We start from the raw sequence: 144,179 nt of genomic DNA, 5'->3' as shown, positions 1-144,179 counted from the left end.
TTAGCAGCAAACCTGTTCCACCTTCTCCTGTAATTATGGGGGACTCAGTTCAGATCAGCTGCGGCCAGACAGCATATGATGTAGTTGCCAAAATCTGTGCAATGTTGTTTTTAACCTTTGCATGTGCTGGCACAGTTTTAACATCTCTGTTTGTAGGCAGCAGGCTCCCACAGTAGTGGCATGTGTCAAAATATCAAAATTATTTTTAATAAACACACAACGAGGATGAAAACACAAATATGGACGTATTTGGTTTCCGGATCAATTGAACGTCTGTTCCAGATTTGGTAGCATTTCCCCTTCTCTACCCACTCCTTTTTTTTTTAAAACAGGAGTCTTTTGAAAAGAACAATTGAGGGTTGCTGAACTGAACCAATTTCTCCCTGTTTCCGTTGTCAGTAAAACAACAGTTATTAGAAAAACCCACATTTCAGAATGGAGGGGACCCCAGCAATCATGTGGGCTAACCCTCTCATTTTTAGAAATGAGGAAAGCTAAGGCTCAGAATGGAGAAGAGACTTACCCAAGGTCACACAGCTAGTTATGTGCAGAGCTGGGTCTAGAACCCAGGTCTTTTGCTTGCAGTCCAAGGTTCCTTCCTCTACAGCATTCATTTTCCCCCTTTTCTTGATGGCTTCTAAATGTGGCAGGAGACAGAACAGGAAAGCCTCACCCGGATCCCTCGTTTCATAGAACGCCTTGCTAGCAACATCAAAACCAATCAAACTCTCTGAAAAGCTGCCTCAACAGCTGACATTGCAGTAAGAACAATAGTGAGGCAATAACTATTATTGCTACATGAAAAAAATATATTTAATAATAAGCTCATTGATTTTTAACAGCATCTCTGTGTTGCCTAATTGATGGGAAGTTGTATGTTTGTGTAGCCGATGGGGGTTATGAATTAAATATGGCCGTCTTTCCTTGAGGGATGTATGTCAATGCAAGAAAGACGGAAGATCTACATTTCCCCCAAGCAAAACAGTGCCCTCGTAACAGGAGCAGGGAAGACTGAAGTGCGAACAAAAATAAAAACCATCCATCACTGTTTATTAAGTGCTGCTACTTGAAGGTAAAAGGGATATTGAACTGTTTTTAAATTGGAAGGAATGTAGCTGGACAAAATATTGATGGTAATATTAGCTGGGTGACAAATTTTATTCTTTTGTCCACATTCATCAAAGGAGCAATTTGGAGTAAATTATTTTCTCTATGCCCATAAACCGATTTTCCTTCCCTTTTTATTTTTTAAGCACACATGTTTATTAAGGAATGTGGTGTAGGAGGGATGATACCTTCTTGTTCAAGCTCTTCAGACCTTGTGTATGAGTCAAAGGGTCCACAGTTGCTTCAGACCAGGCCAGGCATGGGTCTCCAAGGTGCTTATATAAAATTTAATATGGGCTTAAAAATTGAGGCAGACTGAGTCTGTTCCCACAATTTAAAAGAAAAGGGGTGGGTCAGATTTGATTTCATTTTTAGCTGTGGTTTTCAAGTGGAAGTTCTGAAGCATTTATTTATTTTTCCAAATTTATAGTGTACCCCTTCAGTCCAATGTTCACTGGCTGCTGTCCAATGAAAACATCCAAGTTTCTATGGCAAAACGGGCTGAGGCAGGGAAATGAAAATTGAAAATGTCGGCTGACAATGGGGAGAATTTCAATAAAAATTTAGTTTGAAGTTTCCTTCGCTTCAACGCTATTCAACTTCAAGTCGTTTTTGTTTGCATGAGGTCACGGAAGTGCTGAGGTGTTTCACAACAACCTTACCAGGCAGGCTAGCATACTCAGAAATGGATGGACCCAATCAAAGCCCTAGTGTTTTCAGAAACGCCTACTGTGTGTCCAGAGCTGGTCCAGGGTGTTGGCGTCTCTGTCTTCTCCAATTAGATTCTGGGAATCCAGGTCCTTCCAACTTCAAATGTGCCTTTAGCCAAAATGACATTCTCATTTCTTCTGACGAATCTCATCGTCTCCACCAAAGTGCAGTTCATTGAACAACAGAAAGTGATTTGTTTGTAAGTAAATTTATAAACTTAAAAACCCCTTGGACTGGGCTGCTGTAAAGCCAAGTGGATTTTCTTGGATGTCGCTTGACTTACAGAGCTGTCCCGCTTCTCAGCTCAATGAGGGATGTTTTAAGGAAGCTGGCCAGAGTTAATCAATCAGTCAGTCAATCAACAAGATTTCAATGAGTCCCTTCCAGGCAGGGAGTCGTGGTAACATTGATGTAGCACTTCATGGTTCCCAGCACACTTCTGCATAGATTGTCTTACTTGCTTCTTATAGGTGGACATTAGTGAGGCTCAGAGCAGTTCAGTGACTTCCCTAAAGTCACACAGCTGTGAAGTAATGGGCTCTAAACCAGCTCTCCCAGAACTTTTCTTCTATACTACTCGGGACAACTCAAGTCAGCAGTACGGTCGAGAAGTATACATGATCTTGGATGAGCCTTGGGGATGTGAGCTGAGTAAAACCAAAAGCCTGTGTGTGCCTGTCTCAGCATGTGTCCCATTCAAGCATTTCAGAAGTAATTGAAAATAATTCTGGTTTTCTTCTAGGCATCTTTCAAGGAGCAGTAAAGTAAGTGAGGGGAATGCAATTCATAAGATTTTTGCATTGTTATTTCGTTCTCCATTCCTTCTCCCTTCCTCGGCTGCCACGAAATCTCTATCCCCTCTCCTCATTCTCATCCTTAAGGTCTCACCCTCTCACTTTTTCCCCTTCTGTCTCCCTGTCTGTCTCTTGCAAACCTTAGCCCTTTCTAACACGATTCCACATCACTCGTCTTCCCACTGGTTATCTGCATCTGGTTAAAGGCCTGCAACTTAGTGATAGGGTAGGGGGGCGGGGGTGGAGAAAGGAGTTGTAAAGGCTCCCCCAGCACCAGTACGACCTTCCTCATGCACGTGTGCATGTATGCCAAGGAGGGGGCAACCCTGTGGACCGAAGGATCAAGGTTTATAAAGGAGATGACCTTTGTGTGTGCCCCGAAAGATGGGTAGAACTTAGGTTTCAAAAGCAGAAAATAAAAAGGTACCCGACAGAAGGGAATGAAGGAACAAAGGGAACAAATTTTAAAACAGAAACGTTCTCTGCCTTCAAAACACAATGATCACACAATAAACAGCCTTATTGAGTGTCTGCTCTCAATAAACATCGAATTCAGTGCTTTAAATCACCCGATAAAAATGCTTCAGAGGAAAAAAGAAATTGCAGTGATCACTTCTCCCCCTCATGGGAGTTGGATGAGTGCCGTGGTTAAACACGTCAACTCTGGAGCCAGAATTCCTGGGCTCGTATCCCTTCTACATCGTCCAATAGCTGTGTGACCTCGTGCAAGTGCCTTACCTCCTTACATCCCAGTTTCCCCATCTGTGTAAAAGGAGGATGTGAGTGATACTCATCTCACAAGCATTCAGTGCATTCATACGTTACAATGAAAGCAACGCATGAATATAATACAGTTAATGCATTGTGAGCACGCAAATGAATTCATACAAGCGGATCGTTGGTCAGCGCTCAGTAAGCATTAGGTAGTTGTATTATTTGCAGTAGGACTCTGCACAGTTCTTTTTGAACTGATAACAATAATAACAACAACTACCACTTATGGAGTGTTGATATGGAGGCATCTCAATAAGAACCCTGTAGGGTAGGGGCCTCCCACGTAGAAGGTTCATCTTGGAAGGTAGGGAATATTTCCTGCTCAGTTTGTAGCTTTGCCAAGTCTGATCCACTTCTTGGTGGAAAAGGGATATCCTCTGGTTCATTTCCACCCTCCGTCTCCATGGTGGAATAGATTTCCATCTCCATGGACTGGGACAAATGAAAGGTTTCTGTGGGCTTCTTACTCTCTTTTGCAGTCAACACATGTTAAGACTTGAGCTCATAAAGACCAGGTTTCTAAGAGGTTCTTCTCTTCCCGAAGCACATGGAAATTCGGCATGTGCATCGTAAATGCCAAACAGCCCCAAGAAAGCAGGGTAAATGTTTTAGGAATCCATGCTAGCTGTGCCTTCCCCCCGCCCCACCCCCACCCCCCGACTGAATTCACCCTAAAGAAAAGCATTTAATCTACCGGATCCTCAGCCGTTTCTTTTCCCTACTAATTAGGGGAAACCCATTTTGACCGGTTCTGAAAGCTTGGCCACAGTTGTGTGGAGGAAAAGGGACAAGCCTTGTTTCCGTATACAATGGGCCTGATTCCTTGTATTTCTGTTTTCACTGAATGGAGTAAATACATTTCCTGAGGCCATACAGGCCAGGTTTTATTCCTGACAAGATTTTCTTATTAGTTATGTAACCCTTCTGGAGACGTAGGGAATTTCTCAGAGAAGAAAAAAAAACCAACCCACAATACTTGACACACTTTAATTATAGCTGGACCATAATAATAACAAGATCATGTGAACTCTGTTTCAGAGTTAAGTTCCAACTGAGATGTAAAAATAAGTGTTGTAAGGCCATGGCAGCACAAATCATGGTGATGTTCCCTCTTCTCCCCCATCCCATCTTCTAACACTCAGAAGGAAGGTTAAATGTACACCAAGAACAGGACAGCTCACCCAGGAGTTATCCACCCAGGCGAAGAAGTGGCCGCTATTTGGTACTGTCAGGCTCTTGTGTCTTTAAGCGTCTACGATGGAAGTTCTCTCTGGAGAGGAACCAATAGGAGATTATATAGATATGTGTGTGTGTGTGTGTGTGTGTGTGTGTACATATATATAATCCTTTAAATAAATAATATATATAATTCAACAAATTATATATATATATATAATGCCTTAAAATAAATAAAGTGTATATATTAATTTATTTATTTTAAGGAATTGGCTCATGCAGTTGGGTTGGCAAGTCCAAAACCCATAGGGTAGCCTGGCAGCCTAGCGACGCAGGCAGGAATTGATGCTGGAATCTTGGGGCAGAATTTCTGGGAAACGTCCATCTTAGCTCTTTCGAGGCCTCCAACCAATTGGATGAGACCCACCCCCATTATGAGGATCGTCTTCTTTACTGAAAGTCGACTGATTATAGATGTGAAGCACGTTCACAAAATACCCTCACAGTAACACCTGGATTAGTGTTTGATTGAATAACTGGGTACTCTAGCCCAGCCAAGTTGACATTCAAAACTCACCATCAAAGTCCTGAAACCCTCTTCTGTTTCCTGAATCCTGGGACTTCAAAACCCTCTTGCTGGTCCCAAGAGATCAAAGGGACGTTCTTCCTGATCCCAAGAGATTACCTGAACCATTGGAGATCCTCTTCTCATACCTTTCAGGTAGTTTAGCGAATTTAGATTGCTTCCAAGGTGATGCATAGAACTTTCTAGGGTACCTCTCCAGTCTTGCTGCGAAATAATAAACTATTGCCTGGGTTGAAGGTGATAAAATCTCATAGGAAATAGCCTGGAAATGTGGACAGGACTCGGGCCTCTGGGAGTTGGCCTTCACTTCTTTACTAAGTAAAACATGTGGGAGGGATCAGTGAGCCTCATGGAAGCCGGGACCCACGCAGATTTTCTGACGAAATGAAAACCCTCAGTAGCGTGCACTCTGAATCAGAGAAGGTGATGCCGGAGAAAAAGTCCAAGTCGAGGGATAAAGACTGAGAGGCTCAGCTCACAGAGGCAGGAGTCCTCTCCACCTCTCCAGACTATTTCCTAAGAGACTTGATCACCATCCAATCCAAGCAGTCGTGTATTATTTCTTAGCGAGACTTGGGAAGAACATTAGAAAGACAGGAAAGGTGGGGGTGGGAGGAGAAAGTTCATGGGCCAGACAGGATGTTTCCTAAGTACCTTCCTTTTGCAACGGCATCTCCAGTGGGTGAGCCAGGCTGCCTTTGATTCAGTCCCAGAGAATTCACAGAAACCCTTCATTTCTCAACCAGGCCACCACAGGGAGAGGACGACAGGGTCCTCTTCACACATTGTGGTGTGGTCTGTCGGTACCTGGGGACAGGGAGCCCTCACCTGGTGGTCCTGCCTCACAGCAGAGGGCCTGACACCTCTTCCCTCCTCTGAGCTGACTGCACGTCTGAGTCCAGACTCCTGAGAACTCCTGTTGGGTTAGGGAGGGTTGAGGAACAGTTTGCAGCCAGGTAAACTGGGTAAGTAAGAGAACCATTATGATCAACAATGCACACACTCACACTCAAACACACACACACACACACCAACAGAGAGTAGAGCCTGGAAGAAACTGGCTGATACTTGCAGAAATCAGTTGCACTTCAGAAACATTTCTAATCAGTGTCTGTGAATTTCAAACCCAAATATAGAGATAATCATGCTTGACTTTTCAATGCATTCCCCACATAGGTTATAAGGGCTTTAAAAAAAAATCTTCTTTTGTATCATGGAAATGAAAAGCTGAGTTCTCTCTCCCTTTCCCCAGACGGCCTATGAAGGGATTTGGGGCCCCAAGGCCCATCGTGACTCAGAGGCAGCTGCTCAGACCCAAGGCTCCCGCAGACCTCCAAAGGAGACTTGAGCAGAGGTTTGGCGGCCCCGAAGGTCCCAAGTGCTCTGCCAGCACTGCACATGTCCACATGACACCCTGTACCAGGGCCCAGAGTCCTTGGTGGAGCCCAGGCCCTGACAGTCCCCCAGCTTCCACCCTCACCAGTCACTCTGCTGACCTTCCTTGGCTCTTTTTATACACCCCTGCTCTCCTGCAAAGCCCATTCTTTTCCAGTTAAGCCTGAGAGAGATTCTGACATTCACAGGTGGTTTAGGGATAAAATTTGTCATAACTTTTCACAATCGAGAGCATTACAAGGAGAAGAGATATGTCCGAATTTCCAAAAAACGGAAATATGCTCAGGGGCTGAGGTGAAAATGCTACCAACTCTCCCCGTGATGGGGCCCCGTTTGGTCCTGTAATCACAACAGGAAAATGCCGGCATTACAGGGCTGCTGGAGAGCTATGAAAACAGGACTGGTTTTTGAAACCACTGTTAAGATTGTCCCCCCAAGGGCAAAGCAGGTGTTTCCAGAGCACCTCAGAAACAGGTCTGGGAAAAGCCTCAGCCCCGCATTGAAGGGCAAGTTCCTTATTTTCCATGCACCTGGTATCTTACCGAGCTCCAGTGGGCACCGTTGTAGTGGATACAGGTGCTTTAAATGTCACCTTGCTTTTCTGACATCCAGCCTGTATGTTAAAGGAGTCGGATAGCTGGATTCATAATGTCTTGTGCCAAACTCTATATTGCAAGAGTCAGAATTCATGCTTAGACGTCTGACTATCGAACCACGCAACTTCAGGATTAGTCATGCTAATGAAAACCATTTGGCCCTGTTTTTTCTGTGAACAAAGCTGTCTGCGTTGGTTCATTTAATCGAGCATCTATCTAGCAATTATTGATATTAAATTGATTTCGTGTTTCGAAAGATGTTTCAGACACCAAACACAGAACTCCCAGTTTATTTTACAGCTGAACACAGAACATGAATTCCTTCCCGAAGTCATCGGCTCTGGGTTTAACCCCTAAAGTGTAAGCGTTGATCCCTTCTTCACTTGGCGACTTAATTACTAGACGTCGTGCCCTCCTTCCGTGTAATTTATTCTCAGGAAATAAACGGAACACTTTGGGGGGAGGGCACCTGCGTGGGATCGTTTTTTTTACTGAGGAGAAGGACAGTTTGCTAAATGTGTTGTGGTTCTTCACCAGAAGACCGATGCTATGGTAGAAACGATATCGCTGTTTTACAGGAAAGTTCTAAAAGGTGTTTTAAGTTGTTTCCCAAAGCACCTCAGTAATTCTCTCAGCATCTCTCAGAGGTATTGCCCAATTTAACAGGGAAGACGTGAGGGAACGTGTACAAGGGGCGAGATAGGCAAGTGAAACACAGAGAGGTGAAAATATTGTCGGCAGTACAGACAGTGATTGAACATGTTCTCCTCCCTCTTCTGTTTTATCCTGTAGGTCAGACTGCATCCTATGTTACGTGATCGGTATTAACATAAACATGGGGGATTAATTTCATAGATCACATGGAACGGAGATGACATTTATCTTCACTTTTCAGTGAGTCATCTCATTCGGAGAAGGGTGAAGCCCAGGTTAAAAGAGTTAAGAACAAAATTGGTCCACGAACTACTTTATCTCTTGTTTTATTTTTTTTTGTTGTTTTTCTAAATTGTAATATAAAAGTCAATCTGCCTAGTTTTGTTCACCAAAAAAGGCATTATTATAATCTTGGCCAGCCCCAAGATAGAATATATTCCTAACAAAATCATAGAAGATTAGGACAAACTGTGAAGGACCATGAGTTAGACTTCACTGGGCCTTTCATTCTGACTTATATGGAACTTGAACTAAAAATGCCCCCCTCACCTCCAATTCAAGACCTTAGATAACAAAGCAGAGAGATGGGAACACATTTTGATCAGCTCAAAACCTGTATTATTAAAAAAATATTTGAAGCAGGCGTGTCACACCAGGAGTGGTGAAATCTCCTTTTCTTTTCGTTTTTCTTTTTCTTAAAAAATAAAGAACTTTAGACGCGGACTAGATGCCTAGCTGTTTGTTCAGTGTGGCTTTGCTGTAATCACCTTGGCAAGCTGAGGGCTGGTGAAAGAAATGGGCCTGATTTCTCTGGTTCTGCTGTATTTCAAGGCAGGATTCTAATGGGAGGGGTGGAGGACTTTTAACTTCAATTCAGGTCAAATGAACAGCCAATACATTCCGACTCATGCATGGGACAAGATGACTTCCCTGGGATTGTGCTGGGCCAGAGGCTTTCCTGGGCCGTTTCTGGGGGTGGCCATCCTGACCATGGGTTCGGCAGGCAGAAGCTGGCATTGGGTTGCTGGTGTCCGAGTCAGCCACTACTGGGCTGCAGGAGCTGCCTTTCTCCCAGCCTGGCCGCGCGACCTTCTGTGCATCTTCCCCAGGGAGCTGTGGCCATCGCTTTCCCATGCTCCTGGACCCAGTCCTGTGCTCGCTGAGAAAGCCGAACAGGCTCTGTGGCCTCTGAGTGAAGGTCTGAGATGTTTTACTTCCAGGTCAGCTGTTTGACTCCCCGGTCAGCTGTTTGACTCCCCAGAGGAAGTCTTTTATTTTTTTTTTTTCCGTTAATGGCTGTGTTCCGTTGTCCACTGAGTGGGGAGAGACCATGAACCCAACTCCAACGTCTAGGGCAGGGAAGGCTCATTTGGGTAAAACCCAGTCTCAGGTTTTTGCAGATTATCTGATACTGAGCATGTTGTTTTTCCAGGTCTTCCTTTCCCCTCACGATCTTAAAATTTTAGTCATTTATTTAATTCTCTGCCTCATCCTGAAAAGAACTTGCGGTGGTTCTTTTGGCTTATGAGAACTTCTTTCAAAGGCATTTTGGAGGGAGAGAAAGCCAATAGCACTGAGAGTTGCAACTGAGTTTTAGGGACTAGATGCAACGTTTATCTTTTTCTGTGCTACCCTGTCTCGTGTGCGCATGTGTGTGCGTGTTAACGCAATAACGCTATCTGTTCTGGCAGAGGAAATGAGCAGTTGAACTATTTTAAAGTTTAGGATCTTTGTAGATATCAAATACCCTCACAGTCGGTTTCTCAGGAACAGTTTTCTTTATTAGAGTCATCCTGATTATATGGTCTCAAGTGAATACACTATGTACTGCAGCAGGCTTTAAGAACAGATCTCATTTAATGAAGGGTAGGAATAAGTATCAAAGATCAACTTCAATCTTTAGAAATGGTCTGGACTTGTACAACACCAAGTAACATAAAACCAGGTTTAAAAAAAAGATAAAGTCTCATCAGTTGTGACTTCTTTGGACAGCTGGAGTTTGGCGAGGCTCAGTCGAGGACTTTTGAACCCTGAAAATGAACTCAGGGTCTTGTTTTAAGCAAACTGGGGCTGACTTAGGGGCATCACATGAATCTGCCCCATTCACATCTAGCCTCCTTTTGAACCTGGGGTGAGAAATCCCAATAGCTCAAATGGGGCTTTATGCCTAGCCTCCATTTTTGAAATAAAGTGGTTCAGTTTCATGTCCTGTTTTGGTAATCCAGCGTACTGATCCTATGGTATGGAAGAGAAAGGTTAGAAATGTGGGATGGCCCAGGAAAAGTGCCCAGGGACTGCTTCTGTTCCCCGTGGAGAGGCTGGGGTCTAGATGGTTTCTGGCTCTATCATGAGACTTTTCGCCAGAGCCTTAGTTTTTTGAAAGAGAAAATGAAAGGAGAGATTCTGGTTCTCTACTCATGGGCAGAATGAAAACCGACTAGTTAGTGGTCTTTCTGAGATGACCAGAGTTAATACAAAATGCAGTTGTATTCCAGACAATGAAGAAAAGGGGAACAAGTAAAAATCTCTTAAAGGCAGCTAAAAGAAAGGTTTCATTTTTTGGTACTAAGATTTGGAAACCTCCAAAAAGTTAGTCACATCCCACAGAGTGAATAGAGGACTTAGAATCAACAAAGTTTGAATGAAAAAAAAATGGAAATTTTTTTTCTGATTCCTGGAACCTCACGTAGATTATATAGGGCTTGGGTTGAGATTAGACGAATGTAATCATAGTCTGCTCAACTAACAACACTCTGGAATATTATTAGCTTTATCTGAATGTCTTTTGTATCAAATTCTTGACCTGATTTTTGTCCCAGTTTCTCTTTTCTGTCAACTAGGTTTAGTTCTTCCTTTAAGGAAAAAAAAGTTAAAAAAATTCTAATGAAAGCCGGCTGACTCCACTATGAGTAATATAAGGAAATCTGTTTTGGTAAGGGAGCGACAGAATATTGAAATACCTGGTTTTATATTTTTATGTGGGTTTGGCAAATGCAGTCTGAAAGTGGCTAATATGATATCCAACCTGGTGTTAATAGCCAATGATAATTCCATATGTACCACCTGCTACCTGTCAGGTTACACGTTCTTTCTTTTTCCCTTTTTTTGGCATGAAGGTTACATTAGCTGTGAATGTGGGTCTTCATGGCTGGAGTGGAGGCGAGCCGTCATACTCTTCAGATGAAATGGAGCTTTGATGTAATTCTCATCTTGGTTTCTTTTCTGCAGTCACCCTTTCTTCCCAACTCAGCTCTCCCCTGACCCTGCTGTAAACTTTGATGAAGCCCTTAAAAACCATAACACACCATCCTGAATTTGGAAACTGGGAAGAGAGAGAAGAGAAAGGGAAAGAGAGAGAATGAATCACAAGCACAAACTAGAATGATGTTCGTGGAGGAAAATCCTCCTGCCAAAAAAATTAATTTAGAGAAATTTCCTGGAATATATCTGTGAGGGGAAAAACCCACCAGCTGGAGATGTGGGTCTGTGAGCTAATTGTTTTACACCTTTGTGTTTAAATGCCCCTAAGTAATTTCTCTTTCCCCCTAAGAACTTGTCAGGAATTTCTCAAAAGCTAACTATACGTGGATCACAATTGTTTCCCCTTTGCTCGCTCCCACTGGTACATAGTTATAAATTGACTGGGCAAAGCTGAAGAAAATACCCCCCAAACGCCAAAACCAAACCACCTGCCTGTCAATACAGGGATTTTGACCGGGGGACCTGTCTGCCTCTTTCCACCTCTAAGATGCTCCCCAGAGAGTCGGTAGGATGCTTGGTCCAACACATGACGGTAGGAAGTGGGGAGACCCTTCCTTTCACTCTGAGTTTAACCATTAAACACTTTTTGGCTTTAGAAAAAGAGACCCGCACATGTTCCCGACTACCGAGCAACCAGATTTCCTCTTATAACCACTCACAATGGGGTATGGGGAGTCTGAAAGACAAGCACAATACATTAAAATGATTTTTCTTGAAAGGTGAAGAGATTATTAAAGATTTCCACTGCCATTCGTATATTTTTTGGAAAGGAAATAATTTTAGCCTCTTATTAATATTATTATTCCAGCTGTTGTTATGTTCCTTCTGAGTAACTCAGAAAGGCACAGAAAGCTCCCTTTCTTTTAGGCTTTTAAAAATCTTCCTGAACCATTTAATGTCTTCAGATGGGGACCAACGGCAAAGGCTATGGTTTGGATCAGAAGAACGGTCCAAATGTCTTATGTGTCCAAACTATCCAAGTAATAACATTGCTTCGCTCAGAAAAATTGCAGCAGCTTTTTCCAGGTGCTTTCAAAGTATTCTTCTCGCTCTGGTTAGTCATTGCACTAGCCCCAGGAGGTAGCTGTTCTGGGTCCTCCTTCCGGATAGGGAGGAGGGGAGTCTAATAAATGCATCTCAGGGCAGAAGCAGAAACAGCCCCTCCATTTAGCCCCCGGCATCTGCTCCTGGATGTGGCCACGGGCCTCTGAGGGATCAGTGCACTTTTAAACTTTCTTCTCAAGTCTCAAGCTAGCTTATGTCTTAGCTTTGTCAAAAAAAAAAAAAAAAAAGCAAAGAAATGTTGGCTGGCTAGTAAGGAAGAAGATACACTTGGTTTGGTAATGAACCTGGGAAAATTGTTTCCCATTCTTTTTTTTTAAACATCTTTATTGGAGTATAATTGCTTTACACTGGTGTGTTAGTTTCGGATTTATAACAAAGTGAATCAGCTATACATATACATATATCCCCATATCTCCTCCCTCTTGCGTCTCCCTCCCACCCTCTCTATCCCACCCCTCTAGGTGGTCACAAAGCACCGAGCTGATCTCCCTGTGCTATGCAGCTGCTTCCCACTAGCTATCTATTTTACATTTGGTAGTGTATATATGTCCATGCCACTCTCTCACTTTATCCCAGCTTACCCTTCCCCCTCCCCATGTCCTCAAGTCCATTCTCTATGTCTGCGTCTTTATTCCTGTCCTGCCCCTAGGTTCTTCAGAACCTTTTTTTTTTTTTTTAGATTCCATATATATGTGTTAGCATACAGTATTTATTTTTCTCTTTCTGACTTACTTCACTCTGTATGACAGACTCTAGGTCCGTCCACCTCACTACAAATAACTCAATTTCGTTTCTTTTTATGGCTGAGTAATATTCCATTGTATATATGTGCCACATCTTCTTTATCCATTCATCTGTTGATGGACACTTACGTTGCTTCTGTGTCCTGGCTATTGTAAACAGAGCTGCAATGAACATTGTGGTACATGACTCTTTTTGAATTATGTTTTTCTCAGGGTACGTGCCCAGTAGTGGGATTGCTGGGTCATATGGTAGTTCTGTTTTTAGGTTTTTAAGGAACCTCCGTACTGTTCTCCATAGTGGCTGTATCAATTTACATTCCCACCAACAGTGGAAGAGGGTTCCCTTTTCTCCACACCCTCTCCAGGACTTATTGTTTGTAGATTTTTTGATGATGGCCATTCTGACTGGTGTGAGGTGATACCTCATTGTAGTTTTGATTTGCATTTCTCTAATGATTAGTGATGTTGAGCATCCTTTCATGTGTTTGTTGGCAATCTGTATATCTTCTTTGGAGAAATGTGTATTTAGATCTTCTGACCATTTTTGGATTGGGTTGTTTGTTTTTTTGATATTGAGCTGTATGAGCTGCTTGTAAATTTTGGAGATTAATCCTTTGTCAGTTGCTTCATTTGCAAATATTTTCTCCCATTCTAAGGGTTGTCTTTTCATCTTGTTTATGGTTTCCTTTGCTGTGCAAAAGCTTTTACGTTTCATTAGGTCCCATTTGTTTCTTTTTGTTTTTATTTCCATTTCTCTAGGAGGTGGGTCAAAAAGGATCTTGCTGTGATTTATGTCATAGAGTATTCTGTCTATGTTTTCCTCGAAGAGTTTTATAGTGTCTGGCCTTATATTTAGGTCTTTAATCCATTTTGAGTTTATTTTTGTGTATGGTGTTAGGCAGTATTCTAATTTCATTCTTTTACATGTAGCTGCCCAGTTTTCCCAGCACCACTTACTGAAGAGGCTGTCTTTTCTCCATAGTATATTCTTGCCTCCTTTATCAAAAATAAGGTGACCATATGTGTGTGGGTTTATCTCTGGGCTTTCCATCCTGTTTCATTGATCTATATTTCTGTTTTTTGTGCCAGTACCATACTGTCTTGATTACTGTAGCTTTGTTGTATAGTCTGAAGTCTGGGAGCCTGATTCCTCCGGCTCCATTTTTCTTTCTCAAGATTGCTTTGGCTATTCCGGGTCTTTTGTGTTTCCATACAAATTGTGAAATTTTTTGTTCTAGTTCTGTGAAAAATGCCCTTGGTAGTTTGATAGGGATTGCACTGATTCTGTAGATTGCTTTGGGTAGTAAAGTCACTTTCACAGTATTGATTCTTCCAATCCAAGAACATGGTATATCTCTCCATCTGTTTGTATCATCTTTAATTTCTGTCATCAGTGTCTTATAGTTTTCTGCATACAGGTCTTTTGTCTCCTTAGGTCGGTTTATTCCTAGATATTTTATTCTTTTTTTTGCAATGGTAAATGGGAGTGTTTCCTTAACTTCTCTTTCACATTTTTCATCATTAGTGTATATTGTTTCCCATTCTTCAGAAGACGTTTCTATTGTGTATAGAGTCACTATAAAAAATGAAATTGCAATGATAGAAAGCCAAGCTCATTTCAGGTGGCTCCATCCTTTTGGCCTAACAATCTTTTGGCCGCTGATATTAGTGAATTCGCTGAGTGGAAGGGCCGAGGACCTCTCTGTTTTCTCTAAAATTCGATTTCTCTTTGAAGGTTTAATAACTTCCCTGCCAGAACACACATTTCCCACTTTGTCTTTCTAGAATCTCAATTTATGTGGCTATCTATTAAGCATACCTTGGCCTTCTAGATTCCCACCTTGCTTCGAATTTTCTAACTGGTCATCTACCCATACCTTGAGCTCTCCTGATCCTGGTTTATTTTAGGGGTCAAAATTAAGCTTCATGCTTGGTTGTAAAACTGTATGGTCTCACGTTTTCAAGTGCACAGATGCCTACATTTCTTTGAGACTCTACTCTTCAGCATTAAAGAGGGACCCTTCATTGTAATCATTACCAAATGGATACAGTACTAATGGAACTTAATTGTTTCCACTAGATGGATCTCGGGTGTGTTTGGCAGCCAAAATGAAAATGATTCCAAATACCATCAAAGGGGCTTATAAGCACCCAGCATGCACAGAGTGTTTTGATATACAGTGGAGTGTTAATATCATTATCTCTCCTAATACAACATACGGTTACTTTAATCCTCTCCCGCCTCTGTGATCTTGGAAGAGCCGATGGATAGAAGGCAAAGAATAAAACACCATATACAAGGAGACAAAGGGAGAATTAGTCCCCATCCTCTGAATGTGATTTTTTTTGATTGTTTGAATGTTGGCTTCAAATATGTACCTTTATCAGTACTGACTTCTGCATCTTCCACGCTAGTTTGAGTTTGTATGCGACATCAAACATACCTTTTCACACATGTTCTTTCCAGATTTTTTTTAACACTTACTTAGCAGTTTATAGAAGGAAGTGAATGATCTCCTCAAGCTGCTTACAAATTAAAAAAAAATCTGTGCTTATTAATTATGCAGGATTAGTCTAATTATAATTCAGCAAATTAATTAGCGACAGAAGGTGTTCTGAAACATTGGAGTACATTTGCATGTTAAATGGAGAGGCTAGTCTGTAATATATGTAAATTTATGCATGGCTTCATAGTTTAATTTAAAAATTTGCAGCTGCATATGGTATGGGAGCAGGTGAAAAGTCAGTTTTAGTTTAATGATGCTAACAAACATTAGATGGTGTCCTGTCTTAGCAAGAGAATGCACTCATATCTGCTAATCTATAATTCTGTCATCAGAATATAATATTACATAGATGCTCACACTCAAGGTCATTAGTGAATGGACCCATAGGTGCAATAGGTATAAAGCTGGATACTGCAGAGCGAAGGCGAGAATAGGAGGAACCCCAACTCTGAGCTTGGTCTGCTACATTATCCAATATCGCATATGGAGTCAGTTGGCCTTGGTTTCGGGAAAGTAACGCTCCAGCCTGTGTAAAGAGGGGCATCTTTTTGTCTGACTGGTATCTATTCTGTCAGGTGTAAAATAGTTGTCCAACCCTGATTCCCTTTCCAAATATTCACATTTGCACTTCATTTCAATTTCCTAGAGCCGTGGGAAAGTTATTACCGAGTTATGAATTAATGGTAGGGTAGAGAGTTTTACACATTGGCCTCAACCATCTGGCAAAACAGTAAAACCAGCAGACCAGGCAGCAGCAAAGGGCTCTTGGTGTAATTGGTGTTCACTGCTCAGCCTAGCATAGATGAGCTTCACGGGGAGGGCAGAAAGGCGGGAGGGGGAGGGGAAGGCTGCAGAAGGGGAGAAGGGGCACTAAGGAAATAGGATAGTAAGGACCCGTTAAGCTGATGGCTGGCTAATAACTTCATTTCTCTCCTTCACCCGAGTAGTCATGGAATCAGAAAGGGAAATAGATTCGTAAACTAATTCTGAAGTCTAACTGCAAGACGTTTTCTGAAGTCAGTCTGCAGCATGTTCAGTTTTGCTCAGTCTTTTTTCTTTCTTGGTGAGAAGGGAGAGGAAGGGATAGGGCAAAGAAGAGGATTCGTGTTAAAAACAACAACAAAAAGAGGAAAAGATGGAACCATGCACGTTGCAAAGAGCCCTCCAAAGACATTTTATGAGAACAGTTGGAATTACAAACATGCTCTTAGTGTTGTGTTTCATTCCAATTCAAGCCCAAAGAGTTCAATTATTATTTTCCTTAGTGGTGTCAGATTTTCATCTGAGTGCAAAAACAAGGACTTTTCCTTAGAGAATTTTTTCCCTACAAGCTTCCTGGTGCCAAGTGATGGAATTCAGGAGAGTGAAGACATGTCTGAATACAGAAGAAAAAAAAAATCCCAACATATAACACCAGGTCCTCAGAAACTGTAGTGTGTCGCTAGTCAGAAATAAGTGGAGAATCAAAGTAGCCCCTGTTTTTGCACCTCGGTGGCTGTTTACGGTCAATGCCTTGCCACTTGAGCTTGGGAGACCCTCACTTCGGAAGAAATCATGAAATTTGGAAATGAAATCTGGGGCTTTGGAATCAGAATTACACAGGGGGGAAGTCGCTCCCTTCTGGTACCTAAATGAGCACAGCAGATCCCACTCAGGAGTTGGTGTTTGGTAACGAAGGGTCTATTGCCAAACTGAAATGCCACTTCCAGGAGCTTGTAATTGGAGTGAATGCTGAACAGAAAATGATTCGGTGGGGCCCACTGCCAGTTAGCGGGTGTACGAGGCTCTGAATTCTTTTGCCTGACCATAGTTTACTGGCAACCGTGATGAGGATTTTTGACCTACCATCTTTTTGTTGTTGTTGTGCTTCTCCTACAATCTGTTGTAATGGATTAATTACATGGTTTTTTTCTTTCCTTTTTTTTTTTTTTTTTAAAGTACCTCTCCCTAAAAATTAAGGGAAGTTCGTCAAGTGGAGTATATACCAGTACTGGAGAGATAAACAGTGCAGAGAGAACCAGGTTTGAATTTGTGGCAAGTCCCCTCTGGTATAGTTTTGTTTGGAAAATGGGCCATTTTAAAGTGTGGTGGGGGGAGAAGGGTCAATTCGGGGGAGGGGGGCGTAGCGAGTGGTGACATTACCAGGCATTTACCCAAAGACTTTGCATGGATAACTAATCCTCACTACCGGCCTACGAGGTCATGTTACAGAGGATGACACTGAAGGTCCCTGTTGAAATATTAAGCAACAACAACAACAATAATAATAACTACAAAAGCCTTGACATCATCTGGAAATGGCTTGATAGGGACACCACCCAGTGAGGTGTCACATGGACTGAAATTATCTGCCTTCAAAGGAATTCGCTTGCTGGTCTATTTAAAAATCTCCAGTGTAGCAGACTCCCCTCTGTCCCCTGGGTAATGCTTTCAAATTTTAGCTTTGGTGACTTATTCTCAAAAAAATTTTCCAAGACTTAATTCAACTTCTTATTGTTACACTTTTGACTTCCAGCTTTTTTTCCCTCCATAGTCTTGATGGACGAATGACCTTGCATCTTCCTCATCCACTCAAGCAACGTCTTACACTCTTCTTGTAGAGACTACAGCCATGTGGGCCATGCCCTCTTGAGACCATGTGGGTTCTTGAGGTGTCTTGTTTTCCAAGTATCTGATAGACTTGCTTATCTTCCTCTGCAGAATCCAATACAGCCACAGAACTTCTAGAGAACACAGTCCCTGATAGGAATGATAGACATTGTTGTTGGTTTGCTTGTTTTGTCTTATAACATGAGGAGTGACCCCATTCTTATTTACAGAGAGTAAGATGTAGACAGCGACATGATCCCCTGTGTACATCCATGAGGCACTCACTGGTCTCCTGAAAAAAAGAGCTGCTTGGCAACATGTTCCATCTTTTCCTTCAGAAGAAACTTGGCCAAGCTCCCACCTTAACAATGTTTTCCTGAGTCAGACAAACCTGAGGTCCACTCTGGGCTCTTCCACTTACTAGCTGTTTGACTTTGGGCAAGTAATCTAACCTTTATGAGTCTTGATCATCTCCTCTGTAAAATGGAGATGTTATTTCTCCTACTCTCAGAGTTGGGGCGATTAAATGAAACCATACATGGCTAATAATATGAAGTCAATGAATAGGGGCTATTTATTTATTATTATCATAGTCATTATCATAATTAGACTTTGAGCCAAGGGAGTTAGAGGGATTGAATGTAATCAGAAGTAAGAAAATATATTCCTTAAAAATTTTCTGTAAACTTAAATCTTTCAGATCTGAAATGGGCTTTCATTGGAATCATGCAGGTGAATAAGCTTCTGTGGTAATACAACCCTTTAGGAATGTCTGTGAGAGGAAAGATGCTGTACTTACTCTGTTTGTGTACTTATATTTACATTTGAAGGAGTCATTTAAATAAGTGGATTGCATGGAAAATCAGCTTATAAAAATGAGTATTTGATTTAAGCTTAAATAAACCAGTCAGTCAAAACGTTTAAATTATCTCCTCTTTCCATGGATCTTCTTGGGTCTTTGTACCAACTGCCATCGTACCAAGCAGATTGCAGGTAGCAAGCATTCTCAGATGTCCCATTGTCATGTTTTTTTTGGGGGGGTGTAGCAAGAGCCAACTCGAAGTTTGACCTCCCACAGTCTCTTCTTTTTTGTGGACTTGAGTGAGGGTCTTCACAAGGCCTTAAGAGCTTCAGGGCCCTTTCTAATCTTCGGCTGCCACCTCAGCAATCCACAGATTGATCAAGGGCACGTCATCTTCTGCCCAAGGCCGGGGCCCACTGCTGTCCTTCTTCTTATTTGGGCTATCTGAATTTGGATTCTGTTGGTGGCTTTGGGGGGAGGAAAACGTGTTCCCTCTATTGTCAGAAGGTTCAAAGAGGATGTTACAATTAAGACCTAGATTAAAGCTAGAACATTATCTTTGTGTTTTACACTGGTCTCAAGTGGAAACCGATCACTTAGGGGTTTTCCTACCATCTCAAGCAGAATGAGCTGCCATGAAGGCTATTCTTAAGAGTAAGAAAATGGCCCCATGGATGTGACCATCCAACACGGCTTCTCCCTCTGCCCGTAAAGACTGTAAGCTTGAAAGAATCCTGGGAGAAGAGAGGTAACTGCCCATTTCTTTCAAATATGATTTTATGATTCAGCCCATCCCAACATTTGGTAGTTCTCACAAATGATATGAGAGAGTGTTCTAAGAGAAAGGATTATTTTATTTTCAGAAGTATGCACGAACAGTGGAAGGCAATTAGATTTTAATTTATTGGACTCTGGAAAAGGAGGTTTAGCAGTTAATCCAGATGAAATGTGTCTTCCTCAAAAATCAATAGACATAGACCTTTAAGCACCTACATGGTTTATCAACTCTATATATGGCTCAGCCTTTAGTGATCCAACCTGCATATATGGCCGTTGTGGCAGAAAGAGAACCAGATACAGCATCCCCGTTCTTGGCCCTTGGAGAGTGTGGGGATGTTCCCATCTCCATGGTGTATAAGATGTGGCCATGTCATCACAGAAGCTGTTTCCAGGGTAGATGGAAGTAGAATTTTTTTTAAGGGAATAAGGAATGAAATTTCAAAGTGAAAGGTACTTTACATGTTATTTTGCATAGAGTAAGGCTCTGCATAATGGTAGTTGTTACTAGTGCCAAGTTCACATTCTTTTGATATACACTCCTATCTAATTTTTTTCTTGAAAGAAGACTCTGTGCCTTCCACAGTGCTTTCTGAAAGATTTTTTGTATTATAATTTTTTAGAAGGCGCTAGATCTTGGGCTTCTAATTGGAGGTCAGTTGAATGGCTTCTTCCACAATTCTGGAGAAATAGTATGCTGCGTTTTGTACTAGATCATTGGCTATAATCTCGAAGTCTGGCATGAATATAAAGTAGTTACCCTTCCTGTGATTTAGAGATTCCCCACTGACCCCACCACTGGACCTGAACTCTGCACCCTACTTGTACATCTAGTTTGAGTCTCAGTTTTTATTTGGGGTGGGCTCAGGACATGTCTAGAGCCACCTAGGAGCTTTCGTGTTCTTGAACAATGCCGAGTGTTCTAATATTCCAGAGATTAGGAGGAGAAGAGATTTCTTGGGTACTAGGTAATCCTCTGGGATCTTATTCAGACCCGTATTCAGGGGTCTCCAGGCTCATCTCAGAAACTGAAGAAGCATTTTTCAAATAGTTTGGTTGTGTGCTCCATGAGGGCAAGATTTTGTCCATCTTGTTTGTCATTCTGCTGATCCTTTACTGCACATACTCTACACTTAATAATCGGCCAAATGAGCACATGAATGAATTCATCAGGGGGTTTCAGTGGTAAGGATTTACTTCCACGCCAACTATCTTTGACCTCATGTTTTCCTTTTGGGATACTACAGTCCTCTCTCTCCCTCGCCAAGAAACCAGAATCCTTCATGGGTTTTTGGGGGTTGTTTTTGATTTTTTTCAGACTATGTTTTCTGAAGTTTCTTTTTAAGCAGTTATATTGAGATATAGTGTACGTACTATAAAGTTCACCCATTCACAGCGTATCATTCAATGGCTTTTACTATACCAGAGAGTTGTGCAACCATCACGACAGTGTAATTGGTGCAGGAAACACAGAACGCCCGGTGGAACTTGCTGCCAGAAAGACCCAGGTTCAAATCCTCGTTTCTGCCGCTGACAAGTGGTGTGATCTTGGGCCAAATTTCTTAAATTCTTGGCGCCTTTGTTTTTCCTAGCTGTGAGAGGGTTCGTCACTCGTACAGTTGTGAGAAATAAATGAGGCGTTGGATATCAAGCACATAGCTCAGAGTGTGGCATGGAGCTGACCTTTGGCAAACCTTCTTTCCCGCACTCGGTGACCCCTGTACCCTTCAGCTTCTGGACCACACAGGATGGTAAGCAGGGACAGAGATGGCTCTGAGCTGTGATATTCCTGAGCTACCTTCTCCTGCTGCTGAAGCACAGAGAAAGGATCCTAAGAGAGTGGTGCCTCTCGCTCAACAACCGGCCCATCAACCTCTGGGTCCCACCAGCTCTGGCCAAGGCATCAGCCAAGATGCCCCACTTTCCACCCATCAGCTGTCCTCGCTTATTCTTCGATCGGGGGGTTTGTTCTCTCTTTCAGAAGCCCCCCGCACACCCCCCCACTTGGACTTCAATAAGTCACAGACTTTTGTTTCCAGTGGTTTCTTCCAATGTCACCATTTCTGGAGGGTTGTCAACTCTACACATTTTTCTTTGCAATCATAGAATAATAAGGTTGGAAGAAACCCTAGAGATAATCCAGTTAAGCCTTCCTTTTAACAGTCAAAGAAACTGAGGCCTAGAGGAGCAAAGTAACTTGGTTACATAGTTAGTTGGCAGCAGGTCAAGACTAGTACACTGTCAGCATTTAATAGATATCAGTGCAGTGAAGGACTGCCTTTGGGTCTGTTCTGTTGCCTCACTTGACCCAGGAACCAGAGTGAAAGCTGAGGGCTTGAATTCAGATTTGGACCCCACTCTCTATTCCTCTTTCTCTAATAAAACAAGGATATACCTGTCGCCGTTAGCATTCACTCTTAAGGAATGAGATCAGAAGCCTTGTAGAGTGTACCATGCTAAGTGGTTAGAATATTTCTGGAATCAACACTGTTTGGAGAAAGTGAGAATTACAACTTCCATCCTGGTGAGTCTCTGCACATTTGGGCTGAACCTTGTAATTCATTTTGGTTTCCCGTTGCTGAGTGGAGAGAGCTGACATTTTCCAGGCTTCAGAGGGATCTAGACCCAGGAGATTTATTCCCTGCAAGTTACCGTATGGCTAATGGATGGGATGGTTAGTAGAGGGTTCTGTACCAAGCCCCTGAGCATAGAGGGTGGAGGGGCTGAAGGGGAGGAAAGTGGGAGACATCAGTAAAAGGAAGAGAAAAAAAATGGAGATGTCAGTAGGCCCCAGAATTCCTTTAAATTGATTTCTAGGTCCACATCTAAAATACGCAGGTCATAATTTCTGGTGCTAGCCATTTAGAAGTAGCTACGCCTTCTTTTAGAAAGTACTATACAATGTAAGAGAATTTTCTTTCTCTCTCCCCCTCCTCCCTCCCTCCTCCACCCCTCGCTTCCCCTTTGTGAACAGGATGTTATATCCTTAGTGTGCAGGGGGCTGGGTAGGTTCCAAACTCAGACCCCAGGCCCGCAAAAGAGTCAACACTGGGTGTTTTCTAGCCAAAGAACTGTTAAGGGTCGTAATTTAAAATGAATAAAGCCTTTCAGCGGGCCCCTTCTTCCCCTAAATCAATTTGATTTTATGTAAACATTTATCTCCTTTGCACTTTCATACCATTCATATAATAATGCCTTCATGAACATTAATGTTTTCAACAGGTACATTTTCGAGAAGGTGAGGGGGGTGGGTAGGTGAGGGGAAGTATAACACACAGAACGCTTTCTAAGGAGTCCAGTTGTGCGAAAACTTGCCCCAAACCAAGGAATTTGTGAGAAAAAGAAAATTTGGTTTTAGTAGGGGACAAGATGTAAATCACTCATGGGGGAGGGGCGGGTGTTGGAGGGCAAAGGTGGTGTGAGGGCAGGGGTTATTGTTTGGAAAGAGACTCAAGTGAGGAAAAGGCCCGTTTTAAGTCTTTTGTGAGAGCATCTCCAGGCATTTTAAGTTGCTGTAGGTGACCCCGCTTAGGAAGGCACAAGTGAAAGAATGCTTTGCCTTAAGAAAGAAAATGTTTGAATTTTGACCAATCTGTTCTTAAATACGAGCAGCTCTCCTTTCTAACGCGCTCCGGCTGCTCTGGACTGACGCCCCCCTGCACTTTCAAAAGCAGGGGCAGGCTGTGAATGGGAATACCGCATAAAGCAGCAAGGAGTGCTTCTGCCTTGTTATTCTCTGCCTGGTACCTCGGATAAAGGCCCTGGACACCTTCATGGCCCAGGAGGCAATGCTTAGCCCCCACCCCCACCCCCCAGTAAGGATGCAAAGAGAGAAGTGAAAAGCAGATGCTATAAAATTATGAAAAGAAGCATTTAGCTATTCTTTCCAAATTCACACCCAACCTTATTTATAGATAGGGGTCAGGAACACTTGGCCAAATATTTTTAGCAAATCTAGAGAAAATGCTCTGAAAGGGCAATTCCTCTTCTCTCCTCTTTCATCATTTACTGTTTATCTCCCCATCAGGTTTTCTTTTTTTAAGTGCTAAATACAATTAATTGGCGTGCTCTCTAATTCTTTCGTGTGATTGTTAAAGAAATAAAAATAAACAGAAGGCCACCACGACGGCATCTCACCAACCGTTGCTTTAAAATAGAATTTTTGGAAGCATTGTTGATTTCTACTTATTTTTGTTGGTAAATCCTGGGGAAAAAATGTATATCTTTTCCTTTAAAGTTCTAATTCAAGGCGTGGATGGTAGAGTTCTGAAGGGACTTTGGGACTGCGGTAAAATTTCGTTGTCATAGTAACAGAAAGGGAAATAGGCCTTGCTCACCTGGGACTTTAACGCTGCAAAAGCTGGTTTTTTTTTTTTTTTTTAAGGAAAAGGACTCTGCAAGTGAAATAAATGAAAAACTTATTGTATTTCGAAACAACATTCCAAACATTAAATAGGTAAATGGCTGAAAAGACCACTTCTGCCATTTTTCTTGGTTTCTGTACTCATCTGATCAAAGAAGCCCAATTTTAAAAGTGCACAAAAAAGGTTATCTAGGAGAATATTGGCTTAAAAATATGTCTTACAAGTGATAACCTCAGACCATTATTCTGTGCCTTTGTATATTTCTGGATAATCTATAGAGGGTCTGAAAGGACATTCACACTTGTTATTAATCATAAAACCCCCAGCATATACCTGCACAGACTGACTGTCTTTGGACAGTAACATTATTTTCTGATTTTATATCCACCAGTTGAAAATATCAGGCCCCCTTTGTGTGTGAGGGTTTACTTGTGAGGCATGTGTGCATGAAGATGTGTGTGGCCAGCGGAAAGCCACATACGTGACGAACCCTGGGATTCTGGGCTCAGTCATGCCACTTTTAACCCTCTGGAGCAAGCTAATTTTGTACAGCAGGAGTCACTGCCGCTTGTGAAGCCTTTTTTTCTTCTTTTCTCTCTCTCTGTCTCTGTCTCTCTTTTTTTTGGAGAGAGCATGCCCTAGCCACTCGGGGGCGGGTGTACAAACCAGAGCCCAGCTTGTGAGCCACTTCGCAGCCCTCAACAGTGATGGAGCCAACTTGGGACCAAAAACATCCAAATTTGCGAACTGCAGTGGGTCAGCTACGTTCCTTCACAGGCAGGGCTGGCTGAAATTCCCCAGACCTGAAATCCAATCACTTTCCAATCAAATCTAATATAATGCATATATATTCTCTCCTAAAACATGTTTACTTAAAAAGGTAACACCTTGCTTTCTCTTCACAGATTCTTTTTAAAATTTTTCCTCAAGTGCAATCAGAATTGTTTGAAAACAGCAGGAAACCCAAGGGACATGAGAAGGTTTCAGGTAAGGGGCCTGCCGTTCTTTCCTGGTAAATAAGTCATCCTGTTTTCTTTCTCCTTAGCACTCTTTTTTTCTTTTCCTTTCTTTTTTTTTTTTTTCCCCCTTAGAAAACATTATTCACGGATGCCGCTAACAACAAAAAAGATAACTGTAAATGACCGCCCTCTTCAGATAGTACCCAGGGTTTCTTCATTTTGTAGTGTTTAAGGCCTTCTGCCTGCATTGCCAGGGCCCCAGGGGAGGGGCACCAACCCAGGCTGAAGATTTGATTTTAAGCCCTCAGGCTGCCCTTCGCACACACAGCTGCCCACAAGCAGGAACAGCGTTCTTGATACTCAGCCACCTTGGGATTTTTCAAAGCAGCTTCTCTGTGCTTTCTGCAAGCAACAGCCTCTTCCTTTCCTTTGCCACCGATTAACTATTCAGTGGTCTCTCTCCGAGTGTCTGGGAGAGCAGCAGACCAAGCAGCCGTGGTCACTTTAAGATCTCAGCATGACAACAAGACCCACGGGACAGTAACCCAGCTGCCTGGGTTAAATCTGCCACCGGTTTCATCACCCCTGCCACTGATGTACTGGGGATACAAGCTAATAAAAACCCAGAGCGAGGCAAAGTGTGTCAGGTTGGAGATGCGAGGAAAGCAGCCCCTCTTGGCCCCCTTCCTTCATCTTTGAAGGACCCACATTTAATCCACCAAATGGCTTTCCTGCCACTCACGCCCCACTGAAATACCTCCCGCTCCTTTCCCCATAGAAAAATGGAAAACATGTTAAACAATATTATTCAGGCTTGAGACTTAAAAAAAAAAAATCCTGGCAGCAACGTGAGAGATGAGAGATGGAGATTATTAGCCTCACGTTTCAGGTGGGGAAAGTGAGGTTCTGGGAGTTGAAGTAACTCGCCTCTAATCACGGGAAGGAGGTGGTGCAACCCCGAGCCAGGAGGATGTGTCGGATCCAACTCTTTCCACCGGACGCTGGGTTTGCACCGTGTGCAGCTGCTAGGTTTACGCCTTGCTGTTGCCTTCTTCTAAATTCTGAATAATTTCTGAACAGGGGGCCGCACATATTCATCTTACACTGGGTCCCACAAATGACGTAGCTGCTCCTGCCTTTTGCTCAAAGAGCTTCTGTGGTTTAGCAGCAGAGTCATGAAAGAGTTAATAGGAGAGATGGGTACATGCAAGGCCAGTGAGCACGACCTTGAAAAACAAAAATTCCTGTCATGTTTTTTCACCGCATCATGGGTATCAAACTATCTTGCTGTGACCGGGACATTTTTTTTTGTTTGCTGTGTAGCGCTAATATGAGCCTCGCCTGAACAAGTTAAACCACAGCTCTCCATCCTGCAGACTCTTCCCCTGCTGCATGATAAGAAGACAAATAGAAATGAAATGATTTTCTTGGGGGGGCGGTCAAGCAGGAACGTTGTGCATAGTGGAAGCTTATGGTACTCAGTGTTCCAAACAGAAACATAAATAATTTCAGTCCAAAAACGGAGTGAAATTCAAAAGAATTCCAAAGTGCCCAGATGACCAAAGCTTAGCTTTCACGTCTGGAAGAAACAAGAGGCAGGGAAAGAAGCTAGCAGCTTAGACTCCTATCCCCCCTTATTCTCTATCATCCCTTCCAAAGAGTTTTAAATTTGAGAAGACACTTCTAGGAGGCTTTAAACAGAATGCCTTGTCATTTTATTTATTTTATTTTATTTATCCCAAATTTTAGAAATGTATTCACTAAGCAGATGCACGTAATATTTCCTCTACTTCTCCGGTTATTTACTAAGTGAAATTTTTAATGTGCCTGAATTTTTTAACAGGGTTAGAATAAATATTGTTCATTTCAAAATACAAGGAATTCTCATCCTATGTGAATGTACTTGACTTTTGCAAAGACGAGGGAAAAGATTTTTTTTTTTTAAGTTTGTGGATTCTAGGACTGTCTTATTTCTGGGGTAGGGCTAAAGTCAACTGGAAAAAATTTTTTTGCATTTTTTTATTGAGATAAAATTCATATATTCATCATTTAGACCATTTTAAAGTGTGTGATCCAGTGACTTTTAGTATATTCACAGTGTTGTGCAACAATTACCACCATATCATTCCAGAACATTTCCGTCATCCCAGAGAGAAACCCCATACTTCCCAATTCCCTTTTCTGTCCACCCACTGACAACCACTAATCTACTTTCCGTCTCTACAGATATGTCTATTCTGGACATTTCCTGTAAATGGAATGATACAACATGTGGCCTTTTGTGTCTGGTTTCTTTCACTTAGCATAATGTTTTCAAGGTCCATCCATATTGTAGCATGTGTCAGTATTTCTTTTTTTTTATGGCTGAATAATATTCCATTGTAAGAATATACCACATTTTGTTTATCTGTACATCAGTTGATGGACATTTGGGTTGTTTCTACTTTCTGGCTTTTATAAATCATGCTGTTATGAACATTTATGTACAAGTTATTTTGTGAACATGTTTTTGATATCTTGAGTATATACCTAAGAGTAGAATTTCTGGGTCGTATGGTAACTCCAGATTTAACTTTTTGAGGAACTGCCAAGCTATTTTCCACAGTGGCTGCACCATTTTACATTCCCATCACTAATGTGTGACGGTCCCAATTTCTCCATATCTTTTCCACTACTTGTTATTTCCTGTTTAAAAAGAAAAAATCCTAGCCATCCCGTAAGTGTGAAGTGTTATCTCATTATGGCTTTGATTTGTCTTTCCCTAATGACTAATGATTTGAGCATCTTTTCATGTACTTTTTGGCCATTTGTGGATCTTCTCTGGAGAAATCTCTATTCAAATCTTTTGCCTATTCTCAAATTGGTTTACTTTTTTATTGTTGAGTTGTAAGAGGTCTTTATATATTCGAAATACTAGGCTCTTATCAGATAAGTGATTTGCAAATATTTTTCTCATTCTATCACTGGCTTTTCACTTTCTTCACAGTATCCTTTGATTCACAAAAGAATTGACAATTTTTATACCGTACTCAGATTCTATGACAAGTATAGCCTTCCATGAAAGATCTTTTACGTGGAGAAAGGCTTGACTATGTGCTGTAATGGTCAAGTGAAAAGTTTGGATCAAGTTCAAAGTATGAAACAAAACCAGAGATGGTAGATAATCATGAGAGTGATCTAAAGGAATGGTATAGGGAGGGTGGGAGGGAGGGAGACGCAAGAGGGAAGAGATATGGGAACATATGTATATGTATAACTGATTCACTTTGTTATAAAGCAGAAACTAACACACCATTGTAAAGCAATTATACCGCAATAAAGATGTTAAAAAAATAAAATAAATAAAGGAATGGTAGCTTAGGAATTCCTAGAATATACGTATATATCATTCAGAATGACAAATGAGATAATTTTAAACCATATGGACAAATAACTTCGATTCTCTACTTTTGTTATATGATCAAACGTAGATTTAATCTGAAGTTTTTTGATTTGTTTTGTTTTGTTTTTGTGTGGAGATTTGATCTGAGCAGGATAAAAATACAAAATATTTCTAACCAAATCATGAATCCAGCCAAACTCTCTCTCCTCTCTCACCCCTTCTCTTTCCACTATCCCCCAAACATCGGTGGAACCTAAATTCTTTTTCCAGAAATGATCAAATGAGAATAAAACCATTATATCAAACTTATTTTCCAATCTGAACCAAACCTCTCTTTCATTCAGTTCAAGTCCTAAGTAACATGGGCATATAAAATATTTATCGAAATGCAAGGGTTTTAACCCTTTTTGCGGGGGGGCTCAGACCCCTTTGAGAATTTGGTATGAGCTGTAGTTTTGTCCCAGTAAAAGGCTACATTTCAACAAAGTTTTGCTTAAAATTTCAGGGGTTCCAAGACCTCTTAAGACGTCTCTGAGAATTCCACGGACCCTTGATCTAAAGAGATGAAATTCATCTAACACCCAATGGGCTCCCTCCATGTAACTTAACCCTTACGATGGGGACCTGTCCACTTAGGACTCATCCTGGTGGTCTTCCCGTTCTCTTGGCTGTAAAGACCACCTGCTCCGGGATCCACATCCTCAGACCTCCCCCTTCTCTGGAGCTGCAGACACCCAGCTCTGCCTCCCTCCTGGGCATCTTCCCCTGGATGACTAGTGAGCACACGCTCACAGCAGAACTCACTGCTTCCTCCCTGATCTGTACCTTCCTGCTAAGTATCTGTAAAATCCACCTCTCTCTCCTGAAAAACTGCGATAGGCCCTTGCCTCTCCTCCTTCCTTGTCTAACGCATCCTCAGCACGGCTGCCAAAGTGATCTTTTAGAACATGTCCCTCCTCTGCCTCAAGTAGGTTATAAATATCTCCTGTCCATGGACAAAAGCTCAGATTTTAGAAGGCATGGCTGAGAAGTAGCTTCGTACCAGGCAGGGCTTCTGCCATGCGCCCCTCCTGATGCTTCCATACATTCCCCCACCCACCAGGCACACCTCACTGATTTCTATTCCACAGAATATCGCCTGGAACCTTCTCACATGTTCGCCCCTCTGCCTGGGAACCCTTCACTCCTCACCAGCCTGTGATTTCTGCTCATGCTTCAAGCCTACACCTGAGTGTCACCTCTTTAGTGAGGCATTTTCTGGCAGACCTGTTGGCCAACATACTTCTCTACAGGCTTCTACTCTGCCATTGCTCACATTGTCTTCCAATTTTCTTATTATTTGTCTAATAGCCTGTGTGCTACTTGAGGATAATCTGTATGTTTTATTTATTTTTGTATTTCTCCCCAATGCCAGTCACTCTGTGGAGCTCAAAAAATTCATTATTAAATGAAGTTTTTAAATGAATTTATTTATTTATTTATGGCTGCGTGGGTCTTCGTTGCTGCATGCGGGCTTTCTCTAGTTGCAGAGAGCAGGGTGCGCGGGCTTTGTTGCGGTGCGCGGGCTTCCCATTGCGGTGGCTTCTCTTGTTGCCGAGCACGGGCTCTAGGTGCGCGGGCTTCAGTAGTTGCGGCGCATGGGCTCAGTAGTTGTGGCTCGCGGGCTCTAGAGCGCATGCTCAGTAGTTGTGGCTCGCGGGCTTAGTTGCTCCGCGGCATGTGGGATCTTCCCAGACCAGGGCTCCAACCCGTGTCCCCTGCATTGGCAGGTGGATTCTTAACCACTGTGCCACCAGGGAAGCCCTATTAAATGAATTTTTAAGAGAAAGAAAGGAAAAAGATAGGAAGGAAGGAAGAAAGGGAGGGAGGGAGGGAGAAAGGGAGGAAGGAAAATAAGAAGAGGGCCCCCAAAGTATCTGAATCCATGGACCATTAAGGAAGAAAATCACTTCTGCCCTCCTTGAAATGGAACAATTAGTTGAAACACGCAGATTAACAGCGCGGTGAAGGCAAGGAAAAGAAATTTATGTATAGTTTAAGCTGACAGGCCTGTTAAGACATAACGTACCCCGTTCTTCATTTCTCTGCATCGTGAGTGGAGAGCAGACAGTTGGAAAATCCAGGAGAAAATCAAGCCACTTTCTTGGAAGAGTCAGGCATGTTGTCATTACCCACATTCAAATCCTGAAACACAGCAGAAGTTGACAACAATCAGGGCTTTTGTTGCCAGTTCACTCTCATAGACAGGCTGGCTGGGTCTGCTCCAAGTCAGAGTGAAAACACAGATGCCCTCATTCATTGATTCATTCACCCACCAATACTATCGAGGAAATTCTGTGAGCCAAGCACTATCCTAGGTGCTGCAGATATATCAGCAAGCAAAACAGAGAACATTCCTCACCCTTGTGGGACTTACATCCTAGCGGGGAGACAAGGAAAGTGAGATAAATGAGTGATTTACGTAGCTTAGCTCTGCTTCTCTGAGGTCTTCAAGTGAACTGACTGGAAGCACAGGGGCCCTAGTGCCAGTTGTCCTTGTATTGCCTGCTGGGACTCAGCGGTGTGGCCAAGTCCAGATGGTATGGGAGCCCAGTGCTACCTGCCATCGTAATAATAGCAAGTGTGGATGCTCTTCCCAATAGCTTTCAGAGTTTTCCACAGCATCAGCTATAATAGGACACGTGTCAGCAGATCACGTACTTGAGACTGGGAAGCTTAGAGGCCTTACCAATTCCCCCACCCCGCCCTGCCTCAAAAGGACTCTGTTTTAAACAGACCTGACCACTGTAGAAGACTGCAGTATTTCCCATCCCATGGGCGGCACCGACTGCTACATTACTCTTTCTGGAGTTGGTAGCAGGTGCCTTGAATCTCCAACCCTAGAATCATTTTAAATGAATTCCTTCATTCTAACGTGTAGCTTTCTTGTTATTGGGATAAAGATTCTTCCTAGCATTTGCTGAACTTTTCTGAGTGACTCTCGGGTGTCTCAAGTTCACCCCTAATGATTCCCTTTTTAGATGAGGTCCACCAAAGCCATCATTTTGTTATATAGCTATGTCAGGGAGAGAATAGAGATACAGCAACAGTTCTTGCCATCCTTTGCTTCAAAAGATAAGAATTCAAGAGGTGTGGAGGGGTGCATACATTCTTTCAGGTGAAAGAAAAGTCATTTCCAGGGTCAGGTTGGGAGAGACATCAGTGCTGAATTGATTCCTGTTTGATTATAGGGATCTGTGTACAACCCCAGGAGGGGCCTGCTAGAAGGGCTTTCTGAGGGGGTCCCGGAGGAGGTGAGGGAGGGGTTGGTGCTTTGCAAGGACACGCCTAGCAGGTCTCGCAGACCTCTGAGGAAGAAAGCAGACATGCACGGTGGTGGGAAGACACCAAGATCTCCTCCATCAGAATGGAGAAACGAAGTGAGGCGTGTGAGGACGGACTGACGTCATCAGGGTAGTTAGGTAATGTGGGAGGCCTACAGCCTGTTACTGCAACGTGCTGGATGCAACCACTGCACAAAAACAACGGAGAAGTTCACGTGGCCGGCAGGGCCCCTAGTCCACACAGCTGGGTGGCGGCCATTCGTCTATTTGACTAAATGATGTGAGAGCAAAGGGCAGGGCTACTCATGCCTTGGAACACGGCCAGGCTCCATCCAACAAACCCGTATGACTTCTTAAACCCCAGCTCTTATATGAAACGTTTTAATGGCATCACCATCTATTTTCCTTAAATAAAAAAAAAAAATGGTGACTATTTCTCTCACACCCGTGAAGAGGGAAACGAGAGTTTAAATTAACTCCAAATGGTAAAGATTTAATACAGTTCCAGCTGCCTGCAGGTTTCTTCAGTTCAAGTCTCTCAGTTCAAGAGCCACCCCAGGTGCTCTGTGATCTCACCCACCGTGTGAAGGTTGCCGGGCTACTGAGCCCCACTTTTAAAGCACAGAATGAAAAGCACGTGACTCATGGCTTCTCTGATCCACAGGTGGGTCCATTATCTGGTGAGAGCACAAACCAGCGAGTCCAAGTTAAGAAATAGTAATTACCTACTTGGAGTCAGAAGAAAACCTCTGAAGGTCTGAGGGTCTTTTGCCCAGTCTAATGCTTTAAGCTTGGGAAAAGCTTTCTGTGGGTAACTTCAAGCTCTTGCCTGTTGGACAGTATACCCTTCTGCCCACTCCCATCACCCCCTTCTTTTGGCATCTCACATGGGGACAAGAATCGGGGTTTAAGAATTTTGACCAACTCACACCGGAACTGTGTTTGGAATTATTTGTGGGAGAAAAGGAGAAACACAAAAGCAGGTAGTTGCCTATATAACCCTTGGGAAAGGATAGGTCAGATTTCAGTTAGGTGGAAGCACACCCTAAATGCTCCAACATTTTAAGAGACTCCAATTTGGGCACTAAAACCTACCCTTGAACATTTTCCAGGACCATCAGATGCAGAACTTCCTGGAAGGCAAAGCTTTCTTAGTTTCACAATAACAGTGCGTAGATTCTTAAGCTGCTTATGGAGCCTACGCGCTCCTGGGTTTTGATGCATGACAGGGGATTCACGAGGTCCCTAGGGACAGAGTTTGGTGGAAGAGAATGGCCCAGCCAGATCAAGAACGGCATCGAATGTGTTAAGGCTCCGCTGTGAGCCTCAAAATGTTTGCTAGTGAAATACTGCCCTGGGCCATAACCATCGCTCTTGGCATACGTTTCAGATGGGACAAGCATTGCCCTCAGTGGAATAAAACGATGTAGGGTAGATGTAGCAAGCATCACTGGCCTTTGAGATGAAGAATAATTTCCTTGTAAAGCAGGTTAATGACCTTTGGGCTTCCTGATGACCTAAAAGGCAGGATAAAAAAATTGCCGCTTGATTTCTGTACATAGTCAACTAGTTTTTGAAAAACAAGCCCTAAAAGGTGTCCAGCCTAAGCCAAACTTGCCAAAATATGCCAGCAGACATGCCCTTTGGCATACAGCTCCACTTACGCCAGTTAGAATTTTTTTTTTTATTGCCAGAATAATCATTTTGGTACCCTTGAGTTATGTAAGAAAAGTTTTTCAACTCTTCAAGGCCCTATCTCAAATCTCATTTCCTTGATGAAACTGTTCATTACTGCCTTCAGTTCGGGTTAATTTTCTTACCTTTGGACTCCTAGAGGAGACAGTGGCCACATAATTCAGCCCTCAATCGTGTATTACCACATAGTAATATCTCCTGATTATGTGTAGTGTTTGTTCTGCTTTATCAGTTGCATGGTAAACACCTTGAGGTAGTGACGGTGTTTTCTGTAGGCTTCCATTGCCTGTGGCATGGTGCCTGGAAGATCACAAAATAACTCTGACTCCCTGAAACACAGCGCTGTCTGGTGACTTACGAATGTATCTTCTCGGGACTTATGTCATTAATGCCACAGCCCCCTCCCTTGCTGTGAGCAACTCCAGAACGCCCCACATCTGTCTCAGCAGCAATCAACTTTGCGTTCTCTCGTTTGCTACTTGATACTCAAGTGAACAGAAAATGTAACCTTGGGGAATATGAAACACCAGCGATTGCTAAGAATGCTGGGAATTCCTTAAAAAAAAAAAAAAAAAGGATGACAAAATCCATACTTACGGGGTAGGTAGGTGTTTAAAGGTAATTTTGGAGACTCTGAAGTCTAGTAACAAAGAAAAATCCGGGCTTTCAATCTGGCTTGAACATGTAATGTGTGCCAAGAATGAAGAGGTAGGGAGAAACAATTTGCAGTAGCCAATTTGCTTGTTCTTTGCCTGGGTTGAATTACGGAGGCTTAGGCTAATTGTTTCATCAGATTCCCCTTGTCGAATGTGAGAACTCGCCAGTGTTGAAAAACATCAATGGAGTATTTCTTCTCACGATATGGACTCCAAACCTGATTGCCCACCACAACCAGAAGTCTGTCTTGATTTTCTCTGTCCCTTTAGTGGTCTCTGTGTTTCTTTCCTCCTTCCACAGGTGGAAAATAAAATCCCACATAATAGTTACGCTTTGGGAAAGCTGAAATAACATATATAGCAACTGAACAGTTATAAGGGAAAAGCACATCATGAATTTAATTCCATTTCCAGATGTAAAATGTCATAAAGAATTGTTTTCCATACTTGGCAAAATAACAGGGATTTTCGAGGCCATTTTATTTAGCGTGGTGTATGCATGTTTGTAAGTAGGTATCGGAGTCTTCCACGTCGAGCGGGCTGTAAATGCTACCTATTGTAAATTTACTGAGATTAAACTACCAAACGCCCCATCTTCAGTTAGAAGGTACGTGATCCTCATTGAAATAGAGGGGAAATGTGTCTGACGGATGGTAGAACTGGGTGTGTTTTCAAAGCAACAACGCTGATCCGTACAGGGAGGTTTCCAACCAACGTGATTATTCTCTAGCAAGTACAGACACTGGGATTCTCGCCTGTTTCAAAGAGCAGATGATTTAGTCATTCCACACCCTTTGCATTCTGACTTCTCTTTTCCTTTTACCCTCCTGTATGAGGCTTAGGGTCTTTGTAGGAACACCTGGGTATGAGCTGAGAAAGCCTGGCTGGCAGTAGTATCCAAGCTGGTCATTCCTCTGATTCAACTAAGTCATACAGCTAGAGCTTTGAGAAGGATGGATTTTTTTTTTTTTTTAAGTGTGATGTTGCAAAGAGCCATAGACATTTTGGAGAGAGGCGTAAAAATAACCCAATGGTGGGAATAAATCAGGGTGGTAGAAGTCCTCCTGCCACAGGCTGTCATTCTGATGCCAAAGAAACAGCTCCTCTATTGGAAAATTAGTTGTACAGGCAGATTAACGGATGTGTCCACCGAAAGGGCAACTCCCACTGTGGCCTTTTATAGGCAGGAAAGAGCTCTTTACAACTCAGCTCCTGCTTTGTATAAATTATTAGAGTGGGGGACATGGGAGTGCTTTTGGGTAATGAGAAGGAAAATATAATTTGAGGAAGCCAATCCGTTTTCTTGAGTACCTTGAGCAGACTGCACACACAGTTGTAGCTTTTGTTCTTAAAACTTTCTTGTAGTTTTCAAGGGGACATACAAACTTTTTACTCACGTTTCTACTTCTGTATAATCAGCTAAAACTGCCGTTTAATTGGATTGATTCAAAAGGGAAGCTACGCTGTCACGCACCAATCGGTCTGCGTTTATGGATCTGGCCTCACCAAAAATTAGAGATCACGCTAAACAAAATGAGGAATGGCAAAACGTGAAAAACTACTTTCGCTTACAAAAATGCAAGCAATTTCAGCAGATCCTTACGTCTCCTTTCTTGACACCTTGAATGAAAGCTACCTTGTCATAAGTGATATTTGCATGAATATGATTGGTTGTTGCGTTTGCGTTGAGTTGAAGCGTACCAGTTGAGGAGAGCTCTAGTCTACGATGGCTTAGTTTTCAGATCCGCAGACCCTCCTACTGGAGCTTTGAGCTGAAATACAGATACACCAACTTTGAGAAACAAATGAAAGCTGTCACCAGTGTCAACAGCAAAAGCTGGGGGTCCATCCCACACAAATTATGGACATCTGTATTCCTAACTGGCATCCTTTCGGGCAGTGCCAAGAGAATCTGACAGCTGTATAAAAGACTAGGTATCAGGTTTAGGTGATAGGAGACACTGGTGAGACAGAGAAGTCCTTTTGGGTGGGATACTCTGCATATGTTTATTATAATACTCGAAATTTTTAGTTTCAGGTACCTCAAACTAAAGTACAAATGGTATTTTGTCAATACTAAATTCGCTACTTCTAAAACAGATCAGTTTCTGATCTTAGGAGAACAAGCGGTATTGATGAGTCTGTGATCAGAAGATCGTTGGCAAAGATGCCTACAAATAGTTAACAAGGTAATGGTAAGAAATGTTGACCTTGATTTGTTTAGCTAAGATGTAAAGATTTTTGAAGGTCAAAGGTGTCCTTGTGTAGTGTTTTGGAGTCTAACTGTGTCTGACCCTCTAACATTAAGCTGCTGTGGCCTGCAGTTTTGAAGAGTGAAGCAAACCAGGGGGAAAGAGAGAAGGGGGAGAGAACAGGAAATGGAGTGAGGTGTTTCAGGAAGTTGTCAGGGGCTGACTGATTGATTCCAGATGGAAAAGGTCAGCCTTCGTGACCCAGGAAATACTCACTGGGGGAAAGAAGTTGGCTTGTGGAAGGGGAAGGCCTGGGAGGGAGACGATGCTGGAATGCACAGTCTACTTCCTTCAGTCTTCAAACATTCAGAAACTTTAACTTCTCTGAATAGAATAATATCAGTGTTGTCATCGTTCATCAGAAAACAGTGAAGGAACTTAAATTCGAAGCTTTGAATGTACCAAATGTATCTTCACCTCCATAATGTAGTTCACTCTTCCAGAAGGAGAGTGAGTGTATGGAAAAGTCAATATTTGTGTGTGTCTCCGTGTATAAGAAAAACAACCATTCCTAAAAAAAAAAGAACAACCACCAAACATGTCTGGTTTCACGTGGTGGAGTTTCAAATCCTTTACATTTTATAAATTCAGTTAAATTGGCAGGCTCTCTTAGATCCCTCAAAGTCTAAGATATTTGGAATATTAAAAACGGGAACTTGCCTCGTATCTATATATATACAGGCACACGCACATACATTTGGACATAATTTAAAATCTTGTAATAAATTTTGCAGACACTGAAATAATTCAGGTTAATTCCCTTGCTGTCATGAGAGGCCAGCGCTAGCCAGCAAGAGATTAAAATTTATTTCCATTGTTAATAGAAAATAATGAAGTGCATCTGAACCATCGGGGTATGTCATTCGGGAAATGTTCTCTTTGGAACCAAGTCTCACTCCACCCAAATGGAGAATGATGAAATCAGCTGGCTCAAGAAAGCCCCATATTTTGTGGCAGGAATGCACGAGGAGCGTTCAAGTACAGTATAACAAGAAGCTTGTGGAATGAATTAACGTGGTCTCGGGGAGAACGCTCTTCACATCCACATAATCTTCACACAGGTTGAGGTTCCCCTCCTTGCGCCTAGCACAGCTCGTTAGCAGTTAAAGCCTGAAGCACCCTCTCGTTTTCGGTTTTTTCCAGGGATGACAGCTATGTCTTTTTTTTTTTTTTTTTTTTTAACTTGTGTGTTGAAGGACGGGAACAGTGTTCCTGATCAAGGGAACAGCAAGTATTAAGCTGAGGAGTGGGTGTGGTATTTTATGCATATAAACTAAGGCATACTCTTTCTTTGGTCTTACCTGAATAATGTGATGAAATCAGCATCCTTCCAGTTACAAAGCCAAAGACTAAGAGCGATTTTGGAGCCCACCTTCTTTGCCACCCCTGCATCTTAACAGCTATGTCTTTGAAAATCCATTCACGCACACAATTTATAAAGGTGATCCGATTCCTCTTTTTCTTACCCCGCTTTGTCCTATTATTTTCTGCGGGTAAGCAGAAGCAGAGGTGATTGCTTTCAGCCTTCGTGTCCATCTTAACCCCAGGACTAGGAGACTCAGCCCCTCTCTCCCTTTGACTGTGATTCCATCCTGTGCTCTGCTGAGGGGCCCTGATAAGAGCTTGTGCCTCGTGCCCTTTTAGGGAGTGATGGATGTCTCTGTCTTACGGTTGCCACCGCAGGATAGGAACTTTCTGGAAGGCCTTTCCCCAGACTCTTACCATGTTAACATGGACACAATTGAAAACAGACCTGGAGCTAGACAGGCTGCATCCCTGACTTGTGAGCAATTACACTGATACAATTTTCTGAATGACAACGGAGTTTCCTTTAAGTTCATTCTGGCGTCACAGCGAGGCAGGGGCACCGAATCGGTAGTGCCTTCCCAAGTGAGGAGCTGAAGTGTGGGAGAGACACTAGCCAACCAGGAACACATTGTTCTGTGGGCTTAGGATCTCCAGGGCCTGACATAATAATACCCAATACATACCAGGAGCTCAGTGAATGCTTTTGAGTTGATAACTACAGCCATTTATGTCCATGTAAAAATTCCTGTATGCCACTGTTATGCCATGGTACCAGGCTAGGTGAAATACTTTGTGGACTCATGATTTTAGGGGTTCTCCCAAACCCTTATTATATTACAATATATATAAAAATTCTTTTTAGAGATACCATCTGAAATCCTATTTGAGGTTAAAAAGATTCAGGAGAGTGTTGCCTTGGCAAGGGGTAGAGGGTAGGGTGGACCGAAAAGGGGCACCAGATAACTTTCTGGGGAGATAGAAATGTTCTGTATTGTGATATGGTGTGGACTACCTAGTTGTATCCGTTTGTCAAAATTGTGCGGCTAAGATTTGTACATTTCAATGCGTGTAAATTTCACTCTAACAAAAGGGGGTTCATTATATTTATTTTGTTTACTTGAAATAATTCATAGTAAAAAAAACTTTAAATGCTGTCTAGTGAATCTTCTTTCATGTTAAGAGGTAAGGCAGGGTCAAGGTTTGTCCCCACTTTGTTTAATAAGTAAGGAAGGGATGGCAGAAAAATTCCAAGTAGAGTATCAGTGAATTTAATTTGGGAGTGGACAGGAAGAGCCATTTTTAGACACAGCTCTTCATTATGTATCTATTCAATGCCTTTCCTCGGGTCTATACATATACATGAATATGTATGTAACAAGTTCCTTTCTCAAAAAAAAAAAAATGCTGTGTGTAACTAACAAGTAGACTGGTATCTAGGATGACTCACTTTCCTGGGTCAATAAGTAGGTGGTGGCTATGCCCAAGTCAATGCGTTTCTGCTGTGCTTTCCCACGGTTCCACCTGATGGCCACCTGTTTGAACTTCTCCTGCACCCTGATCTGCAGCACACACATAGAAGCCAATCTGACCTCATTCTGTGTGCTACTTGTTTTGCTTGTTTGCCATGTTTCTCCAACCTGAAAGTAAGCTCTTTGAGGGTAGGGACTGTGCCTTGTAACTTTTGTGGTTACCGAGCCCCTGAGTCCCCCTTGCTGAAGCCTCCCCTCCAGAGCTTAGACTATGGGAGGGGCTCAATGAGTAATATCCTCTGTCCTATCGACTGGCCAAACAAGGCAGGGGCGAGGCAACTAGGATGGGAACTCATCCATAAATGCTTTACATTTATTTTCTCATTTTATCCTTATTTTATCTCATTCAGTCCTCAAGATAGGCATTGTTGTGTATGTTTTACAGATAAGAAAAGTGGACATCCGAAAAGGTTAAGTATAATTCGTCAAAGGTTCTAAGTTAGGAAGTAGCAGGCATGGAATTTGAGTTCCGTTTTGTTGGACTTTACATCATGCCCTTCCACTTCTCCACACCCATCACTTCCCTTTCGTCTGGTTAGATGCTAAACGTCCTACATTTTCAACACTGAATTCCGAAACCTTACCTTCTCACCCAAGGTCTGAGCATCTCCGCCGCTGCTCTCCAGCATGGGGGACACCAGGTACATCAGGACATCAGGCAGCATGTCCATACCCCAGCGTTACTTTGGCACACGTCAGATGTTCAAGAACCCATTCCCGAGAAATGAGAAATGACCTCCCAGCTGGTGTTTCTGTCTTAGCTTCCTGACCACACACAATCTGCTCCTTGACTGCAGTCCGAAGGGTCACCTGGGAATGATCGTCCAAGTCCTTTGATAGAGATGAGGTTCCTAGAACCAGCCAGTCAGATTGCCATCTTCCACACTTCATCACCTGGGCATAGTTGGAGCACAAATACGTGACAGCACATGGGCGAAAGGGGGCCTCTTTTTCCATGACGCTCTGCTATTGTTACAGGAAAAGGCTAACCCGTTGAGATGCCAGGGGCATGGCTCACCCCAAAGTTCTGGTCCGTCTCTTGTTAGCCATACGGAAGTCTGGCAAAAGAGTTTTGCAACTTTTACGACTTTCTGAGAGATTAACTCAACCCCCCCCCCCCCCGCCCCCGCTTTACCCTTGAAATCTGCAGGTCGTGTTGTCAACAACGGTGAACGTGGATGGACACGTGCTGGCTGTTTCCGACAACATGTTTGTTCATAACAACTCAAAGCACGGGCGGAGAGCGAGAAGGCTGGACCCATCGGAAGGTAGGGCTCTCTGCTGTCCAGGCTGAGCCTAGCAGACAAATGATGTTCTCCACAAATTTCCTTGTTTGAGTTTCAAATTGATGTCTCTGAGTAGGAGTGGAGAAAGTACACAAGACCATGTGGATTTAAAAATGAAGCTGTAAACAGTGACTTCTGCCTGCTTTCATGTAAGCCCCACACATCTCCCAGCCAATGTTCAGGCCCCCGTGCCTCACCGGCTCTTTCATTCAGTTCAGTGGGGTTTTCTTTTTTCTTTTTTTTTCTTTTTTTGCTAGAGGGGCATTTCAGGCAAATGTAGGCCTATGACATCTTAGTTAAACAGGAACATTACCGTGCCAGACGTGTATGAATAAGTGTCAGATGTGCCCTTAAACAGATTGTGGGCAAAACAAAAACAATGTGCAGAATGAAACTGACACTAATTGATTTTTGTTTGCTTGGACAAGAAGAAATCATGGTCTGCTCTGGGTAGTTTTCCAAGTGCGTTCAAGTAATTAGAAATACTGGTAACTGTTAAACTTCAAGTTGTCCAAGAAAATAAAGTATATCGAGGAAGATAACTGACAAACCTAAGTAAATCCCATCTACATTCTTTTTTCCCCACTCCTCAACTCATTAGTGTACAACTCAACTCTTGTAATATAGAATGAATGGCTAAATGGGGCTCCTATTTTAGTGTGATGTCTTGCTGTATACTGCCCACCAGACCCCACCCCATCTTGGCCCTTAAAATGTGTCTTGTATCGTTTCAAACAGGAATTAATGAACTGAAAGAAAATGATTGAATCACTAAAGAATTTGGAGTGGTGTTAATTCTCCCACAGTGGGCACTGAAAGGGGAGAAGAAAATCCCAGGGTTCAGAACTAGGAACCCATCCAGTTTCTTTTGACTGATTGGATGTGATTGACTAGCTGTTCAAAGGGGGTTCATGTTTTTGGAGTCCTGCCAAAGTTCTCCTCCACCTTTGACCCTGTCAACTTTGGAAATGGAGTGATGGATTGACTTTAGTTATGGCCTGAAAACCATATTGGGTTCCTGTTGGGATGTAAAGTCCAGAGGCCTTGAACATATGGAAGAAGGAGGGAAAATCCTTCCTACAAAGTTAGGAAAGTGATTAGAAATTGTCTCTTGATAGAGATGAAAAAAACCTTCAACTCTGAGAGATTTTGCTTTCTCCTTCTCTCTCTAGCACATTAACAGACCTTGTAGATCTTAACATCTCGGGACAGAGGAGGTGAGGAGAGAAAAGGGATTTACCCATTTGTAGTGTGATCAACTTATAAAAAGACGGTGAAAACAACAGAGTTTTAAAAGCACCTTTTGCACAATTAGCCATTTTCATATGTAGTGGTCAACTCATTAGGCTTTAATGACCTGGTGAAAACCAACAACCAGTTGGGGAATGATGGCAAGTCAGCAAAGCTCAACTTGAACTTCTGAGATGACCAAGAGCACCCAGCCCCCAAACTCCAAACTTCAACCACCAAAGGGCAAACCTGATTCCTTCTTTCCTATCTTCTTAGCTACTCCATGCATCAAAGCCATTAGCCCGAGTGAAGGCTGGACCACCGGAGGAGCCATGGTCATCATCATTGGGGACAACTTCTTTGATGGCCTCCAAGTGGTGTTTGGGACTATGCTTGTATGGAGTGAGGTAGGCAAAGGCAACTCGCTTCCCTGATTTTCTTTGCCCCAAAGATTGTTTTGATCTGGGGAAACTAGTAATTCTGCAATGCCAGCAACATGAACACACACTATTGAGTACCTATGATAAGTGGGGCACCAGGATTAAAAGACATGGAAGCCACAATTTACTGCAGGCATGGATCCCTTAAAAAGATAAATATTCACTGCAGTACTGTTTATAATTGAGAAAAATTAGAAACTGGCTAGATACCAGCTAATAGGAGAATGGTTCAATGATGAAGTGTCATCATTTATTTAAAACTTTTATTTGAAATATTTTTAATGATACAGGAAAAGGGAACACATGCTATAATGCTCAGCGAAAGAAAACCAGGACAACAGTATCTATGGATGTAAGATCTAATTATATAACACACAACCATAGAAAAGTACTGGAAACATGCCGAAGATTAATAACGGTTGTCTCTGGGTTATGCAATGTTAACATTTTTCTCTTTATTTTTCTGTAATTTCCAATTTTTCTACTGCGATAATGAGAAAAACAGCAAAACAGGTTACCAAAAGATATGTAACAGTGCTAAGTTTGTAATGGAAATTGCCAAATCAATTTGTGAGGTCATGGCAGTGTAGGAATGAGGGAAGGGAATGATGACAGGGATGGGGGTTGGGGGGGGGCACAGGAGGTGAGAGGCACTTGAGCTGGGCTGATAGGAAGGGAAGCGTACACAGGTTGGGTTGAAAGGAAATTCCAGGGTGAGAGAGAGAAACACATGAGACACAGGGACAGGGCATTCAAAGCATCTGGGGTGTCATGAGTGCACCAGTTTGCCCTGGATGGGGATGGGGGTAGCAGCAGGAGATGCTCCTGTGCTCAGTATCCTTATGATAACTTGTATAATAGGTATTTTATTTCTCTGCCTGTTCATTCCTCAGCTAATAACTCCTCATGCCATCAGAGTGCAGACTCCTCCTCGGCACATTCCTGGAGTCGTAGAAGTGACATTATCTTATAAATCCAAACAGTTCTGCAAAGGAGCTCCAGGAAGGTTCATTTACACAGGTGGGTGAGAAAATGATGCCAAGGGAGACTGGCTCCTGGTTCACCTTTGCTCTAGTTCCTGCTTTTTACACTTTATAATCATTCTAACTCTTCTAGGTCTTTCTACTGGTGTGGGAAGTGTGGACTGGGTGACAGGCATTGAACGGGGACATGTGAACCTGATTCTAAATTTGTATTTTATGTAAGCAATTTCTGCAGTCTGGGAGACGGTCATGGCATCTCATTTCAGGAGTCCATCCTTATGAATTTAATTCAGCTGGAACCATGCTAGAATAGATTTTTATCCAGGCAAATCAGATTAAAAAATTCAACAAAGTTGCTGGCTATAACTAAATTTTCTTGAAAAGGATTCAAGAAAGTTGCCTAATGATGCTGCAGAGTGATTCAAATTATTTAAAAATTTTTTGAAAGTAGAAATTATCTAATTGGTTCAATATTTGTTGAATGCCTACATTGTATCTACTACTTTTTTCCAGGTTAAAGGGACAACGACATAGAAAACATGGTCGCTATTTGGAAATTTAGGAACTATTGGAAGAGGCAATGGTATATTGCACGGAACAGCAGGAGAATTAGAGTGTTTAAAAATGTTTAGTATTTCCAGTGAATGGAATACGAGTTTCAGGAAGAGTGACTTTCATGTGGACTAGAGTAGTGGGATGAGGTTTCAAGGAGATGAAATTGAAGACCATTTTTAAGGATGGGGAGGATTTGGATAGGTAAAGAGAAAAAGGAAGAGAGTTTCAACTATGGGACTCTTACGTGCAAAGGTGCAAAGGGTGACATGTGCCTGTATCTGGAGGAGAGAAGGCTGGTTCAACAGCTGTGGGGATCCATTTAGGTAGAACTTATACCAGAACTTAGCTGAGATGAGCTAGGCATGGCAGGGAAGGAAACCATAAAACAGCTCAAAAGTTCTGTATGGTGCCTAAAACAGGGTCACGTGATATCAAACAAGGTCACGTGATGAAAAGCCTGGGGAATAGACGTAAAAAAAAAGCCTGCGGAAGTGATGTAAAGCAGGGTCACATGAAGTAAAGCCTGGGGAACTGATGTAAAGTTCACGTTCATAGAGACAGAGAGTCGAATGGTGGTAACCAGAGCTGGGGGAATGGGGGCAATCGTTTAACGGGTACAGAGTTTTAGTTTTGCGAGATGCAGAAGTTCTGGAGGTTGGCTGCACAACAAAGTGAATGTACTTCACACTACTGAACTGCACATTTACAAGTGGGTTAAAAGGGTAAATTTTGTTATGTGTATTTTACCACAGTTTTAAAAAATGAAAAAAAAGGCCTTGTGTGGGAGCTAGGACTTAATTTGGCAAGATCTAAGATGACATTGAAGGTTCCTATGTGAGGGAGAGTAACTCAAAGCTGTTATCTTAGGAAAAACGAATGCTGTTGATTTATAAAGACTGAGTTAGTCAGGGGAACAGCTGAGGGCAGGGAGATCAACTAGAATATTGTTGTTTTGAAGAGAAGATAAGGGGAAAGAAAGAAATATAGAAATCAAGAAACTATATCAGACATATTATGAATTTCTAATAATATTATTTTATAGTGTATTCTTTCTCATTTGGACTTAACCTCCTGTTCTTGTTTAAGCGTAAATGTCGGGTTAGGTATCGGTTAGGAGTAGGTGGAAGAGGGTGATTTTTAGGTATATATTTAACATTTTGCCTTTGAGGTTTTCTCTCTGTGATAGGCACATCTTGGTTGGGTTACCTTTTTTTGTGGATCTATGGAAGACTCTATTGCAGTTGCAATAAAATATTTACTATTCTAGCTCCAAAGGGATATTGTTTTTGAGTCATTTAAATGAGCATTTATTACATGCCTACCATGGGCTGGCACAGCTCTGGGCTCTGGGATATAGAAGCGGGCAAGATAAAGCCCCCCATCTTAATAAAGCTTGCATTCTAGAGGGGGAGACAGACAACAAGAACATACATGATGTAATTTCAGATAGTGACAGGGACAGGATAGAGAATGAGGGAGGGTCTCTCTGAGGAAGGGGCATTGAGCAGAGACATGTATCGCAGGTGTGGAAATCTGTCTGCCTCCGTCCTTATCTTTTTGACCTCCTGTCCTCTCCATTCACATTTCCTCTGTCCCTGGACCTCCTTGGGGCTGGGTTTTCTGTTTGGTTCACCAGTGTTAGCTAGAATAGCACCTGGCAGTCAATGAATTGGGGGTAAATGTCTCAGGTAGAGAACAGATGACAGCCTGAGAGGTGGGGATAAGGCTGATTTTTAAGAAAAGGAGCCCACATAACAGTAAAAATAATAGATGTTTTGTTACATGTAAATCCAGAAATTTTAGAGATAATGAGACATCGAAGAGCATCTGACTCCCTCTGTTGCAGGTGAGAAAACTGAGACCCAGGGAGAAATGACTTGCCCATTGAATTCAATGTGGAGTCAGAACAAGGACTCAGGGCTCTGGCCATCCTGTCTGGTGACTTCTGTTTAGCAATGCAGTGTCGGCAAATAGTTCTGTTTTCCTGATGTGCTGAGACATCGTTGACTTATTCCTGAAGCAAATATCAGTTGAACGTGCCCATTCTGCTCAGCCCTGTGCTCTGTGCTGGGGACGCTGCAGACCAGTCAGGCCAGGGGGCACCTTCCTTCCTCAACGTTATGATATAGTGAAATAAACGTGAACTGCTCATGCTTTGGGGTCAGACTGGCTGGACGCACAGCTTGGCTGGCCTCTACATAGCTTTAAATCTTGCAGGAGTGACTTAACCTCTTAGTTTCCCCATCTAGAAAATGGGCTACCTACCTTCCAGACCTGTGATGATGACTAACTAATACAGTGCATGGCAACAGTGGTGTGCCGGTAAAGGTTTAACAGCCAGCTCTCCAGGGAAAAGGGGCAGGGGAGCATTGGTTTGTAGCATTTGCTGATTTCCATGGTGCAGTTACTCTCACCATGGCTGATTTCAAGCTACCAGTATGACATCAGCTAGCTCACAGCATTCCTGAAAATTTAACAGCCTGCTCTCATGAGCTGGTACACACCAGGTCTAGAGCACCTCTGCACGTAAAGCATTTGAAATAGAGAGCAACTGTATCTTATTATTCAAAAGGTGTATATTATTAATATTATTATTGCTATTACTGTTATCATCACGGAGGCTGACTTGAACAAGGAATTACAAATGTGACGAGTTGTGTAGGATGCTGGGGATATATGTCAGAGGAATCTTAAAATGATAGGGAAGGTTAAGGACAGTTCAAACACATGAAATAGTATGTGTGTGCAAAGGCCCTGTGGTAGGAAAGAACATGGGATATGTTTGATGGCAACCATGAACAGGGAAGAAAGAATGTTAAAGAGGGGTTGGGTTCAAGCTGGAAGAGAGGGTTGAGCCTGCTTGTTTGGCTCTATCCCAAGTGCCATGGGGAGCTGTTGGAATAGTTAAAGCTGGGAGTGCCATGATCAGATTTGCCTTTTAAAAGAGTATTCCGGCTGCAGCAGTGAGAATGGCTTGGAAGCTAGGGAGGTCGGTTGGAGGCCAGTGTGGTGGCCCCGGCCAGAAATGATGGCAGCTTGGACTAGAGTGCTGGTGGTGGGGACAGGCAGAAGTGGATGAAATTTAGGAGGTAACATTGACGGGACTTGATGATTGATTGGATGGGGTGAAGGTTGGGGAAGGAAGGGGAGGGGACGACTCTCGGGTTTCAGGTTTGAAAAATTGGGTGGGTATAGCTTAGAAAAGTGATTTTTAAAAAGGTATAAAGTGCTAAGGGAGTTCAGAGGAAGGACAAAATACTTCCAGCTGGCGGTGAGGTGGGAAGATTTAATATTGTAAAGATGTCGATTAATGAATAAATTTAACACAGTGCCAATCAATGTACCAACAAAATGTTTGGGGAAACTTTACAAAAGTTCACCTGTAAAAGTAAAGGTGCTAAAGTAGGACCCCGCATTTTGAAAAATGAGAGGGCCTTGCCCTACCAGACTTGAAAACCTATTTTAAGTTTCAGTAATTAGAAGAATATGGGGTTTTGCAGGAACATATAGAAATGTCATGCAACAGAAGAGAACACTTAAAAATAAACAGTTTTTGTACACACGAATAATATAAATACAGAAGTATTTGTTTGGGTGAGGAGACATCTCAAGTCAATGTGGAAAATATGGCATGTTTAACAAACGGTGTTGGGCCAACTAGTTAAGCATTAAAAAAAAAAGGTTAGATATCTAATTTCATATCATAAACTGAAACATATTTGAATTAAATATTTTTAATTAAAAATGTAGGCATTTCAAAAAATTATTATAATTGAGCCTTGCTTGTCTTGATCCCAAAGACAGAAACCACCAAGCATAAATATGTGATTACATAAAAAGAAAATTTTTGCATGTCTAAGTTTCCCTCATTAAATCAAAAGGAAAAGGACAAACTGGGAACGTATTTGTTACATATGACATATTATCTTACATATAAAAAGATTCATTCATTTGTTCAGCAAACTTCATTTTATGCCTACTTTTTTTTTTTTTTTTTTTTGCGGTACGCGGGCCTCTGACTGCTGTGGCCTCTCCCGTTGCGGAGCACAGGCTCCGGATGCTCAGGCTCAGTGGCCATGGCTCACGGGCCCAGCCTCTCCGCGGCATGTGGGATCTTCCCGGAGCAGGGCACGAACCTGCGTCCCCTGCACCGGCAGGCGGACTCTCAATCACTGTGCCACCAGGGAAGCCCTATGCCTACTCTTTATCAGCCATTATGTTATACATTGTGGATAACCAGGTGAAGATTAGATACCTCATAAATTAAGTAGAACCCCCCCCCCCAAATTAAAAGCTAGCAAGGTACTGGGGGAGAAGGGAGGGTGGGATGAACTGGGAGATTGGGATTGACATACGTACACTACTATGTATAAAATAGGTAACTAATGAGAACCTACCGTACAGCACAGGGAACACTTCTCAGTGCTCTGTGGTGACCTAAATGGGAAGGAAATCCAAAAAAGAGGGGATACGTGTATACGTATAGCTGATTCACTTTGCTGTACAGCAGAAACTAACACAACGTTGTGAAGCAACTATACGCCAATAAAGATTAATTTTAAAAAGCTAGCAAGGGGGCTTCCCTGGTGGCGCAGTGGTTGAGAGTCCGCCTGCCGATGCAGGGGACACGGGTTCGTGCCCCGGTCCGGGAAGATCCCACATGCCGCGGAGCGGCTGGGCCCGTGAGCCATGGCCGCTGAGCCTGCGCGTCCCGAGCCTGTGCTCCGCAACGGGAGAGGCCACAACAGTGAGAGGCGCGCGTACCACAAAAAAAAAAAAAGGCAGCAAGGAACATCAGGAGTTAATTCAGGAAGGAATACAATCAAGCAGTAAACATGTTTTAAAATATCCCAACCACATTAATAATCAAATAAAAGCAAATTAAGGCAACTACAGGAAGGTAGATGGCTCCAGGAGAGTACCCTAATGCTACTAGCCTTAAAAAAGTGTATGTACCCTTTAACCCAACAATTCTACTTTTAGGAATGTATACTTGGGAAGTAATTGAGTTTGCCTGAAGGTTGTTTATTGGAGCACTGTTTATAATTGTGAAAAATTAAAAGCATTCTTAGTGTCCATTAGGGAACTCATTAAATAAATAACAAAACACCCTTACACTGAAACACATTTTAGATATTAAAAGTAATGCTGTGGATGGACATTTAATTACATGAAAGATGTTGGTGATTTTTTTTTAAAAAAGCTTAAAAACTGTATGTACAGTATGGTCCAATTATATATATATATATATATACAAAAAAGAGTAGTTGCATTAAAAAACCCAAGGTATGAAAGAAAGCCTGCATACCAAGGTGTTAACAATGGTGGCTTTTGGATGTTGATATTATTATTTAATTTTTTTCATTTTCTTTACTTATATTTATTATTTTCTAACAAAATGAAGTAATTTTAAACCAAAAATTAAATGAAGAAAATATATAAGAAATTAGCATCACACGTTTAAATACTGAAACAGCACACATCGGCAATCTTGATTCTTTAGGTTCAAAGAAAGTATTTCCAGATGAAGCAGTGAAACTTCATCCTTCTCGCCTTTGAGAAGGAAGGACCTTGGGAGGCAGTTAGGGGTGAGAAGAGTAGGGATGCAGGAGTATACGCTTTCACAGTCAGAGAAGAAAACAGAAGTACAAACACGGTCCAGGATAGCTCATGAGCCTGGTCACTCTCCCTAAACACTTCCACTTTGAGGTTCCTGGGCCAAATGCGACTCGGGTTGGTGGAGACAAGCAGCTGATGTTATCCAAAGAGGGGACCAGACACCACAGGAAATGGATGGGTGGTCCCTTTTCTGGTCCACTCAACTAGCAGCCACTAACATGTAAAGCTAATTTACAACCCATTGGGAATCTTAGACCAACAGCTGGAAAGGCAGTGGCTTCCCCTGGTGACTGAAGATGGGGCTGGGGCCTCCTCCAGGGAGCCTGCAGGATCGTGGTGGCCTTCTCCCTGCGAGGCATTCCAGCCAGCCTGGCCTCAGAGCCACACGTTGTGAGCCCCTTGGGAATCAACTCCTCCAGTCCCAACCAGTGCTACTACAGGAAGATGCTTCAGAGACCACTGAAGGCTGAGACACAACACTCAGCTCCGTGGTGAGGTGGAAAATATCACATTGATTCCAGAGGAAAGGGAAACCCTGAACCTAGAGGGTTTTAGTGGGGACGGAGTGAGATTCCGGGATGGGATGGAATCTAATAGGAGGGGCAGCGGACTCAGCCACAAGACCTGCTTTTGGATGTGGGCTGTGTCACCCATGTCTTGTTTGTCCTTTTGTCAAGTCCCCTAACCTCTCTGAGCCTCATTTTCTTCATCTGTAAAGCTCTGGTGCTAATTATACTGTGACCCATAGATGTTTCCCGAATTTGGCCAAGGATAAGAATCATGCTGGGCCCCGCTCCAGACGTATCGAATTGTACTCTTCTGGGAGGGTCTGAGAATCTGTGTTTTAAACAAAGAAATGAGTTTGGGAAACCTGAGTCCTGCTCATCAGGCTGCTGCAGTGACTTCCTGGCTTGTAAAGTATTCGACAACATGGGGCAGTTCTTTTGAGACTGAGTCATTACACCACAGACACAATAATAGTATTTACTCTTCGGTGGAATCTTCTAGAAAGAGACTCAAAAAGCAGGAGGTAGGAAGGCAGCGTCCAGAAAACCTCCCCTCCCTCAGCCGCCACCCCACCACACACATCTTATGGTTCCTGGTCCAACTGTTGATGGTTCCTGTCTCCAAGGAGGCACCACCACAATAAACCCAAGCCCGTTAGATGGAACTCACCTGGTATAATTAGACAAAATGCAGTAATCAGCTTCCCACAGTTGTTGCTGCCAGGTACAGCACAAACAACACCAGGGCTCTGAAAAGCAACACGTCTTCTTCACACATGTGACTCTGCAGGTCTATTTTCCTCTGACCACGATTTGCTAAAGTGCAGCCTGCTGCTGCAGAGTCAAGAGATCCACCCCAGAATCTAGCTCGTCAGGAAAGGTCCCATTGCCTCTGTCTGGTCTGAGACCTAGAGATGGTACCAGCCGAGGCTTAGTGGGGAAGAGATCCCCTACACCCCTTGCAGACTCTTCTACAAAAAACTGGCAGTGCAGAAATATAATCCTGGTAGGGGTGCCCAATGGGACCATGGTTACTGGTTGTTCAGGGTACTTCTTGTCTGTCTTGAGGATGCAGGGAGAGAAAGTCTGGAACAAGGCATTTGGGGGTAGAATTTCCACCGTCTACAATTGTAATACCTGTACCATCCACAGAAACCAGTGAAAAATCATGATGCGTGAGTGGAATGGCAGGTCACTGAGGGTATGGGAGTAGATGGGCACAGCTTTTCAGTATCTTCCTATGACCTTTTGCAGAGTCTGGGTTTCACATTTGATTGCTGGTTAAGTTCGGATAGAACTTATAAGGAAAAAAAAATGATGCTAGTACTTCGGTGATCACGTCTGTCGTCTGTTGAGCACGTAGGGCCAGGCTGTGTCTTTTGAGCTCATATAATCACCACCTTTTCCCGTGTTAACAGTTCCATTCGTATCTCAACTTTATAGATGAGAATCCTGCTGCCTAAGGTCACCAAGCTAGGTCCAAACATAGCAGTCTTATCCCAAAGTCGTGCTCTTAACCACTGAACTGTGCTACTTACCAAGAGTGTATAGCTTCTTCGAAGAAATGACGCTAAGACCATCATTTGGCTTCATCCGGAGTTTTACTTGGCAAATGCCAGTGGCCTTGGCTCTCTGGCCGTTCCTCTGAGGAAGTGCACGGGAGACAGGCCTCGCCAGTGAGCATGGAGGGGGCTCAGAGGATGACTTACCCGTGCCCTGGTGTTCCAGATTGCTAAATGGATATTTCTATTTCAGCGTGGTATGTAGGCTTAGAGCCCATGAAGCGCTTTGAATTCCCTGGAAGTCATAGAAATTATCCTCTTCATGAATAACTGACTTGCAGAAGGCCAAAAAAGTATCAACGCCCCTTGGTTATTCAGCTTGAGACAACTTAGCATTGGAATGGAAGTCAGGGACACAGGGTTTAGAGGCCTGAATTTGAGTCTGAACTTGCCAGCAAATCACCTAACTATTCTTCACCTTAGTTTTCTAACCTAAAAAACAGGAAGATGCCTGTCTTACTGGGAGGATGAAATTACGTAGACATGCAAATGTATTTTGTATAGGAATATACAGACATGAGCAAAATTTACTGTTCCAAGTGTTTGGCTGTGGGATACAGAGCTCCTGGGATGAGTTCTTGGTAGCTTCCTTCCTCACTGCTGTTTGATCAAGGGCGGACTTTGTTTTGCATGCCTTCTCTTCTGTAAGAGGTGGCTTCTTCTTGAAAGACCCACCATATCATGCCTTTCATATCTGGGTCGAGATTAGAAATCAGGGTTTTTAGGTGACAGAGAAGGCCAAGGCAGCCCGAGAGCATGGGTGCTGTTTGCAAGTGGGTTGAAGGGGAAACGGGTTTTCAAAGGAGAGGCCGACAGGGCCCAGCTGGCCCAGGTGCAGGCTCAGGAGCTGCCTCCCAAGGTGTGCACTGAACTTAGAAGCTGACAAAACCCCCTGGCTGTGGAGAAACAAGTAGAAGCCAAAGGATCCACGTCAACTCCTTCCCAGAACAATTCTTACGTTTTACTTTTTTTTTTTTTAACATCTTTATTGGAGTATAATTGCTTTACAACGGTGTGTTAGTTTCTGCTGTATAACAAAGTGAATCAGCTCTATGTATACATATATCCCCATATCCCCTCCCTCTTGTGTCTCCCTCCCACCCTCCTTATCCCACCCCTCTAGGTGGTCACAAAGCACCTAGCTGATCTCCCTGTGCTCTGCGGCTGCGTCCCACTAGCTATCTATTTTACATTTGGTAGCGTATATATGCACATGCCACTCTCTCACTTCGTCCCAGCTTCCCCTTCCCCCTCCCCGTGTCCTCAAGTCCTTTAGCACAAACAAATGCATTTGATTTCCCTGTTCATTATTTGGGCGAAAGCATTAATCAACAAGAAAATGGCCCAAACCTGGCAGCAGTTGGGAGGAGAAATGGGAGGCCTAGATGTTTCCACAGCCCTGCCGCCCACATCATACCCTGCACAGCTCCCTCCCCGAGGCTGGGCACGGGCCGTGGGGTCCTGCTTCCACTGAGCCACACTGCACAGGTGTGCACGCTGGATGGCAACTGTTAATAGCTCACCCACTTCACATTTCTTCTTTTTTTTTCTTATAGCATTATCCTGAAAAAAAATCTCATTTAAGAAATGAATCTGATTTTTAGTTAAAAATACCCAATTCGGATATCATAAAGGGGCCCAAGTACCAGTTGTTCCTGGTTTGCACTAGAAACAGGTTGCATGAAGAGCCCTCCTGGTAGCCTGTAGCTTTACTGAAGTTAAAACTCCCACTGCCTGTAAAATTCAGATCCATCATTCAGCTGAGTCTGAGGAATGATGTCTCCGTTGGAGACCCCAGAATAGGGGGCTGTTGTTTCACTAGAGACATCACAGCCTCTTCTTAATGGCCTGGTAGTCTCAGCTATAATATTCTAAATACACATTACAGAGAGCAGAGCATATTCATAACTGCTCCGTGGTGGCATTTAGATTTACCCTTGAAATTTATTTTTAATTTTTACAGTTGTCTCCTTAACCATGTATATTACTCCCTTCTTCAAACAATCTGTCTTGCTGCTGCAGTTTTTCTTGAAACCAAAGCGTAATTAAATATTAAATTAATATTTCATTTAAAATTAAATATCAAAGGCTTCCGTCTAATCTTTCTCTTGTGCACTGCTATTTCTCACCTTGTGTTCTCATTCCTGTATCCACAAAGGCAGGTACCACCTCTTAATAATGTGTTCCTCTATTATCTTTGTTCTTTTTTTTTTTTTTTACATTGGTGACACTGAACCTTTGCTACATTGAAACAAATGGATGTAGGGAGAGATTTCAGTGTAGCAAAGGTTAAAGACAACTTAATTCAACAGCCCATGGCCTCAACTCCACCCATCTCCACTTCTCAAGGAAGAATTTCACGGCACCAACTAAGTAATAGTCTTAGAATCATATAATGCAAGAGCTTACAAGGGGTCTTAGAGGCCATTTAGCCCAACCTTTTGTTTTTGCAGAGACATAAACCAAAGTCCACCTGCCCTTGAAGGTGGTGTGATTGGTCAGAGTTAGGAATTAAGGCATCCCAGGAAAAGGCCAGCTTTATCTCCACCACACCATCAAATGCTATGAAACTCTTTAACTTGGGAGCATTATAATGCCAATGGAACATAGCCTTGAATCTTGGACACCTGAGGAGTATGGCAGAAGGTAGATGAATAGATGAGAAAATTGGAAGGGTTGAGAGAGAAACAGAGGAATGAAAATCATAGCACAAAGAAGGCAGACCTCACAGGAATCAATACGTTAATATCAAAGCACTTTGAAGTCATAGACACTGAGGGAGGAGCAGAATGGAGACATCCTAAAGGTGGCATGAGGGCAGGAGCTAGTCTGTGTGCATGCAGATTCCTCCCCAGGCAAACAAGGCTGTTTTACTCCTTCCTGTCCCGTCAATAGAGAGTAACTGTCTTTGACCAGAGCTGTACGGAGAGGTGTTCCTCATGCATGTTTTCTCCTCAGCCTGCACATCAAAGTCCATCTTTTGATCTGGCAGTCGCGTTACATAGATTTTAGTTTTCTGGAGCAGGATTCTTTTTCCATTGCTTTCTTTATTCCTGGAGAAGGTTGGAATTTAGAGTTAGGTCTGGAGAGATCCTCTAGTTCTGTGGCCTGAACCCGTTAGTGGCCCGTGGTCTCTGTGATAGAAGTGAAGATCCTTTGCTGCAGATAAATGCACGTAGCTGCAGACACACAACTAGGTTCGGACTTCTAGACTTTTGTCGGCCTCTTGATGGCCATCCATAGACTCTGCAGTGTCCTAGGCTCCAACTGAAGACTTACTAGTGAGGAATGCTGCAACCCAGGCCAACATCCCAGAGTGGCAGCCTGACAGAACACTCAGATCTCCCTCATCATCTTCTTGGTCTCCTCTCCAATTTCTGTAAAGGAACTCAATCGGCCCTTGATATTGCTACCTTTGCGATAAGTACTTCTGTTGGTCAATGGCAGAAATGACCACCTACCTACAAAGTCAACACTGTCTTTGTTGAGGTTTGACCAGAACTCTAACCAAGAGTCCCCTTTCCATGTTAGCCAGTGTTCCCTCTATTTCTGGGAAACAGAAGTAGAGGCATAAGCTGGGGTAAGCATTATATTCTCTCTGTGACTCCTCTTAAGGAAAAACAATCATGTAGAATTTATCCATCTCACCAACACTTTGGGAAAATTAATACTGAGCAACAGCCAGCTTTTTTTTTTAAATGAGTGGCTCCCAGTAGATATTTTTAGTTAAATACTATTTACTTATAAAAGGAACCCTTCACACATTGCTTATAGTTTATCTCTAGTCGTTGGGTCCGAGATACGTAAGTAACCTCATATATTATCCCTGCAATCAAAATAAGAAATGACACGTGAGATCCAAGCTCTCAGGAGAAATATTATGAAATCTCAAGGTATTGATGAAAGTTTTTCCAAGGCTGATCCAAAGGGGATTTAGATTCTGTGGCAGTTGAAATGTGTATTATTAAACTCCTTAAGCAAACCCGAATGACTCCCAGTGGAGGATTAAGACATTCTATGTATAGCAAAGGCGAAATTCTCATGTCTGAGTTTTCTCTATTGAATTCCCCCTTGATTAGCTTCTGTAATATTTAACCTCATGCCATGCCATAATTATTTAATAAAAGGTAAATATAAATTATATTTCAGTGGGGATATGACCTTTTACCTTCATGTTATGTTACTAAAGAAAGACATAGATAAATAGAGCCTATACATTGAAGCATATTTTTAATTTACTGTGTTTTCGCCTTGCCAGCATTTCTCTATGTCCCCGTCAGCCAAGGGGTTGGCAGGACTTCACACCATCCCCGCACTCCACGTGGTAGCAGAGGCTGTAAATTCACACTGATGACGGCAGCTCATGATCTGGTTGGCCCTTAGAGACAGTCTTGGTGCTGGTCTCGGGCACCTCATTAGCTAATTGAGGTTTACTTGGCTCACACCAGGCCTGAAAAGTCAGAGAACACCCAGGGAGAGGGGAGGGGGCAAGTTGGGACTCAAGGTGAGGCCGAACAACTGGTCGGATGCGACGTGAGTTTGGAACCAGAGTAAAAGTTGTCCAATGCAATCCTGATGTTTTGAAGGCTGAACCCTTGAGGGACTGACTGATTTTTCCTCTTACAGTTTGGTGTTGAGTAAACGGTTTGGACTTCATGATTTTTACTTCGCAATAGCACTTAAGTGGCATGGTGTGTGTGTGTGTGTGTGTGTGTGTGTGTGTGTGTGTGTGTGCGCGTGCGCACAGGCACATCCGTGTGATTATTCCCTGTCCATATAGATATACATGACGGTGTGTGTGTCACTGTCTTTCTCATCTTGGATACACACAGAACCCATCCACAGGTTATGCCTGCGAAGTTTGGCCGGAGCCTCCAGAAAACACTCAACATGAGAAATAGATGAGTATGTCTGTTTTGCTTATTCAGTTTAAAACGTGAATTGCTAACCCAGTGTGGTCAGGAGAGTCTGCTATTTCTGACTTAGGTGGGGAGCGAGGAGGGGAGGGAAGACAAGATGAACCAGACGTCACCCTTGTGTCCTGGGGGTTTTCATCTAACAGGGACAACGGTGGGTACCACTGTGTGATAAAGTCTGTGAGAGAGAAAGCCTTACGTGTGCCGATTAGAGCCCAGCTTTAGCAGATTCCTTTGTGAGCAGCAGTAAGGACCCAGGAATAAGGAGGTTAGTGGCGGCTAAGGGTGGACCGCTAGAGCTCTAGTGAGAGGGAGCGAGAACCTGTTACCCATGCAGATGGAAGAGAAGGGCCAAGGACAGTCATGGAGACAGCGGGGACCTTGGGGAGGGTGGCTAGATTCTCTGCCTTATGGGATATTCCCGTACTTTTTGCTCAGCACAGTGTGAGTATACCCATATTTAAAATTTCCAGTTTCTGGGCTTCCCTGGTGGCGCAGTGGCTGAGAGTCCGCCTGCCGATGAAGAGGACACGGGTTCGTGCCCTGGTCCGGGAAGATCCCACATGCCGCGGAGCGGCTGGGCCCGTGAGCCATGGCCACTGAGCCTGCGCGTCCGGAGCCTGTGCTCCGCAACGGGAGAGGCCACAGCAGTGAGAGGCCCGCGTACCGCAAAAAAAACCAAAATTTCTGTTTTCTCCATGTAAGAAAATCAGCATCTTAGGTAATGAAATGGTGCGTATTTGAGAAAAGATGAGGCTATGATTGATTTAGACCATTTTTTCACTAAGTCTGCTCACCCCGCAGCGCTGCGACGCTGTTTGTGTTTGCTGATTGATACCAAATGGGGCTTCTCTCACCCTCAGTGTTCTGGGCAGGGCTGCACTCTCTGATCTGTCCTTTGCTAGAAGCTGCAGAGGGAGCCTGGGGAGGGGTGGAAGGGGGTGCAGGGAGTAGGTGAGTGGAAGCAGAGGGTAGCATGGCCACTTTCAACACTCTGCCCTTGGCCAACTCCAGTCCAGTAGCGAAGGACAGAGGGGTAGCCTTTGGCCCGGGGGCTGCTGGCATATCTAGCGGGGACTTGGAATGACATCTCTGGTTCTACAGCAGAAAAGGTGAAGAGCACAGGCCTTGAAATTATAGAATCCAGGGTACAGATCCCACCTTTACTGCCTGGAGGTGCATTTAAAATGGGGATAAACTCCATGTCTTAGGGTTGTAATGAGGATTGAATGAGCTAATATATGTAAAAGGCGTTAGCATAATGCCTGTAACATAGTAAAACCTTCATTCTAACAGAGATCGTAACAATTTTCATTATTGAGTATTATAGTCACTAAACATCCTACTATTAAAGAAAAAGTCTTCAGAAATTGCTGACATTATAGTGCTAAGTGGAGGAAAAAAAAACAGTTTACGGAATGATTCCAATTATACACACAGCTATTCTTACATGTGTTTCTGGGTAAGATGGTAATCTGAGTACAAGTGTTTAATCGGCCCCCATCCCCAGGATATATTGGAGAATATTTTCAAGAAAACATAAAAATAAGGGAAATCTGGTATTCGTGCGTGAAGCTAGGCTGGTCTCATCAATATGCCAGAAATTTTGTGCCATTGTGCTGATGTGTGCAGATGGGGTTGTGTTGGAGGATGCGTGGGAAAAGAAGAGCTGGGCCAGGAAATAATGGGGGAAACCCTGACAAAACCTCCCAGATCCCTCCCCCAGTGAGAACAAGCGACACAGCAGAAACTAGATCTTGAATGGAAAGAGTACACTCAACAATTCCATGTCCAGAGAAGTTGTCATTAATATGTGAGGAAAACAGAAAGACAGTCTCTTATTTCAAGGGCCCCGACAGAATTCAGTTCTTATTCCTACTGAGGTAAACTGACTGCTGGAGAACTGATCAGTGAGGAAGGCAAGAAAGGAAAAGTTATGGTACCACAGGACCACTGGTCAGAAGAAAAAGCGATTAAACATATAGTATCTGAATTATTGTTAATATGATGACAAAGCTTAACATAAACATGAAAGTTAATGTCTTAAAGGGACAGATCATAGAAAATCTAATAATAGGAATATTAGCTGAAGAGGATGAACCATCAACAAAAATGTAGAAGTACAGAGAATGAGGTGGGGAAATTAAGGGTAAGCAACAGTTTTTTTTTTATATGTGGAGGGGCTCCATAGACTCAATTAGGAAAAATAAAATACTTTTATAGAAAGCCAGAGGGACTATTTTAAATTAAAATAGGATGTGCATCTTCCTAATCACTAGAGAAAAACATATACATTAAAAACCTATTAGACATACAAGGAACATGTGGAAGGATAAATTTATAGCAGCAATTATGTATAAAAGATGTTAAATAATATGATCAAAAAGATACATTAAATAATACATTGAAAGCATTTCCCGTGGAACACAGACAAGACTAATATGAATTCACAAAAAACTTAATACATTTCAAAAGGCAGATATTCTGCCGGCCACCTTTTTGAATCCAGTGCAATTAATTAGAATAAATAATTAAGAGTTTAATACTCAATCACCTAGAAATTTTAGGATATTCTCTTTGGAACTAAAGGAAGACAAAATTAGAAACAGGACTATTCAGAATGTTGTAACAAAGCTGGTACGGGGTGAGGGACTGTGTGGAGAGTCATAAATAGAAGAGTAGAAATTTTAAACAAATACTCTATTAGATTCTATGCTAAAACATTTAAAATCTTAATGAAATGCATGATTTCTTGATGGCTCATGGCCATTCAGTGTGAGTAACATGAATACTACTGGGGTAGTAGTTGGGGTATCTTGAAAGGGAGGAATCTATGGGTCATCCAGGTGGACATTTCCAGCCAATACTTGGATAAATAAGGCTGAATCTTGGGCAAGCTATCTGAACTGGAAGTAAAGATTTGTCATAGCATGTGGCCTGACATGGGAATCCTGGGGGCACTAATGAGGTTGCTGAGGAAGAATGTATAGGCAAGCAGAAGACTGCCTTGGCAACAAGAAGCATCAGACGGACAGAGGAAGCTGAGCAGTCCTCAAAGTAGGTTGCGATTGCCTGAGTGGAGCGGCAGGGGTGAAACAGGGCAGTGTGCATTCAGGAAAACCAGTGAGGGCTTCCCTGGTGGCGCAGTGGTTGGGAGTCCGCCTGCCGATGCAGGGGACACGGGTTCGTGCCCCGGTCCGGGAAGATCCCACATGCCGCGGAGCGGCTGGGCCCGTGAGCCATGGGCGCTGAGCCTGCGCTCCGCTGCGGGAGGGGCCACAACAGTGAGAGGCCCGCGTACCGCAAAAAAAAAAAAAAGAAAGCCAATGAGTTGAAGTATTTCCAGCAGGAGAGTTTTTCCAGTGTCAAATGCTAACTTGAGTTTAAGGTAAGAATGGAAAATTTCCTCTTGGTTTGGCTAAGATGTTATTGGTGACTTTGACAAGAGCAGTTTCACAGGGGTTCTTTCAAACTTTGAGTCAAGAGATAATATCCATGCAATATAAGTTTTATAGTGCATAGGATAAAATATAGAAAGCTTCTCAATTTATTTTTTCAAAGCTGGTATAAAATAAAATTTCAGAAGCCAACAACACCATGCACACTGTCCCAGTTACTAACATGGGCACACAAATCCCCAGCAACAATAATAGTAACAGACGCGTGTTGAGGGCTTAAATTGTGCCAGGCGCTATTCTCAGTAATGTAATTGATTTCATCCTCCCACCAGCAATCATAAGAAAACAGTAACAAATTGTATTCAGAAGTATACTAAGCAAATTATATACCACATCCATGAGTCAAGGATTAATTGTGAAATATTGAGAAATCTACTCTAAAATACAATTTAAATTGGTCGAGGGAGAAAATTCATATGACTGTAATTTCCTAAAATTCTAAGAAGTCCTGATAAAAGCCCTTATCAAAACATGATAACTAGGGCTTCCCTGGTGGCGCAGTGGTTGAGAGTCTGCCTGCCAATGCAGGGGACACGGGTTCGTGCCCCAGTCCCGGAAGATCCCACATGCCGTGGAGCGGCTGGGCCCGTGAGCCATGGCCGCTGAGCCTGAGCGTCCGGAACCACAACAGTGAGAGGCCCGCGTACCGCAAACAACAACAACAACAACAACAACAAAAACATGATAACTAATATCTATCTCAAATAGCCAACATCACATTTGGTGCTGAAGTGTTAGCGTCATTCCCACTTTAAAGGAAAAAAAGTCATCCTCTTTTCAGACACTTTTTGGGAAGTTTTAGCCAATACAAGAATGGGATTCAGAGAACTAAACAGAATTAATATACTTATCAAAAGGAGACAGAATGATCATCACATATAGATGCTCTGAATGTACAAACCTAAGAATGAACAGAAAAAATAAGTACATCTGTCGGGTTTGGTTACAAAATAAGAGACAACTACTATTGGTTAAGATCTTTTACCTGCAAAGAACTGTGCTGGGGGCATGCTACACATTGTTTCGTTTAATTTTGACAGCAAACCCATGAGATGGATTTTAAACAGAAGTTCACAGACGTTAATGGCGGAGCTGGAATTTAAACCCAAGATCTACTTGACTCTAAAGCTGATTCTCTTAATGACTATAGTATATACCACCACACACTCCCCTCACACACACTGCCTGTGCAGACACATAACAACCAAAGTGTTTCTAGGTGCTAGTAAAACTCTTAGAAAATATGATGAGGGAGTAATCATATTCACAATAAAATCAACAAAAAGTGAAATACATAGCAAAAAATGAAAACCAAAAATCTTATTACCTGTATGATGAACAGTACACATTTTACTGGTGGACGTAAAGAATTCGTATATGTATATGTATGTATAAGCAACACCCCCCCACCCCGTGTGTGTGTGTGTGTGTGTGTGTGTGTGTGTGTGTGTGAATGTGTGAATGTGTACTTGCCAGATCTTGCAGTTGGGATGGTCTTTCTACCTGTAATACCTAAGGACAGATTTGGACATAATGTTGTAACATGGTGACAGAGTGTTAAAAGTATTAATATGTGAAGTGTTTTTACAAGTAAAAAAAAAAAGGCCTAATTCTCAATAGAAAAGAGTGCAGAAAGTATTATAAGCAGTTCATAAAAGAAAAAATTAAAATGATCAGCAAGTATAAGAAAAAAATGTCAGCCTCACTGATGAATAAAGAAATGTAAGTTAAAATGACCACATGCCTTGCTGGAGGGAGTATAAATTTATATGTTCTTCTGAGGAGTGGTTTGACAGTATGTGTGAAAGGCCTTAAATATAAATCATAATTTTTTCTCTGGTAATTCTAATTCTTAGAATTTTCCAATCGAAAGAATTAAAGTTATGCACAAAGGATAATTTTTGCTCTGATTTTTATAATAGTGAGAAATTAGGACCACGTTAAATGCCAAACATTAGGAAGCCATTTAAATAAATTATAGACCATGTCATGGAAAAATATGCAGGAATTTTAAATAATGTTATAAAAGAATATTTAATGACCTGGGGGAAAATTTGATATATTTTTAAATGGATAAAAAGTAGGTTATGGAATGGTGTGAATAGTATGCTCTGAATAATTTTAAGTATGTGTGTGTGTTTAAATCTTGGAGGATATAAGCAAAAATGTCAACCCAGATCATCTCTAAAATGGTGAGATTATGGATGATTTTATCTTTGCTTCTATATTTAAAAATTTAAATAATTTCTTTAAATAAAAGGTGTTGCTTTGAGAGTTCAAATAAAAGAAAAAATATTTATAAAACATATACGCAAAAAGTAAGATTGGGCTTCCCTGGTGGCGCAGTGGTTGAGAGTCCGCCTGCCGATGCAGGGGACGCGGGTTCGTGCCCCGGTCCGGGAAGATCCCACATGCCGCGGAGCGGCTGGGCCCGTGAGCCATGGCCGCTGAGCCTACGCGTCCGGAGCCTGTGCTCCACAACAGGAGAGGCCACGACAGTGAGAGGCCCGCGTACCGGAAAAAAAAAAAAGTAAGATTAAAAAGGAAATACACCCTCCTGTGTTTACTGCTGCCTAATGGGAGTGCAGGTGATTATTATTTTACCCTTTATATCTTTTTTCTTTACTTTGATCGTGTATTAATTTTAAAACCATAAAATATAAGCAACAAAATTTTAAAAAGTAAAGGGGGAGAGGAAAGAAGGATAAAGGAATCAACCCCCAAAACTCTTTAGCACAGTAGAAATGCCAAAATAGGTCCTTCATTCATTCATTCCCTCACTCATTCATTTTACAATTGCTGACACGAAGTGCCTATTATGTGCCAGGCTCTGTCTCCAACAATGAGAACACAGTGGCAAAACAGAATAAGTGTGAATTCTGCTCCTATGGAACTTGGCAGTATCTGGTGAAGCCTGACATGAAGTGAATGTATGTGTAACAAAACATAATTGAAAATTCTGAAAGTCTATTATGCATAAGAAGAGAGTTTTATGAGAATAAACTCACAGAAGGTTTATATATGTATGAACGTAAATATTTAAGAGCATGATTAAGAAAAAGTGATGTTTAGGAGAAGAATTACTAGATGATGAAGGTATACTGGGGAAGGAGGCAAAGAGGGAAGAAGGGAAAAGCATGTAAAGGTACTTTATCGTCTTCCGAAGAAACTGGGATGGGATATGGTTGATTGTGTAATGTTTCTGATTATTTGGGAGTGAGCAGAGAATGATAAGTGTGTGTACTTAAGGCAGAAATGATAAAATAATTATAATAATCCTGAAATTTGGAGACCTTTCTATTACCCATGGCAAACTTAATTAGAAGCTTTGCTTTATGGCCAGTTTATATACTCAAAAAGAAGACTTTTGTTTTTCAGCATTAAATGAACCCACCATAGACTATGGCTTTCAGAGACTGCAGAAAGTCATCCCAAGGCATCCTGGAGATCCTGAGAGATTAGCTAAGGTAAAATGCTTTGGAAAATGACACGTGAAAACCTTCTTGGAGAATTTCAGCAAACTTAGATAAATCTAGCGACTTAAGTCTCTTTAAAATTAAATTAGGCATTGAAATTTGGCTAAGCTGGAGATACAAGATGCGCATAAAATATCTACTAACTGTGAACTATGTTATGGTCAATCTCTGAGGAAATATGAAATCTGAAAAGTTGGGCCTATGAAACAAACACACTACAGTTATTCAGCTTATAAAACATTGCCAACTTTATGAAAATAAATAATTATATAATTGCTTAAAAGTATAAGTTCCCATTCCTTTGTATTTAAACGTAATTTTGTTTACCCGTAATTACAAGGACATAGTAATCCACAATCAAGTATTCACTGAAGGCCTAGTATGTACACAGATATTTAAGGAAGTGAAAAACACATCCATATATAATTTCTATGAAATGTATCTGTTTCAAATGAACTTGCTCACAAAAATTATATAGTGAATCTGGCCCATTATTTTAGCTTTCTTTATTTAAAAATATGTCAGGGCTTCCCTGGTGGCGCAGTGCTTGAGAGTTCGCCTGCCAATGCAGGGGACACGGGTTTGTACCCCGGTCCGGGAAGATCCCACATGCCGCGGAGCGGCTGGGCCCGTGAGCCATGGCCGCTGAGCCTGCGCGTCCGGAGCCTGTGCTCCGCAATGGGAGAGGCCACAACAGTGAGAGGCCCGCGTACCGCAAAAAAAAAAAAAAAAAAGTCAATTTATTAGGTATTAATTAATGAGAAATTACGAAATTTTAACATTTTATTTACATTTTAAGTACATACATTATAAAATGCCATGTTCTCTTTTCTGTAGTGTGAGTGAAATTCAAGTACCGCAGTTGCTTCTGCATAGCACCTTTGTTTTCCTCTTGGAAAAATCCCCAGCCCCACCATTAAATTAGATGATATCTAGAAAGTAGGTTAATAGCAATTTAAAAGGCTGTTAAAAACAGAAGGTGGAAAAGACAAAATGAGAGGAAAGGGATTACTGATTACTAATTCTCTCTGGTTAAAGTGAACAGGGGGAAATATTACTGAAAGAATTCATCTTTATTAGAGTAAAATTTTGCAGAAGGCATTGCCAGGATAATTTCAGTACTCTGGACAACTCCTTGGCAGGCAGCTAAGCTCAGGTCAATCAATCATTTTGAGACTATTTGGTTAATTAGAATACCAGATTTTTTTAATGGAATGGTCTGTAAGTAGTTTTTAATGGAACTCCCATGACGTTATTAATTTTAGCCAACTTTACCCTTAATTTGGTTGTGTTTTGTTTTGGTAGCCAAGCTATTTGTGGAGCCCTTTTATCGAGAAGTATTTCACATAGATATGCATTTATAGGGGGATTCATACTGGTGATCATATTCTACCTGTCAAACCAAATATAGGACCTCTTGGCTAGTTACTTACACTTTAGGGGGATGCCTGGACTTTCGATTTTTATACATAATTTTCCTTTGTGTTGGCCATTTTGGGTTTTACCTTTGCTTATATCCCACCCTTTCTTTTCTTTTTCTAGGAAATGCTGTTGAAAAGAGCTGCAGATCTGGTGGAGGCGCTCTATGGGACACCACACAATAACCAGGTTAGGTGCTCCCATTTTGCACTCTCTTGAGTTCAACTCTTATTGCTCGATAAAAACATTCACCTCAACCTGCCACTTTGTAGGACATCATTTTGAAGCGTGCCGCAGATATTGCTGAAGCCCTGTACAGTGTCCCCAGGAATCCCAGCCAGATCCCAGCTCTCTCCAGCTCTCCAGCTCACAGTGGCATGATGGGCATCAATTCTTATGGCAGCCAGCTTGGGGTCAGCATCTCAGAGTCAACACAGGGAAATAATCAAGGTACTACCTTTCTCAGAGTCAAAAGGCAAACATCTTATACATTTAAAAGGCTGGTTCTGCTGGAGTGGAAGGAGTTAAAGCTTGATTCTTATAAGAGTGTGTCCCAGGGCTTCCCTGGTGGCGCAGTGGTTGAGAGTCCACCTGCCATCGCAGGGGACGCGGGTTCGTGCCCCGGTCTGGGAAGATCCCACATGCCGCGGAGCGGCTGGGCCGGTGAGCCATGGCCGCTGAGCCTGCGCGTCCGGAGCCTGTGCTCCGCAATGGGAGAGGCCACAGCAGTGAGAGGCCTGCGTACTGCAAAAACAAACAAAAAAGAGTGTGTCCAGATAAGCAATGCAGTCATTGGATTATCTCAACATTAGGTGTATTGTTAGACTTTGAGCTCTTTAGGTACCTGGCAGAATCCTTTAACTGGAAACATTTAAGTATTGTGAATTTAGAAGAGTTTAGGCTTACTAAAACTAGATTTACGGGTATTGTTTGAATAAAATCTACACTTCTGCTATTGTGGTCATCAAACTGAATAATGGAAAGGAGCTGAGTTATTGCTATTCTTGTTAATTACACCCAAATTCCTAGTGCCAAGGGTGAATGGCTTAGTTTGGTAACTTCTATTTGTGTATTATCTCATATATATATATATATGCAAATGTATACAAATATATAAATACAGCAACACAGTTAACAGTGCTTCTACACGTAAAGCATATTGAGTAAAGGTTTTTGTCATTGAGGTTGATTTTATTAAGGTGCTAAATTTATCATAAATCATGTTTTAAAAGGAGTAAATGTTTCTGCTGATGTACCTCACCTTGGGATAGTTTTATTTCTAATTCTATCATCCATTGCAAGGGAATTCCTCAGTCTCATGCTCAGGGTGAGTTCTTCTTACAGAAAGATGGGTGGGACATATTATTACCTTTTTTTTTTTTCCCCTAAATTTGGGTCATTTCTTAAATAGCTTTAGAGACAGTTATCCTATGTGGTTATTTCAGGATAGATTAGGTGAGGTCTCCGTGCTGGGGTTTCAGAAGTGTGGGGAGGACTCATCCCACTCTGGACTGGATCTCCGTGCATTCAATTGCGGATGCTTCCGAGTCTTTGGTCAAAGAACAGCCCATTTATTTATTTTTTTAACTTATTTTTTTAAATTGAAGTGTAGTTGATTTACAATGTGGCATTAATTTCTGCTGTACAGAAAAATGACTCAGTTATACACACAGGTACATTCTTTTTTATATTCTTTTCCATTATGGTTTATCCCAGGGGATTGGATATAGTTCCATGTGCTCTACAGTAGGACCTTGTTGTTTATCCATTCTAAATGTAACAGTTTGAGTCTATTACCCCCAAACTCCCAACCATCCCTTCCCCTACTTCCCCTCCACCTTGGTAACCACAAGTCTGTTCTCTGTGTCTGTGAGTCTCTTTCTGTTTCCCAGATTGGTTCATTTGTGTCATATTTTAGATTCCACATATAAGTGATATCATATGGTATTTGTCTTTCTCTTTCCAACTTACTTCACTTAGTATGATAAGCTCTGGTGTTATCCATGTTGCTGCAAAGGGCATTATTTCGAACGAACAGCCCATTTAGATGAACTTATCAATGCATTTTAAACGAAAATGTTCCCCACCCCACCCAGCAGGGCATGGTAACAACTTCAGACTTCTATAGCTGTGATCTTCAGAGTGCTAGTGCCTCTTGAAATGTTATCAGGATGCCTTTTCCCCATCGCACCCAGAAAAGATGCTATGTTATGTTAAATTTGGGAAACACTAGGTTAGCAAAGTTAAACCGGTTTATTCATTCTCCAGGCCCTTCATATACGAATCTTCAATACGCTACGGTACGCACCATCTGCCAAGCTTTATTTGACCACAGAACGCTTTTCTCAGTGATACCCATCAGTATCTCAGAGGGCTCTAGCGTTACATGAAGTAGGATTTGGGAGATGTCACTGCCGTTAGTCATTCACTCCTTGGTGTGAGTTGGAGATGTTGACTGCCAATGGGAAAGAGGAGGAAGGGGGAAATTACAGGGATATGGTTTTGTGCGAGATGGGAAAGAGACAGGAAGGTATAAAAAGTTTGAAGACAAACTGCAGACTTTTCCACTACAGCCCACAGTCAACTTGGAATTCTATAGACTGGGGGCCATGTGGACCTATGCTGCCATATTTGGTCTGGGGTGTGTGTGCGTGTGCGTGTGTGTGTACGGGTTCATTTATCTGCGCTTTCTCTCTGTTGTCCAGGATACATCCGCAACACAAGCAGCATCTCTCCGCGGGGCTACTCTTCCAGCTCTACCCCTCAGCAGTCTAACTACAGCACCTCTAGTAACAGTATGAACGGCTACAGCAACGTCCCTATGGCCAACCTGGGTGTCCCAGGATCTCCAGGATTTCTAAACGGCTCCCCCACAGGCTCCCCTTATGGAAGTAAGTGCCCTGTCCATCCCTCCAGCTCTCTCTGTCTCTCTATCCCTGGGTTTTACTCTTCAGCCTTTTGAGGGAGAGTAGCATTCCAGCATCTTACTGACTCACGGAGTAGTGGTCCTTCCTGCCTTTTGTACTTTTCCTTTAGTGGACTTGGGCTCATCTGGTTACTCAAAGCTTTTCAAGGGAGAGAAGAGGAGTGAAACGATTCCCTTTTTACAGGGAAACAATAGATGTGGCTTGTGTAGACGAGAGCAAGGAATTAAGATTCCAACTCAGTTAACATTCTGTACACTCTTCATTAGGCACTTTCAGATGTAGTGTTTCATTTACTCTTCACAAGAATTCTCTGAGGTCAGTATAGGCAAGGAAGTTTAGGTGTCCAGCAGTTAACTGACTTGTGCAAGATCAGACAGCTAGAGTGGAGAAGGACAAGAATCTGGACACAGAGTTGATGACTCCAGGTTATTCTGTGTAACACACCATCTCCCTTTTCACTTTGTTACATGGCTCTCCCCTCCCTTACGTACCTCCAGAGAGACGGAACTTGACTGCCGGTGACAGTGTAATATATGGGGACAGAGGCTCTTAGTCCTAATCTGTGGGCTAGCAGCAAGCTAGACGTTCTAGGAAGTTACAAAAGCTCGTTCAGGTGGCTTTGGGGGCTAAGCTGGGACCTCGCACAGTGAGGCCAGGAGCCTCAGAGAAGATGAGGCTACTTAGGGACTATTTCAGGCTGGGGGAGAAGCCACCGTGGAGAGGCTGAGTGATTGAGCGGAGTGTCCTTGAAATGCTGTACCTTGCTGCAAGGCTCTGCTGCCCAGAGCGGTTCCCTCGTGCCAGGAACAAGGGGGAGTCAAGGCCATTTCTACCGCAGCTCGGGAAGTGGTGCCAAGGGTCTGGAGGCCACCGCTCTCAGCCTTTGGGCCTGTGGTTCCCTGGGGACACACATCCAGGAGTTACTTCTGGGTTATCTGTTCAATTCATTACACTCAACACTCATACTAAGTGTGGTGAAGATATAGTAGCCAAGCAGCAGAGGTTGGTTCTCCCAGGACAAATCTCGTTGCTGCAAAGACATGCGTTCTTCATGGTGTCCTGTCAGATGGCCAATTAGATCAATGAGATCAGAGGGACCGAGGAAAACAAACTGTTGCTTGCTTTATTTATTTATTTATTTACTTACTTACTTACTTGTTTTTAACCTTCTCTTGTTCCAAAAATGTTCTGGGGGAATATTAATAGTCAGATGGGCAGCATGAAAGTGTAAAATAGAGACTATAAGAAACATAAAAGAAAAAAATGTGTATCAGAAAATGAGATGAACCCAAGGCTTAGAATGGATGCCGTCTGGTCTATCCAAGGGAGTCATTCATTTGGTTCGGAGGCTTCCAAGATGGTAAAGCAAAGAGACAAACACTATTTGTTATAAAATTTTATGTCCACACATTATTAGTAGTAGCAATAGTTGTTGTAGTAGCAGCCGCTCAAGAGAAACCTGATTTTTCTGTGGCTGAGACCTTGGAGAGATTTCTCCCATGCATTCTTGTGGAGAGGGTATCCTATGTGCAGAAGGGACCACGTCTTCAATAGCCCCTGCAAGTGATACAAGGACAAAAGAGCCATTGTGTAAATAATGTCACATGATAACGGTCACAACAGTAAGAGTAATTTACAGCCACATTCTACCTTACAGCTTAAAAAGCATGTTCACACATAGAGTCCAATCAGATCCTCACAACCATATAATATGGATATAATAATCATAATAATTTATTATGTATATAATTTACATGTTTATATATTTATTAATATAATTTATTATACTAGTATCATCATCATTTTCCCTTCTAAGATATGAAGGGTTATTAAATGACTTACTCAAGGGTTCATTGCCAATAAACAGTAAAAATGTGGCTAGATCATATGTCATCAGATTCAGGATATCATGTTTTTAAATTATTCAGTAATATTAAAAATATCTCATGTCTTTACAACACATTATTAGGCTGAGCCGTATGAAACCACCTCTTCTTTATTTCCAAAATGTGTAATTTCATATGTTCAATCATACATACATGGTTGAACCATGTGAAATTCTCATTTTTGTAGATCAAAAATGGTTAATATAACAATATAGTGTTTAGTGTGGTGATGGGTGAGGGAGAGAGAAAAAAAAGACAGGAAGGAGTGGGTAGGGTGTGAGTGGAGAGACAGAGAGAAAGAGAGAGACAGAGAGAGAGTGAATGGATGAATGAAATTGCCCATCTGGTGTGGATGGCTTGATGTTTCTTACTAGATAATTCATTCGGTAGAAAGGGACACTTCCCACTCCAGCAAGTGACAACTTCCTTCCACTACCCTTTCTTGATCAGTCAATCCCACTGCCATAAGAAAAACAGTAACACCCTGTCTTCAAGTCACCCATTAAAACAAGAGAGCATGCACAAAATAGAAAGAGGAAGGTACCCTGCCCAGAGGGAGTGGGAAACACAGCAGAGAATGTCCTCTTGTTTCCTGCTGGGTCTGTGAGACCCCTTGCACCTTCCTTTTCTGAGGAACGGTCTGAAGGAATTGCAAACTGGGACTGGAATTCCAAACAGTGCATTCATTACAATAAAATCCCCTACTGCAAAAATACTGAATACCCTATGGAGTTCATTACAATAGCACGTGACCTGTATTTCTACCCAGCTAAGTCTCAAATTCTCTGGGAAATACAAAAAAATTGTTTTAAATTAAAAAAATTAAAAAGCTCAGGGGGATACCATTTCATCAGTTCAGTTGCTTGTGTCTGAAAACACCCTTCTCTGATTTTTCATTTTATTTTTTAAACTAGTCTGATGTGGCTGGGCCATGCCACGGAGCAATCACTTGCCAGAGACGTTAAAAAGAAATAAAGTCAAACCTCTCAGTCAAGTTGACTTGCATGACGGCCAACGCAGAGTATCAAAAACCTGCATCTTTACTGTTTTTGCTCTCACACCACTTCAAAAATGGCCAAACAGATGTTTTTTCAATTCCACATACAAACTTCACTTCCTGGCGGTAGCAGTATGTGCCAAGTTCCAGCTCAGTGCAAGTTTTTATGGCTGAATTCTAAACCCCTGACAATAGGAGGTTATAATGAAACGCTGACAGACCCCTTAGCGCCAACAAATGCAATGGCTCGATGCAAAGGAGGATGTGTGCCTGGTGAGTTCCAGCTGGGACGGTGCAAGCCAATCAATCCTTAGAAGAAGAAAAGTGGTTTTTCCTTAACTCCCCATGTTCACAGAGATTTCTGGGCTAGAAGTGCTTGCCTTTACTTTGGCCTCTATCCACAGAGAGAGGTGTCCAGAGAAATTTTCAATTTCAAGTATGTGTGATCCACTTTCCTAAAACAGTACACGCTGGTGTCCCCAAAGATGTTCTACTCAACAAGCCTGCAACACCCAAGGGACCACTTCTTCCAAAGTAGAATAGCCACCAAGCACATGCAAAGTTTGGAACAGGATCCATACAGACAGAATCCTTCATCCCTGGCCTCAGGGATTCCTACTTCAGTTATATAGTCTTAGAGTCTGTCCCAGGCCTCAATATTTTCATGTTTTCAAAAATAAATATCAAGACGTTTTCTGTTGTAGAGTGTTAAATGATTATGGTAGAACATTTAGAACATGTGGAAATAGTTTTTAAAAGAAAGTACACTCCCATCGTAAAAAAACACCTTGTTAATATTTTGGTGTATTTCTATTGTCTTTTTCTTCAGAAAGGAAAAAAAAAATATCCTATGACAATTGTAACATTCTCACTGTAGGCGCATTGAAAAGCACGCCTATGTAAAAAAGAAAAGAAAAATGACACTGTTTCTATGCAGAGATAACCACGGTTAACTTTTAAAGTATAGCCTTGCAGTTATGGATAGATACATCCTGAAAATTACAGCGTCTGCTCTGATGCACAGCTGATGGGTTTCAGCCATAAGATCAATGAAGAAGAGAGCAGAAGAAAGATGGCAAAATTCTCAGTCACAGATACGAAGCTAGGCACCATAAAAATCCATCAGTGCAGGCCTGTGTCCTAAGAACGGAGAACAGACATGAGGAGTGGCGCTTGCATTGCAAAGTTAACTACAGTCAACGAGCTTCTCCCAGGAATCTGTGAAAGAACGGTTAACAGACAACCTTGTTTACAGGCAGTTAAGCCTTAGATCAAAGAGGCACATTAACGTCCAGGAAAGCTATTATGCCTATTGCTCAGGATTATATTCTTTTTTCCCAAAGAAGCAGAGATTTTCCGTTTGTTTCTTTTAACAGCTTTTGCTGCTTTCTGCTACATCAAAAGTAATACACGGTCATTGTAGGAAATTTTGAAAATACAGACAAGTGAGAGAAAGAAATGTAAGAATCTTCACAATTCTGTCAGCCAGATATCGTCATTAAAAATTTGGATGTGTATCACATCCTTCTAGACTTTTTCTTTGTGTATTTTTAAAAAACTAAAAGTGGGCTCATTGTCTGTGTTATTATGTAATCTGCTTTACTCATCTGAGGAGGTGTATCTTTCCATGCCATTAAATATTCTTCTCCAATATTAGTTTTAATGTTTGCATAGTGGTCCATTTTATGGACCTAATATAGTTTACCCTATTGCTGGTCACTTCACTTATTTCCCAGTTTTTCAAGACTATAAAAACGCCCTTGGATTTTTTTTTTTTTTTGCACATTTATGATTATCTCCTTGGGATTAATTTCTAGAAATTAAATTACCGGGTTAAAAATATGCACATTTTCAAATACTTTGATACATATTATTGAAGTCCCTCCAGAGAGGTTAGTACTCCCTTTAGAAAAGGAATAGTATCTGTTTCCCCGCCCTCTTAAGTTTTTCTTAATCTTTATCAATTTGGTAAGTGGAAAATAACATCTCATTACTGTTTTAATTTACATATGATTACTAATCGGTTTGACCATTTATAGGTCTATAAAGGCCTTTTGGTCATTTTCAGTTTTCCTTCTGTGACATTCCTTTTCACTTCCCTTGCCCATTTTTCTAGTGGGATGTTCTCTGATTAATTTATAAAAACTTATTAGCTACTGAGAATCTGAATATATCTAAATAATGATGACAGATATTTTTCCTAATTTGTCATTTGCCTTTTCTGTATGTGTTATAGAAATATTTTTGTCATGTCTTACGATGTTCTGTTTAGGTTTGGGGGTTGAAAGGATTAGGTAAATTACATAACTTCCTAATTTTTCTACTAGCTCCTTCATAATTTTGCTTTTACAAATAACTGTTTAATCCACTTAGATTTACTTTCGTGTTTAACACGAGGAAGCACTCTAAATTTTGTCTCCAAATGGCTAGCGTATTGTTCCCATGTGTTTATTTCCCCACTAATTTGAAATGTCACCTTTATTAAGTTCTAATTCTCATGTATACTCAGGTCTGTTTCTGGACTCTATTTTCGCCAAGGATTTGTCTGCCTATTTCTATGCTAGTATAACACTGATTTCATTTGTGTAGGCTTATCATAAGTTTTAATATCTGTTAAGACAAATGCCTCCTTAAAAAAATTTTTTTTAACAAAACTTTCTGGCTCTAACAGTGTGGTGGTTGTTTTAAATAGATAAATATAGACGTTATGTTTGTTGACACACACAGATTAAAACTTCCTTTAGGCTTTTTATTATAGCCGCACTAAATTTTAAATTTGGATGTAATTTGACATTTTACAAAAATTCTGTTAAAAATATTTTAAATGGGCATGTTACAGCTCTGTGCTTATTCAGCTCTGTAACAATTCTTTTACACCACCTGGTGAAGCCTGAAGTGACTCCTTTCCCACTGAGAGGTGGTGGCCATGCTAATGAGCATGCTTTTAGATCTGTTACTAAAAAAGAAGTATTTGTAGAAGTGAGTCATATGCTGAATATACATGGAATTGAGTGTGTGTGTGTGTGTGTGTGTGTGTGTGTGTGTGTGTGTGTGTGTCTAATTCCCATTATAAAAACCCTCCTCTATCATGGTGTATGAGGGGAGATTCTGCTATTGCAGACTCAGAAACCAAGGTGCCATTTCGGTGCTCGCATGGATCACATAGTATGGCAGAGATTTCATGGTGGGCAGAATCAGGGGCTCCTGATTCTCAGCGTTCCTTTGGCCTCTGATTCTGTGCCTTACAGAAAGAGGAGAGGACTCACCCACCCACCCTGCTCACACACACACATTTCACTGACACTAAAACCAAGGCTAGAAGAGGAGATTGACTTGGAACTATGAATAAGATCCATTCTCAGTGCTTAAACCTGTATCCTCTCCCACAGCAATAGTGAATTAGCCAGATTTCTTCTTCATTTGCATCTTCAAGTATTACATGAGATTCTTTAAGGATTTTTTTCCTCCTTTCCAATTTTTTCTCTTTTTTATTGACATATAGTTGAATTACAATGTTGTGTTAATTACTGCTGTATAGCAAAGTGACTCCGTTATACATATATATATACGTTCTTATTCATATTCTTTTCCATTATGGTTTATCATAGGATATTGAATGTAGTTCCCTGTGCTACACAGTAGGACCTTGTCTATTCATTCTATATATATCGATACCACCATTTTTTTCTTTTGATTCATATTACTTGTGGAAAGACCAAGATGTATTTGGATGCTTCCTTCTGCACTGCCCTTTAAATCAGGACCACTTCAGGATAAGAAGTTTTTAGATAAAGCTCTTTTTTTTTGAAGTCTTTGGTTTGTCGTACGGCTGTAAAAGACATCATATTGGAGGTACGCTGTATGATTGCTTTATATAGGCAATTTGTGAACACAGCCCAAAGTCTATCTTTATATGGAGAGGGGGGAAATGGGGATGGAGTCTTCCACAGGATATCAGAACACTGGACCTTCAATTCACCTCGTACTTGGTCTTTGAACCATAACTCGCACTCATGTTCTCACTTTCAGATTTACTTTGTGGAGTATCTGGACCACTGATGATATGAAGTAGAGGTCAGCACTCTTAGCCTTTGTCACGGCCTTTGCCATTACATTCCAGTAATCCTTTTACCAAGTCATGTGACTTGGACAGTTCAGAATTCTGGACAGTATGCTAAAATGAGCCCCTGAAACTTGACCTCATACTATAAAATGCTATCTCGAACAATTCTACCCTTGTGAACTCAAGTTTACCCCTTTCTCGAGCAAGTTGAACCTAGGAGGAGATTATCTTCTTGTATGATGTGACTTGGTGGAGTGTCTGACATTAAGACATGGGGCCCTTCGTTGTGTAAATTGCCTTTGTTTTTCCTGGAAATCCACAACACTTAGTTTTTGGCTTCCTTTAAGTCACTTTAATGTTAATATTGGTATTTTTTTCTACACATCACATCAGAGGAGGCTGACTTGCAGCTTTATTTCCCAGGAGCTCTGAAAGTAGAGGAAGAAGGAGGTAATCTCTTAAATGTTAATAAACTTTTACATTTAATGAGGAAGTGGCCCATAGAGATGGTGCACTCAGAGAAGATGCCAACCCGACAGATCAAACCTCTGGTGCCCTGAGAATTGCCAGGGAAGCACATGGCTCCCAGACAGGACTACTTTTTAGGGTAAAAAAAGAGGTTTCTGATTTTTAGTAGACTGGGTAATTTTTCAGTTGTTGGTCTTAGCCTTCTCTTGTCGAGCTTCTACTTGTGGATTAAGACCTATCACAATTTCACCTCCTGCTGACACTTTCCTGACTCTTCCAGGCAGAAAAGCACTCTGCCCGCTGTATCTCAGGGTCGTGGACACTCCTCCAACAGGACAATGACCCTATTAGTCTTTTTTATTTGTTTATTCCTCCCACGGGGACAGGGCAGGGACCTTGTCACATTCAACTTCTTTTTGAATCCCTGGAATCAGGAACAATGCCTGGAATAAATTCGTAATTTCTCAAGCGATGTGTAGAGGTTGTATGTACTGAAGAGAGAACTTAACTCCTAGATCTTTCTCTTTCTAAAAAAGGATTGTGCATTTGCTTTCCAGTCATGTCATCAAGTCCCACTGTTGGATCTTCCAGCACGTCCTCCATCCTCCCATTTTCCTCTTCAGTTTTTCCTGCTGTCAAACAGAAGAGTGCCTTCGCCCCCGTCATCAGGCCCCAAGGCTCCCCTTCACCTGCTTGCTCCAGTGGCAATGGAAATGGATTCAGAGGTAAGCAAAGTAGCACCGTGGGTATCGGCATGATACGTGTGCCACAGGGTCCGCAAAGTAAGAGCAAACAGCTCAGCATCCTTCTGTATCTCTAGTCATTTACCTACAAGGAGATGCTTTGGTGTTTTCAACATGAGACCCGAATGACTTGTACAGCTGGGCTAGTTCTCTATCCAAGAGCAAGATGGGGGAATAACAGAGAAGTCGGACAACTCTGCAAGGACACAAATTAACTGTGGTGGGGTCACATACACCCTCTAGGAGCATCGGACTCCCCAGACCTCTGCTTTTCACAAGGCCATGTCACTATTTCCCAGAAGGTGCCTGGCCAACCACAGCAGATGCTACATGGTGACTACTGCTTACCGAATCAGCTTGCCATCTGCAGTGCATTCCCAGTCCCATGGCACGAATGGACAAGATCCGTCAGGAGCCACGAGCAAGTTCTGAGAATTCTGGTTACATGCTGGTCAAATTGATAGCAGGTGCCTGATCAGGGGTGGGGTAGGGAAGAAAGAAAAAAAGACATACTGGATCTAAGAACCAACATTAATATCCCCCGTCAAACCCATTTTTGAGCAATGTCCTAAAATATAATATGACATGACATAGCACGAATGTGATGAGTACATGAGAATCTAATCATCTCATTGTGAATGGGAGGCAGCTGATGGCAAAAGAGCAAATTGGAAACTGCTGAACGCCAGGGAGCTTAACGACCCACATTATTTTTAGGCAGCTCCCTGCGTCTTGACATGAAAACATTCACGACAAGCAGTGTTGGATAGAACCAAAGAGGGCAGAGGTTTGGTTTGGTTAACCCCTCGTGGATCAAAGCCTCTGAGGTCAGCAGAGCCTCGAATGGGCTGTGCTGTCCCTGGAATGGCATCTGCCTAGTGGCTTTATGATTGCGCAGGGGTTCCCGAGCCTCTGGGGACACCCGTGAGGGTGCACTCGCCCGTTGTGGCCAAGCACGGCTCTGGGAGGTACGTCAGCTTCCTGACACATCCTACCATTACAGCGATGGTACCTCCTTGAAGTCAAGTGACTTGACAGACAAACTGTGAAATAAGAGTTGAAAGCCCAGCCCTCAGAAGAGCCCCTAAAAATTCTTTTGCTTCTAACTAGACAAAGCAGCTGGGTCTACATGCCGCCCAGCATGGGAATAGTTGGAAACATCTGTATATTTGAATGAAAAAAAAATATATATATATGTATTTGCTTTTTATCCAGATGTCAGATCCAGAGAGAAACAGGCTCAGCCTGTAGCTGAGCGTCTCCACCTGCCGCACCTCCCAACAAAGGCCAGTGGTTTCTAGCCTGTCATTAGGGGACATGCCCAGAACTTTTCCCATGATGGCTTCACCTCCAGACTGGGATAGGAAACAATTGCTGAATTTTTGCTGCATGTTCCCCTCCCCTATCTCCCCTTCAGCAGTATGACTCCCCTTTCCAAGTACTATGGTTTCAGTCACGTCCCTTAAACCTGGCAGGGTTGCAGCAACATGGATGGACCTAGAGATTGTCATACTGAGTGAAGTCAGTCAGACAGAGAAAGACAAATATTGTATGATATGGCTTACATGTGGAATCTAAAGAACGGGTACAAAGGAACTCGTACCTATCTACAAAACAGAAATAGAGTCACAGATGTAGAAAACAAACTTATGGTTACCAGCGGGTAAGGGGAGGAGGGACAGATTGGGGGATTGGGATTGACATATACACACTCCTATATATAAAACAGATAACTAATAAGGACCTACTGTAGAGCCCAGGGAACTCTACTCAATACTCTGTAATGGCCTATATGGGAAAAGAACCTCGAAAAGAGTGGATACATGTATATGTATAACTGATTCACTCTGCTGTACAGCAGAAACTAACACAGCATTGTAAATCAACTAAACTCCAAGAAAAATTTTTTAAAACCTGGTGGGGGCCACACAGGTTTCGTTGGGGAAATGCAGAGTGAGAGGCCCAACAAAGACTAAGGGCAAAGGGCAAGCGCAGGTGCAGGAGGAGAACAGGAGGGGTACAGCCCTTCCTTCATTCCAGGCAACTCCTGCAAATATTTTCAGCTTCACTTGGAGGAAGAAAAGTGCAACTTGACTGCCACTTGCCGCCCCTCCCCCAGCCCCTCTCTCACACAGGGACTGAGTCAGGGGAGCAGAGCTGGTTGACTCAGACCCTTCTGGGTCTGTGCTGTCCAGGGAGACCCATCTGTGGGGCCTGTCCAGCTTGCAGCCCTCAGGGAGGCCAGGACAAAGCTTTCACTGGCAGCCATGGCCTGGAATCCCCACCCTGCTAGTGGCTGCAGGCCCAAGGGCCCCTGTGGTGTCACCTGGTCAGGGTGCAGTTGTCCCAAAGAGCTGGGACGGTCTGTGTGGTCACAGCAAGGTTTCCTGGTGGAGGCAGCAGCAGCTGAAATAGCCAGAAGACCCCCTCTAGGGTCCTCAGCCATGCGAGCTTCTGGCACTACCAGTGACAGAGTGTCTGAGCAGCACATTCTTAACTGTGTGTGCAGGAGTGACAACTGAGTTGGTTACACACGGACACAGGTCCTGGGCTCTAGTTCATTTCTATAGAATCACTGAGAAGTCCTGAGCCTCTTTGAGGTCCTACAACTCCTCCGAATTGCCCTGGTGATTTTAACCTTGAGGAGAAGGATGGGGGCCGGGATGGAGGAGGAAACGGTGGAGGGGAAGCAGACAGCAACACTTAAATTAGAAGCTGGAGACTGAAAAACAAAGAACTATGAAAATACAAAGTAGTGTGTGGAGAAATAGGAGAGAATTCCGAGGGGAACCACAAAGGCTACCAGCTGTGGGAAGAACACGGAACTTGACTTCAACAGACACTGCAGGCTGTACCAGGGCATCCCTACCAGTCACTATCATCGGAGAACCTCAGTCTCCTAGCCTGTTAAACAGGAGAACTGATCGCTCTATCCCAAGGTGGTTGAGAAGCAACGTGTGCGAAGAAGTAGGAAAGGTGAAGGACATTTCATACATGGAGCTGACAGGGGATGCCTTCCAGAAGCCTTCTCTCTGGTTCTTCCTCATTTTGGACCAGTGACTAAGCAGTTCAAGGTCCAGCATCACCAGGTGTCCCGTTGGTGCAGAGAGGGAGAGAGCCACGCTGACCTTGAATACGCTGCCTGCAATCACTGAATGAAGGGATCCTGGGGTGACGGGGGCTGAGTGGCAGGACGCTCCATCTCTTTAGGGACAGTGGGAGGGTGTAAATGTGGCCCGAGGCGGAGGGTGATCACAGGCTGAGAGGGAGTTTCTTTCCGCTTGCTCTAAGCTGAGGTGGTATTAGTCACCCGCAGAGGGACTGTGCAGCCAACACTCTCCGAGACTCGCTGACTGTGCCTTGATCCCACGTGCAAGATGCTGAACCAAGTGCCTTACAGGAATTATCTCGTTCCAGCCTCTCGTGCGACCCAAAGGCGAAGGTCATACTGGCATCACCATTTTTAGTTAAGGAGCTTGCCCAGGGCCACACAGCCAGTGACTGATGACTTGAACTCAGACATTTTGACCCCAGAGCCTGCACTCCGACAGCCCGCTGTCTCTCTGGGGACAGAAGTAGTATAGGTCTTCTCTTCACTGTTCGCCTGTACCACCTTTCCACCTGGACCGAAGAGGGATTATTACATTCCCATGAAATGTCAAAGGTAAAAAGAAATTGGACAAAGTGCAGTTAAGGATTCTCCCAAATAACTGCTGCTTTCTGTCTGTTGGCTACGGTTTCTACGAGCAAAAAGTCAGGGTCACCACGGCGCAGAGTGCAGCCCACGCAGTGCCTGGTGGGAGACCAGGGAGAAGGAAAATCCATGAAATCTGTTCTTCAGTCGTGCAGTGGATCTTGTTCTCGGAGAGGCTCTGCCCTTTTAATAAGCTCCTTAGATAACTCTCTGAGGACGCAGGAAAAGGAAGGGGCTGATGAGTCTGAAGTGTAATAGACAAGTTAAAGTTGAAAACGTGAGCCCGAAACCTACTGCTGGGGAGCTATACATGCAGTGTTCATTTTCCCCACCTTCTACCTCATTTATCAGGCATTCACAGTTGATGAGTATAGATCGTCGAGATAATAGTATACACTGTGCCAGATTCGTTTTCCAGCTCCCTCCAGGAAAAAAAAAAAAAAAAAAAAGAATAAAATAAAATACCTCCTACACTCTGGGATAATTACCAGGGTTGCTATATCTCCAAATCATTGGGGAGTGTCCAGAATTGAACTGCCTTTATTGAAAAGTTACATCGATTCAATATATAGTAATACAGACAAAAATAATTAAGGGTTTGCTCGCCGCTGTGTAAGACCTTAATCTGGATCTCACAAACATTCAATAAAGGCTGTATGGTCAGGGAAATAGATGGCTGACAATTTTGCCTGAGAAGACTGGCTGGCAAGGAGAGAAAAGGGAAGAGGAGAGGGATAGGGGAAGGGAGGGGTGGGGGAGAGAGGACGGAAGGAGGTGGGGAGAGAGGAGGGAAGGAGGGGGGGAGAGAGGAGGGAAGGAGGGAGGGAGAGAGAGAGAGACGTGTTGGAAGAAGCAGGAAGAATTTTGCCCATTTGCTTATCAGGTTAGTGAACACCATTCAGCAAAATGCTTCTATGATGTTTGATAAGCCCTTTAGATGAGGCTTAGACAATAAAACTCAAAGGATCAAATTCTAGATGCAGTGTGAAGTTTGGACACAAGGAAACTGTTCTGCCAGTTTCCAAGAATGTGAAAATTCGATGGGTTCATCACCCGAAAGCCAAGGCCAGAGGGTTGCGTTTTGCTGTGTGAGTTTTCCACATTGTGCTGATGCTGCTTTATTTCTCATATCGAGGGGAAACCTTGGACCTGATGCCACCCAGACAGGCATTTGCAGTATCCTCTTGACAGAGGGGCACTGGACACTGCGCTTGGATTGGGGGTGAAGAGTAGAGATTGGGGTGACTCCCAAATTAGGAACTCAATTAAGTCTTTTGTTCCAGTGGATCAGCATCCCTTAGTGAATGGACATCACGTACAGCCGTGAGCCCCAAAGGAAGATGAGCTAGTTAGGAAAAAAAAAAAAGTCATCCAATTTCAGCTAGGATGGACAGAAAGTCCGATTTGTTATAAACCATGCCTAGTAAGTAACTCAATAGGCTTGGCACCTGGAATATATTTTCCTCTTCCAACCATATAATCTAGAAATTATTTTAGTCTAAGAGTGAAAAATATATTAGACATATATTACAATTTAGTTTACATGTTTATGTCTCTTATGTCATGTGTACAACCCGTTAATGTAAAGCAAAACATAATTTCTGGCCTCCCAAGCAAAACTTCAACAAGCGTTGTTTATGCTTCAGTGATTCAGTAAGGCTCTGGTGCCTCTCATTGGCTGTCTGCTAGACCGGACCTGGAGAAAATGGGTTCCCATATCAGCTGAGGGCACCATCTCCCTGGACGGTACCAGACTGTCCATCCCAGGCCCCGCCCCTCTCTCTGGTTTCTAGCCCTTAATGTAAAGAATCTCTAAGTCTCATGCCTGTGCCACTCTTCCCTTGCAGCCATGACCGGACTTGTCGTGCCCCCAATGTAAAGAAGAGGAAGAACTGCTTTCTTATAGCACAAAACTGCTTACTCTGATGGACCAATAATGAAGAAAGCACTAGGAGCTCTCTGGGGAAAGTTGTGCCCCAGGTGAACATGATGGACAGATCTGGGTTTGCAAGGAGCTGCCTCTTACCTGGTCTCACGTTTCTTGTGTAGCTCTGATGGTAACTACACAAACTGACCCTCTTGGGAACAAGGACAAAAGATGTCATTGACGTAGTCAGTGCTAAGAGCAGAAATGCAATTCTTTGTTATGAACATTATGAGAACCACCTTCCTATGTTTGTAAAATATTTAAGAAAAAAAATTGGCAAACGATTCATGCTTAATATTTTGGATACTATTTGTTTTTCTTTGTAGGAAAAAAAAGTTGAAAGTTTCTATTTTCTATGAAGCCTTTCAGATACCAATTTAGTTTATGCAGAAAAAAAAATTGAACAAAACAGGGTACCAGCATGGAAGACTTTCTTAAAATGAAACCTGAATTGAATGATGAAATGTTGTTGTATGTGTGTTTGCTTATAGTTTAATCTCTTTAAAAAACAAACAAACAAAAAAAACAAAAAAAAGGGAAAAATTTTAAAATGTTTTACAATTATTTAAATAAATAAACGTGTAACTTATTGTAAGTAGAGGTAGAAATTAAGACCTTTTTGGAAGAGAGAGGAATTTCTCTTCCTGATGTAAAATGGAAGTGATGCAAACATGTAGTAACAAGTTTAAAAGGTGTGTGATTATTACTGCAGTTACTTACTAGACTCTTATCCCCCATCCCGCATCCCCCTCTTTTTCCATCATTTTACTGACCCACAGGCAAGAACATGCATCTAATATAGAACCACCCGATGCAGAAACGATGCAAGTCCATGCACGTACACAAATACTCAAACCCATCAATCCACTCCCAGCTCCGTCTGCTTTCTAAATAGTCTACACGTCCCTTTAGGTATTCACGCTTTGTGAATACATAATTTTTAAAATTTATATTAGCGTTCAACATTCTCCCCTGAGCAGTGCAGAGAATTCCCATGTTTTAGTGTGTCCCCGGCTTTGCATCCCAGGGAAAGACGGGTCTCACCTTAAAGACAGCCAAAGCCATGTGACTTTCCCAAACAAGTGGCCTCTGTGGAATCTCCCTTTCAGAGCCCCTCCCTCCCTCCTCTTTGGTTACGTGGTTCAGCACAGAGATTTAAGCCCCACAGAACTTCAGAAACTGGATTTGAAGACGGTGACTCTGTTTCTTGGACTCTTCATCGTCAATCTTATTAGGATGTTCACATCCTTTCTTCTCGCTGCAGATCTCCCCTTTCATGGCATTAAACTCACTTGAAAAAAATATGTATTCAACTTGACACCGTTTCCGGGCAAGAATGTGATGGGGTGCAGAAGAGGCATGTTAAAAGCCCTAATCTCTCCTCTGATCTTCAAAGAAATGGAAACCTAGATTCTTAGCAGGGTCAGAGAGTAGGGGCATCTGTGTTCCAAGCAACGCATTTCCTCAGGCCTGCGACAGGCACTCGTAAGTTCTGGGACTAGCTCTTAGCAGGAGAAACCTTGCAGGAACTGCTAACACGGAGTAAAGTCTTGAGAGCCTGTGTGATCCTGGCGATGTATCCAGAATTATCTGGATTGCCAGCAAGGATGTCACTTTTGTCCAGACCAGGGTTCTCCTTGCTGACTCACTGGCACCACAGTATAGTCTATATACAGACTTCAGTTTGGGCTTCTTGGTTGGGGTTCTATTAGAAATTGATGCAGCTCTGCTGGAAAAACATGTTTAGTGCATCTGAGCCAATTTTGGACAACTTCATAAATTCAGCCTCCCTTCCATTTGCTCACACCTATTCAACCCCCAGTGGTCTTATTTGCCTTTAATCTATTCTAGAACTACCCAATATGACCCAAATACTATTTCTACGCACATGATAATCCAAGGGTTTGGAAACCTGGCATATTCGTAATTCCTGCTGACCGTCCCTGTCCCTCCTAGTCAGGGCTTAAAGCACCAAAAAAAAAACCAGGGAAACACACAAGAGAACTTTCCCCAGTGAAAAATCTGATGGGAGAGGAGGAGTATGGATGACAAACATCACCATCCAAAAGTGAAAGCAGAACAAAATTAAGCATGTTTAGACCTGGATTTGAGCCAATCCAACATAAGGAAATGTTTTTTTTTAAGTAGCATCGCTTTTAGAATCTGTGAAGTTTGCTCTTGCATGAAGATGAGTGCAGTACTGTCTTCAAAATGATTGTAGAATTTCTTGGTAGCTTTACACCGAAAAATGTGTGTAACTAAATACCAGACATCCTTGACCATTCAGCTAGAACCTCAGCAGTGACAGATCTATTTAAGTGTACAAATGTGTGTAAGGATGATTTTTAGTGTACTAATAAATTAAAAACAAAGCTACTCTGTCCTCTTTAGTCATTGCTGTTAAATCATTCCGGTCCCAGGTTATTTTTGTGCCACTTGGAATAAGTATTTCTGTAGGTAACTACAAATTCTATCCTATCTTTGTAAAAGGAGCTGTGTTAAGATTTTTCACTTAAAGGGACAATTTACTTCATTATTTATCTCATTTTTTGTTATATCATCGTATTTCCCCCCAGTTTTTCTTTGCACATTTCAATATGCATGGTTTAAAAACCATCCCCTTCTCTACCTTTTGTACAGTAAGGTCTCATTTTCAAACTGTATAGTTTCATTTTATCGTTTTGCTTTGTCAGTTATATACAGTATAAAGTTGCTATGCACAGAGCTTTTTGTAAAGACAGCTTTTTTGTTTACTGTTTTTAATGGTCTTACTTATGAAAGAATATCTTGTTTGTAAAATGAATATGTCTACTTCAGTTTTAAACTTTAAATTATCCTAACAAAAAATAAAATTTTTGTACTGTAAAAATAATTGGAACTTGGCCTTTTTTAAAAAAAATTATTTATTTTATTTACTTTATTTTTGGCTGCACTGTTGCTGCACACGGACTTTCTCTAGTTGCGGCGAGCGGGGCTACTCTTCGTTGTGGTGCGCGGGCTTCAGCAGTTGTGGCTCACAGGCTCTGGAGTGCAGGCTCAGTAGTTGTGGCGCACGGGCTTGGTTGCTCTGCGGCATGTGGGATCTCCCCAGACAAGGGCTCGAACCCGTGTCCCCTGCATTGGCAGGCGGATTCTTAACCACTGCGCCACCAGGGAAGCCCGGGCTTTTTTTTTTTTTTTTTTTGAAGTGGAAAAAATTGAGTTTGGGACTTATTCTTAAGTTTGGGGATTTTCTCATAGCTGCGAGTCCCCGAATTCTGGTTGAGGAAATCTTACTATTATCTTTTGCTTACATGGAAAGTGTTCCGAGGTGCTTACCTGGAAGAGGAAATTCGTATTACTTTAGGCCATTTTTCTGTATGTATTTATGTATCCATCTGGTCAAATCCCTTCATAAAAACTCAATGATCCTACATCCAGTGTTGGACTTTTTGGGGTAGGTGAGTAGTCTACTTCGATTTGAAACTGCAAAATTGAACAAATGTTAAAGGCTGATCCATCAGAGACTGAGGCTGGACACAGACGTGATGCTTATTTTTAGATCATAGGAAGAGAACAAGACACATGCCTCTGGAAGGAAATAATTTATAGAAAATAGCTCATACAGGAAGATGGAAGCGCTGTAGGAGCTCAGAGAAGATGGCGGTCACAGAGAGCTGGAGTGGTCAGAGAAGGTTCCATGGGGGAGGCAGGGCTTGATGGGGCCTTCAAAGGATGGTAGAAATGTTGCAGTAGAGGTTGGCAGTGAGCACTGCAGAGGGGAAGGCCATCACGAAAAAGGCAAGTAAAGGGGAATTCACAAAGCACCTTTAGGAGAATGTGATTCTGAGCACAATTTTTCCACCAGACTATTCACAAGCACACTCATAATAGGACTATCTGATTTCTTTTACAAGGGTATAGAGATCTGCAAGGAACGCATAAATTGTGCTCCTTGCATAAGTGGGTGAGACGCTATTTCTAAGCACTATTCTGAGAAAGCCACTGTGGTTTTGCTTTTTTCCGTGCTGACCGGCTCTCTGCGTAGACTGTGCCTCCCCTGGGTCTTTGCCTGGTGCCTTCTCAGCCTTCAGGCCACAGTTTAAGTAGCTTCTACTCAGGGAGGACTTTGCTGACCTCCGATCGTGCAGATTTCCCACCTAGTCTCTTTAGCTGGCCTCTGTTTGTGTCCTTGTAATTTGTATTCATTTGTGGTCCACTTTCACTCGAAGGCTCATAAGAACAGGGCCCTTATCTGTCACAATCCTGGATGTGGAGCTCAGAGCCCAGTGCCTGAGATGCCTCACGAATACTTGTTAAATGAGCAAAAGAGAGACTGAATTCTGCTCCCTAGAGGCAGCCCTGCCTTGGCATGTGGGAGAGGTAGCTGATCTGTCACAAATGATAGGAAACAGTATCACTTTGAGAATCCACTCTTTAGGGACTATCTTGTCAGTCAGCTAATCCAAAAAAAATGATGGAGTGTGTCTATAATATAAAGTGACTGGTTGTTTAATAAACATAGGAAACTCAAAATGAGAAGGAAGTGAGGAATAAGAAAAGATCTGTGGCTGGTCTCCTGTTGGGTAGGTCACTTTGTCCCTTGGCCCTGGAGCTTCTGTGGATTCTCCTGATGCTCAGATATCATTCCAGAACCAGAAATGGGGTCCTTTGGGGGAATGTACATTCCATTCTTATTCCAGATATGCCACTTGACTTGTCCACCGCAGACCTGAATCTCAAAGAGCTTATGGTGCATTCACTGAACTGCAAGAAGTTCAGAGTGGCTGTAGGGCACTGAATGTGAGACTGTGATGAGATTGAAAACTTTAACAGCTAGGTGGGGACTAGGTCCTAAAGGACCTTGTTCATCAAGCCAGAGAGTTTAGTCTTCATCCATAAGACTATACTGTAGGTAATGGAAAACTATTAAAAGAACTTGAGTCAAGGAGTGACACGATCCACTTTATGCCATTGAAAAATTACAGTGTGGATTATGGATTGGAGCAAGTGGATATTGGAGGCGAGGAGACCAATTAGGCTAGGGATAAAAGACAGCTGACAAGGACCAGTGTGCTGGACCATCGCTACGACTGGTGTCATTCTGGCTGGTCAGTGTCTGTGCCATGCCAGTTGATAAATGTTTTAAAATTACTCTGCAGTTAGGAGACTATGGCCATAATCCAGACAAGAGAGGGTCATACCTGAACTAAGGCTGGGCAACAGAGATGGAAAGTAGAGGAAAGGTTTGAGAGAAAGCTTTGCAGTTTGACGGGACTTTATAACTAACTGGTTAGATGTGAGAATGAAGGAGATGGGGTGACTAGGATAACTCCCAGTTTGCTAGTTAGGCTATTGGATTTTGCGGTAACATTAGCTGAAGTAGGGAATAAAGAGAGAAACCTGTTGCAGGGAATTGAAAGATATGATGATTTTAAATTGGGGCATATCTGTTGCAGTTCCTCCTTTTCTTTCATGGTTACTTGATGATTGCTTTCTACAGTTTATTCAGGAAGGACTCAGGAGAATTATACTCCCTGGTTCATACATACAAAAACAAATGGCTACTCTATTACTATTTGATGGGCTGTTTAGTTGGGTATAAAATTTTCCTGAGTTACACTCTCTTTCTTTGAGGACTTCATAGGAGTTTTTAAAAACTCTTCTAGTGTTGAATGTTTCTGTGATGATGTCTGAAGCATGCCTCTTTTTCTTTTTTTTATGCCTTTTTTTCTCATTCTCTTCTTTTATTGCTCTCATATAAGCAAGGCAATCCTATAATTTGTTTTCTAAGTCAGGACACTTTTGAGAGTGAAAAGGCCACAATAATTATGCCTGGAAAACAGAAGTAAACTGGCACTTGGTCACTCTACTTATAAATGACTTCGTATTTTTGTCTGCTTGCACAAAGGAGTCTTTCTTTGTATTTGAAGTCCAGTAACTTTATTGGGATGTGTCTTAGTGTTGATTGTTCTGTTTAATTTTTTCCCCCCTGGGGTGCAGCATTCCCTCTCAATGTGTAGATTCAAGTCTTCTTTCATTTCTGGAAGTTTTTCTTTAAATACAATATTAAAATATTTTCTCTGTTCCTTTTATTTTCGCTGTTCTTACTAGAGACACGAATTATGCGTTTGCTGGATCTCTAGGGTCCACCATTCATCTCTATCACATTCTCTCCAGCCACTCTTGACTCTGAGGTCATTTGTATGCTTGCTTTTCTCGCTCTTGTCCTCCTCTGTATCCCTTCTCATGTGGCCTTAATTTCTCAGATAGTTTTATTTTTCTCTTTCACTTTTTCATAAGCTGTGCCACCTTATATCCTAGCGTTTTCTATCGTGTTGCTTATTTTCTTTGAGCTATTGCATCTCTGCTCTGAGCTATTGTTTTATAGAGAAATTATTTTATTATTATTATCATCATAAAGAACTTGATCAGAATTACCATCTGCTCCATGAAAATTGATTTTTTTTCAGGTAAGTGTCTTTACCTATCATTTGTTTACTTTTTCTTTTTTCCCTTCATGGTCTACGTATATAAATCATATTTAGATACCTCTTTGAGAATATTCATCTTTGTTTGAGGTGAGTTTTTCCTGGATCAGCTATTTGCCAGAAGTTTGAGAGCAGAGGGTCTAGGACCATGTACCAGGCCAGCAGGAATTCTTATTTCAGAGATGTGCATGTGTTTGTATACAAGAATAGTGGCAGGGTAGGGGGGCGGTGGGGAGACTTCTTTTAGCTTTTACTTCTTCTTGGGCAAAATAAATCAGCATTTCCACAACTGCTCACAATACATACTACTCTTCCTCACCAACTGGCTGCTTCTTACACATCTGGCTTGTTTGGGCAATTCCCTCATCAGTCTTGCCTTCTGTGCTTCCTGCCTCTGTCAAATGGGGTCCAGAGATATGTCCACGGCCAGATTCTGTTTGTTCCAATTGTTTCAACAAGAGACTGTTGGTTTTGACCCTTAGGATAGCCACATTTATCCCACCAGCTTTGTCTGACATTAGCATCTGAAGCATCCTTTCTCAGTCTCTACCCATTCCTGTTTGACTTTCACTGCCATTGCCATCCCTTCCTCATTAATTGTGTTTTGGGGTAACCAATTTTCCTAGTTTCATCAAAGATGAAATTCATGCCTCTCCTTCTCCTTTCCTTGTTTTCTTTTGAGTGATTCTGAGTGGGAATTGATGGAAAAGGTCTTATGATAGCATTTTCATCTGATGTCTTCATATTCTCTGCCTTGCATCTTGGTAATTCACGAAAAAGGGATTGCTGCACAGGGCTATGAACTCCTTCATTCTACCACCATTCTGCCTTTGACCTTGGAGATCACCCTTGATAACCAGCTCTTGGGGCCCAGCTCACTGGCTACATTCTTCGCTTTCTCCATTGGACTCCGCCAAACACAAATAATAAGATACATGTAATTCCCCAAACGACTACTAAAATGATTGTCCAGCTGAAATTTGTCACAATGAATAAAACACAAAAAGGGACCCATAGCTTGACTCTTGGAAATATGATGAAATGGCACATACTCTGTCATGCCATCAGTGCTCTTGGTTATTCCCCCAAAGATGATCCCACTTTAAATAGTACAACTCTATTTTCCATAAATCATATGCATAGAAGGCAGTATGATAAAATGGGAATGGCTAGAATTCAGAGATCTTGATTCAAATTCAAATTCTACTATTCTTATCTATGTAATCTTGAGTAAATCACTACATTGTCTTATTCTTTTCAAATGTAAACCAAGAACAACTATACATCTATATGTATATGTGTGTATGTATAAACACATGGATATCACATGTATATTATACACACACCCATATATACACATAGAGTTGTTCTTTTCCTTGTTTTGCATTTGAGAAGACTGAGACCCAGTGCAGCAATTTATTCAAGATCACATAACTAAGGACGTACACAGCTAAGGATCGATATCATTATGTATGTATATATGTATCATTGTTATTATGATTAAAAGAAAACATGTATGTACATTAAAGGATGTAAGCTCCACGAGTGATAATTTTCTGGTTTTGGTCTGTTTACTACTCTATTCCCAGCACTTCAAATAGTACTGAGCAGGCAGCCCTCAATAAAAAATTAACAATTAAATGAATATGTAAAATGCCTACATGTGGTATAGAGGCTCAGTGAATTCAAAACCGCAGCTTCAGCATGGGCTTTCGAGTTCTACAGACTCAGGTTTGCATCCTAGCTCTCCCATTTGCCAGTAAAAGGATGGAATATGCACCGGAACTCAGCACTCTCTGGTTCATCACCTTTGAAAGAGCCAAACTATCGTGCCTGGTCCTGCCTTGGAATCACGTAACATCTTCCTCTCACACGGTTCCAGCTGCTTCTCAGACAGGAGCTGAGAAGGGAAGCAGTGAGAGCACAAGGCTCACTCCAGTCTGTTTTGGGGATAAAAGAGTGAAGAGCAATGAGACCATTATTTGGTCATGGATACCCTTTGAGCCAACAGTAAAAATTAGGGTAGAACAATAGGCCCCATGCCCGGGAAATAGTTCTCCAGCACTCTGCATCCTTGGGAGTGGTATACCCAAGAGAAGCCACAGTCCCAGTTCTTTTTAAGTGATAATAAAAAAAAGAGTAAAGGATGTGTGTCCCAATCACCAGTCTATGTTTTCTTCCATTAAAAGTTAAGAAGAACTTTTTATCATAGACCAGAACATCTGGTGTGTCATGAATCTGACTTTTGAAGACAAAGCAAGCATTGTTTTCGATTCCAGATTTTCGCAAGTCCAAGAGTTTGAACCCATGAAAAATTGCTTTTAAGACGGGAATGAGACCAGAATGACTTATAATATCAAATCCAAATATCTACCATTTCTGCACTGAGCAAGGGCAGAAGAGTTGCATAAAGCTTTTAGGGCCTCAAAGATTGTGACTACATAAATTTGAAATATTAGTCATCAAATATTAATAACACTTGTTGTTAGCAATAATAATGATAATGACTAATACAGTGAAAATGCTAAACTTCCATTCTAGACGCTGTGGAGTGGCAAAAAGAGTGAGAGCACTGGAAATGAGCAGACCTGAGTTCAAATCCCACTTCCATCCCTTACTGTAACTGTATAACTACCAGAAAATTACCTTAAGGAGCTACAGCTTCTTCCTCTGTAAAAATAGTGATAAGAAGACCTTTACGCCAAGATTATTTTCCCGCCAAGGTTGAGGTTTAAATTAAAAAAATGAATATAAAAGTGTCAGCTCTATACATTTTTGCTTCTTTCTCCTTAGCCTGGGGTAGAAATTAACATGTGTTTATCTGGAACACCACCATCGCTCTTTCTGTACAACTCCTCCCTGGCAGCCCTGAAAGTGGGATTATTAATTAGTCAGTGTTTGTGAAACACTTAGAAGATGAAAGTGCTGGGTGTGGAACAGCACCGTTTACATCACAATACATGAGTTGGCTGCTCCTTCAAGTGGATCTACTTACAGTGTAAGTGAGTCCTAACAAATGTGTTCCCTCATTCAAAAATCAATGTGGAAGTCTTTGGAAAAAGACGTGTGTCTGCCTGCCATGCTACAGCCAGTTCTGTGCAGTTGGCAGGCATTTCTGGAGATGCAATATTATAGATGATCCTCTAATAGCCTGGGTGATGAGAAACCAACGAAAAGAGGTCAAAAGTTTATTTAATTGAAATTTACAAATCACTCTATGTTCCCTTTAGTGACAATTTTTACCAACAAGAAGGATATCTGAGCCATTTTGGTTTCACATCGTTTCTTAGCCCTTGCAGATCTTGGAAAATAGGAATGGAAAAAGAAACTCAATTCTACATGAATAAAAGAAGTACTCCTCAAGCTAGGATTTATAAATCCCTGGGGGAGGAGTGTGATGGCCTATGGGACGAGGCGGGAGTTGCAGATCTCTAAAACTAATCTCTACTATTTGGTTCATGTCTGCTTCTGATCACAAGGAAAGAATTCAGCTGAACAGCATCACCCATTACTGGGAATTAATGGAGTTAATATTCCATTTATGGATTTCACAATGTTGGTTGTTTTTACTTTATGAATTATTTTTATTTAAAACAGCGTCTACAAATTTAATCTTAAATTTTAGTTTAGCATAGGAAATATAATATTAGATCTTACAGTTCTGTGTAAATTTTAATACAATTATCATATAAGTCATTTAAGAAACACTGTGACCTTTTAAAGATTTTCTTCTAAATACATTACTTGACTTTGAAAAGTACCGTACTATAGCAACAAGAAAGAGGAGGGAAGGGTTTGGTAAACTACAAATTGGGTCATCATTCCTTGAATAATCAAGACTTGGCTGAATGTTAATTCCTGTTTTCTGCAACTCAGCATTGATAACAGAAATCTCCATGTATTATTCCAGTATTTCATTTTTGCTTCTGAATTATGTTCATATCCACAAATCCCAGCCAAGGACCTATTGAATAATTGTCCCCACATGTAACATTTTCCTGGTGATGTTTTCCTTTCTTTGGTTCTATGAAATATAGAAATGTGTTTCTAATTATTAGCAGAACCACCTGGTAACTGCACTGTATCCTCTCAATAATATGACTCATTTAGCATATAGTTTGGTAGAACTCAGAGGCATCTTTGACACCACCCACGAAAAATTAGTTCCCAAAGTGACCTCACATAGCACAGGCTCACCTATAACCAAAGCGATCATATTCTGTAAGCCAAAAATCAGTATGCATGACTTGACAGCTATAAATGTGTCTATAGCTGGGTTGTCCTGGAAAATCCAGGACGTACAGAGTTCTAAGGCATAAGCCACAAAATCACCTACTAAGTGATGCCCTGGTGCTTTCATTGTCTTACTTTTGATAACTTAAAGCAACTGGTTCTTGTCTCCACAGTCTTTATGTTATGTGTGGGCTGAGACCCAAGGATACATCACTTTCTGGAGTTGAATGAGTGTGCAAGAGGTGAGAACAGAAACTGAACCAGCTCTTCTGGGAAACTTACCCTGGCTTTGCAGGAAAACCAAAAAGAAATTTCATCCTGTATAATAAGCCGCCTAAAAATCGACCCTTTCTGCAGGCTTCACAGGGTAGGCATATTGAGTAGAGAAAATGGTGTGCCTGGAAGCCTGGGGAAATGTTCATGTATGAGGCTAGATTTCTATTCTATGTTGAATCATACTGTACTCACTAAGGGTCCCAAGTTTGAGAGCCTACGCTAATTTGCATGGTGTATAGTTTCCAGTCTAGTTACCCTCTCTTTCCTTTTTAATTGTTTGACTGTTCTGTTTTGTTTAAGTTGGAATGTCAGGAAGCAGAAGAAGAGATAAAGCAAAGAGAGGACATGATATGTATTTGATCTTTTTTTTTTTAAGTGGAGGTATAATTGACACATAACATTATGTGAGTTTCAGGTGTACAGCGGAATGATTCAATATTTATATATATTGTGAAATGACCACCACAACCGTAAGTCTAGTTAACATCCATCACCTACATAGTTATGAAAATTTCTTTTTCTTGTGATGGGAACTTTTAAGATTTCCTCTCTCAGCAACTTTCAAATATGTAATAGGATATGGATTTGATCTTAAAACAAAGAACAGAAGAATTTTCTAGCATGGCGGTGTATAATGGCAAGGAACTGAGCACCACGCTGAAGAAAAGTTCAGCTCAGTAAATTCTCAGAGGTCTTAGGCACAAGTAAGAGAAGAGAAACAGGAAGTAACACCCGAATTCTGTCCTGTAGGACATATTTTGATGTGGGAGTGAAGAGGGGGCTGTTCCTTTGTGAGAACATAGGAGATGTGACTGACGGCATCCATTCCTGGGAAATGACAGCAGAACATGGAGCTTCACCTTGGCATTCCTCAGAGTGACAAAGGAGAAGGAGCCTGAGGCAGAGGCTGCAGCTGGAGGAGGCAAGGAAGAAGCAAGGAGATGCAAAGCCTTAGGCAAAAGGTTCCAGGTCCCTCCTGTAAGCACTGGTCCTTGCTGTCTAATAGAGGACTCTGTTGGTAACAGAAAGTCCAGAGGGAATCAGTCTGGGAAGGATGCTTTCTCCAACGCGCTCTAAACTAGTTTTCTAAAAGCCAAGAATTTCAACAGTTGTAACAAAGAAAGCTAGGTAAATATGCTAGTGCCCTTTTATGGTGGCCTTTTCGGGTGTGCGTGGAAAAATACCAGGTGAAGTTATATTCTCAGGTTCTAATCAAGCTTCCTGCCCTCAGGACCTTCACAAGGTATTTCTTTATCCTGACAAAGTCTAGTCATGTGCATGTGATGCTATATCGGGCTCTTTAAAGAACACAGAGCAGGCAATGTCTAATGGAGGCCGCTGGCCTGCAATGGGAGGACACAGCATCAGAAGGCCTCTTCAAATCTCAGTGTGTCTGTTGATTCATTGTGTCAGCTCTTGGTCTCCATGAGACTCCATTCTCTGTTCTGCCAAATGGGCTGAACCCTAATTACCTCGTGAGGTTGTGGTGAGAATCAAGCGTGGCGACTCCCGTGAATGCTCCCATCACAGAGCAGAAGTCCATACCCATCCGTGGGATTCAGTGCTCTTAAGCGTGAATCAAGGAATTGGCCCTGATTAGCGAGTGACTGTTTTACAATTCTAATATATTGATAAGTCATAGATAATCAGGAGGCAATTATGGAAAAGCCTTGCTAAACTTCGTTAGGTCAGAAGATCTGAAGAATTAGACTAGAGGTAGCTTTGGTCCCTTTTCCACTGATGACCTTGATGACAAAAAAGAGACATAGAAAGATAAATCCAAGGGAGAAAGTGTTGAAGACCCTGGGTGATGGAACTGTTCTAAAATTAGGTTTGAGGATGGAGCAGAACTTTAGTAAATAAAGAGACTAAAACTAGTGAGTTGTACCCTGTGATGGTTAGTTTTGAGTGTCAACTTGTGGGTGAAAATATCTATTTATTGAATCAAACACTAGTCTACTGTTGCTGTGAAGGTATTCTGTAAATGTGGTTAACACCTACAGTCAGTTGATCTGAAGTAAAGAGGATTACCCTCGATAATGTGAGTGGACCTCACGCAATCAGTTGAAAGGCCTGAAGAGCAAAAACAGGGTTTCAGGAAAAGAAATTCTGCTTTAAGACTGTCACATCGACTTCTGCCTGTTTCCAGGCTACTGGTCTACCCTACAGATTTCAGACTGGCCAGTCCCACAATTACATGAGCCAATTTCTTAAAACAAATTTCTCTCTCTGACATATATGTATATATTCTTTTTCTCTGGAGAACCCTAACACTACACTTAAAACCAGCGAATTTCACTGTACGTAAATTATCTCTCAATAAATCGTTTTTCTTTTAAAATGACGTTCTTTAATGATCCCCTTTTTATAAAATTCTAGAAACTGCAAACTCACCTAACAGTGACAGCAAGCAGATCAGAAGATTATAAAGGACGCAGGAGAACTCTGGAGGGGGCTGGGTGGATTCACTTGCTTGATTAGGGACGGTTTCATGGGGGTTTGCATATGCCAAAACTTTCAAAGACTATGCTTTCCTTTGTCTTGTTCTTTTTTTTCTTTTAAATTGGGGTATAGTTGCTTTACAATGTTGTGTTAGTTTCTACTGTACACCAGCATTCATTCCGGTGCTGTATAGTTAGTTTCCCTGTGCTATACAGCAGGTTCTCATTAGTTATCTACTTTATACATATTAGTGTATACATGTCAATCCCGATCTCCCAATTCATCCCACCCCCCTTCCCCTACCTTGGTGTCCATACGTTTGTTCTCTATGTCTGTGTCTCTATTTCTGCCTAGCAAATAGGTTCCTCTGTACCATTTTTCTAGATTCCACATGTATGTGTTAGCGTACGGTATTTGTTCTTCTCTTTCTGACTTACTTCACTCTGTATGACAGTCTCTAGGTCTATCCACTTCTCTGCAAATGACCCAATTTCATTCCTTTTTATGCCTGAGTAATATTCCATTGTATATATGTACCACATCTTCTTTATCCATTTGTCTGTCAATGGGTATTTAGGTTGCTTCCATGACCTGACTGTTGTAAATAGTGCTGCAATGAACATTGTGGTACATGTCTCTTTTTGAATTATGGTTTTCTCAGGGTATATGCCCAGTAGTGGGATTGCTGGGTCATATGGTAATTCTACTTTTAGTTTTTAAGGAACCTTCATACTGTTCTCCATATCAAGTTACATTCCTACCACCAGTGCAAGAGGGTTCCCATTTCTCCACACCCTCTCCAGCATCTACTGTTTGTAGATTTTTTGATGATGGCCATTCTGACCACTGTGAGGTGATACCTCATTTTAGTTTTGATTTGCATTTCTCTAATAATTAGTGACGTGGAGCCGCTTTTCATGTGCCTCTTGGCCATCTGTATGTCTTCTTTGGAGAAATGTCTGTTTAGGTCTTCTGCCCATTTTTGGATTGGGTTGTTTGTTTTTTTTGATATTGAGCTGCATGAGCTGCTTGTAAATTTTGGAGATTAACCCTTTGTCTGGGATTCATTTGTAAATATTTTCTCCCATTCTGAGGGTTGTCTTTTCATCTTGTTTATGGTTTCCTTGGCTGTGCAAAAGCTTTCAAGTTTCATTAGGTCCCACTTGTTTATTTTTGTTTTTATTTCCATTACTCTAGGAGGTGGGTCAAAAAAGATCTTGCTGTGAATTATGTCAAAGAGTGTTCTTCCTATGTTTTCCTCGAAGAGTTTTTTAGAAAGACTATGCTTTACATACGGGCAGTTTACTGTATGTCAATTATGCCTTCGCAAAGTGGTTTTAAAAGAGAGACAAAAAGACACAAAGATAAATCCAAGAGAAAAAAAAGTCTAAGGCTTACAGCAGAGGTGGTCTACGTTGCCTCTTTTGTTTAGCTTCCTCCTGCCCCCACCTTGGCGGCCTCCGGCTGTACAAAGAACACAGGGGGTGACAAGGAACACCCCACCCCCACCCTCTAGAAGCATCCCATTCCTCTTCCAATTCAGGTGAAGATGACAGCCAAGATCTGCTCCTTGGACACATGGTGAGCCCGTCCATGATTGGAGATAAAATACAAAAACTGTAAAAGTTTTGATCGGAAAGAATGTTGACAACATGTCCTGGTGTCCTTGCTTTTGTCCACTAGGGAATAAATTTTTATCTTGGAACCCATGGTTTGTCCAAAAGGAGTGGACAACAGAGCGTCCATTCCCTTCACTATAGCACAAGCACAACTGGTCAGAGGACGCAGAGCTTCCAGAATCAACGGAGATGTAAAACTACAGGGTTGAGGAAACAGAAAGAGCTGTTTCCTTCTCCCTGAAAGGAAGAAGCAACAAGCATTCTGATCAGCACATGGGAGTGGACCAACCTTCTGCTCAGACAGACCCTTGAGCAAGTATGCTGGCAGAGGATGAAGAAGAGCATCGGGTATATCCCAGGATAGACAAGACAGAACAGTGAACACAGTAACCCAGGAAAAGAAATCTGGTCACGATCAGCACAGACGACCACCCCGCCCCCCGCCCCCCCCACTCAGCCAACCTTATGTACACTTGCTAATCATTTTGGCGAAGAGGAAGTAGGACTTAATAGGACTTAAGACCAGAAGCTGCAATAAGATATTTATAGCCATTGCCTATGAATCTGCTCAACTGTGTGGTTTTGACCATTCTCAGCTACACCTTTTTTGTCTACATGATGCCTGGAGTTTAAAACCACTCAGTGTGTCTTTGTAGATACTACAGAACTATTCCAAGCAAGATTCTGCTGCACAGAGTAAGCTGAGCAAGCTCCCAGGACAGCCTGGTGCTCTTTGGGCGGGTCCCCGTCAAAGCCCGTTCCTCCATCAGAGATACCCGGCAACTCGAGTACTACGCTCCTGGAATTCACAAGCCTGGGGATTATCTGAGCCTTCAGCCTAGCTGGGGGTGGTTTAACCTCCAGGCCCGGAGAAGCGCGTTGAGTGTATGTGCGTAAAAGGGACAGCAGGGAAAGCAGGAAACAGAGAATGCCAGGGCAATAGGACAGAGAGGCCGCAGAGACACAAAATAAACTGTCAAAAGACTGAGATTCTGCGCTTCCCTGGTGGCGCAGTGGTTGGGAGTCCGCCTGCCGATGCAGGGGACACGGGTTCGTGCCCCGGCCCGGAAGGATCCCACGTGCCGCGGAGCGGCTGGGCCCGTGAGCCGTGGCCGCTGAGCCTGCGCGTCCGGAGCCTGTGCTCCGCAACGGGAGAGGCCACAACAATGAGAGGCCCGCGTACCGCAAAAAAAAAAAAAAAAAAGACTGAGATTCATGTTCAAGTTACTTTGTTCGTAAGCATTTTTTAAAATATTTTAACTTTTTATAAGAAGCATGGATTTCATATATATAATGTATATAATTTTCAGCTCTTCCCCCCCTTTTTAATGTGATAAAATATAGATAACATAAACTTTACCATTTTAACCATTTTTAAATGTACGATTCACTGGCATTAAGTATATTCACAGTATTGTGCAACCATCACCACCCTCCATTTCCAGAACTTTGTCATCATTTCAAACAGAAACTCTATATCCATTAAACAAAAATTTCCTAGTTCTTGAGCATTTTGATGGTAGAAAAATTACGTGGTCACTCTGAGCACATTTTATCAACTGTAAAATGGGCCCAAACAACTAGCTCTTGGGCTTGTTGAAAGGATTTAAATGAGATGAGATGAAAATACATGTGAAAGTGATTTATAAACCGGGAGGCAAGTACCAATGTCCTGGGGACGCACAGGTGAAATGACGCTCCACATTTCCCGGAGGACCTCACTGTCCACCAAGGGGCAGATTTATAGACACACAACTCCAGCATGGTCTGTTAGGTAGGAGAGCATGAACCATGGGCTGTGGGAACTGGCCAGGAAGGTCCAGCTCTGTCTAAGGAAAGGAATCACAGTGAGAACTGCTCCTGTTTTTGAGACTCACGGGCCTGTTTGAATTCATTAAAAGGCAATAGGTTTCAGATATTTTTAAGTTTCCACTTTAAGAAATCAGTACAAGGTTCTATATCTAGTGTCTAATACTCCCACCAAGCCTGAAATCGACTATTGCATCCCACATTTTAGAAGTGACTTAACTGAGGCTGAGAAAAGTTAGGGACCCTCGCCAGAAGTCTGACAGCCAGGCAGAGCCAGAATCCAACCCTGCCTCTAATTCCCCTGATTTCCCATCTGAATTTTAAGATAATATAAGCAAGATGTCATTTTTTTTGAATTTAAAAATCTTTTAAAATAAGATTATTGTTTCCCTGAACAAGATTCAAGCTGGGCCTTGGAAACAAAGAAGGAATTGGGAGAACTTGGAAAGGTTGGGGAAGGACATGGCCAAAATGGACAAAAGATTGGGAGAGAAACAAGAAAACTTTTCCTGACAGGGAAAAAAATTAAAGAATTTGTTCACGAGATGGTAAGTTCTAATGAGACCAGGAACTGTATCTTATAACTTCACTCAGTGGCCTCCTCCTGTCCCGCTGAGGTTCCCAGTTGGGAACGTAGTATTTTCTGGTTGATCTATTGATCATTTCAGTCTGAAAAAGGACAAGCCAAGGGGGTGGAATTCATTACAACCACCAAGAACCATGTGTAAAAGAATCAGAGGGGAGTGGTAATGAAAAGAGGGTTTATGCTCCGTGACAGCAGAACAAGAAAGTTCTACAATGCTTTTGAAAAATAACTATCTTTTTCCATCTGAAATAGGTGTGAGACACTTGAACACACCAGCCAAGGATGTAAAACTTCTTGCTTTGCAGACCTCGAAAAGATGTTCAATTGCCCAAGTTTTGAATGAATGTAGTCGTGGGGTGACCTCTCCATGTGACTCACAGTCTGAATAAAGAAGGATGCCCCTGACTTCTCCCATAAGAAAAGGCTAATTCCAACATGACTCTGCAGGCTAACATGGCTTCTTCATCCATGGTCTTGCCAACACCCAGAGAATGCCAGCAACATTGGCTCAGCCTCCAGGAAGATCGGGAAGAGATTTCTCAATATCTTTCGAGGCTTTGCAGGAGAGCAAATGTCAAGCCTATAATAGATGATTTCTGACCCTCCTCACACTGCATCTGGCTCTCCTAAGTATTGGTCCTATTATGTTTTTAAGAATAGCTCTGAAGTAATTTGTGTGCTGAACTGTCTACAGGATAAAAAAAAACCCACCTGAATAAATTCTACTTGTTCCTATCAGCCAGAGACCAAGAACTGCAGCAGCAGTTTCCTTGAAGCTAATTTTCAGCATTAGGGTTTATCAGAACCTAAATTCCATTCTAATAAACGATGAAACAGCAGCCACTCTTTCAGCCACTTATTTGGGCAACCAGGGACTTGGCAGACGAGTTAAAAATTTCCATTGGTGACAACACACAGCTGTTGAGGTGCAAAGATCTGAGACTCTAATCAGACCAGGTTATATAAGTAGCACTGTCTCATTATCTCTGCTTGGGGGATAGGGTTCCCCGGGCAGCTGGAGCTATACGGGGTGTCGACAGAATAGCTAATGGGAAGTTGACACAGAGATATCAACTTAAACGAGAGGAAGTGGGTAACCTATGCCCCTTTCCAACCTTGAAGAAGAACACAGAGTGTTCACAACTCTTCCTGCATAAGGCTGTGACCATATCAAATATCACCTCTTTTCTGTATTTACGAGAAATGACATCCAGCACCTCCTGCTGGCATACATTCATCCTTCTCTACATCCCGCCGCCCCTACTGCAGGAACTTCATATTTTTCCCAACATTTGGAGGAAAGTTGTGATGTCCATTAAGCAAGAAATGCTCAGAGTGGGAAATTGTCTTGAGCGCCTAGCACAGTCAGTAGGTGGTGACTCTTCACTCTTAATATACTACAGTGAGCAGTGCCCTTTTAAATTCTGAGTTGCAGAATAGGGGATGGTTATCTGAGACCTAATGAAAGTAACAACGATCACTGGCTAAAGTACATAACGATTAGCAATTTACAAAATATTTTCACATCCATTATCTACTTAGACTTTCCATTCGAGATTGGCTGGAAGAGGTGCTTATTACTCACCCTTTAAAGGTGACGTTTTGGGGGGGCTCTATAGAGTAAACAAATAATACTCCTGTTCTTGCCCAAGTTCAGAACCTAGGGGAGCCAGGCAAGTGAAGAGGAAAACGTCAGCTTTGTTACTGATAGAAGGTATCTGGCAGCGTGACTGAGACATGCGATGAGTCTGTTAATATTCCCAGAGGCACACACCCAACGCACGCCAGGATAGACCTTGAGGCAGCCCATTCAAGCACAGGTTTGAGTCTTCACAGCAGACTCACTTACTAAGAATCCGGGGTGAGGGGGAACAGCACGCATCTCTCGTGCTTACTGGCTTTTGGAAGACGTGCCCCATCCCACTGAGAAGCATCTACAGACAGCTGCCACTTAGTGATCAGGGAACCCCCTCCTCTTCTGGGGGCAAGTGGGGGACAAGGGGTCAGGAGAGCCAGTAGTGTTACCCATGGAAACATCAGGAGAGGAGGGGGAGCGATTTCTCCTAATGCACCCCACTCCTTTGTTCTCCTAGCGCACTGGGTGTAACCATCAACATGACGGTCATCCCAGGGGAGTCTGTTTTTCCTGAGGGAACTTTTTCTCTTAGCAATGCTGCTCCCACTTGGGGAGCTCAGCCCCCCAACCTCAGCCACAGCGCCTTCAGCGAATCCTTCTGGGATCGCACATGGACAGTTTAGAATGTGCCCTCAGAAGACTGAAGGGATGCAAAGAATACATTAATTTAACTAAGTACAAATTCACTCTGTTTTCCTCCCCCTGCCCCAGACCAAAACTGTTCAGCCACATTCTCTAATATAATGCTTTTCAGAGGTTGGACAATAGGGTTAAATAACAATATAAAGATAGTCAATTATATAAACAAGCAACATAGAGGGGACCGAGTTTGAATATAAACTCCCTCCCATTCGGAAATTCCAAGGAAGATACTGAAATCCAAAAATTAAATAATCCTCGTCTAAGGCAAGTCCAAAGAAGTTTCAGTCCAAAACAATTAAAGTCCAAAATTAAATTTCCTCAACTTGTGGAGTTAAAAGTCCAAGAAATTAAATTCAAATTTTTAGTTTTTCCTGTGATTTGATATGCAAAGAAATTCATGTCCAGATTTCATTTTCCAATTTCCAGTCCTGCCCAGTCTCAACCAGAGGGTCTTGGCCTTTAGCAGCTGCAGACCAGGCTGCCTTCCATGGGAATGGGTGTGGCTCCTTCATATCCTCTCAGGAGCCCCATGTTCAAGGAGTTAACAGAACACATAAGATGGAACCACAAGAAATCTCCAGTCACCAGAGAACTTATCTGAGCACAATTATCTAGTGTTTAGTGTGACCAGAGGCCCAGTAATATTTGGGGGAAAGGAGAAAATCTGTGGGTTAAGCCACAATTTGGGTCCTGAAATCTAAAATCATGGTCAGTGCTTATGTGCTTAAAGAAACTCAGAACCAAACAGGGGTGAATTTTGGAATGTGTGAACAAGCCACGTGAATCCAGCTAGATTTTGAATTCCTCCATGGTTCCCTCCCCTCAGTGCCAAAAGAGATCAAAGCAACACAAGGTCATCTGGAACCTCCGATCTAGCCCTGCTTTACCTATGCCTAGCACGAGACCCCTTCGGGCTCTGCAGATCATGCACTGTCTACATGATTTAAACTTTTCGCCTGCACACTTGACTGTGAGCCACGGTCAAAGCTGCAAGCACAGTGCTGCCTGCCAGGGCCTGACACTTGTCAATGCCCTGCTGCAGCCGCCACACGTGAAACTGGGCTTCACTGAGACCCCAGCAGCCTGCTCGTGCAAGTCTGGCAGCTAGAGTCTGCGAAAGTCCACTTTTACTTGAAACGGTATAAAAATATCCATTTTCCCATGGACAAAGCCGCCAGGAGTGGGCTGACCACATCAATTTATTGTTTAAACTAGGACAGTTTTGAGAGTGAAAAGCAAGAGATGAATAAATACTATGAGAAAAAAGCATTAACTGTCCCGGGCAAATTGTGATGCATGGTTACTTGAGCCATGAGGTCCAATGTCACGCAAGGTGGAAAGCCCTATTTCTCCAGGGAAGCCCCTCCATGTAGGAACGTGAGGAGGGGGGAATAGTAGTCTCCCCCAAAGGAAACTAAGGCTCAGAGAGTTAAGGGATTTGCTTGGAGTTAACATGCTTAGAAGTAACACAACCAGAAATGCATCCAGGTCTTCTGGTTGCAAAGTCATGGTTCTTCCAATATATCCCAATGCCTCATACCCCTTTGGTTCTGCCAACTTCTTGCCAGTCACATCTCTCTTGCAATTTGCAAACCTCTCCTCCCCTATTTGCCTTCTGCTCTGAAAAAATAATGATTTTTTTCCTAGTACATGGGTAATAATGTTCACTGTAGAAAATTTGGAAGTAGTTGGAAAGCATAAAGAAAAAAACCCAGTTGTCATTTTGCTGTTGAGAAATAAGCCCTGTTATAATTTTCTCCAAATTTGTTTTCTCTTTGTGTGTGTATTGTGTGCATGTGTAATATTTTTGAGGTATTCCCAGTTTTTCTGTTCTTTCTTCCCACTATACTTCCCTTTTCCTTCTCTCCCTACTTCAAGCAGATAGAAGGCAACGTGCTTATTGCCTCAGGGGAGAAACGAGACAGGGCAAAACGCAGAAAATAAGGACAAGCTGGTTTCCAAAAGCCCAAGCCCATCAAGGATAGTATTCTAGTCACCTCTGAGGCAAATAACAATTTTTCTCTCCTATCCAATATTTATACTTCATATTTCTTTTTGTTGACGTACTGTTGACTAAGAGTTCCAGAAAATATTAAAAAGTCGTGATGATACCAAGCTCACATGTCTAGGTCTGACTTTAATATCCAGGTTTCCTCATTAAATATGATATTGGCCAATTTGACATAAATATTCTTTATCTGGTTAAGGAAGTCTTCTATTCTTTGTTGCTAAGAAATTTCTTTTTAAATTTTGTTTTAATAAAAATCAAGAATGATATTGAAAATTATCAAACGCATTTTGGGCATCTAGTAAGATAATCATGTGACTCCTTTGATTTATAAAGATGATGAATTATATCAATAGATCTCCTATCATTAAACCATTTTTGCATTCTACATTCTGCTGTGTTCATTTAAGCCGCTGGATTTGATTTGTAGTCAAAAGTTGGTTTATATATTTTTTATATTTATATTTTTAGCAGTACCAAGCTTGTGTTCTTGAGTAATATGTAGAATCATAAAATAAACTGGAATACTTTCATTATTTTTTAGCTTACATAACAGGAGAGAATTATTTTTCTTGAAAAAAAATTAAAAATTGCCTCATAAAAACTTCTGGGCTTGGAGCTTTTGTTGGAGATAATTCTCTGACAGCTTTTTCTCTGTTATTCATAATTACTGATTAATTAAGGATTTTTACTTCATCTTGTGTCAGTTTTATTACTTTACATTTTTCTACATGAATGACCATTACATTAAGAATTTCAAATTGATTAGCATAGAATTATGCGTAATTCCTACTCTTTTGTGGCCTATTTTTTTGGGGGGGGGTTAAACTTTTAGTAATTTGGTACTTTATTATTTTTTTCAAAGAACCAATTCTTGCATTTATTACTAATTCTCCATTAAACTTTCAAAGTTTACTTTTATCATTTTTTTTCTTATCTCTTTCCTTTGGGGGAATAGTGTGGTGATGTGTTTTCTTTTTTAACTTCAGTGAAGTTTATTTACCTTTTTATTTATTAGAAATACAATTTAATGTTATTTAAATTCTCTCTGAATACAGATTTGACTCCAACCCACTGTTTTTAAATTGTCATTTTTCTCATCTGTGGAATCATAATAACTATTGTCTTCATCTACTGAACCTACTTCTCCCAGTTTTAGCAGCAGCCTAGGTGAGGCACCATTAGCTCCCACTGTGAGAGGTCCTGGAACAACCGTGGTTGGACTTTCCTGAGATTTCTTTGCCCATATTGCCGTTCAGTTCTTTGTGCTACATCAGGATCCTTTCAGTACATCTTTCTATTTTGCTTAATGTGATCAATTTTGTTTCTTGGTTTTTTGCTTAACCATGGAGCGACAATATTCTTAATTTTGGTTTTGCATTTTTGACCCAAGTATTATTTCATGTGTACTTTTCTAATTTCTAAGCAATGGGGATTTTTACTACATAACCTAGTCATTAATTTCTACTTTTCTTATTTATTTGAATTGAAATATAATTGACATACAATATTATGCTAGTTTCAAGTGTACTACATAGTGATCTGACATTTGTATACATTATGAAATGATCACCACAGTAAGTCCAGTAACCATCTGTCCCCATACAAAGTTATTAAAATATTATTAACCATATTTCATATGCTGTACATCACTGTGGCTTATTTTATAACTGGAGGTTTGTACCTCTTAATCCCCTTCACTTATTTTGCTCCCTTTCCCCTCTGGCAATCACCCATTTGTTCTCTGTATCTATGACCCTGTGTCTGTTTGCTTTGTTTGTTCATTTGTTTTTTTTTAGGTTCCGCATATAAGTGAGATCATATGGTATATGTCTCTCTCTGTCTGATTTATTTCACTTAGCATAATACCCTCTAGATCCACCCATCTTGGGATTGCTTGATCACATGGTAGTTCTACTTTTAGTTTTTTTAAGAAACCTCCATACTGTTTTCCACAGTGACTGCACCAATTTACATTCCCACCGACAGTGTATGAGGGTTCCCTTTTTTCTACATCCTCACCAACAATTTGTTATTTGTGTTCTTTTTGATAATACCCATTCTTACCAATGTGAGGTGACATCTCATTGTGGTTTTGATTTGCATTTCCCTGATGATTAGTGATGTTAAACATCTTTTCATGTGCTTGCTGGCCATCTGTATGTCCTCTTTGGAAAAATGTCTGTTCAGTGCTTCTGCCCATTTTTTAATTGGGTTGTATGGTTTTTTGATGTTAAGTTGTATGAGCTGTTTATATATATTGGGTATTAATCCCTTAACGGTCATAACATTTGCAAATATTTTCTCCCTTTCAGTAGGCTCCTTTTCATTTTGTTGATGGTTTCCTTTACTGTGCAAAGCTTTTAAGTTTAATTAGGTCCCTTGTTTATTTTTGCTTTTATTTCCTTTGCTTTAGGAGACAGATCCAAAAAAATATTAAGGGAAAATCTAGAGAAGCCTTTACTCCAGAGGTAATTTCGTCCTCCCATTAAGACATGACCTTTCTGGGGTCTCCTGAATGCCTAAGTGTTCAACGATGTCTCTCCACTTTGGCTGGCTGGAACTTGGACATCTCTCAGTTCTTGGGGAACTCTGACAATTGTTCAGGTTTACAGTTCCCATCAGTAGATTCTGTATGGCCTCGTGGAATTGCATCCTATATATGTATGGCTTACTATTCAGTATCAGACTCTAGGAGGCTCTTATGCAGACTTCTGGACAACTCTTTCTCTCTCTCTCTCTCCCCCCACCCCCTTCCTATTGCTTCTTTGTCTCCAGCAGTTTGCCCCACAAACTTCAATCTGTTTCCTCAACTCAGCAAGATTGCCGTGTGCCCTGCTTGGGTTCCTCCTCCCTGTGCTGAGGTCCAGAAAGTGCCTCCAGGCAGGAAGCCACAGCAACTGTAGGGTTCACTATTTTTCTTTCCTTTCTCTCACTGTCACAGTTCTGCTCTGCTTGCTTCTAATGTTTGAAAGGAGTTACTTCATATATTGTGTCCAGTTTTCTTGTTGTTTAAGGAAGGAGGGATTAACCTGGTACTAGTTATCCATCGGGACTGAACTTTTTAGAACTTTTAATTTTGATTTTCAATCTGCAATTATATATATACATTTTTTCTTGTTATTTAAAAAATTCCAGCCTAACATTTTAGTCGGTTTCTTTTTCCTCTAACGTATTTATATATTGCTTTGTTGACTCCAAGTTTTCGTGAAGTTTTAAGATTAGAATGAAGATGTATAAAATTTGTTTTTATTTCTTTTGAAAAACCTTTTTTCAAAACTATATGCGGTTTCTCCGACTCTTGGGCTCTCCACGCTTTATCTATACATTCACAGAAGATCCATGTGGTCATTTTCTATTTACTCATTCATGAGCAGGAAGGGATCCTTCCTAGTCTGTGTCTGCTGGGTAGAAGTGTGCATAGAGCATCTTTACTAATCTTCAGTATCTGTCTGGATGCTATCATTGTTCCTTTCCAGGTATTCATCTGGAATACCATTTCACGGTGTTTTGCCATCTTTTGCTTAGTGTCAGTCTATTGGTCAGAGAGCAGATGTCTTGGTTACCATACATGAGAAGAATAGTTTTCCCTGCATAAGCTAACGTATTTGTAGTTCTTACCTTGTATGAAACAATGCATAAAACACTGCAAGCCTCACATTACATTTCTTCTATGGGTTAAAGTTCAGTCTGTCTTTACTGTATTGAATTATTTTTAAGTTAATATGTGGTTTTTTTTTTTTCTTGAAGAGGTAGTATCTTAACATGGTTTAAAATTCAAGATAGTCAAAAGGTACAGTGAAAAATTTCCCTCAGACAACTGTCTCATAGTCACCCAATTTCCTTCTTTGGAGGATACCAATATTACTAATTTCTTATGTATTTTCCCAGAGGTAGTCTATCTAACTATTTATCTATCTGTAATTTCTCTTTTTCTCTCTCTTTCTATATATATTATATATATAATCACACATATATATATAATCACATACATATATATATATATATATATATATATATATATATATAAAAAATCCCCCGCCGAAATTTTCTACAAACAGTAACACATGCTACACAATGTTTTGGACCTTGTGGGTTTTTAAAAAATATATAATTATACAATTTGAAGATTACCATAACACACAAAGAGAAGCTTATTTTTAATCACTGTATCATATTCCATTTTTTAATGCAAATATTTTATTTGACCATTTCCCTATTCTTGACATTGACATTTTTATTTTTTGCTATTATTAATAATGTAATTAATATTTAATAAATTTGTTGTTTTGCACATATGTGAGAATATTTGTAGTATGTCTGAAGGATAAATTCCCAGAAGTGGGTGAATGAACATATGCTTTTGTAATTGCCAGGTTACCTCCTATAGAGAGAAAGCCCGATCGCTCTAGTTTGCCAAGGGCATTGCCTCAATGTAGTTATTAGTAATAATACCTCTTGCTCTTAAGTATTGGGTTCAGATGATAAATGACACGGTTCCCCCATCTGTAGAGGTTGTGTCAATTTATACTCTCACCCCAAGCCTGGCTTTTAGTACCTGCTTCTATGTTGACATCGCTCACATCTGTATTTTCTCTTTTGAGGTTCAGAGAGATGCCAACTTGGATACTTCACAGAAAGCTCAATTTACCATGTCGAAAATAAACTTTTGAATCCCCCCCAAAACTATCCTCCAATCCAAGTTTTTCACATCAGCAAATGGCAATAACATGCACTCATTTGTTCAAGCCAGAAAGCTGGGCTCCATACTTGATGCTTCCATTTTCTTCATTAGCTGAATAACCATAAGCAAGTCACTAGCCTCAATTTCCTCACTAGCAAAGCTAGGATCACATTACCTGCCTCATAGTGGCGCTGTGGTGATTAAATGAGGTACCTTAGGGGAAAGGGAGAGGCCACAACAGTGAGAGGCCCTCGTACTGCAAAAACAAAACAAAACAAAAAAAACAAGTGACGTCTCGGGCTTCCCTGGTGGCGCAGTGGTTGAGAATCTGCCTGCTAATGCAGGGGACATGGGTTCGAGCCCTGGTCTGGGAAGATCCCACATGCCGCGGAGCAACTGGGCCCGTGAGCCACAACTACTGAGCCTGCACGTCTGGAGCCTGTGCTCTGCAACGGCAGAGGCCACAACAGTGAGAGGCCCGCGTACAGCAAAAACAAAACAAAACAAACCAAAAATACAAGTGACGTCTTGGGCTTCCCTGGTGGCGCAGTGGTTGAGAATCTGCCTGCTAATGCAGGGGACACGGGTTCGAGCCCTGGTCTGGGAAGATCCCACATGCCACGGAGCAACTGGGCCCGTGAGCCACAACTACTGAGCCTGCGCATCTGGAGCCTGTGCTCCGCAACAAGAGAGGCTGCGATAGTGAGAGTCCCGCGCACCGCGATGAAGAGTGGCCCCTGCTAGCCACAACTAGAGAAAGCCCTCGCACAGAAACGAAGACCCAGCACAGCAAAAATAAATAAATTAATTAATAGACTCCTACCCCCAACATCTTCTTAAAAAAAAAAAAAAAGAAGTGACGTCTCGGGGAAGGAACCCACAAACCTCCTTTGTCTTCCCTAAGGACTTGACCTATAGACAACAAGCAGGCTGCCTATTGCCCACTGTACTCTCTTAGTTTCTGTTCACGACTTATTCCCCAAACTATGGAAATGGAAAATGTGTGGACGATGTGAACCAGAGGGGCTGCCGCCGCTGATGCAGAATCCTCACCAAGCCTCCCGCCCTCACCATGGCAATAAGCGACTTCCTCCCTCCTCTCCCTCACCTCCACCAGGTGAAAGGGAGCCCTGAGCCGGCAGCTTGACGTGACTGAGAACAGGCGTCTTCAGCCAGCCCTTCAGGATGGGCAGCACTGCATGACCAAAGAGGGAGAACTGGCAGGGGTCAAAGGTCTTGCCGGCTCTTCCTGCTGTTCTCTTCACCTTCCCCTGAGATCCAGCTAGATTCTGGGGCGCTGTCCTCGTGACACCTGTGGCTCGAGTCTACTCACTTGTAAAAGAGGGAGAATGAACTGCCCTCTGACTTCCCTCTTCTGCCAGGTGGGATGCCCAAGAGAAAAGGGGCGCACTGAGTTCTCAGAGTACCCCCATTCTACATGGATGACTAATTAAGATGGAGGTATGTACCTCTCCAGAAGTTAAAACGCATGTTGTGACCAAAGTTTTTATTCCAGGGAATTTATTTTTGAGAAAAGTCCAACAGAGGCTTAGTCATCAAATGACAGTTAAGAATTTAACAGATCACTTCTGTTGTAAAGAATAAAATTACGTGAAAATCCAGGCCGTCTTGGAAAACATACACCATATGGTCACCATAGGTATAGGTGACGAGCTACCCAAGAAAGCATGTTATAGGCTTGCCAATTTGCCACCTAATTTTAATCAAACACTTGGGTGAGTTGAAGAGGAAAGGCTTTCCTGTGTAACGGTCATAATAACAACAAGCAATACCTTGGGTAGCCCTCTGAAATTTTCAAAGTGCTTTCGCATAAATTATTTCATTTGATCCAATCCATATGTGTAAGAACGGTTGCACATACCAAGGCAGAAATGTCAGGACCGATAAAGTTCAAATTCTCTCCTACACAACTTGCTGGCCCAGACAGGCCCTGTTTTTCTCATGTGCGTGTTCTCAGTAAACAGAGGAGGGTGACCCAGGGCCGTGGGGGTGGGGGTAGGGGTGGGTGAAAGATCAGGGGGACAATCCCCCTCACACCGTCTGGGGAACTTCTCCAGTTTCAGGTGGCCAGGCTGGTTTCCCAGGATCGAGCATCGACTGCTCTCTCCTTGCTTTACCCGTTGCCTCAGCTCTCTAGAAAGCTGTGGTCAGGCCAACGGCCAGGACGCCATTAAGTTGTATAGGGACGTGGTGTTATTTCTTGGAGGTTGGAACTAAACCAGGAGAGCATCCAGGGGCCAGCCTGGATCAGGTAGGGAAGCAGAAATAAAGCACAGAAATAAATAACAGACTAGTGGGAGCCATTGAGGGAGAGAACCAGAGTCACCACTAGAGAAACACAATGGGCTTCAGGCTTGGGAGGCGGAAGCACGGCTGCTTTATACAGAAAGTAGGCGAGAAATTTGAAGGGTGAGGGGAAATAATTTGGGAGTGAGTCTGGACCAAGTTTAGGGAACTGAGGGAGCCATTCTAATGTGTCCTAGCTGAGTAGGGCATGACGGGCTGGCACGCTTATAAGCATAGGGCTTGTGGGGGGATACAGCACAGTCCAAACCTGGTTAGGTGTACAATTTTTAGATGGTGCAATTTGGAAGTCTATCCCCCAGGTTAATAGATTTAGGCATTATCAGGGTTGGAAAGACCTTACAGACATCTTGTCTCCTCCTCTCCAGGGCTGCAAACACCCTGTCCATGTCTGTACTATCTAAATGTATATCTCTAAGCAAGACTTCTCTCCTGAATGCCAGACCGATGTGTTGACATTTGACAGGATGGCTTGAAGTCTCCAAGGCAATTCAGATTTACATGCCAAAAAGGAATTCTTAGCTCTGCCGCTCTCACCTGGTCCTGCTCTCCTTTTTTTTCTTTAATTTTAGTAATTGTAATTTCTAGAAACTGAAAGTCATCTTTGATGCCTCTCTTTCTCTGCCTCCAGAAAATTACTCATCACCAAGCCATGTCAATGTTACCTCAAAACACGTCTGGAGCCTGTCTTCCTCTTTTCATTTTCCCTTCCAGGCACCAAGACAAATCACTGTCATCCCTCCCATCTGTCTACTCCTATGAACTCTTGAGAACATTGCTGCTTCTACTCTGACTCCTTCCTATCTATCTCCCACAGATCAGCTTGGGTGAGTTTTTTCAAGTGTAAATAAGATCATATCTCTTTCCCTCTTAAAACCTTCAGTGGCTTCCCATTGCATTTAGGATCAAATCCAAAATCCTTAACGTTGCTTACAAAGCACTGGAAATCTGTTAGTTTCCCCCATCTCCAGCTTCATCTTGTGTCATGTTCTCCTTCACTCCACAAGCTCCGCCTTGACAGGCTTACTTATGATTCTCAAATACCACAAGCTTTTTCTACCTCAGGGCCTTTGCACACATGATTTCCTCCAGTGCCTTAAAAACAATGTTCCCGCTCATCACCTGGTGAACTCCAACTTATACTTCATCAGCAAAATTGCCGCTTCCTCAGAGAAGCCTTCACTAAACCTCACAATCTAAATTATACCCCTCTATCAGTTAGGGTTCTTTGGTGCAAGCACAGAAACCAACAGGTTAATCTAGGAAGAAAGGAAACTAATTGCAACATGAGGTCATGCAGAGATTCAAAGGGAAAGCTGAAAAAATGGCTCCGGAAGGACAGGGACCAGGGCTCCAGGGCTCCAAGTGACAAGAACTGATAGTGGGTCTATCAGTTTATGGTGCTTTCATGGCAGGGAATCAGATCCTATCTTTCCTTGTCTGTGTGTCCCTTGCATGTGATGGACACATGGATGAGTTTACGGTCCAGGGAGAGAATCGGTCCAGGGAGAGAATCTGACTGGCATACCATGTGCACAAGCCTGCTAGGGATAGGGTGTGGGGGCAGGGAAACTTGACTGACAGCTCCACAATAACTACACACAGTGAAGGAGAGTAATTCCCTTATTCAGCAATAAGGGCACTCTTATCAGAAGGAGGAGGAATGGATACTGAATGCAGAATCAGTGACTGCTCCCATTACATGTCCCCATTGCTCTACAGGCTTTTCCTTTATAACGCTAGTCACCATTTGTAATTATCAACTGCAGCAGACGCTGGGTAAGGGCTCATTTCTTCCTTGGAGGGTGTAGGAAAAATAATGCTACCCTGCCAGGCCTGTTCTCTAAAATCTCCCACAAGATCCTCAACTCTCTTTTCTGTCCACACAGCTGGGAACTGAGACATCCGGAATGATGGGGCCACACCACAGAAGAGACTGGACCCCTGAGTAACCCGTTGGAAAGAGCTGACCAGGATGTGAACAAGAAATACAATATTACTGTATTAAGTCTCTGAGACTTTGGGGATTGTTTGTTATAGCGGCTAACAAGCATTACCCTGACCATTACAGATTTATGTTAGTGTTTATTGCTTACCATCTGTCTCCTCTATGAGATTATAAACTTCACAAAGTCATGGATGAGGTCTGTAACTTCGCATTTAACATAATAACATTCAATAAATATTTGTTGAATAAGTGAATTAATTGTTTTTTTATCCAAACCTTTCTCTCTCTAATTATTTTGTAGAAAGAAAATGAGGCTCTGAGAGGTAAAAAGACTTGACCCACGTTATCTCTGCCTACATGATGGGCTAACCACTGGGCAGTGGGTTCATGGGTAAGTCTCAGGTCATTTCTTCAAGTTGCTGTCACAAACTCCCTAGGAACTTGTTTCAGCACATCATGGACACATTAGAAATGTGATTGAAATCTAACAGCAGGTTACCTGTGACACTGAAATTGCTTCAGTCATTTCTTTGTCCTTAAAATGCCATATAATTGCTAATGTAATTAGTAATGTATACAGAGGGGGCTGGTGCAATTACTGAGTTCTGAGATCAAGTAATTAATGTTCTGTCAGCAAAACAACAACTGTTTCATTAACAACCGCTTGGATCTGGAAACAAGCATAATCAGATGCAGAAAGATCAACCTAAACATTATCAACTCAGCTGATTTTTTAGTCACTAAAATGTCAACCCCACAACAGTAAGCACAATGGAACTTTCAGACCATCTTTTTCCAGTTCGAACAAATATACAGTTGGATCGATAGATGGATGGATGGCTAGAGATAGACGATAATGATAGATAGAGAAAGAGATACTAAATTGACAAAACCAAATTGCTTCGTTTTTTTCATCCTCAAGAGCAATAAGAGATTCATGCTTAAATACCACAGGAAACTGAATTCTGAAAGTCAGGAAGGATACATGGATTTTAACTTGGGCTATGCCTCTATGTTTTCCCATGGCACCCTTACAGAAAGCATTTAATCTGACTGGAAGGCAATTTTCTCATCTTGAAACATGGAGTAACTCTCTGAACTTCTGCACTGCAACGTGAAAAGTGAGGGCAAGATGTGAATACCTAAGGAAAGGTCTGTTTGAGTGCATTAGCTTGTGCTCGATGATCAAGAGTGCCCCCCCCCACCCCCCGCAAATCTCCATGGTTTCCAAAAGCAAACCTATATCCTTGCCTGTGGGTTGGTGGGTCAGTACTTCAACAGCCCCGCTCCAGGCTGGGTTCAGGGCTGTCTCATGTCTTTCTATTTTAGGACCCAGTATGAAGGAACAGTAGGAAGCTGGAGCGTGTCCTTCTTATGGTAAAGGAGAGGCACACAGGACCCAGACCACAATAGCACACCTCTGTTCAGATGTGGAATTTTTGTATCTGGTCATATTTCCCTGGACAAACAAATCGTTATGTCTAAGCCCACCAATGGTGTGAGGACATCTACTTTTTTCATGAGAAATGGAAGAGGAGAGGGAATATTTGTTCAACAATAACAGCCAATGAGAAATCATTTTCCATTTCTCAGTTTGTATCATAAGTCATGAGTTCCCTGTTTTCAGGGAAAAGTGACCAACTGACCGTATCTGAGCAGAGGGGTGCTATTATGTTACTCATTTAAAAAACGTTAAAAAAAAAATTCCACCACAATTGTCTGGACAAGATGGGATGGTATTTGGAACAACAGAGCACTAAGCTAGGAGTCAACGGACCTCTGTCCTATTTCAGTTTTACTATTAGCTAATTATGACTTTCGGCAAATCACTTCATAACTCTGGGCCTCAGTTTCTTCACTATTAAAGTAAGAGGTCTTGACAAGGTGATGTTTAAAGTGCCTTTGAGCTCTAAAATCCTAATCTCTGGTGTCTTACCTTTTAGGGTAGATATCTGGCACTATTTGAGGTATAAAGCAACAGTCAACTAATACTTGTTTATTAGAGAACAGCTCAATGGAAAGGATGCAGATGTAAAAGGGAGCCTGCTCTGCTGGAGAAATGTATATGTTACCAGCTGTCGCCACACCTACCCCGGCATCAGTTGGGAGAATCATAGTCTCATTCACTGTCATATTAAGTAAAGCCCGGGCCTCTCGAGATAGAGTTGCCCATGCAGAAAGTAGCTCACAGTGTATCAATCCAGAGCATCTGCCTTGGAGGCTTCTAACTCGGGACTCATTACTTGAAACTTCCTTTTCTCCTTCCATGGAATCATAACATGTAGATCAGAAGTTACAGAGACGTCTCAAGTGAGCTCAGTTTCAGAGTTCACTGAAGGACAGCAGTGAACTGGAGGACAGCAGTGCTTTGGAGGACAGCATCCAAAGAAGATGTGGTCTGGAAGCACAGTCTATCTAAAATAAAACATCAAGTTGCTGTCTGTGAGCATCTAAATACATCACATATAAACACGTGGATGAATTTTTTGCTAAATTTTGAGGGTATGTGTAGGATGGTCTGGTTTGAAATCTAAGCCATGTAAAGTTTGTGACATTTACTTTGTGAGGGGGGGGGCCTTTGGAGGCACCTCAAAGGGAGGGACACCTGTCCTCCAGAGCATCTGAAACTGAGTTCACTTGAGATGTCTCTGTAACTTCTGATCTACATGTTATGATTCCATGGAAAGAGAAGAGGAAGTTTCAAGTAATGAGTCCCAAGTTAGAAGCCTCCAAGGCAGATGCTCTGGATGGATACACTGTGAGCTACTTTCTGCATGGGCAACTCTATTTTGTGAGGCCCAGGTTTTGTTTATATGACAGTTAATGAGACTCTATGATTCTCCCAACTGATGCTGAGCTAGGTGGGGGCAATGGAGGGCATGCCATTGCATGGGAAGCTGGAGAACAAATGTTGTGTGCAAACTTAATAATAAAGCAATCCGCCCCCTCTCTCCTTCTCCGAAATAAAGAAATTAAAGTCCGGGGTTAACGCCTGAAAACATTTTGAAACATTCTTCACAACTACTTTAGAAAGCTGTACCTCCATTACAGCAAGCTGCAAGTCCTTGGGAATCATGCACCCCTGTTTCAAATTTTCCTGTCAAAGAACTCCAACGTGACTGGGGTGTTGAGAGTATGGTCTGAACACCTGTCGCTATACATGCTTATTTTGCAGGTATGATTTTAATCTTTACATATTTAAGTAAAATTTGCATTCATTTTTTAAAAGTATTAAAATTCACCCCCCAAACCACTTTGAATAAAACTGAGGCAACATAAGTGCTCTGCTTATCATGTCCTTATCATGTCCTAGCCTCACACACAATTTCATTGTGACTTGTCGTTTGACAAATCAGAATTGTTTTCAGAATTTCAGAATTAACTTTTGATTGGTATATTGAGGTTTACTGTACTTATTCTATAAAAGAATTGTGGGAGGTATAAAATGAGACAACTGACGTAAGCACAGCACCTGGCACTCTGAGGTGTAGCTGCTGTCATCCACACCGTCCCACTTTCCCACCTCCATGTCCACTGCTAGCCCTGCTACCCATCACAGTGTTGGTTTTCAAAGCTGGAGAACAGCTTTGTGCTCTCCAGTGTGGCTTGCGTTTCTGTATCTAGTGGAAGGTACCAGGATTGTTCCCCGGGAAAGTCTTGGAGATCTTTCGGAGCTTTCAGAGCAAATGAGAGGCTCTAGAATTCCATCTTCTCCCCAAACCAGCTCCTGCCCATAAAAACTCTTTCACCACATCTCCTCCTCTGTGCACCACTCCCTGAAAACCCCTCGGGAAATAACCACCCAGGTGCAAGATTATGTCTACAAGGTGGGAGATTGGGCCTTCTCCCATAAAGGAAGGTGGCTTCATCACCAAAGCCAACAGCAAAGGCAATCTTCATCGCTGAACTATTTTTACTCATACTTCTGACACCAAACGTGTCGCTTCCTTCCTGCCTGCCACCCCCCTTCCCCAACATCAACCAATTCTGACACCAACATGGTATCCTACAATTCAATTCAATTCAATTCTCACATGAACTACCTGATGTTAGCACCAGACTCCACAGGTTTAAGGGCTCAGTCCCACAAGACTGACCTCACTTCAGTTGCCAGTCTCAAATGGGGTGCCCCGATGATCCACACTTGTCTGACCTGGAAACAAATTTGGGGTTCCCATAACCCCCCCTCAGGTTTGATGATTTTCTAGAATGACTCACAGAACTCAGAAAGGCACTTCACCTACTATTATCAGTTTATTATAAAGGATACAACTCAGGAACAGCCAAATGGAAGAGATGCAAAGGGAAAGGTATTGGGGATGGGATGTGTGGAGCTTCCATGGCCTCTCCAGGCGCACCACCCTCCCAGCACCTCAATGTGTTCACCAACTCAGAACCTCTCTGAGCCCCATAGTTTAGAGCTGTAATGGAGGTCTCATTATGTAGGCACGATTGATGAAATCATTGACCACTGGTGATGAACACCATCTCCAATTCCTCCCCCCTCCCTGGAGGTTGGATGTGGGGGGCTGAAAGCTTAAATTTTCTAATCAAGGCTTGGTCTTTCTGGTGACCAGCTCCCACCTGAAGATATCTAGGGGCCTGAAAAAGTTGCCTCATTAGAACAAAAGAAGGCTCTTATCAATCCTATCACTCAGGAAATTCCAAGGATTTTAGGGTGTTGGTGCCAGGAACTGAGAACAAACACCAAATATCTTTCTGTGATACCACAGTAGTCATCATCTGCTTCCAGTGAAACAGAAGGTAATGGTTCCTGATTCCTTTCCTCCATGCTTGTTGAGGGCTCAAGAGCAAGGAGGAATAACACTAACATCTCCCCCTCCCCCTGCCCTATACATTTCCAGACCTGTGATTAATATATATTTATGAAGCACATTAAGTAGACTATCTCTTCTAGGAGGCTCAATTTTATTCAAAGTAAATAAACATTTATTGGTGTCTATTTTGTGCTAGCAATGTGCTAGGAAGGTAACAAAGAATGAAAGCCCTCAGAAAGCTCCGAGTTTTGTGGAGGAGACAATTAAGAAAATGTATCATTGCAACAGAGGTAAGTGTGGGAGAAGCACTTCACTTGGCCTTGGCTGACGAAAACTCCCAGGGAGGGCTTCCTGGGGAACGGGATGCTCACACTGTGTGACTTACAGGGGAGCAGGAGAGAAAAGGGAGGGGGCCTACTTCTGAGCTCACATAAATGATAGACAATGCCGTGTAGAATCAAGCAATGTCAATGCTGGAAGGAGCCTTGTGCATCTTTTCTAAATCAAGACACTGAGTCTGCTTGTGTGTTGCTCAAGGTCACATAGCAGCAAACTTGACTTCAATTAAAAGATTTAAAGTTTGTACCCTTTGACCAATTTGACCCATTTCTCCCCCTCCCTTCCTCCCTCCACCCCCACCCCTGGTAACCACCAATCTACCTACTGTTTCTATCAGTTCTACATTTTTAGATTCCAGTATAAGTGAGATCATAATGTATTCATCTTTCTCTGTCTGACTTATTTCACTTAGCATAACACCCTCAAGTTTCATCCATGTTGTCACAAACGGCAGGATTTCCTTCTTTTTAAAATTTATTTTTGGCTGCATTGGGTGTTCATTGCTGCACACGGGCTTTCTCCAGTTGCAGAGAGTGGGGGCTACTCTTCATTGCAGTACGCAGGCTTCTCATTGTGGTGGCTTCTCTTTGCTGTGGAGCACAGGCTCTAGGCACACGGGCTTCAGTAGTTGTGACACGCGGGCTCAGTAGTTGTGGTGCACAGGCTTAGTTGCTCCGCAGCATGTGGGATCTTCCTGGACCAGGGATCAAACCAGTGTCCCCTGCACTGGTAGGCAGATTCTCAACCACTGCACCACCAGGTTAAGCCCCCGGATTTCCTTCTTTTTTATGGCTGAATAATATTCTGCTATATATATGTATATATACCACTTTCCTTTAGCCATTCATCCGACAGACACTTATTGTAATCATTTTGCAATATACATGTATATCAAATCATTACAGTGTACACCTTCAACTTACACAATGTTATGTGTTAATGCTATCTCAATAAAGCTGGAAAAAAATTTAATTTAAAAATAAAAATAAATTTAAAACTTTTTAAAGGTTCAAATGCAAAAATACATCACACTGCCATGAGAAAATAGAAATGAGCTACTTCCTCACCAACAAATCCTACCATACTTTTACTTAAAACGTGATTGTGCTTCAAGAGACATTTTTGTCTTTCTGTCTCTCTGTTTTGGTCACGGGATCATTTTGGTTGTCTCTAACTTTCCATTACAAGGGCACCTACAATTTACTGACATTTTATACTTTGTTTTCTATAAGTCCTTTTGCATGCTTTTCCTTACCAAAGACTTAGGAAGAAGAACCACTGGGGCAGGACCCGTGACTACTGAGTGTGCTCCCACTGAGTCTCCACACATAGGATTGCTACCTCAATTCTACTTGATGTTGGGCAGGACACGAACTATAAAGAACCAAGTTATTCAACTAACGTCCAGTGAACAAGAACTCCAAATTCTAGGCACCATCCACACCAACAAACAGCACACAGTTTAGCAAGGGATCAGATTACAAACATGATGATAATATATTTATATACAGTGTACCCTGTGAAATCTAGAGGCTTGTGGTATGGGAGTTCAGAGGAGGATAAAACATTAGTATGTCCCTGGCTAGTCCTGGCTAGACATTAAGCTTCAAGAGAGCAGGGACCCGTATCTATCTTATTTGCCATTCTATCTTCTGTCCCTGGCACATAGGAGGAACTCAATAAAGATTTCTTAAATGAATGAAGGAATGAATCAATGAACAAACATGTTTTACAAATGAGGAAAGAGAGGCCCAAGAAGGTAAGTGATTTGATTTGACTAACATCCCAGGGCTAGCTGGAGAAATCCATACCCAGGTCTCCAAACTCCTAATCCAATGCACGTTATAGTGGATGAACTACCAAAGGTTCGGTAAAACTGTCCCAGAATCTTGGGCTCACTGCTTCATAACCAGGGTGGATAAACTTATAATAACATACATCCTGGCATTGGACATGGCTGACTGTATAATTAGCTTATTTCCTACCCATATGGAGCAGCTCAGCTCCTGTGCCTCAGTGGGGAATTCCTCGTATGTTGCTAGGGGCGCCTTCTGGGATTACATCTTCAGAGGTGTGCCGGAGGAAGAGTGAGCTGTGCGGATAAATGAATCAGAGAGACAGGAGGAAAGCTGGCAGAGTCCCTGCAGGCGAGATGGATGGGGGCTGAATCGTGCTCACGGCTGCTCTGTTCCCTCGGCCTCTTCTCCCTCTGACCTCAGGTGGACCCAGTGGGAAAATAGTGCCTGCTTCTCCAGGACTTATTGCTTAGTCATAAATCTCCGTCTCAGGGCTGTGAGTGTGGGGTGGGAGCGGGAAGCTAAACGGGTGGAGCATGGGGAGAGAGAGGAAGAGAGAACCAGCAGAAGGAATACGGGAAGAGGAAATAAAATAAGACAAAGATGTCTGGTAAAAGTTGAAGGGCCAGCAAAGCCTCTTTAACTCGGGTTTCATAAGTCGAGAAATATTTGATCACCCTTGTGAGTCAAACCTCTGAAAATCAATAGGGCTTGAGAGTTGCCTATATTGATCTGGAAGCCTGAGATGTATTGAAATATTCATGACTGGATGTATGTGTTCAGAGAAGGCACGGGGGGAGGGGGCTGGTGCAGAGAGAGGGAGACGGATAGGTAGATTTCTAAGTAAAAGCCATTCGCATTTTCATTAAAAATAGATTAATTCTATTAGTCGGACTAAAACCTCATACTTAAAAGGAAATGAGCTTGTTTGTCAGACAAATAAGCCACTGGCAAACCCAGAAAAAAACATTTATTTATTGCTATTTAATAGCAGAAGAGCCAGGGAGAGTTGATAAAATTAGCACGGTATCCCCGGGGGGATGCAAGGGGCTGCTTTGTTTGCAAAGGCAGTTTGGACACTGCCGCTTTGATCTTCACTTTGAGCATTTGAACAGGCGTGTTAGTATCACTCATTCCACAAGAGAATTGGGATTCAAGTTTCCCCAACAATCTAAAAAGCAGTACATTAGAAGGGGGCTGTCTGCCCGTAGTCTCAGAGTCTCAATACCCTTGATACTAATTTGATGTGATGCATTTCACCAGATGTGTCTACCTGAACGATATCTGATGCCCAGGAGACTGTGGCCCTGCTTCAGAGTATTAGACTTGGATTTTTCCCCCTTCAAAAATGATTGGATGAAGGCATCCATAATTTAAAATCTGCATATAGATATGACATATGTTACAAATATTTGAGAAAATTCATGCAAGGAATTTAACAACAACAACATATGGGAAATCAGTTCCAAATAACAAGGCAGAATTAAAAATAAGCTGTTACCTGTAGCTACCCTCCTCTTATATTCCAGTGCAACCTATGGAGATGGTGCCAAAACCCGGCTCTCGAGGAGGAAAAAAAGCTCAAATCCAACATGACGTCACGCTGTGGAGCAAGCATTTGGGGACCTGAAGGGAATGTTGGATTCTGACCGGGATCGTCATTCCCACATTTTTCAGGTGTAAGGCTGGTCCAAAGGAAAAGTCAGCAGGCATGGAATGGGATGGATGGGCATGTGGGTCTGCCACAATGTGACTTTGGGGAACCTAAGCCATTCTGAGCAGTTCTGAGCAGTTTAGTGGGGACAGCAAGCGCTATGAGCCCTCTTGGCTTTGATGAAATTCAAACCCAAGCTTGTTAAAAACATCCACAATGTAGCCAGCCCTGGTTTCCCCAGGCAGCTATTTCAGAGATGAGGCAGACTGGACCTTTCAACCTTCCCCCAGCCTCTTCACACTCTCCCTTCTCTGACTCCCACAATAAGAAAAAGAAAGGGCTGCAGAGCTCCTGCCCTTCTCAGAGCTTCTGGGAGCACCTTTTCTGAGGGGAGAAATCAAGTCTGCCAGAAAGTCAAGGATGGCTATACTCCTGCTGTTTCTTCCACTGAACGCAGTTATCCATCCCTGCTGCATCACCTTCCTCCGGTATTTACAAAATGCTTTATCATCTCCTCCTCCATACTCCTCCCAGAGCACGTTAGCATTTTTATTGTTATTCCCATTTAATAGATGAAGGAAGAGGGTACAGAGACACTTTCCCAGGCTCTCACAGGAAGAGTCAGGATTAAGTTCAGATCCCTAAACCCCTCCTCCACTGCTAAACAAATGTGTTCTTCCCTCCCCACCACCCTGCCCTTCTCCCCAAACACAGAACAACCAGGAGGGTCCTGCTGCCTAGAGGCTTCCAGTGAGGTACCACTGGGGCTTTTAGAAGCAGACAGTTTGCTCCAGGAACACGTTCTCAGAGATGAACTTCCCGGGTGCGATCCTCTGTGATCTGTACCCGAGGGGCTGGTGACACCCCCTGTAGATTACAACTTCTCTTCTTACCCTCCCCTTGCCTTCCCGTACCGGCTTTAAGGCCATGGGCACCTTCCTCAGAAAGGATGGGGTGGGGCAGACAATGCTGAGTCCAACAACTAGATTGTGCATCTTGCCCATCACCCCACAAGTGAGAGGAGATTAAACGAAACCACTGTGTCTTCTAAACTCGGATGACAGGCTCCTCACCGTGGTCCCATTTTCCCTGTCTTCGGTCTGTGTTTCTTCCAGTCCATCCTCTGTGTTCCCGATGGACACATCCCTGCTCAACATAAAATCTTTCACTGATCTCTACTTCTTTTAGGTGGGGGGTTTTAACTGGGTACCAGGGGGCCCAGGACCATCCCTGAAGTTGAATGTAAAACATAAAAGTGTGTGTGTTGGGCTTCCCTGGTGGCGCAGTGGTTGAGAGCCCGCCTGCCGATGCAGGGGACGCGGGTGCGTGCCCCGGTCCGGGAGGATCCCACATGCCGAGGAGCGGCTGGGCCCGTGAGCCATGGCTGCTGAGCCTGCGCGTCCGGAGCCTGTGTTCCGCAACGGGAGAGGCCACGGCACTGAGAGGCCCGCGTACCGCAAAAAAAAAAAAAAGACGATAAATTCCACTATAGTTTGCATCTCAGGAAAGGTTAAGAATTATTCATATAAGCACAAAGTTCAAGCTCCTTGTCATGGCACTTAGGGTCCTTCGTGACTCTACCTTTCCTCGTCTTGTCTCATATCACACTCTCATGCTCTTCCTCTTCACTTCCGGGAACAAACCATGCGTCCTCCAGGCTGATGCATGAGCTGCTACCTCTGCCTGAATGCCCTTCCCATCCTCCAGTTCCTCCTCCAGGGAACGGTTCGGAATGTCTCTCCTGCATTTCCCCTGCAGTCCCAAGGCACCCTTTGCTTCCCACTGTGGCAGCACTTGTCACCCTATATTGCAATTGCTTGTTTATCTGCCTGTCTCCCCACTGAATCACGTGCTCCTAGAAGGTAGGTACCGTATTTTTTTCTTTCTGAATCCCAAGCACATAACATATGCCCCCAAATAATTGATATTCAACCTCTATGAGAAAACCCACAATAACATGGTAAGTGATGTCCAAAAAATCCTATTGTATAAAGTGCAGTCCCTCCTTAGTCCAAAGTTAATGAAATGACCATGTGGACTTTGTACCTGGGACCAGTCTAAAATTCTAAAGGCATTCCAGGGGTCTGGCTATGCAATCCATGTCCTTTCTGGTGGGCTGTGGTTTGATGATTATTCTGCAATCTGGCTTAATTATTGATGGAGACGATTCTGGATCTGCAGACTAGAATTTCTAGGACAGTGGAAAGGATTCCAAGAACTCCCAGTTAGAGTCTGTATTGTTGCCCAATATATGGGTAGTGTAGGCTGGGAGAATACCGAGGATGTAAGCACCCACCCCCACCCCCAAGATGGGGTTCCATACGGTTTCTAGTGCTGCCTTATCCCCCTGCTTCCGTATCATCCGTCTATGGCATACTCCAAGGTCAGAACTTCAGCTCCATTTGAGACTATGAGTGGGTCAGAGGACACGAGCTAATCACCAATCCCATAACAGCTAAACTTGCACATGGTATGGAGTTATTTACTCTGTTTGCAGAAAGCATAAAGGATTAGTGGAAGCAATGTAAGTCTCATTTTCCTAGGTCATATCCCCCTTGAAGAGAACATACAAGGACAGAGGAACAATCCCATTAGTTCCTGATTCTGAGCATGCCCCATGTGCCCTTCCATGATCTCACTGGGACCGCAAGCTGGTGGGATGCACATGCTTGGTGATTCTAGCCCATAAAGCCAGCCTCTTGCATCATGTCTCATTCCAAAGACCTTAAGCCTCTGGCTTCTAAGGATTCCTAAAGCAAGGATGATGTAGGTGTGCGGAAATTAGTTACCTCCCTTGTTTGCTGTATCAAGAACTTTAGGCACATTAGTTTACTTAATCCCTACACAACTCTGTGAGTTAATGCCCATTTTGCAGATGATCAAATGGAGACTCATAAACATTAAAGGATTTGTCCTGTGCCAAGGGCCAATGATCAGGATTTGCACAGAGACCAGTGTGATGCCAAAGCCCATGATTTTCCACTAGGAGGGCAGAACGGCACAATGCTACGCATCCGGGGCTCTGGGGTTAAGCTGTGAGACCCACCACGTGTGCAGCCTTGGCCATACTTCTGACCTGCTTGGTGACTCCATTTCCTGAGTAAAATGGGGGAAATATTAGCATTTACCTCAAATTACTGTAGGGACGATTGTGTTAATACATCGAAAGCCCTTGGAACTCCCTGTCAGGGCCTCATAAATGGGAGCCTCTGTGGTGATTGTGACGTATGCCTGATAACTCAGTGACCACATTTTCCTAACAAAGCTTCGGACAAGCAATCTGACAAGTAAAGATGAATTGAGGGGTTGGACAGGGTGACAGGCCAGAATATTAGACTCCATCATGGTCCAGAAAATGATAACCATACCTCCGTTTTAGGGACCACTGATTGGCCTTTTCCCGCCACTTGTGGCCCATACCACATATTCACTTTTTAAGCTACAGAAAAGCATTAGGATAATAACTTGTAGAGGTTTTTTTTTTTTCCTACAATAACCTCTAAGTCCCTCTCCTCATCAGCATGCTGGTAGACACATCTATTTAATATGTATTCTTTCTCTTTTTTCCCCTCAGTGCTTCTCCCCAACACTCAGACTGATTATCCTGTGTTTTCATTAAGAACATTTTCCATTTGCCAGTCCGCAAAACAATTCTCAATGTGATGGCCTCATTTCCTGCAGAGAGAAGTCTTTCCATTTGCAACCAATCACAAGGCTGGATTCACACAAGAATTAACTTCCAACCCTGATTCCTAAAACGTAAATGGGAAGGTGAAAAGCCAACCCCAGAGACAGCCCTCCTGCCCACTTCGGCATCTAAATTCCAGAGATTTTTTATAATGTCTTGCTGGTGAATTTTCCCTCTGTTTCTGTGTTATTCCTCTCATGCTCTAATTTGGTTAAAAAAAAAAAAATTTCTAGCAGCTTCATAAAAGTCTCTTGAGAATCTTGCAAGGATAACATTAGAGGTCATGCCTGAGAAAGCATGGTGTGATGATTAATTTTATTAGGATGCATTATTTTGATATAGAGAGATCTAACTTACTTAATAGACTTGTATTAAGAACCAACAAAGAGCCACAGACTAGATAGAAGATGAGTTAGGCTAGGTCCATGAGCTAGAAGCTCAGATCAAAAGTCTGGGGAGTAAGTAGACATGTTCAATGTCCCCTGGAGAGAGCTGAATGAGAGGCAGAAACTGCAAGCTGTAGGAGACAAAGGAGAGAGCCACTCACTGCACCAGGAAAAGAAGGAAAGCTTCTGTGATGCTGTGATGTAGAATAAGAAATATATATTTGGTCTTCCCCCCCTTTCTGGCTCGCAGCTCCTAACATCCTTGGGATTTCCTAAGCGATAAGAACAATGGAAGCATCTTTTGCTTTAGTCTTTTGTCTTTGGTTCTCGAAATAGCTCCAGAGCCATAAAGGTGAAAGGAGTGTGTTGTTACTGATAACAAATCCACTTCAACCACACCTGAGTTCACAGTGATGAGGTGACTCTTGGAAAGTCACTAAGGCTGGGGGCTGCTTGCCAGGGGAGCCAACATTGATTCAGGAGTTGGAACTTGCAGCCCCATCCTGGACCTCTAGGCAGGGAAGAAGCCCTGGAGACTGAGTTCAATCACCACTGGCCAAAGGTTTAATCAATTATGACTATGTAACGAAGTCTCCATAAAAACCCAAGGAGACTGGTTCAGAGAGCTGTCAGGTTGGTGAACCAGAACACATCCACGTGCCAGGAGGGTGATGTACCCCAAACTCCATGTGGACAAAAACTCCTGTGTTGGGGACCCTTCCAGATCTCACCCTGTGTATCTCTTCATCTGGCTGTTCATTCATATCCTTTAACACTCTTTGTAATAAACTGGTTATCTAGTAAGTAAACTGGATTTCTAAGTTCTGTGCATCACTGTAGCTAATTAATCAAACCTGAGGAGAGGCTCTGGGAACCTCAGAGCTACAGCCAGTCAGTCAGAAGCACAGGTGAAATCCTGGACTTGTGATGACATCTGGAGTGAGGACAGTCTTGGACTTGCGCTCTTAACCTGTGGGATCTGACTCTGTCTCCAGGTAGACAGTATCAGAATTGAGTTAAATGTGTGGGACACCCAGTCAGTGTCTGCTGATTGGAGAATTGCTTGGTGGTGTCGGAAAAAAAAAAAAAAAAAAAACACATCAGAGTTTCACAGAAGAGGCAACCTTCAATGAGCTGGGCTTGAAACAGGAGCAGGAATTTGCCCTGGTGGTTGCAGGAACACTGAGGGAAGTTGAGGAGTGGAGAGGCAAACGTAGGAAATGAGAACGTGTAATGACACCAAGCAGACGATATTACAACCTATATTTAGGTGAACAAGATGGTCGCGTTTTCTTGGGAATTACTATGGAGGATTCTGCACTGAGACAGACCCATAAACACTGAAGAGTCATCTCTGTAAATGAGGGCAATGGGCGATGGACTAGATTTGTGTTACACAAGGGTTACATATACAGACTCCTTGCAATGGGAGAAGTTTTTCTGCAGACCCACAGTGTCGACAACGTATTTTTATTATGTTTTACATGAATATAAAATTAGGTATAACTTCTTATAAATATTAAACAACTATAAAGTCATATTCACCAAGTGAATAGACACAAAACTCAAAAGGCAATAAAATTCACTAATTTAAAATAATAAGTAATGTTCTTTGGCCGAAACTAAATTGCTATCTCCAACACAAAGAGAGTGTTGAAGGCTACAACCCACTTACTCTGGAGTTTGAGATGTCTATATTTCTGTGTGTTATGTGATGATGAAAGTCTCATATCACTTTTCTCTTTTTAAATTACTGGAAACTTTTACTCATTCAGTGTGCCATGATAGTATTTCATCTTAACTTTATGAAGTGCATAAATTCATCTATTAAACCTGGCTCTGTTCTTTTTCATTAGCCATCTATTTTAGTATGTCATTTCCATGATGTCAAATCAAAGTCTTAATTTATTAAAAAACTTTAGAACAAAAATCATAGTCTACCAAAGTGTCATTCAGTTGTAAAATATCATTGGAAAATAAGCCTTACGTTTATTACTGGTAAAGGATTTAGTGTGAGTACAGAGAGCACCTGGCTTGGTTGCTGTCATTGTGACATTAGGACTTAACCTACTCCCAGCCAGATAAGACCAAGTGCAAGTTCCCTTTGGGTGGTCCCTTCAGCCCCTATCCTGCAAACATAAACACAGTCCTAGGATCACCTGGCTCCAGGTTTGCATTCAGATGCCCTGAATATTTTGCTAATGTATTTATAACATCATCAAAATGAGAAGACAAAATTTAAAATCTAAATAAGTTATAGACTATTATATGTTTGTGGCCCCCAGGAGTCTGCTGAACCCAGTTTGAGTAAAGCTGGACCAGATGATCTTGAAGATCCTTTCCAACTCTGACGCTCCCCCATTATTCTAAAAGTCAGGAATGATAAGCACTAACCTAGACAACTAGGGTGAGCCTTTCACCCTCGGGTTATCCGAATTTGTCTTCTTTGCTCCCCTCCTTGCCTTAATGCCCGTATCGTCCTCACTCCCAGGGATCTCAGAACTCTGTCCTCACTAAAACCTGCTCCTGAAAAAGAGAAGGATCTTGGCCCCTTCCTTCATGTCTGCGTGTGGATTTAATCCACATCACTTCTTCCAAAGGTGACACACATTAAGCCCGAGTCTGCATTTTCAGGGTTTCTTTTTCACCTCTTTTATTTTTAAGCCCCTGTGCAGGCATTTTGAATATCAATAAATAAGTACCGGGGAAAATTGTTTGGTGGGGAAAGAAAGAGGCTCGGAGGCATACCAGGGAGGGGGTGAGCCCTGGGGACATTTCAAACCTGAACATCTGGTGCTTGAATCACATGAGTGATGACAGTGAGAGTCGCACAATTATAAACTGGGCAGATTTGAAAATTGATCCTGAATCAAACAACCACTAATTTTCCTGGTCCCCTCTGGCAATCATCTTTTCAAACTGTTCAGGGCTTTAAAATATGAAAATAATAAACTCCTGGCAACCTCCCTCCTTTTCTCTTCCCTCTCCACCAGCTTCCCACCCCCCTCCTTGTAGAAGCCCTCTGGTTGGCCATCTATATTCAAATTACACTTTTCAAGCTGTCCCCTCAGTAAGTTCAAGTAGAGTTGATTTCCAACCCCCCCTACTGCTGCTAAACTATAATTGCCTGCTGTATCTTTTGCCCCCTTTTTGAATAAGTGGTGTTAGATTTGCCACTTTGGCTAATCCTCAGAAATCTGACCTGTCATTATACAAAGTTCTAAAAATATCAGCTTGCACTTCACAGTTTCCGTTTTGGTTTCATGTAATTCCTCTTCACTGCTTTATTTGAACCTGCTAACCTGCTTTGAAGGGGGAAAAGTTGCTAGCTAGCATTGCCTGTCATCTGCTGTGTTTGCTTCCTTCTCGAAAGGCCTCAAATGAGAATGCTGGTCTCTTGGTAGCTGAATAAAAATGAGAAGAATGAAATGGAGGAAAAACATTGACACACACATTTCCCTTTGGTCTCTGTGATCACAGCAGAGCACACACCTCTCTTCCATCTCTCAACTAGGACACTCGGGAAAGGCGAGAGTAACAGAAAGAATCCAGCACCTACCTAAGTGCCAGACACTGTGCCAATGGTGGAAACTGTGCAAAAGTTGGCCGGTGCAGAGAGATTCTTGGTAGGGTCGGGGGTAGGTGGGAATGGCAGAGTTGCAAATAAAAGTCTGAAACCAGGCTGGGCAAAGAGAAGGACAGCTCTTTACGTGAAAACAACAGTCTGCACAATTTGGCTGTCCATAGTGGGGATGAGGCACGCCCCTTCAGATTATGAGGCTGCTTCTGTGAGAGCAGATCAAAGCTGGGAAGGGGACACACTGCGAGATCGAAGCTGGCCATCACTCTACCCACGTATGTGGACTACCTATGGTTCTCTATAGCCTCTTTCTGGTCATAACTACAAAAGTGAAGAAATGGGGGCACTCCAGTCTGTCCTGAAGAAGCTCACTGAATGACTCCTAGCCTGGACTCTGCTTTTTCAAGAGCAATTGTCTTTGCCAGCCAACTTCCCATGTGGATTAATCCACTGCACCTCCACTGGTCTCCACAGCAGTGTGGAAAGAGCTGTCCAAGGTGGGATCTGGAAGTATGCTGGCTCCCTAGGCCAGGTTAAACTCACTCTGCATGTTCTGGGCTGCATAATGGGCAAGACCACTGTGTCTCTCTGACCCACACCATGCCTGAAGACCCCACCACATCTCACAAGGTGCCACACTACCTAGCATCCAGGTATCCCAAGTTCTGACCTGAAGGCCTTGCTATGGCTGCCTCCTTCTCCAGGTCCATCCCTTCTCAGTGAACTTACCCACGATGGGTTGTCCACATGGTTGGAAGGGCCCAGTGTTTTTATCTTTTATATTCAGCTCAATAAATAATTTCTGGCTATCTCAACATGGACAAGCACTAGGTAGGCTAAATATAAAAATACGGTGAGTAATGGACATTACAACCAATTTTACAGAAATAAAAAGGGTTATCAGAGAGTACTATTAGGGCTTCCCTGGTGGCACAGTGGTTGAGAGTCTGCCTGCTAATGCAGGGGACACGGGTTCGAGCCCTGGTCTGGGAGGATCCCACATGCCATGGAGCGACTAGGCCCATGAGCCACAACTACTGAGCCTGCGCGTCTGGAGCCTGTGCTCCGCAACAGGAGAGGCCGCGATAGTGAGAGGCCCGTGCACCGCGATGAAGAGTGGCCCCCACTTGCCACAACTAGAGAAAGCCCTCGCACTGAAACAAAGACCCAATACAGCAAAAATAAATTAATTACTAAAACTCCTACCCCCAACATCTTAAAAAAAAAAAAAAGTGCTGGATATTTATTTTAAAAAAAAAAGAGAATACTATTAAAAAGTACAAATTGGATCACCTAGATGAAATGGACAAATTCCTAGATATGCACAAGCTACCAAGACTGAATCATGAAGAACTAGAAAATTTAAACAAACCAATAATCAGTAAGATTGAATCAATAATAAAATACCTTCTAACAAAGAAAAGCCCAGTACCAGATGGCTTCACTGGTGAATCCTAATAAGAATTAAAAGAAGAATTAACATCAATCTTCCTCAAACTCATCCAAAAATTTGAAGAGCAAGAATCAACATCTACATTCATCCCATGAGGTCAGCATTACCCTCATACAAAAGTCAAACAAAGGCACCACAAGAAAACTATAGACCAATATTCCCATAGATGAATACCGATACAAAAATATTCAACAAAATACTAGAAAAGAGATTTCAATAGCACCTTAAAAGGAACACAACCAGAACCGAGTGAGATTTATTCCTGGGATGCAAGGATGGTTCAACATATGAAAATCAATCAATGTAACATACCAACCAAATTAACAGACTGAAGGAAAAAAATGACTTGATCACCACAATTAATGCAGAAAAAAAATCTGACAAAATTCAACACCCTTTATGATAAAAATACTCAACACACTAAGAACACAAGCAAATTATGTCAACATAATAAAGATCATATATGAGAAGCCCACAGCTAATATCATAGTCTGTGGTGAAAGTCTCAAATCTTTCCCTTTAAGATAAGAAACAAGACAAGGATGCCTACTTTTGCCACTTCTATTCACATAGTACTATAAGTCTTAGCCAGAGCAATTAGACAAGAAAAAGAAATTAAAAGCACCTAAGTTGGAAAGGAAGAAATAAAATTATCTCTGTTTTCAGATGACAGAATTTTATATGTAGAAAACTCTAAACACTATACACACACACACACACACACACACACACACACACACACACACACACAGTTATAACTAATAAATTCACCAAAGTTGCAGGATACAAAATCAACATACAAAAATCAGTTTCTGTACAACTCACAATGAATAATCCAAAAAGAAAATTAAATTTCCAATAACATTAAAAGAATAAAGTGCTTAGGAATAAACTTAACCAAGGAGGCAAAATACTTACATACTGAAAACTATAAAACATTGCTTAAAAAATTAAAGAAGACATTTTAAATATTTAAAATGGATAACCAACAAGGACCTGCTGTACAGCACAGGGAACTCTGCTCTATATTATGTAACAACCTAATTGGGAAAAGAATTTGAAAAAGAATAGATACATATATATGTATAACTGAATCATTTTGTTCTACAACTGAAACTAACACAACATTGTTAATCAACTATACTCCAATATAAAATAAAAAGTTAAAAAAAATTAAAGAAGACACAAACAAATGGAAAGACCTCACATATTCATGGACTGGTAGCGTGGTTACTACTACCCAAACTGATCTCTAGATTTAATACAATCCCTATCAAAACCCCAGTGGCAATTTTTGCAGAAATAGAAAAATCCTTCCTAAAATTCACATAGGATTTCAAGGAACCCTAAATAGCCCAAACAGTCTTGAAAAAAAGAAGAGCAGAGTTGGAGGTCTCACACTTCCTGATTTCAAAACTTATTACAAATCTACAGTAATCAAAACAGTATGTTACTGGCATAAAGACAGACATATGGGCCAATGGGCCCATAAACCCTTGCACATATGCAAAAGAATGAAGTTGGAAGCTTATCCTACACCATACACCAAAATTAATCAAAATGGGTTAAAGACCTAATTGTAAGACCCAGTACTATAAAACTCCTGGAAGAAAACAAAGGTGAAAACTTCATAACATCAGATTTGGCAATGATTTCTTGGATATAACACCAAAAGCACAGGCAGCAAAAGAAAACTAGACAAATGGGACAATATTAAACTCCAAAAACTTTTGTGCAACAATGGACACAATCAATCAAATGGAAATGCAACCTAGAATGGGAGAAAATATTTGCAAACCATATATCTGATAAAATCTATATACATTTAGAATATATATATAACTCAGCAATGAAAAATTAAATAATTTGATTAAAAATGGACAAAGAACTTGAATAGACATTTCTCCACAGAAGATACACAAATAGCCAATAAGCAAAATGAAAAGATGCTCAACATCACTAATTAATAGTGAAATGCAAATCAAAAGCACAGTGATATACCACCTCTCACCCATTAAGGTGGCTACTACAGAAAAAAAACAGAAAATAAGTGTTGGAATGGATTTGGAAAAATTGGAATCTTTGTGCACTGATGGTGGAAATGTAAAAAGGTACAGTTGCTATTGAAAATGCTACAGCAATTCCTCAATTCATTAAACATAGAATTACCATATAATCCAGCAATTCAACTTCTGGTATATACCAGAATTGAAAAGAATTGAAAGCAGGGTCTTGAAGAAATATCTGTATACCTATGTTCATACTAGCATTATTAACAAAAGCAAAAGGTGGAAGCAACCCAGGTATCCATCACTGGATGAATAGTTCAACAATATGAGCTATACACAAACAGTGGAATATTATTCTGCCTTTAAAAAGAAGGAAATTTGTACACATGCTACAACATGGATGAGCCCTGAGGATATTATGCTAAATGAATTAAGCCCATAACAAAATGACAAACACTGCATGATTCCACTTATATGAGGTCCCTAGAGTAGTCAAATTCATAGAGACAGAAAGTAGAATGGTGGTTGCCAGGGGCTGCAGGGAGAGGAAATGAAAGTTGTTTAACCGTACAGCGTTTCAGTTGAGAAGGTGAAAAGAGTTCTGGAGGTGGATGGGGGTGACGGTTGCACAACAATGTGAATGTACTTAATGCCACTGAACTGTACACTTAAAATGGTAAATTTTATGTTATGCGTATTTTACCAAAATTACAAAATTTTAAGAAGTCTATACTCATAAAAATACAATAAGTAAGATATAAGCTGTGTCCTTGAGAAGCTTATGATAGAGGAGACAGATGAAAAACCAGAAAATTCCAATAAAATGGAGTAACAAGTTGTTAAGAGGGGATTTTTCCTAATGTCCTAGGATTGTGGACTAGGCCCCCTAGACAAAGTCAAAGGTACCAGGAATCCCAGACCCTAAAGAGATCCACAAGGAGATGCCCGTGGCTGGGACCAGACACTACCCCATGGAGCTAATCAAGAGGCGTCAGAAAAAAAATACATGCAAACAAGAAAAAAAAAAAAAAAAGAGGTGTCAGAACAACTCCCGTGGATTCTGTTGAGGAGAGGGAAGGAGCAGTAGTCAGCCTTGTGAGGAGGGTGGGGTTTGTGGAGAGAAGCTCTTCCCTCCCCTTTGGAGAAGAAAGAGGTGCTTGACCTCTTGTAGGCTAGACCTACCTGATCCTGAAGAGTCTCAGATGTGTATGCTGAGAGAGCTTGCAAAGCAAAGGAGTCCTGCCTCTTGCCTCCCAGCTGGGTATCTGGGACCTGCAGGTCCTCTCTGGAGCTGCCACATGGGCAGAACACGGAGAGAGCTGTATCTGCGATCTCTAAAGTGCAGAGCATATGGAAATGTATGAAGGGCTGCCTGCTTCTCATCCTGAAATTTTGAAGGAGGTCCCTTCAAGACACCTGAGCCATCAGAGTTTGAAGGCAATGTGATGTCACGTGCCCAGAAAGAACATGGAGAAAATTCTTCCTTCTCCCCGTTCTCATAGATACTTGGAGGGTGAGGAAAAAGGCGCAGTGGTACCTGTAGCTCCAGGTGAAGAAGCTGAGAGCTTAGCAGAGAGGCAGAAGTGATGGCAGCCCAGGCTCTACTGAGCCAACCCAGAGGACAGGTGGGGCGTGCAATGCTAGCAGGGCTGACAGCCAACATGGGTGCCCCACAAGGGATGTCCTCAGCAATGGAGGGGGGCTGGGGTGAGCATCCCCCAGAAAAGAAATGCTGCCATCCACCTATTCCAAGAGCACAACTTCAGCAGAGGCATGCAGCAGGAGACTGAAGCAGATCAAAGCAGACCAAGGCGAGGGACACATCTGCACCACGGCCAACAGCAGGCTCTTTCAGAGCAGTCTGCTCCCTCTCTCCTCCTCCCTTGTCCCTGACGTCAGAGAAGACACACTTTGATGAGCGCAGAGGGGGCGAGTAAAGAGCAGCGCAACCCCGTTTCCGCCCTTGGTCCCTGAGCCACAATCCTCACCTCTGCGTGTGTGAGGGGAGGTGGGGCGGGGATGGGAGGAGCTTTGGACCATATATGAGGAGGCTAAAGTTTTAAATGGAACCAGACTAAGTCTTCATAACTAAAAATGATTAGATTGTTGTGAGATTTTGAGACAAAATGCCACTAACGGACCCATTTCCCAGTGAGAAGAGGCATGGACATTCAATACAGAATATTTGAGAGCAACAAGTGGGGAAGAGGTAACATCATGTTATGTCTCTCCTCAAGGGAAGAATTTACTTGGTTGACCAATTATATTAAGATAGTGTAATGCACAGCGTGCTGTAGGATGCAAACGAGGGTTACTTAGGATGCTTGGGGTGGCAAGAGAAGGGCCAGTGCTCAGACCCTGAGGTGTTTGGCTTAGGGCAGTCTGCATGGGTCTGTCAGAGCCCCTCTTCTTTTCCAACACCTGGCGCCTTGTGCTTTGGGTCCCCTCGACAAAAAGGGTGCACCCCTCACTCTCTGAGCAAGAGCCTTTACTACCCCTAGTGCAGGGTTAGGCTGCCCACACCAACCACACTACTCATAGCACCTTAATCTTAAGCACTCTGACAGCAGTATTACCCCCGTCTCTTGAATTTTCTCTATGGCTCCTGGCCATGTCCCATGTCACACAGACATGATAACCCCTCCACACTCCCTTTTCCAGCTCAAGCAGCCTTTCTTAGTTATACTCACAAGTATGCACAACTCCTAATGCTTAGAGGCGTAGAAGGAGCCCTCTTGAAGGTGTGCGTCCTGTCAAGCTCCTGGGTCATGCACACATACGGGAAAGTATAGCATCATGTGATACGTGAACAAAGCACTGCTGGGGCCGGGTAGGGAGAGAGAGCTCTTATCTGAATGCGATCTTGAAGGACAGTAGCCAACATAGGAGTTGTTGTCGCAGTAGTAGAAACGACAATAATATTAATCTTAGTAGCTCACCTTTATGGGAGAGCTTCAATGTGCCAGGCATGGTGCTAAGTATTTTCAATATAGCATTTCTTATTTCTCAGAACAATTAGCTCCCTAAAAAAGACAGGTAGCAAATAACTGCAGATTATTCATACACAGCACTCACAGATCCTCTTTCCCAGCCTAATGTTAAGTATTTTATTAACCTCTTTTTATTGATGAAGAAATTTGAATTTAGCGTGATTGAATAACTTGACCAAACATTACTCAGATAAAAGAAGTGACTTGTCCTTGATCACGAGACATTAATGTATCATAGTATTTTGGCTGAAAGCAGTAAGTCATTTATAACCAAATATTTAAATTCTACCATGTAAACCCCAAATTAAAAACATGAGTTGAGGAAGATATTTTCACTTATCTGCAAGACCAAAAATCCTACAAAGTTTTCTAGAATGTTCTCTGGAAAAAGAATTTGCAACCATTTGCTTCAGTTTCGAATGCACTTACAGGGGAAGGGCCATGTAATATGAATCTTCTGCATTACCTCTATGATAATTTTTAAAGCATTGGTAAATATTAAACCTTTTTACATTTTCAGAAATGCTCTGACTAGGAAAAAGCTAACAGACAAAAATGGACTTTACAAATTCCATCATTTAATCATTATGTTCTAAAACTGAGAACTGGTATCACCAAAAAGAAAACAGGCATTATTGTTATAATCTAGCTTGTGTATAGGGAGTTTTAAAAGTTTCACACTCTTACACTTTGTTCTTTGGGCATTTTCATATCTCACAATCAAGATTTTTGTGCCAATTAAATAAAATTAAAATTCAGAATACCCGCCCTACCTATTTTATAGTGTGGTTTGGGAAATACTACTACTAATAATGGTTACAATGAACATTTGTTGAGTGCTTGCTATATGCAATGTATATATCTTAAATTCATTTGATACTCAAAAAAATCCTATGACGTAGGTACATACGTCATAATAGTGTGGGTATTATTATCTCCATTTTACAAATAAAGAAAGCAGATTCTAAGAAGCTGACTTGAGCTAAGTAAGCAATGGAGACATCTGAATGCAGGCAGGTTGGCTGCCAAGCCCAGGTTCTTAACTATTAACCATAAAATATGATAGTATATTTTTTAAAAATCAAGAGTTTCTTGACCAGTTCTCAGGCAATCGAGGCACCAAGAAAATATCTCAAATATTAGTTTAAGTCCCTCTCTTTAACTACACCTGACAGGGTTAAAAATCACTGCAATCAAATATTGCATCTTTGGAACTTGGTAACCACGACATGTGGGTTCCAAAGGCTCTCTGAAAAGTTAAAAGCATTGCACAAATGTTAGTATTACTAATTTTATTGGCTTGAAATACCGTTCTTTTTTAATAGTCCCTGAATAAGATGATATTGATACTCCAAATTCAGAACTGAGTTTAGATTGTCCAAATATCATTCAGTATAAGTTCTTTTGGAATGCCTTACATTATTTCTCCTTACCCTTCCAAAACTAAAATTCTTAGACTCTATGATGTAAGTCAGAGATCATGCTATGGTGGGGCGGGGGGAGGTTTTATAATTATTTTCTCCCAAAACTATAATTCTCTGCCAAATCACCTACCATTCAAGATTGAGGTCATTATGACTTTTGGCTCTTTCCTCAGACCCAGTACATCCTCCAAGAATGAAGACTCACCATTGATGATATGCAAAGGAATGTGACCAATCTCCCAAGACCATTTCCAAAGATGAGTTCCAACAGAAGCATGGTCACTATTAAGATCAAGATGGCGTCAGCATACAGCTGGCTTCAGTGAGTAAGTACACTGAAGTCAGTGGTATTCATCCAAAATCTTCTGTTATTTCATTTTGTGAGAAGAATTCATAGTACTTAATATACACACCTCACATATGTCCCCACGTAGCCCCGTTAGTAATTCAGAGTCATGCCACCTTCTTGTACCAAACTTCTTGGCAAACGATCAACAGTATGCTATACTCAGAGTCAGAGCAGCAGGCTGACCTGGTGAACTCCCACCCTCCCCCAGCTCCTCGACATTTAATATCCTGAGCTACAGGACAGCTAATGGTGCTTGTGTTAGAAACAGCCAGGACAAAGGTCAGCTAGTGAAGAATGTCCCTAGGACCCCACTTAGCCAGCTCAGTGCACTGATGCAGAAGGGCGTGATGATGAGAACGTAAGACCGCAACTGTTTGAGCCCTGTTATCTGAGCCAATGTAAACACCCAGCCACAAATACTTCCCCTTCCTCCTCCAGGATCCAAATGTCAATTGCTTCCAGCTTCAAAGTTCTGAATTTCTACCACACCTCCCTTTGATTCAAGCCTGCTTGGAAAGTGAACAACATGCCTGACTCCATCTGTGTGGCAAAGCTGAGTCTCTCTAAATGAGTTGTTAGGAGGTACTAGGCGTGCCCCAAACCTGGATCCCTGCCATTATAACACTCCCTAGAGAAAATTTTGGCCATCTATCAAATGACCACACAAACAACAGGTCAGCCTCTGAAAAGGCCATCCTCTAGGTGGGCAGGACCCAGGACAGATCAGACCTAGTCCCGGGGTCTGACTAGGTGGGCTCCAAGGCACACGGAAGATGCCACTCTGCTGAACTTAGGGGTTGCTCACATAAGGGCTTTACCGAGGAACTGTGACAAAGACAAAAAAGAATACCAGCTTTTCCCTGTTCCCTTCCCAGCCTCACATTCGTTTGGCCAAATAATATTGAACAGTGCTGTATTTCCATCCTTTTTCATTAGTAAACGTATCCCCAGACCTTTAACTTAAAAGCAGTTGGTCTAATGATCCATTGTAACCAGCTTGCTTAATAGTCCACACCCTCTGAGTGCTTTTTACATTGGTATGGACGTTCCAGAAAATGTTTTGGCCATCTTTTCTTTTTGGCATTTTAAGGACTCTATATCACTCCTTTTGTTACCAGTGCTGTAAAGCTTCAGTCCAGCACTTGAGTTTGTTTTCTGTGCAAGGTATCTCCCTTTCCCTACCCTGCTCCAGAGGAGATGCCCTGTTCCCAGGCTCTGCCAGTGAGGACACCCATGATGCTTTTCACGTGGGTGCTAGGTTTGGATGGTTCCTCCTAGCTGTTTAACAGATTGTTAAAGGGTGGAGGAGGGACAAAGCTGGAGGTGAAAGTGGAGGCAGAGCCCTTTAAATTAATAAAACTGGGCTGACTCATGACCCTTCTGGGTGGCACCTTCCAAGTCAAGACTGAATGCTTCACCTTGTGCACCTCTCCTCCACCCAAGTACAGCCTGTCTCCAGCCCCATCCTTCTTTCCACTGTTCTAATTCTTGTTCCCATAACAGGCTTTTTTTTTTTTTTTCCGGTTCCAGCTCTCAGGCCATATTTTCATGATACATAATTCCCCTTGGGTTCATAGGTTGGAATTTGACCTCTGGATTCAGAGGGCTCTGGTTCCTGGCAAGTACGAGAACGCTGCTTGTGAGAGCAGCTTAGTGAGAAATCATGGTGTTGTGGCTGACCATTCCCAGGATGCCTGCTGATCTGCATGTTAACTCCATGGGTTCTCCTTTTCAGAAGTGAGAGACTGCCTGACCCCAGCCACTTTTATAGGCGAATGGAAAGTAGCACAAGAGGAAAGGATTTAGCTTTTAGAGTCTGTTGGGCTGGGATCCCAATTCTGTTTTAATCACCAATCAGCTGTGTGCCACTGGGAGCATGATTTCGATTTCCTCATCCATGTGCCATTGGGAACATGGTCTTCATTTCCTCATCTATAAAGTGGGATTAATCACAGCCTCTTCAAGAGCTGCTCTGGAGGAAGAGTGGGATGATGGACATACGATATTGGGCTTGTTTACTTTTCTTCAGTGTTAACATGCTTTTCTCTGGTAGCATGTGGATCATCCCATATGCTACCCCTTTGTCTAGAATGTTCTCAGCTTGCTCCCAACTCAGAACCCACTCTTGTGCTGACTTTTAGTCACCTTTCAGGCTTCAGTTTCTATATTGCTTTTTCAAAGAAGCCTCTCCTCCCCCACTCACCAGACTAAGTCAGGTATCCCTTGTTCTATTCCTAGAGTGATCTACATATTCTGTATTTTATTCAGATTTCCTTAATTTTTACCTTATGCCCTCTTTCTGTCCCAGGATCCCATCTGGGAAACCATATTACATTTGGTCGTCGTATTTCCTTAGGCTCCTCTGGACTGTGATGGTTTCTCAGACGTTCCTTGCTATTCATGACCTTGACGGTTTTGAGGAGTACTGGTTAGCTATTTTAAAAACTATTCTTTAATCTGAGTGTGCCTGATGTTTTAATCATGGCTAGACTGGGGTTATGGGTTTGGGGGAGGAATTCTCACCACATCTTCTCAAGGGTACCTGCTATCAATATGGCTTATCGCTCTTGAGGGTGACCCTGATCACCTGGCTGCAGTAGTCTCTGTCAGATTTTTCCATTGTAAAGCTGTTTTCCCCCTTTCCATACTTTACTCTTTGGGACGAAGTCACCACGTGCAGCCCACGCTTAAGGACTGAGGAGCTATGTTCCACCTCCTTGAGAGCTGAATTTCTACATAAATTATTTGGAAATCTTTTGCACGAGAGAATTCTCTCTTCTCCTCCATTTATTAATTTATTCAATCATTTATTTATATCCGTATGAACTCATGAATATTTATCTTATGCTTTATGTTATAATCTAATACTATATTATTTATTTTGTTGCTCAGATTGTTCCAGTTTTGGCCCAACAGAACCCTTTCAGGTTGGCTGCTGTGTTCTTTTGACATGTCCTTATCCTTTTGTGTGTGTGTGTGTGTGTGTGTGTGTGTGTGTGTGTGCGTGCATTTCATTATTTACTGGCACTACTACATACTTCAGGCTACATATTCCCCGCCTAAGTCCTAGAATCAGCCATTTCTCCAAAGATCTCTGATTCTTCTTGCTTGAGAAGGTATTAGATACCATGGTCTGTGTGCCGAATGTGTTCATTGCTTATAGAGCAAGGAAATATACATGTGTACACTAATCCATGTATATACATATAGCTATAAATATTTCTATCTTTATAGATAGGCACTCCTACCTATATGAACTAACATGAGTTTGTACTGATGTCTCCAACCCGAGTTCAGTACCACATGGCTCATTCTAGTCTCTTCTCCTTCCTTGCTTATCTGAACCTTCCAACAGTGAGAACCTGGATCACACTACCTGCCATTCATTCACTTAATTGTTCAATTCTAGTGTACAATGTATAGTGGTTTCAGAATTATTAACCCATACCCTTGTGGGAAACAACTTTACCAAACAGATGACGGTGCTTATGTGCTGTTCCTTACTTTTACAGTCCCCACTCACTTCCAAAGTTACTCAGGTCAGCACCTCCCCACCCAACTTCCCTCAGTGAGGTTATTTTATACATTTATAATATAGTTAGACCCTTTTGTCCTAACTTGCATTCGATCCTAGGACACCTTGACCTCCTAAGTAATTTTTCTAAATTTGCATACGTTAAGGTTCACTGTTTGTACTGTAAAGCTCTATGGGTTTTAACAAATGCATACTGCCACATGTTCACCATTACAGTATCACATCGGATAGTCTCACATCCCCCCGTGCTTTGCCTATTCAGCCCTCCCCCTTCCCCAAGTCACTGGCAACCACTGATGTGCTTACCCTCTCTACTTTTGTTTTTTCTAGAATATCGTATCAATGAAATAATACAGTAGTTAACCTTTTCATACCAGGTTCTTTCACTTAGCACTATGTTATTCTGTAATCGTTTGTTCATCATTGAGGGCCATCTAGGCGTCAGCTAATGCTCTTGCCAGACTGACCACACGTTCACAGTTTGCCTCGGGTAATCCATGTTTACACCTGTTATCCTTGTATCCAATCCATCTTAGTATTTTAGTGCAAAACAAGTGTCCCAGGGTGGAAAATAAATTATACTGTCACCCTAGTTCTAGGTTAAGGCAATATGTCAATGAACAACACAAAGTCTCCACCCTGAGGAACTTATATTCTAATGGGTGGAGACAAACAGTAAATAAATAAGATAATGTCATATAATATTATGAAGGGAAAAAGGAAAATATTTACAGAACTAAATAATCTGGGGGATAACTTACATAGTGTGGTCAGAGAAAACATCTTTGACAACGGTATAGTTGAGTCAAGACCTTGCAAAGACCCAGGGGAAGAACCTCCCAGGCAGAGGGAACAGCAAATATAAAGGATCTCAGGCAGAAAAAACCTGCCATGTTTAAGGACTAGAAAAGAACTGGGGGAGAATGGAATAAGATGAAGTTGGTGAAATAAGCCATGTTAGGAGGAGCTACGTTACGTGCTTTTTTCTAAAGGCACTGGGAAGCGATGATGGGTCTTAAGCCAGAGAATAACATGATGTGATTCACATTCTAAAAGATCACTTTGTCTGCCATGTGAAGAAGGGACTGGAGTGAAGCCGGCACGAAATCCTGAACACCAGTGAGAATTTGCTGTGGTAAAGGCAAGAGGTGATGGTGGCTGAGACTTCAGTGGTGGCAGTGGGAATGGAGAAAAGTGGATGGATTGGACATTGGGGTTAAGGAAGAGTGAGGAAATATTCGTAGACTTCTAGCTTAGCAACTGGCTGGTAGAATCATTTACCAAGGTAAGGTAAGGGAATAATTGAGAAGGGACAGTTTGGTGGGCAACAGTTCATGGTTTGTTTGAGTTGTCTATTACATGTCCATATCAAGTGGATATGATGTCAAGTAGGCAATTAGACCTATGAGTTTGGAGCTTAAAAGAGGATTCAGAGCTGAGGATTAGCTTTGACATCCTCACTGTACATTATTTAAAGCTATGGGACTGAATAAGATTTCACAAGGAGAGAGTACTAGAAGAAATGGAGATTCAGGAACAAGCCCTGGGAACTCCAATATTTATTAGTCAGATCACAGAGGAGCAGCCAGGAAAACAGGAGGAAAACCAGGAGTTTGGTTTCATCAAAACGAAGAGAGAGGAGAAATTGCTTCAAGATGGCAGAGTAGAAGGACGTACACTCACTCCCTCTTGCAAGAGCACTGGAATCACAACTAACTGCTGAACAATCATCGACAGGAAGACACTGGAACTCACTAAAAAAGACAACCCACATCCAAAGACAAAGGAGAAGCTGCAATGAGATGGTAGGAGGGGCACAATCACAATAAAATCAAATCCCATAACTGCTGGGTGGGTGACTCACAAACTGGAGAACACTTATACCACAGAAGTCCACCCACTGGAGTGAAGGTTCTGAGCCCCACGTCAGGCTTCCCAACCTGGGGCTCTGGAAACAGGAGGAGGAATTCCTAGAGAATCAGACTTTGAAGGCTAGTGGGATTTGATTGCAGGACTTTGACAGGACTGGGGGAACCAGAGACTCCACTCTTGGAGGATACATATAAAGTGGTGTGCACATCAGGACCCAGGGGTAAGGAGCAGTGACCCTATAGGAGACTAAACCAGAACTACCTGCTAGTGTTGGAGGGTCTCCTGCAGAGGTGGGGGGGGCTATGGCTCACCACAGGGACAAGGACACTGGCAGCAGAAGTTCTGGGAAGTACTCCTTGGCGTGAGCCCTCCCGGAGTCCACCATTAGCCCCAACAAAGAGCCTCTTTGCTCCAGTGCTGGGTTGCCTCAGGCCAAACAACCAACAGGAAGGGAACCCAGCCCCACCCACCAGCAGACAAGCAGATTAAAGTTTTACTGAGCTCTGTCCACCTGAGCAACACCCAGCTCTCCCCACCACCAGTCCCTCCCATCAGGAAACTAGCACAAGCCTCTTAGATAGCCTCATCCACCAGAGGGCAGACAGCAGAAGCAAGAAGAACTACAATCCTGCAGCCTGTGAAACAAAAAGCACATTCACAGACAAAATGAAAAGGCAGAGTACTATGTACCAGATGAGTGAACAAGATAAAACCCCAGAAAAACAACCAAGTGAAGTGGAGATAGGCAACCTTCCAGAAAAAGAATTCAGAATAATGATAGGGAAGATGATCCAGGACCTCGGAAAAAGAATGGAGGCAAAGATCGAGAAGATGCAAGAAATGTTTAACAAAGACCTAGAAGAATTAAAGAACAAACACCTAGAAGAATTAAAGAACAAACAAACAGAGATGAACAATACAATAACTGAAATGAAAAATACACTAGAAGGAATCAACAGCAGAATAACTGAGGCAGAAGAATGGATAAGTGACCTGGAAGACAGAATGGTGGAATTCACTGCCATGGAACAGAATACGGAAAAAAGAATGAAAAGAAATGAAGACAGCCTAAGGGACTTCTGGGACAACATTAAAAGCACCAACATTTGCATTATAGGGGCCCCAGAAGAAGAAAAGAGAAAGAACCTGAGAAAATATTTGAAGAGATTATAGTAGAAAACTTCCCTAACATGGGAAAGGAAATAGCCACCCAAGTCCAGGAAGCACAGAGAGTCCCAGGCAGGATAAACACAAGGAGAAACAGGCTGAGACACATAGCAATCAAACTGACAAAAATTAAAGACAAAGAAAAAATACTATAAGCGACAAGGGAAAAATGACAAATAACATTCAAGGGAACTCCCATAAGGTTAACAGCTGATTTCTCAGCACAAACTCCACAAGCCAGCAGTGAGTGGAACAATATATTGAAAGTCATGAAAGGGAAGAACCTACAACCAATAGTACTCTACCCAGCAAGGATCTCATTCAGATTTGACAGAGAAATCAAAAGCTTTACAGACAAGCAAAAGCTAAGAAAATTCAGCACCACCATACCAGCTCTACAACAAATGCTAAAGAAACTTCTCTAAGTGGGAAACACAAGAGAAGAGAAGGACCTATGAAAACAAACACAAAACAATTAAGAAAATGGTAATAGGAACATATATATTGACAATTACCTTAAATGTGAATGGATTAAATGCTCCACCAAAAGACACAGTCTTGCTGAATGGATACAAAAATGAGACCCAATATATATGTTGTCTACAAGAGACCCACTTCAGAGCTACGGACACAAACAGACTGAAGGTGAGGGGACAGAAGAAGATATTCCATGCAAATGGAAATCAAAAGAAAGCTGGAGTAGCAATACTCATTTCAGATAAAATAGACTTTAAAATAAAGAAAATTACAAGAGACAAGGAAGGACACTACATAATGATAAAGGGATCAATCCAAGAATATATAACATTTATAAATATATATGCACCCAACATAGGAGCACTTCAATACATAAGGCAAATTCTAACAGCCGTAAAAGAGGAAATCAACAATAACACAATAATAGCAGGGGACTTTAACACCTCACTTACACCAATGGACAGATCATCCAGACAGAAAATTAATAAGGAAACACAAGCTTTAAATGACACAATAGACCAGATAGATTTAACTGATATTAAATTTATAGGACATTCCATTCGAAAACATCAGATTACACTTTCTTCTCAAGTGCACACAGAACATTCTCCAAGACAGATCACATCTTGCATCACAAATCAAGCCTTGGTAAATTTAAGAAAACTGAAATCATATCAAGCATCTTTTCCGACCACAATGCTACGAGATTAGAAATCAATTACAGGGGAAAAAGCGAAAAAACCACAGACACATGGAGGCTAAACAATACTTACTAAATAAGAGATCACTGAAGAAATCAAAGAGGAAATCAAAAAATACCAAGAGACAAATAACAATGAGAACA

The 144,179-nt window shown here is 42.2% G+C and overlaps 1 protein-coding gene across 1 annotated transcript; it reads left to right on the top strand.

Annotated features, from left to right (window-relative positions):
• The first annotated feature begins 24,808 nt into the window (after positions 1 to 24,808).
• On the top strand, positions 24,809 to 81,677 carry LOC113610139 (transcription factor COE2). Its single transcript, XM_027087958.1, has 10 exons — positions 24,809 to 24,888; positions 40,156 to 40,273; positions 41,798 to 41,928; positions 42,855 to 42,981; positions 62,939 to 63,027; positions 64,579 to 64,644; positions 64,728 to 64,905; positions 67,161 to 67,346; positions 75,354 to 75,521; positions 81,081 to 81,677. Exons 1-10 carry the CDS (start codon positions 24,874 to 24,876, stop codon positions 81,110 to 81,112), a joined length of 1,110 nt encoding a protein of 369 aa, XP_026943759.1. The 5' UTR covers positions 24,809 to 24,873; the 3' UTR covers positions 81,113 to 81,677.
• The last annotated feature ends 62,502 nt before the right edge of the window (positions 81,678 to 144,179 follow it).

Source organism: Aethalodelphis obliquidens, unplaced genomic scaffold (genome assembly GCF_003676395.1).
Source record: "Aethalodelphis obliquidens isolate GAN/ISIS:26980383/991018 unplaced genomic scaffold, ASM367639v1 scaffold61, whole genome shotgun sequence".
In the NCBI taxonomy this organism is placed as follows: domain Eukaryota; kingdom Metazoa; phylum Chordata; class Mammalia; order Artiodactyla; family Delphinidae; genus Aethalodelphis; species Aethalodelphis obliquidens.
The sequence above is the reverse complement of the archived record's forward strand: the minus strand, read 5'-3'. Positions and strand labels throughout refer to the sequence as shown.

Excerpts from the sequence above, each read along its gene's own strand:
- LOC113610139 (XM_027087958.1), top strand. Across the intron at positions 40,274-41,797 it reads AAGGCTGGACCCATCGGAAG|CTACTCCATGCATCAAAGCC; the intron begins GTAGGGCTCTCT and ends CTATCTTCTTAG. Across the intron at positions 42,982-62,938 it reads AGGAAGGTTCATTTACACAG|CATTAAATGAACCCACCATA; the intron begins GTGGGTGAGAAA and ends TTTGTTTTTCAG.